This window comes from Camelina sativa, chromosome 17 (genome assembly GCF_030686135.1).
Source record: "Camelina sativa cultivar CO46 ecotype springtype chromosome 17, ASM3068613v1".
In the NCBI taxonomy this organism is placed as follows: domain Eukaryota; kingdom Viridiplantae; phylum Streptophyta; class Magnoliopsida; order Brassicales; family Brassicaceae; genus Camelina; species Camelina sativa.
In genome coordinates, this window is record NC_141896.1 from 27,314,981 (window position 1) to 27,459,159 (window position 144,179).

The following is a 144,179-nucleotide window of genomic DNA, read 5'->3' on the forward strand; positions in this document are numbered from 1 at the left end:
GAGATTGAGTCCGACGATGAGGCGACCGAAGAGAACACGCGAGGAGAGGCCGAGCTGGAGGAAGCTGTCGTTGAACCAGAAGTTGGAGAGCTGTTGATGATACGCCGCATCCTGAACGCGAGTGTAGCCACCGACGACACCAACCAACGCGACAACATCTTCCACACGAGGTGCACTGGAAGTGGTCGCGTTTGTGGCTTGATAATAGACGGAGGTTCTTGCACTAACGTGGCAAGTTCCAGTCTTGTCAAGAAAACTTCTCTTGAAACCACAAACCACCCTCGCCCTTACCGTTTGAAATGGTTGAATGATAAGACCATGATCCATGTAAAGGAACAGGTCATGGTCCCATTCAGTGTTGGTCCGTATAAGGATCAAGTCCTATGCAAGCTAGCCACTTCTTATTGGGGCGTCCATGGCAGTTTGATAAGTGCACCATGTATTGCAGCCATACAAACCAATACTTTTTCGTTCATGACAACAAACATATTTGCTTGAAACCCTTGAGCCCCATGCAAGTTCATAAAATGCAAGACAAGTTGTCTGAAGATTCAAATGATAAAAAGAATTTCCTGTGTCAGTATGGTGATGTTAGAAAGTTCCTTAAGAACTCAGCCCAAGTGTTATTGATGGTGTTTCGAGATGTGTTGCTTACAGGTCTCGAAGGTTCACTAGACGCTTTACCGGAGGTGATCCGCGACGTCCTTAGACGCTACGCCGACGTGTTCCCGGAGGAGCTCCCTGAAGGTTTACCACCGATCATAGGCATTGAGCACCAGATTGATCTCATTCCAGGCGCGCAGCTTCCCAACCGGCCAGCCTACCGTGTCAACCCTGAAGAGGCGAAGGAGCTTGAGCGACAAGTCAATGAGCTTATGGCGCAAGGCTACGTTCGAGAGAGCTTGAGTCCGTGTGCCGTTCCAGTGCTCCTAGTCCCGAAGAAAGACGGATCATGGAGAATGTGTGTTGACTGTCGAGCAGTTAACAACATCACCATCAAATACCATCACCCCATCCCACTCCTCGACGACATGTTAGACGAGCTTAGTGGCGCCAGTATCTTCTCCAAGATCGACTTGAAAAGCGGCTACCATCAAGTTTGTATGAAGGAGGGTGACGAGTGGAAGACCGTCTTCAAGACGAAACAGGGTTTGTACGAATGGTTGGTAATGCCATTTGGTCTTTCTAACGCCCCATCTACCTTTATGCGTCTCATGAACCATGTTTTAAGATCGTTTATTAATAAGTTCGTAGTTGTTTACTTTGATGACATACTTGTCTATAGTTCAAGTTTGTCTGATCATGTTGATCATTTGAATTCCGTGTTGTTTACCCTCCGCGAAGACTGACTCTACGCAAACTTGAAAAAGTGCGTGTTCGCTGCTGATCAGTTGCTCTTCCTAGGCTTTGTTGTGTCTTCGCAGGGTCTTAAGGTGGATGAGGAAAAGGTTCGTGCGATCGAGGAATGGCCTACACCAACAAGCATCACTCAAGTCAGATCGTTCCACGGCCTAGCAAGTTTTTACCGATGGTTCGTGAAAGACTTCAGTACCGTGGCCGCACCTCTTACCTCGGTGATCAAGAAGAACAGCGAGTTTCAATGGGGAGAAGAACAAGACAAGGCGTTCGCTGAACTCAAGAGATGTCTCACGAACGCACCATTGCTCACCTTTCCTAACTTCAACAAGACCTTTGAAGTTGAGTGTGATGCTTCGGGAGTCGGAATTGGAGCCGTGTTGACTTGGAGGTGCGACCTCGGCCAAGAAGACCAAGACATGCCGGACGCGACCGAGACGCCTGACCGAGATGCATCGGATGCGGCCAAGGCAACAACTTCGGACGCGGCCAAAGCTCCAACAATCCTTCCCGGAGCCACCACACGCTCCAAGAGCTCAGCGAAGGCGGCCAAACAACGGCTCAACCTATTCGTCCGGACATTCGCTCAACATCAGCCGCCCTATGAAGACTCCGAATTCTCAGTTCGCTTAGTCTTCACTCTTACCGAAGAGTGAAGACGATCAAGTCACTTAAAGCAAGGAAGTATACTCTTTTTCCTTACTCTGGGTTTTTCCCAATGGGTTTACCGGAGAAGGTTTTAATGAGGCATGGAGCTTGGCACACAATGCCTAAGACCAAATTGCTTCCTGCGCAAGGCCAAGGCGGTCATCTCTTTTATCCCTTATCTTTGGTTTAAATTTGAACTTTGGGAATATTCTTCCTTTGATTCTTTTGCTTATGAACGTTGAGAGCTTAGCGTTGAAAGTCAATAGAGGCGACGTGTTCCATTTACAAGGGAAACACGTCTAAGGACGATAGTGCGGACCATCAAGAGTCCGCGTGTCCCTAAGCCCTCACTTGACCTAATGTATTTAAACTCTCTCTTACTTTTTGTTCCTCCTTAGACTTGTATGAAAATAAAACTTTTCTTCAAGAGAGATTCTTGAAACTTGTCTCACTCTTCTCTTTCTTCAATCCGGGATTGAACCTTGAGAAAATCCTAACAAGCCTCGAACCGGGTTCGACCTTGTTAGAGACCGTATCAAGAGGAGAGCCAAACCTCTTGTGTCGTCTCTCGATCCATTCGCATTTCCCCCTCGCTTCACTTTCATGTTTCCAACATTGTAACCCCGAGTTCTATATCATAAGCCCTTGAGTTTCCATCGTTCCATCTCATTTTCCTTCCACCATCGCTTCCACCACTTCATCCGCTAGCCGCATCCGACCGCATCCTAACGATACGAAGAGACCTCACGACCGTACTCGCGAATCTCTCATTGGAATCTCCTCTTCTCTCGTTTTTGTCGTTTGAATCCTCCATAGATTCAAACCTCCGCAGCTTGGCCGAGGAAACTTTCGCCGTTCTCAACTTGTCCGAAGACGCAAACCGCTCTCGGTCCGCATTCGCGTCTCTGGGTCACATCACCATGCCTCAGAGTATAAATTGTGTGTTTATGTTGTACAAGACCCAACAAATCCCTGCACAATCATTTGGAGAACTCCATGACCCATCAACAAAGCAGCAGTAATATGTGGCTTTATGTATAATGAAACTGGTGGATGCAGTTGCTGCTAAAGACTAATGCTCCTTGTGTCCCAGAGATTGTTGCTTCTGTGGAACTTCTTTGCTAGCTTCAAAGTTTTATTTCAATTGCTGAAAATCAAACACAACATTGTTTATAGTATTGGGAATGGACCACATTTTATTGTTGAAAATCAGGTCATTTTGCATCTTCCAGATACGCCAACCAATAAAAAGGAATAAGCTTACATCCTTCCTTTGGTTTTTGTTTAGATTCAGCAATAGATCTATGTTCTGATCAACAGAGTTGGAGGAGAAAGATGAACCTGTACCATGGAATTTTGTTGTAAGGTCCCAAATCTCTTTGCTTAGCCTACAGTGGAAAAGAATATGGCTGATATTTTCTGGTGCTTCACCACATCTCTGACACGTATCATCTGTCAACATTTTCCTCTTCTTCAAGTTTTATGTAGTTGACAACGCATTATCAAGACCATAAATGTTTAATTTTCTGGGGCATATTATATGTCCATATCTTCGCAAAAGGTTTGGCAGAAGAGGTATTATGCGAAATATTAATATTAGAAGAATTTATCATGAGAGAGCTTACACTGAAGATGATACCCTTATTTTGACTGAGTAAAGCCCATTCTTAATATGGATCCATGTGATTGCATCATCTGCTCTTGTAGATGGTCGAATCTTTTAATATATGAAATGTCTTCATGATGAATGATGCTATGGAGCAGAGTTTCATTTCAACTACCCTAAGATAACATATCACTAACTTTCAAATGGAGGTAAATATGGGCTCCAAGTCCTCTAGCTGGTCTTGGTGGGTTGAGAGGAAGCCACTGATCATGCCATACATTAATTTGTTCACCATTACCCACTATATGTTTAAGACCTTGAAAGATAAGCTTAATACCTTCGGAAATGTATTTCCAAGCATAGCTCGAGTTCGGTTTGCATGTTGAGGCTAGAAGGCTATGGTTTGGATAATATTTTGCTTTGAAAACTCTTGCCATGAGAGAGGCTGGTTGTTGTAGGATATTGAGGATAGTTGTACATATTGTTGTAGGATATTGAGGATAGTTGTACATTCATCCACCGAGGCTCTACATAACATAAGGGAATCATCTGCAAACAGTAAATGAGATATTGCAGGACCATTTTTGCTTTCCTTGAAACCATGTAGCCTTTTCATTTGAATATTATATTGAATTAGAGCTGACAAAGCTTCTGTGCATAATAAATATATGTATGGTGAAATAGATCACCTTGACGTATACCGCGGTGAGGCTTGATTTGACTAACTGGTTGTCCATTGATAATCACCGAGTATGAAACAGTTGTGATGCACTTCATGATCCAATTACAGCATACTTCAGAGAAACCCATCTGCTTCATAACTGCTTCAACAAAAGACCATTCAACCTTATAAAAAGCTTTGCTAATGTCCAGTTTGACAGCAATAAAAGGTTGAACAAGCTTTTTGGTATGGAGAGAATGAATACGCTCATGCACAATTAGAATGTTGTCTGTAATCATCCTCCCTGGAATAAAAGCTGATTGGTTTGCAGAAATGATGACATTTAGCCAGGATTTGAGTCTATCTACTAAAGCTTTTGATATAATTTTATAGGCTACATTGGCAAAGCTTATAGGTCTGTAGTCTTTTACTTCACTAGGCTGTTCTACCTTTGGTATCAAGCATATGTGTGTATTATTCATTTTCGGATCCAGATTGTAGTCTTCAAATAATAATTTTGCAAAATTATACACACATGTATGAATCGTGGACCAATGGCCTTGATAGAATCCTGGATTAAAACCATCTGGTCCTGGAGCTTTTTCCCTTGACATAGTATGAACAGCTTGGTATAGCTCTTCTTCTGTAATAAGTTTAGTAAGAGCTTTATTCATTTCAGCGGAGACCCGAGGTTTAATATGGTTCACCACAGAATCAATATAGTCTTTATTTGCATATGAAAGAAATAAAGACTGAAAGTAATCTACAATTACTATGTTGATACCTTCTTTGGTGGACCATACTTTCCCATTTGTATCTGTGATTGCGTTGATTCTATTATAGCTCTGTCTCTGTTTGGTTTTTGCATGAAAGAAACTCGTATTGCGGTCTCCTGCTTGGAGCCATTGAATCCGGCTTTCTGTTCTCCAATATTCTTCTTCCATGCTGTATTCATTAGTTAAATCTGATTTTAATAGTTTTATTTGATTGAAATCAACAAGATTAGAGTTATACGCTTGATGAACCTGAAACTTCAACTCTTGGATTCTCCTTGCCGAGTTGGTGTGATTTTCGATTTTCACTTTGAAAGACATAACCGACATCTTCTAAGGGATTCATGGAAATTGATGGCTGAGAGATATTGACATTCAAAGTCCCAGGATTTAGCAAGTTTTTCTTTAACCTACTTGTTAAAACGTCATATGTTGTCATATATGAATAATGGACAATCTCTCTTCTTTTTTTCTCCTGCATGGATTAAGATGGTCGATGATCAGATCCAATCCAATCTAAAATCTGGACATAGGCTTTTGAAAATATATCTTGGCAATCTGCAGATGCCACAGCTCTGTCAATTCTTGACCATATTGAATATGAGAATATTTGGCTATACCAAGTAAACTTTCCACCCATTACTTTTAAATCATGTAGACCAGAGGTGTTTAACATTCTCCTGAAAAATCTTGAAAGAACTTTCAGATCTTTGAGGTGCTCCTAGCTTTTCTTCACTACTCATTATAACATTCAAGTCCCCTAACACTAATCGCGGCTTTCTTCTGTACAAACCTGTTTCAGCCCAAAAAGTCATTGTATCCCATATTCTATTGCGATGCTTTTGATCCGGATCTCCATATACATAGGTAAGCCAAAAGGTTGGTGAACCCGGTTTTGATATATACATGTTAGTGTAGTTCAGCGATGGTGTATCAACAAATTCAACCTTCACCACATCATTCCAAAAAATAGCCATGCCTCCATTAATACCTTCTGAAGGAAGAATAAACCTATTTGGATAACCAAGATCATTACCTAAGGTATTCACATACTTAAAGCCATTTTTTGTTTCTATGAGGAACAAGATATCAGGTTTAGAAGACTTCCTGATATCTTTTAGATATGGAATTTTCAGAGAGTTTCTCTTTATCCCCTGACAATTCTAGTGCATTATCTTCATCCTAGGTGGGGTGGTTTCGGGGTTTCCACCCTCCCCTAAAATTCACATTTGGTTCTAGGCTTAGAAGTTAAGGCTTGATCCTCCATTAGGGTATCTTGTCCTTTTCTCTTTTGACCCACGTCTGTAATCTTAGTAGGTTCATCGACTTCTTTTGCTGTAGCTTGAACATATTGATTCGTAATAATCCCTGGGAGCTGTGTATGAATTTGTTGTTGGAGATCTTCAGGAAGCATCAGCTGAGTTATTAGAGAAGCTTCCTTAATGACAGTTGCAGGGGTCTCATCTTCAGGACCGACTGCAATAACTTTCCCTTTATCTTCTGCAGCCAATTTAGATGTGGCACCATACTCCTTAATTGTAAGAGGGATGAATTCTGGAGTTATGGACATATCATCTTCCTCCCTCAGTCTAGCAGGAAACTGAGCTCTTAATGTTCCAATGACTGGGGTAGATGATTCACTGTTTTCACTCATATTCTCATCCCCTCCTTAAGCCTCTCTGTGAAGTGTTCCTAAGGCATGGCGAATTGTTTCGTCATCAATTTGTTGGATTCGGGTTTCATAATCACAAGCCACTTGATCATGCCTTAGAGATCCACACCGGAAGCAGAATTTCCGAAGCTTGGGAAAAACAAATCTGATCATAACTGGTGGTTTGCTAGGACCAAATTCGATGTATCTGACAAAGATGAGACGATCATTGATATTCATTTTGACATGAGCCAAAACCTCACCATTCGATTCTTCAATGGCTTCCTATAATCTAACTTCATTAATATGACCAAGAACATCTTCCACTTCATGAACAACAACATCAGATCTACACTCTTCAGGAATATTGAGGATTTTTAACCAAAACGAAATTTCAGTTAAGAAATTGAGAAGAAGATGCCTTGTACAACTATCCATTGCTACCATCCAAAAATTATAGTGCCAAGGCCCGTTTTCAAGTATTGTCACACTCTTCAGGAATATTGAGGATTTTTAACCAAAACGAAATTTCAGTTAAGAAATTGAGAAGAAGATGCCTTGTACAACTATCCATTGCTACCATCACAAAATTATAGTGCCAAGGCCCGTTTTCAAGTACTATCATTAAGTGATGCTCAGCCTGCAAGAAGAATTGGACTGTACCATCATCGTTTAATCTGCTCGTGACCTTTCCTTGCAAATTCCAAGCTTTAGGGAGGGCACCTTTCATTCCTATTGGTTTATGATGCTGAGGATTTTAAATACTTCACACCCAAGCTTAATCGATTGGGAGCTTCACGATCTTTCAATGCTTCCCTGGACATCCGCATAGGGGTTCTTTCCGAACCCAGATTAAGATTTTGAAGAGCATCCCATAAATCCTTCAACATTTTTTGTAACTCTCTAGCAAACAGAGAAAAATAGATAGTAAAAAGATGACCGACAAATCTACCGGAGAGTGAATCCGCACTATAACGGAAGAAAAACCACCAGAAAATTCAGTCGGTGGAGAGTCGGTGAAAGTTGGTGGAAATCGCCTTTAGAATCGCCTAGAAAGAAGAGAGAGAAAGAACTTCTAGATTAGTATAGCTTTGTTTTCTTTTAAGCAAGTCTAAGATTAAATTAAAATTTCATAGTTTAAATATTATGTATACTCTTATAAAATTTAATAATCTTTTTTAATCTATACATTTTTGCTATCCTATATAACTATTGTGAGCGTCAAGTCGCACATTCAAATGGTTTAGTGGACGAAGAAAAATTGGAACCCTAAAAAATGATAAAGAACAAGAATGCTAAATATCAAGTATAGTTTAAGAGAATAAGAATTGTAAATAGAAATTTGCTTGTATTAAATTTTAAGAATCATGTCTCATATGTAAAAGGTTTTGTATTTATACATAAACGAAGAATTAATGTGTTCATTTAGCTTTATCATTATCATTACGTTTTGATTCAACATTTACTTCATAACGCTCCGATTTTTAATTGACTTAATCGACTTGGTCTCCTTCAGGACCTTCACTTCGACTTTTCCATCACTACAGGGGCCTACGACTTTCCCCAACTCCTTTGAAGCTCTGCAGACTGGACGACCCGCAAATTGAATCACCTCAGTGTCAAACTGTTCGTCTTCTGGCATATCGGACGACACATGTTTTTTTTTTTTGCATTGAGCATTTGGCAAAAAACCCATGCCCATTGGTGAAGGTTCTGGGCTCAACATTTCCCCCCAAGTCTTGCGAGTTGTTTAGCTCGGAGGAATTAAGCATTAAATGCAGACGTGTATCTTTAAATCTGTAATGCCCGTTAACCAAAATTCCAGTTTGGGATGTGCATCGGTCGATGCAAGATTTGCTTTGTAGGACGACTTAAGTGAAACGCACGGGGTGACGCATTTTGGGTTTTGGAAACCTTAGGGCTTGGGTATTTAAGTGGAAACTCGACGTCCTTGTAGGGTTTCAGCCACTTTTCGTCCCGATAGCTTTAGAAGTCCTAGAAAGTGTTTCCTGTGAGTTCTGATGAAGTTCTTAGCCGTTTTTGGAGAGATCTGTCCGCGGGAATGGAGATCTGAGGCTGGAAGCGTGAGAGGAGCTTGCTCGGAGGCTGTTTTTGTGGGTTTTAGGATCAAATTCGTCATTCTCAAAGGTGAGTGTGTGACCATGACTGATCTAAGCGATTAGATATGTGTTTGTGTGTATTTGGGTGTTGTTTACTTCTGTCCTCATAGGTGAATGATTGTTGTGAGTTTTGTGGCCTTTGGTTTTGGTTTCTGGCATCTTGGAGCCAAGGATAGTCGAAGGAAATCGTTCTTGGTGTTGTGTTGCGCGACTGCATCGATCGATGCAAGGAGCGCATCGGTCAAAATAGTTAGGATTTGACGGCAATGCAGGAGGCTTTGCATCGGTCGATGCAAGAAGTACATCGTTCGATGCATAAAAGGATTTGAAGAAATTGCATCAGTCAAGGTGATAACTCTCTAATTTACATGTTTTAGACACCCGTTTTTGTCCATATTTTGCATTATATATACCCTAACCTTAGCATTTTTAGGTCCTTAACTGTAGGAATTTTCATTTAGGCCATTTAGGGTGCTGCATTGTTGCATTTGTGCATTTTGGATGAAAACAGGTGATTTGGAGCCCCAAATGGGGAAGAATAAGGTCAAACCCGAGAATGTACCCGAAGGAGCGATTTTGCAAGAAGAACAGTCTAAACCCCAACCCGATCAAAGAGGATCTAAGAGCAGGAAGAACAACCCGAAGCCCTATCCAAGGAACTACCCGACTTGAACCTTGTGCACCCCCTGGAGCAGACCCTCGGGCAGAACTGAGCAGCTAGGTTAAAATGGTTTCCATATATAAACCCCCGCCCCCTCATCTTTCTCTCGCCCCAGCACGCCGCAGACACTCAAACCAGAGAGCGAGAGCTTCTGAGAGAGAGAGAGAGAGAGAGAGAGAGAGAGAGAGAGAGAGAGAGAGAGAGAGAGAGAGCTTCTGAGAGAGAGAGAGAGAGAGAGAGAGAGAGAGAGAGAGAGGAGAGAGAGAGAGAGAGAGAGAGAGAGAGAGAGAGAGAGAGAGAGAAAGAGAGAGAGAGAGAGAGAGAGAGAGAGAGAGAGAGAGAGAGAGAGAGAGAGAGAGAGAGAGAGAGAGAGAGAGAGAGAGAGATCTAGTAGTGAATTAAGGTTTCTAAGGATTCAATTTGTTAGGATTTAATTTTATTTCTTTTTGCTATTCTTTTCAGTTCAATTATGTACTCTATTATTTTTATCTTATTTTCAATACAATGCAATTTTTATTCATTTGTGTTTTTATGCTTTTTTACCATGAGATCTAGTAGTGAATTAAGGTTTCTAAGGATGGGATAGACAAATATGTGTTTTTGATCGGTTAGGATGTCCTAGCTTGAATGTTTATTTTTATATAAATTCCAATCTAGATTGGTGTTCTTAATGTTATTTTCAGACCGAGAGGTTGAGATTAGATCTAGGGTCTTTTTCCATCAAGAGATGTTGTTAAAATTGTTGAATCAATCAATGCTAGAGATTTACTCACTTAGCCTAAGAGATTAGATGTGTAAGGAGTTTATTGACAATAATGAATCAGACTGTAATGCATTCTTGGTCATGTTTCTCCAATGATAGTTGGGTAGGGGAGTGACTAAGGTTGATTGTTTCTATCACGAGAGTGTTTTAGCAAGACTTAAGAGATTCATTGTCTAGGGAATATTTGCTTGAGGCATGTAGGACATCCCAAATTGGTCAGGAGCAATTATGAGTCGATTACCCCATCCTTAGGAGCTTTCTTATCTTGATTGTTTAGTTTTATTCTATAACTCGACTCCTTACCCGAACTGGTACTCGATCACCAGCTTCGTGTATACCTTCGAGCTGTTCATCCTTGTCTTCTTGATCCAATTACCCCATCCGATCCTGTACCCGAACGCTTGCATCGAGTACTTAGGTCATGTGGTTCTTGTTCTTTTATTTACTTTTGCCCACTTTAGGTTGTTAGGAAAATCCCACTATTGCTTGGCTTGACTTGCATTGTTCTGGTCATATCTTATCTGCTAGCATAAAACTATTTGGATTGATAACCCTTTGTACTACAACTGCATAGGGAATTGATACCCTGGATGAAAATCCTGTTATCAATTTGGTGTCGTTGCCATTTGGTTGAATTTTGTTTGCTACGTTTAAGATTTCAGCACTTGCTAGATCAAGTTCTTTTCTATCCATAGTTTCAGAACTGACTTGTATACTTTCGTGTTTGTTTGTTTTGCATTTCAGGTACAACTCAAGAACCCACCCGACCCGTCACTCGATCACCTGGATCGGGTAGACCTTCATGTACTCACTCGGTTAACTGATTGTGCATGCAAACACGATCCAAGGTTACTCCGCCAAGTCCAGCAACCGCAACCAACCACAATTAAGGAAATCATGAATAATCAGAATGGTCCACCAGCTCCTCAAGAGAGGAACAACATAGGAGCAGGAGATGCTCCATCTACTCACACTCAAAGACATGGCATTGTGCCACCTGCTGTTCAAAACAACAATTTTGAGATCAAGAGTAGTCTCATCCAGATGATTCAGAGCAATAAGTTTCACGGACTGCCAATGGAGGACCCATTGGATCATTTATATGAGTTTGATAGGCTCTGTAGCCTAATCAAGATCAATGGAGTTAGTGAAGATGGGTTCAAACTCCGGCTTTTCCCATTCTCATTGGGTGACAAAGCACACATTTGGGAGAAATCACTTCCCAAGGATTTTATCACCACATGGGAAGCATGCAAAAAGGCGTTCCTCGCCAAATTCTTCTCCAACTCTAGAACTGCAAGGCTGCAAAATGACATCTCCAGCTTTGTTCAGAAAAGCAATGAGACGTTCAGTGAAGCTTGGGAATGTTTCAAGAGATACACCAGCAGATGCCTGCATCATGGATTCAGCAATGCTTCATTGCTAAATACACTTTACCGAGGTGTCATCCCTAAAATAAGGATGTTTCCGGATACCGCTAGTAATGGTAATTTTCTCAACAAGGACGTTGATGAAAGTTGGGAACTAGTGGAGAACTTAGCTCAATCTGATGGGCACTACAATGAGGAGTATGATCGCACAATATGATCTTCTGGAGAGGATGATGCCAAGTACAAGCGAGATATGAAAGCCCTCAACAAAAAATTGGACAAACTCCTCAACCAACAACAACATGTCCATTCCATCTTAGACAAAGATCAGTTTCAGCAACAAGATGGGGAGAATGCTCAGCTAGAGGATGTGAACTACATCAACAATCAAGGAGATTACGATAAAGGGTACAACAACTTTAAACCAAACCCGAATCTCTCATACCGTAACCCCAATGTTGCTAATTCTCAAGACCAAATCTACACGTCCACAGTCCAAGGTAACCAGGGCCAGCAAAAACCTTTTGTCCAATACAATCAAGGCTATGCTCCTAAGCAGCAGTACCATGGCAATTACCACCAACTAATTGCACCACTTGGATTCCCACCACAGCAAGGATCACAGAACCAATCTCAAGAGGCTGACCTACGCGGACTAATTCAGCAGATGATACAAAGTCATGCATCGACAGCGATGGACAACGCCAAACGATTCACAGAGATGAGCAACAAGATCGACTCTAGATACAATGACCTCAATGCTAAGTACGATTCTCTTAATACTAAGTTGAGATACCTAGAGGGCCACCACAACGCACAACCAACTCCAAAACTAGGCCAGCTTCCAGGTAAAGCTGTTTAGAACCCAAAGGACTATACTGCTGCCCAGGCAATCTTTCTTGAAGATGTTGATGGTTACCTCACTGAGGACAGCTATTTTCAAGATGGGGAGGATATGGATCACAGTGGGATGTATGAGCACCAATATTACTTATCCGAGTATGAACCCGATGAGACTGATCGAGTTGATGATCGAGCACTGGTTCGAGAATCACTAACCGATGCACCACTCGAGGCTGAACCCGATGACATACCCGACGATGGTGATCGAACGATCCATTGGGTAGACGTTCAGATGACAGATCAACCTCAAATTCCTGCAGCTGAGGAAGGGGAATTAGAGGAAAGATTCAGAGCAGCTCTTGATATCAAATTAGAGGCGCTTGCAGAGCGTATGTCCAAACAAAAAGCCTCACCTCCTAAACTCTTGCCACCACACGCTCTTCGAGAGGAAATTGTCAAAGAAACAGCTCAGCTGGAGATTGAAGTAAAGGAAGCTGTTAAAGAAATTGGGAATGCGATCCTGAGGAGTGGAGTGTGTTTAGACCATGAACTAAGGATCAATGAGAAATTGGAGGATCCTGGCTCTTTCACTTTGCCATGTTCAATAGGCCTTCGGATCTTCAACAACTGCTTGTGCGATTTGGGAGCTTCGGTCAGTATCATGCCACTTTCAGTTGCAAACAAGATGGGTTTCAGCAGTTTTAAACCAAGTAGCATGTATTTGGTCCTAGCTGATAGGACAATCAGGCACCCAATTGGTATCCTGGAAAAATTGCCTCTCAGGATCGGAAGAGTGGAGGTTCCTACCGATTTTATGATCCTTGACATGGATAAGGAACCAGAAGATCCACTAATCCTAGGAAGACCATTCTTGGCAACAGTAGGTGCAGTGATAGATGTGAAAAGAGGACAGATCAGCATTGAGCATGGAGAGTACTTTAAAATGGAATTTGACATCAAGAAAGGAATTAAAAGGCCAACCATTGATGGTTAAGTTTTATCCACCCAAACAAAGCCAAGAGAAATCAAGCATCGCCAAGAAGTTCATATTACATTTGCTGTGGAACCAGGACAAGAACCGGATAATCCGTTGAATCAGTCTGCTACAGTGGGGAGGATTCCAAGACCTCTCCCTCCCAAAAACATTGCTTGAAGAGCATAAAAGTCAAGCTTAGTGACTTAAAACAAGCTCACTTGGGAGGAAGTCCCAATGGTATCTTTTAATCTCTTTTCATTTAATTTTATTTATTTTATTTTGTTTAATTTGGATTCTATAATATTTTTATGTCTCTATAAGTTTTTATAATATATATATATATATAAAATAATAATAATAATAATAATAATAAAAAGGAGGAAAAAAGGGAAAATGGAAATTTTGGAGAACCCGAGGCTATATCCGAATATGTACCCGATGCGCCTGATCGTGTTTCTACTCGGGTGGCGAGTGGAGTCCAGATTCCACAAAATCCTAGCCCACTCTCGGTGGAGCCCTAGTAGCCGACCCTCTCTATTTAAGGAGCCTCAACTCCCCAACTTCATAAATCCATAAGTTTCCTCTAAACCCTAAAACTCTTTGTCATCCAAACTTCTTCTCTCTTCCTAGAAATCGAGTTTTTCAATCTCGGTGGACTAACCCTATTAATCTCGGCTTAGTCTCTGTTTCTCCTTTCAAGGATTCACCTAAGGCACCAAAAGTCAAAACATACCAAAAGAAAGGAACTAGGTCGACCTCTGCCACTACCAGAACCGGAGAAGGCGGCGTCGATGCTCGCAATTCCTGAGGAGGAGGAGACGTTTCACATTCCCAACTGCTGAGTGGATGTTTCCAATCCCCTACCGATGTTCCACCCGATCCGTCACCCGAGGAGGCACTCGAGCACCTGATCGTGTAGACACCCGAGTTCGCTCTCCAAGTCCAATAGCGAGTGCAATCCAAAGATCTCCTCGATGTAGGGACCTATCTACGTCTGAGAGAACCGTCACTGCTCCGATGGAGGTCGATTCAGACATCGATGGAGGAGAACCGGAGGAGAACCAAACCTCCCAGTTGAGAAGCAGAACCGCGGTTGCAACGGGGAAGAGACCAGCTACTGAAAAGGCTGAGAAGGTAGCTGAGAAGGCGGCGGAAGAAGAAGATCAAGATACCAAGGGTGAGAGCCCTGAAAATGAAGAGGAGCAGAGAGAACGCACCCGGTTGGCGTCAAGGAGGCTGAAGCAAAGAGAGGTGGAGACTCCGGCCAAGCTCTCCAAGGTCCTCCGAAAGATGAGCTTTGTTGGGACCCGCTACTCCCACCGCGAGAGGATGAAACAGTTGGGGATCGCTAGAGACGTCGAGTTCCTTTTCGACAAGTGGCACCTGAGCCAGATGTTGCGAGCCAACCTAGAGGCCTACGAGGAGGAGACGGTCCACTTCCATGCCATGATGCAGTTACACTATTTCGAAGACCACCTGACCCTGCTACCCGATGGGGGGATCGGGTTCATTACCTTCTCCGTGCGCAAAAAGGAATACCGACTCACTTTCAAGGAGAATGAGGAGCTGTATGGCTTCAAGGCTGGTCATGGAGAAACATGGAGGTAAGAAAAGAAGAGATAAAATCCCTATGGCTGACAATAGGAGATAAGCTTCCCTACAAATCCACAAGCTCCAAATCTGCTCAAATTAAGAGCCTTGTCTTGAGGTATTTTCACAAGTCCCTAGCCTGCACTTTATTTGCTAGGAAGGAAACTGGGAATGTGAATGATCATGAGCTCCAACTGTTAGACATAGCCTTGTGTAGAATCCTGGATAATGCTAGGGATGGTAGACCACTAGTAGGGGATATTGCGGACACCAGCTTGGTCTTTGTTTTGCTTGATCAGTTCTTATATTTGAAATCCTGGGCCATGAAAACTGAGAGGCAAGAAGGATCTGGCAAAATCTCCATAGGAGGTTTGGTCACACCAATTTTGGTAGCTTGTGACGTGCCCCTGAAGGGAGTGGTTTATGAGCCGAGATGGCTAGATATCGACTACCTCACATTGGCGAGATTCTTGGCTTATTAGAAGCCAAATGATAGGTTGCTCTTCAAGTTCGTTCATCCAGCAGTCGGAGCTATCACACATGAGCGTCATCTGCCAAGTAATAGACTCCAATTTCCACCTGATACTTTTCAGGACACCTGAGAGACTGGAAGTTGCGTTCTAGCCACATCCTCCACGCATCAGCCACATTAGGCTTGGTACCACCAGAGAACTGAACCATACCAATCCTACGCATCTCCTCCAGCATACAAATGTACTGAGAATGATCTCTTGCATCTGCAGCCACCGGCTGCTGCACCTCCGCCACCACAGGTGGCACAATCGGAGCTTGCATCGGAACTTCTCCAGGCAAAAGCTCCAACAGCTACATCAACAATTCTGGAAGACGGGGCTCCACCTGCTGCGACCCTCACTTTTGAAAGCTCATCACCACCAGCCATCCTGGCACCAACATCGCCCACACCGGTTCCAGCGGCTCCAACGACCCCAGCGGTACCACTACCAGCCCCACCCCCTAACCCCTCTTGAAACGCCTGCGACTCTCCGACGCCTTCATCCGTTATACTCTGATCCATGGTCTCACTGGAAATTTGGTCTCTACCCCTACCACGACCATGACCGCATCCACGACCAGCAATATCACCATCTCTAACTATCTGCACTACCAAAGACAGAAGTCTAAGCAAACAAAACAACGCAACTCCATAAAGAACACATCTTACCATGAAATCTCATTGAAGGCTTGACGAGGATGATACTAGAACTCCATACCACATGAAAATTGACTAACTACTCATAATCAATTCCATCATACAACCAACAGTTCCACAACATCATGCACCAGAAAAAATAATTCAACCAATTAAATTTCCTAAAACGCTCTAAACCTTCATGCACCACAAGGGTTTTGACGCTTAAATTAGAAACTCTTTGATTCGTCAAGTGGACAACATTATATTCGAAATAGAACTTGTAGTATGTAGATAGAGGGAACTGTCATCTCCGGTACGCTGACAAAGGCTTCTCCGGTACCCGAGGTTGCAGAATCTGTGAAAGTTACAATTGGGGTTAAAGGTATATACACAAAAACTCAAATTTATGAATGGGGATTCAATTTTAAGTATGAAGGTTCAGTTTTTAAACCAAATTAATCTCAATTTCTTGAATTTAGGTTAGGGCTTAGGTTTTGAAATTAGAAAGTTTGATTGTTGCATATATATAAATCAAAGGAAGAAGACAAACAAATATTTTTTTTTCTTTAATTTTTATTAAAAATCAAATCTCAATGTCTTGCCATTTTTAAGCTATCTAAACATCAAGATTTTTAAGTTGACACGTCATTGATATAGAGAAAAGTTATACTGCGGATGACTTTGAGATAGCAGTATTGACCTGCATTTATTTGATTTGGAGGGTTTTCTTGAAAAAAAATTACTTGGAGGATTTTTTGCACAAAACCTACTAGGCTATACACACAAGAGAAAAGATAAGCACAAGCAATTCACGGAGAACAAGCAAACCAGGCAAGCAAAAAGATGCATCCGCAGTCTGCTGAACACTGGTGTCGACCGACACCCTCCTGGTGTCGACCGCCACCAACCACTAGTTTTAACCGACACCCTCCTGGTATCGACCGACATGGACCTCCAGTGTTGACCGACACTCTCATCAGTCCATCGCGAAACCACACAGCTTGGCGTTGATAGACACTGATGCCCTAGCATCAATTCCCGTCGACTCCGGCGACAGATCACGGCCTCCACAAGCCACAAACTTGTCCATGGCAATCACAATAGCCAAACCAAGCCACAAACAACCACAAAATCACACAAACATAGAAGGAATCAATCACCAGTCATAGAACACATTAAATAGAGATCTAATCGCTTAGATGAGCCATGGTCATGCACTCACCTTGATTTAGACAGAATAGAACAAAAAACAACAAGATTCAAGCCTCACAACAGCTCCCCAACGTCACCCCACCCAGATCTCCTTCTCCACAAACAACCCACACCACCAACAAGCCTAGAAACCTTCAGGAAAAACCTCTAGGAACTCTCAGGAACTTTCTCATTTTCTCTCAACTCTTTGGAACGACAAAAAGGCTAAAAAAAACTTTATAATTGACATTCCCCTTAAATACCACGATCTACGGCTTTCCAAAATTCAAACCGCTTCAAAACAACGTTTAATACTAAACCGATCGAACCAAAAATTGTTGGTGTCGACCGACACCCCATAGTGTCGATCGATACCCTCCCTAAAACCGTCCTTTTAGTTCGTCGGTGTTACAAGTATTAATTTTTTGGCTGAGGCATGGACTTTTGGATATTCGAATAGGGTTCAGATTAGATTTTAGGGTTACATATATTATGGGACTAGTAGTCAAAGCCCATTTGGGTATTTTAGAACTTTGGACCGTGTTTAACTTGGTATCACTCGGGTTCGGGTCAGTTATAGCCTTATGGGTATCTAAACTATTGGAAAACATTAAAAAAAATGTTAAATTTGAAAGAAAAAATATTACATTTGAATAAATATAACTAAAATAGATCTTATATTTTCTTTCTTTTGGGGTATTTTAGTTATTTATTTAAAACAATTACTTATATCTTTGGATTTATAACTATAGTTTTGGTAATTAAGTTATATTAAGTCTAAAATAATGAAAAGTTTACAATTTTTGGGCATCCATTCAGTTTTCGATTTTGTTTTTTTCGAATATAGAAGTTTAGGATCCGTTCGAGTCAGGTACTTTTGGCCGGGTTCAGTTCAAGTTTCAGGGTCAAGTTTATTTCGAATAGTATTAAACTATTTTTTACTCATCTCCATATTCATCTATAAAATAGAGTTTGGTGTTAGATTTGCTCCAACAAACCTTCATTTTCTTCTCTACGATAGATCTTTATTTTTTATTCTCTATATTTAAAAATCTTTATTTTTATTTTATATTAAAATTTGGAAATCTATATTTTTAGTTTCAAAATAGAGTAAGATTGAAGAAAAATCTAATGCCAAAATTGATTGGAAAAAGTAAAGTTTATATTAATAAATAAATTTTAAATTACTCTATTTAAAACAAAGACATTGAAAATGATCTTACGGTAAATGGATGATGTTGCCAAGCTATATTATCCATACATCAATTGGCTAAGTTTGTAGTTTATATATATGAAATTTCACAACTCTAGGTACGTATTAGAACCGAATGCCAAAGTTCATTCGTATATTTATAGATTAACATCATAACATTTTCTTCAATTGTCCATTAAATAATAAAGTAACCCATCGTATTTCTAAAACCAGTGTAAATCATATGCCGACATAATTACATAAAGCATCACACATGATGATTATAACCGTTAAAGTGTAATAATTAGTAGTATCAAATTTTAAAACTGCTACATTCTATAGATTTTACTACTCTTTTATAAATTGTAAAATAACAAAAGAGAAACAAATTTGTTTTTATTTTGAAGGAGAAGTTGTGGCGACTAAGTTGATGGTGAAGTTAACTTTGTCGTCCCTAGAAGAAAAAAAAAAAAATCTGAAAGCAATACAATGAGCCAAATAAAGAGCGATGTGAAGTGGCGCATGGAGTTTCCAACAGTCAGTAACTTAAATTGACCTCATTACCTCTCTTACCTCTATTTGAATTTACCTCGTGTTTATATACCAAAATATCGATTCATATCAAAATAATTGAATAAACATGTAATCTCAAAAACCTCAAAATTCGATTTCCAAAATGTGTAGCTAAGTTTTATATTGATTGTGATTAGTTACTTAAGTTATCGTGATTATGCGACTGTGTTTTTTTTTTGTGGCGGGTTGGGGAGCTTCTGATCAAGCTGTGGTGGCTCGCGGTGGAGTTTCCTTGGGTTCATCCGCCCAATTAAAGCTGCGGCCTGCGGCAGAAGTTAGTTGGGAGTCAGGAGGGTTGTGTTGCGCTGTCACGGTGGTTAACTGAGGAGTTTGGCAGCTTTTGGGCTCTCGTGGGTGTCCGGGATGTGGAGGGTAGATTGAGCCACCACCGTCTGTAAACCGCCACGATTCTTGTCTCCACCGGACCGGATTGAAGAGTTCTTACCTAAAGGAAGCAATGGTCGCCGAAGCTAGAAAGGGGGTATTAGATCTGAGTGAGCAGGTTGCTAGGAACGGGACTTCACTTCGCGGAGCCGGAGATCGGATGTTTGTACTGGTCAAAAGATTTGTAGCAGGTCAGGTGGCTTCGCCGGAGAGAAAAACCTAACGGATCTTGGTTGCTTTCGTCAAGGGTTTCGAACTGCTGAATCCGCCGCAACACCGTCAATCTTGCAACCACCGGCGCTACTGTACGGGCATCTGTCTTCAGGTCAGTTCAGCAGGATCCGATCCCTCTTTCCGGCAAAGGCATTCGACGTCGTTTTTTTTTTGTATATGTTGGACTCATGTTGTAATTCAAAACCAAGCCCATTTTGTGGGATGGCCCAATTGATAATTATTATTAATATAATAAATTTTTTTTTTAAAAAGTTATCGTGTTTTTAAATTGCTTTATTGACCTAATTTATCCTTAACCCTAAATATGAAAAATGTCATGTGTTAAGTTGAGTTAATGTTGTATATATATATATATATATATATTAAGGGATAGTTTCTTTTAAATATACTATTTTCCATTTTAATAATTGTACCATAATTTGTTTTGTATTTAATATTTATTTATTTATTAGTTATTGAAATTTTTTGTTTGGTCTATATTTGAATTACAAGTACAAAGTTATAGGCATGTACGTATATTAAAAATATGAACTCCTCATATTTGACAAAAGACTAACAATATTGGATACCATAATATGTACTTGTTATGAATTTTACAGTAAGTATTTTTATTTCTCCATTAAAGAAATATTAAGTTTAATAAGTTTAATAAGACTAACAATATTGGATACCATAATATGTACTTGTTATGAATTTTAGAGTAAGTATTTTTGTTTATTTTATTAAGTTTTGTTTAATAAAATATTAAACCAGAATTATATATTTAATTTTTTTTTTGCAACTATATATTTAAATTTAATTTATTCAAAATAATACTAAGACTTATACGTATAAAAGTGTTACCAATCAGTTTGGCACAAAAATAAATCATACTAATCAGTTACATCAAACACACCTAACTTTATTTTTTTTACCTTAAATTGTGGTGTAAGTTTAATTGATGAAAAATAATAGATAGAACTAATTTGTAACTTTAAAACTATAATTACTTCGTGAAGTGACTTAGTGCAGAGGCCAATGGTAAGTAGTTAATGCATAAAGTATTATCACACCAGAGATCGAGTCCCGCTATCTACGAATGTAGGGATTTGATTAATGGACTGGACTGTTATGGCCTAATGGTTTACCAAAAAAAAAAACTATAGTTACGTCCGTACATTTCTTATGCCAAATTAGATATGTTTTTAAAAGATTTTTTGGATAAAATATTATGCAATAAAATCATATACTAAATTTGTTGGTTTGAAAATATACCTATTTTATAAGTTTTATATTGTTAATTTCGTAATTTGATGTATGAGAAATGGTTATGTTTGTTGTTTGTTTTTATTTTAATTTTCAAACATGATTAGTGAAAGTTTTTTAATATGACCCGTGCTTAGATAATATTTTATTTTTAACTGCACAATAAGATCTCGGAAATCACGATTAAGTGTGATAAATTTCCAAGATTTTATTCTTTTTTACGCCTAATAGTATATTCTTATGTCTAACAGTATATAATTTGTAACAATACATGTAATACTAAAGATTTTGTTTTGGAAATTGTATAAATCATTAAAATATTCTTTCTAAGAAGATTATTTGGGATATTCTTAAGTGTATTCATATAGCCTATGGATTGACCAATTAATCTATAACCTTTTTTAACCAACTATAACATATTTTGTAACCAACTTATAAAAGTTATATAGTCTACAAAAAAAGTGGTGTACTTCCGTTTTATTATATAGGGGATCGGTAATAATTCTGTAGAATTGCTGTAATAAATATCATTCAAGTTTATGTGGCTATTCCTTCATCGGCTTCAAAAAGTTGTTGGTTATCGTATGAATATTTTATTATACAATACAGTTAATTATGAAAAGCCATTTTTAGTGGCATTTATGGATTTTGCCATTTTTGCTAAAATCTTATGAATTTGCCATTTTTTAAGATTTTTAAACACAATTTTACACATTATGTTTGGGTTTTTTTGTTCCATTTTTTTGTAGGGTTTTGGTATTTGTTATGAAGTATGTTTTTTTAGCAAAAAAAATTCACAAATGTGTAGATTTTAAAGTGATTAAAAGTGGCAAATCTAAAATATATGAAGAAAATGGCAGATACAAAATAATTGGAGTGAAAAGTGGCAAAATCCATAATAATCTCTTATACAATATGAAAATCGAGATTGGTATTGATTATTTTCTTTTCTTTTTTATATCTGCATTATGGGTATTTATGGTAGCAGTATGGTAGTGATATATGAATATTTAGAAAAGCAATCTTTTCTTAAAATGTTTTAGAATGAAGGAAGAAAGAAACTTTGGTGAAAATTTGAACGAAGAATTTCAAAGAGTCAAAAAGAGAAGGTGAAGCTACATCTAGGGACGGCTAATAAAAGAAAGTAAAGGGTAAACAAAACTTAAATAGTTTTGAAGACAATGTGGCTTTTTGCTGAACCTTTGAGCCATCTTTGTGTAGCTCTCTCTCTTCTTGCCTTTGCTAGAAAATTCCAAAATATTCCAACACAAAAATCTTTACAATTATTTATAAAAATAAAAATAAAAGAAATATGCCATTTGGCGTGTATTTCATTAGGGCATCTTTAAAAGGGCAACTATTTTTTGTGTTCTTAGAGTAAATATATTAGGAAAATAATGTAAGATCAGTAATTAAGATCTTTTGTTAAAAAGTTAGTTATTGGGAGAACATGTTTAAGATCATAAGATTTAATAATATAATATTCTTAAATATATTACAATTATAAAATCTTATAAATTTGGTATATAATATTACAATTAAACTTATTACAATTATATGATATTCTTAAACATATTCTTAAACTTATAAACTTATAAACTTATAAATTATAAAAATTATAAAAGAACATTTAAATTTCAAACTTATAAAACTTTTACTAAAATTCAAATATACAATACCAAATTTTTATGAAACAACAAAACATTGTAAATAAAATTAAAAAAAAAAAACAAACAAACATATTACTTAATTAATTAAAACACACAAACATTATATTTAATTAAACATAGTTTAAGGTCCAAATTTATTCCATATATTTTCAATCAAATCCTCCAATCACAATAGGCCACATCACACAAGAACAAACCCAACAACAGTTCTACAATAAGATCTGTTGAACTGATCTAAGACCACTTTTTCATTTTTTCCAATTTAAATAAGCCCAAGAACATCCTAAGTGTTATACCAATAAAGATGGCCTTAGATAAGGTAGGGGTTTCTAATTAACATAACATTTTGACATGATTGTGGAGAAGTATGATTTATTAAAAGCTTAATAAACAATTAATTCATATAACTTAGCGACCTTCTAGTGTGTTTCAAATTTTTGTTAACAACATACTTTTTCATGTCACATTGGAAAGTAGGAAATGAACTCCTTTCATACCTTAGTAGAAAGGTTAGGTGTGCCCACCTCATTGGATTGTTTCTCTTAAAATCTGACTTTGAAGGATAGTTTAGCTCTTGAAGGATTGTTTCTCATTTGGTTTTGGGTTGATATCGCACTTTCAAATAGAATTTTATTTTTGTTGCAATAATTTAATTAATTTGATTCACAAACAGATCAGTTTCTGACATAAGAAAATGAATAAATGTTTTATTAAATTTCATAGCTGAAAAATGTCAATAGATATTAGAACAATTTTCATATTACTACGATGTAGAAAGACTATTAATATTGTTTAAGAGAATTAAATTAGATGTGACGAAATTCTAAAAATAACATATTCATATTCAGTATTTTCAAAAAAAAAAACTACTACCCCTGCTAATATTAAAAGCACCATTTATAAATATTGATAGAATAATGCGTTATGGAATTCTAACTGTTGATATCTTAAAAATACGTATAAAAGTCGTGTTGCATGCACAATAAGTTCGACTTCATAGATTTGACCTGTATTTTTTTACAAGTTGAGACAAGTAAATTAACTTGCAAAACAAATACCATTTGGAAGGTTTTTTTTCATAGAAATCCCATAGCTATAGCCTATATTATATGTATAATATATCATAATAGACAGAAGAAGTGTAATAGAAGAAAGTTTTTCTCCAAGGGGTTAAAGGTCTCTAGGAGGTGGATATGGTTAGATGGAGTAGGTCTCAAGCAAAGATATTGATGAGACATGAACATGAATGAGACGATACCTCTTATGTAAGTTCGAACCACCTAAAAAAAAAAGTAAGTTCGAACCACCAATTACGTGTTACAACAAAAATAGCTTTTGCATGTGTTTTCTTGCATCGTTGTAGGCCAATCACATTAATAGCAAAAATCTCGATCTTAGTGGAGAAACAATTTTTTTTTAAAAGAAAACTGTAACATCCGCGAACCAATTTTTAAGGTTTTGGTGTGGGTGTCGATCGACACCCTTGGTATATCGATCGACACCATGTTTTCTGGTTTGGTCCGGTTCGTTTTAATTGCTGTTTGGTTCGGTTTGGTTCAAGGAAAATCCCTAAATCGTGTTATAAGTGGAGAAACGACAAATTAAGGTTTTTAGGGTGTCTTGTCGCCGTTTTCAAAGATAGAGAGAGAGGAGAGAGCCTATTGTGGTGTGAAGGAGATTAAAGGAGAAAGATCAGAATCGTTAGGGTTTGGAAGGAAACAGTTTCGGCATATCAATTCGTTCTCAAAGGTAATGAAATTTGGTAGGTTTATTCCAAAGTGTTTGATCGTCATTCTCCTTTTTACAGAAGTAGATTTGGATTTAAACTCGATGAGTTATTGGCAGTTTCGTGAGACACGTTTTCTCAGACGCGAGTTGGGACCATCGGAGATTGTAACTGAGATCGTGGTCTCGTGTGGTGCCTGATCGTGCTGAAATTTTGTGGGAAGCTTTGTGACGTCTAGGGGTAGCTTTTCACCGGAGCGATTTGATAGTTAACGGGCGTTTCTGGGCTGTTTCAGACGTTAGGAGGGTCTCAACTGGTTGTATTGGTTGTTATAATCAGTTGATAAGGTGAGTGCATGACCATGGCTTATCTAAGCCTGAGAATCCTTTGTTGTTCTTGCTTGATTGGTGGTGCTTTGTGGTGTTGTTCTTGCTTGATTGGTTGTGTTAGTGGTGTTGTTCTTGCTTGTGGTGGTTGTGTTATGGTTCTTATAGGTTCCTGAAGGTTTTGGGTGAGGTTGGAACGGATTGGAGATGATTGGAAACGGAGGTTCGTCGTTCGGATTCGTGCAGTTCGCGTCTGCGAAGGGAGTGTCGATCGACACCAGTTAGGTGTTGGTCGACACCATGTTTGGTCAGTGTCGATCGACACCTCTCTGGTGTCGGTCGACACCAAGTTGCTTGTTTCGTGATTTTTCCTGGTTTGTTGTGTTTGTTTGTCATTTGTTAAGCATTGGAATCTCAGTTGCTTGTGTGTATAGCCCAGTAGATGGGAGGATTGCCTCAATAAGTATTTGTGATAATACTTACGCATCTCAATTGTTGTTTGTGGTGTGCAGGTTTGTGACGTGGAATCATGGCAATGAGGAGGAGGATGATCTAGGGTCTCGTTTGTGTGTTATTGGATTTGTTTGTTATGTTGTTGGAACCTTGGTTAGTATTTTGTTAGGTTGCCGGATAGAATGGTTAGGAATGTTATTGTATTGATGATGTTGTTGGTTTTGTATTATTGGTATGTTTCCGCTGTGCTTAATGTTATTGCTGGTTTAATGTTAAGTTGTGGTTTGGGTTGATTAATTAAGTAGTATGGGATGCTTAATTATACATTGTATTTAATTGTTAAAAAAAAAAGGGGGTCAGGTTGTTTCATTTTGGTATCAGAGCCTTTACGGTTCTAGGATGGTTAAATGGATGGTTAGAGCGGTTAGGAATTTAATTGGGTGAATTATTTTCCTTTTGCTTGATGCATGATGTTGTGTGAGGGAATTGATTATGAGTAGTTAGTAAATTTGTCTGCGGTATGGAGTCCTAGTATCATCCTCTTCGAGCCTTCAATGAGATTCCACGGTGAGTTATTGTTATGTTTCTTTGTGTGGTATTGATTTGTTTTCTGCTTGTTAGCCTCTGTTCTTGGAAGATCAGTGGTTAAGGTGTTTGAGTAGTTGGTCGTGGACGGGGACGTGGTCGTGGTCATTGTCGGGCGGGTCCCGAGGCCAGCGAGTGTGTGGTCCAGAGTTCTATGAGGAGGTACGTCAGAGGGTCGCAAGCGTATCAGGAGGGACCAGAGGGGATTAGCCGGTGAGCGTGCCGGGGGTGCTGGGAACCCAGGTGTGGGGTTGCAGCAGGTGGAGCCCAGGGTCGAGATGATCGCTTGGCGGATCTGTTGGCGTGCTGTTGGAGCGGTTACCGAGAGGGGTACCAGTGTAGGCTCCAGTTGTGCCGCATGTGGCGGGATGGAGTCGAGGGCCGCGGATGTTGAGGACTTTCCACCTTATGTTAAGAGGATGGAGCGGTTGTAGATGACCGGTATGAGATTATTCTCAAGAGGTATCGGGCCTAGAGAGGCGGATAGGTGGACATATGCAGTTGGAGCAGATATTTCTCTGCTTGGTGGTTAATCCAGTTGGATATAAGTTGAGTGGGCAGGTGTAACATTGCAATGTTATACTCGGACCACAGGAGGTAGTTGTGTCGAGAGATGTTTATAGTCGTTAAGGATTGTTGCTCCTGAGGGGATGGTGATTCCCCTGAATACCGATAGCTCGAGGGGCTGAGGGCTCCGAGAGTGGCAGAGGGGATGTTGTTCTCCTGAGGGGATGAGTAGTTCCCCTGATACCAAGATCTTGAGGATTGTGGTCCAAGAGTGAGACGGTATAACTCGAAGACGCTGGTCTGAGAGTGAGATCGGTATGACTCGAAGGTTGCGACCTAAGAGTGGAAGAGTTGGGAGCAAGAAATTCCTAGGACGTGAGTATAAACATAACGATTGAATGTAGACCTTGAGAGATTGACGGTGGTTTAATCTCGGGTTTTGAATGTGTTGACTTTTGGGACAAGGTTTTATGACCATAGCGTTTATGAATGTTTGGCTGTGTGCCAGGATTGTGAGGCCGGTGGTGCCGGAGTCCCGGGAAGGGGAGTTACAGCAGGATTGAGCCGGGAGAGGCATGTTTGCCAGATACATAAGTTCACGAAAAGCCTTCATGGCAGGATAAACTAATCGTTGTAACGATGCTGGACGAAGTTCATTGGAGTTGGACAGGGTTGCTAGATCCAAGGTTTTGGTAAACTTGTTGGAGGGAATAAGTCAAGTGGTTTGAGTTAGCTGCCTGCAAAGCATTTGACGCGGTGAATCAGAATATGCGAACGTATGGTACTTGTTTGTTTTATTACGCTCGTATTGATGATTTACTGTGGAGAATTGCCAAGTGGAAAAGCTATTTCTGGAATAATTTATCTTGGGGAAGTTTCCCTAAGTGGCAAGTTACTAGAGGTTCTTGGACGAACAAGAGGGTTGATATTTAGGTGGCGGCGAATTGATGTCGACATACTTGAGTATTTGTTTAGTTGAGCTGAGGAAGCAACTAGAGGATTTATGGAGCAAGGGATTTATACGTTCTAGTGTATCACAGTGGAGAGCACTGGTGTTATTTATTAAGAAGAAGGATGGGAGTTTCCGCTTGTGCATTGACTAATGGGGTTTGAACCGGGTCACTGTCAAGAACAAGTACCCTCTTCCCAGGATTGATGAATTGTTGAATCAGCTGGGAGGTGCTACTCGGTTCTCTAAGGTAGATCTGGCGTCGGGTTATCATCAGATACCAATAGATGAGGCAGATGTGAGGAAGACTGCTTTCAGGACGAGGTATGGGCACTATGAGTTTGTGGTGATGCTTTTCGGATTGACTAACGCGCCAGCAGCGTTTATGAGATTGATGAACAGTGTGTTTCAGGAGTTTCTGGATGTATTTGTCATCATTTTCATCGACGATATCCTGGTTTATTCTAAGAGTCCTGAGGTGCATGCAGTGCATTTGAGGGCAGTTATGGAGAAGCTGCGGGAGCAGAAGTTGTTTGCTAAGTGGAGCAAGTACAGTTTTTAGCAGCGTGAGATGGGCTTTCTGGGTCACATTGTTTCTGCATAGTGAGTTTCTGTAGATCCGGAGAAGATTCAGGCTATTAGGGATTGGCCTAGACAACAGAATGTCACTAAGATCAGGAGTTTCCTTGATTTGATAGGTTACTACAGGACCATGAGATGAAGTCTCTGGTAGGAGAGGTCAGTGCGTTGAGCTTGTGTGTGGTTCCTCGAGAACCATTGGGTTAGGAGGCGGCTTATGGAGCGGATCTTCTGAGCAGGGTGTGGTTGGCTCAGGAGAAGGATTTGGGGCTGGTGAATGTCTCTAAGGATGTTGATTCAGAGTATCAGGTCTCAACTAATGGTACTATCTTGGTGCACGGTCGGATTTGTGTGCCCAAGGATGAGGATTTGAGATAGGAGATCTTGAGGGAGGCTCATGCGAGCATGTTTTTCTATTCATCCACGAGCGACTAGGATGTATCGTGATCTCAAGAGGTACTATCATTAGGTCGGGATGAAGAAAGTTGTAGCTAGTTGGGTCGCGAGGTGCGACGTGTGTCAGCTGGTGAAGGCTGAGCATCAGGTTCCAAGCGGATTACTAAAGAGTCTACCCATTTCAGAGTGGAAGTGGGATATGATCACGATGGATTTTGTGGTAGGATTGCCAGTGTCACGAACTTTTGATGTTATTTGGGTCATTGTGGACCGGTTGACTAAGTCAGCATATTTTCTATCCATTAAGAAGATTGATGGAGCAGCGGTCTTGGCTAAGAAGTATGTGAGAGAGATAGTCAGATTGCATGGGGTGCCAGCGAGCATTGTGTTTGACAGGGATTCTAAGTTCACTTCCGTGTTCTGGAAGGTATTTCAGGCAGAGATGGGCACTAAGGTGCATATGACTACAACTTATCATCCCCAGACAGATGGACAGTCTGAGAGGACGATCCAGACGCTGGAGGATTTGTGTGTTGGATTGGGGTGGCCATTGGGCAGATCACCTGAACCTGGTAGAGTTGCTTACAACAACAGTTATCAGGCAAGTATTAAGATGGCTCCTTATAAGGCTTTGTATGGGAGACCATGTCGTACACCGTTATATTGGACTCAGGTGGGGGAGAGGAGCATATATGGTGCGGATTTTGTTCAGGAGACCTCAGAGAAGATTCGGGTTCTGAGGCTGAACATGAGGGAGGCTAAGGATCAGCAGAAGAGCTATGCTGATAAAAGGAGAAAGGATCTTGAGTTTCAGGTTGACGATAAAGTGTACCTCAAGATGGCTATGTTGCGGGGTCCGAACAGGTCAGTGACAAGACTAAGTTGAGTCCGAGGTACATGGGTCCGTTCAGAGTGGTCGAGCGGGTGGGACCAGTGGCATATCGGCTGGAGTTGCCTGAGGTTATGCGTGCGTTCCACAAGGTATTTCATGTGTCGATGCTGAGGAAGTGTCTTCACGAGGGTGACCGGTTGTTGCCTAAGATTCCTGAGGATCTTCAGCCCAACATGACGTTGGAGGCGAGACCGTTGAGGGTACTCCGGAGGAGAGTCAAGGAACTTTGGAAGAAGAAGATTCCTTTGATGAGAGTCCTGTGGGACTGTGATGGAGTAGAGGAGCAGACTTGGGAGCCTGAGGCGAGGATGAAGGCAAGGTTTAATAAGTGGTTTGAGAAGCAGGCCGCGACTTGAGCTTGTCTAGCCGGGTCTGAGTTCTAGTCCGTGGCTGGAGCGGGTACGAAGTATTCCAGCCCATCTCTCTTGATACTTGGTCGCTTAGGGGTGGTTGGTTGTGCGACTCAGTACTAAGATGAGGTGGTGCTCGGAATGCGGGTTGATGGATTGGATCGTTGTATCTTATTGTTTCTGTTGTATTTTCGTTGAGGTTGTAACGATTATGACATTTTGAGATTAATAAGATGAGTATTTTTCTTTATGTTTGACTGTTGTCGTCATGGGAAAAAGAGAAATAGCTCGGGTTTCTATTTTTGGAAGTTTCCATAAATAGAAAGTTTCCACAAAAGGAAAGTTTCCAGGATTAGAAGTTTCTAAAAGGGGAATTTTTGTGGGAAGTGTTGAGGTAGATCTAGCCGGGAGATACTCGATGGCATCAGGTTTGTTTTGCTCAAGGCCGTGTGGGCCCAACTCATGTGATACCGATAGCTCGATGGACTTTGTGGCCAGAGAGTGGGAGTGGTATGAGGCTTCGAATGACGATCCGAGAGCGTGCTTGAGGGTGACGACCCAAGAGCGGGATATTTGAGACTCCCTGGATACCGTAGCTGTGAGCCGCGGCTTGGCAGTGAGCCGATATGTCTCGAGGGTTGCGACCCGAGAGCGGGGGGAGTGTGTGTGAGTGACTTCCTGGATGCCGTAGCTTAAGGCGGTTGGCCTGATAGCGAGCCGGCATGATTCGTTGGTTGCGACCACGGACGGGGGAAGCACTGAGTTGTGAGCAAATAGTGTCTTTGATGCGAGTATATTGGCTAGAGGGAGACCTCATGGTTCAGTCGAAGGTGTGCGGGCTGTTGCGATAGTGCACGGGAAACCTTGGCTGACGGTATTTAGTCCGGTCGGTGACGTGCGGGCTGTGTTGACGGTGGCACGGAGGTCCTTGACAGTTGGACGGTTTTGCTGGGATTCGAGGACGAATCCTTGTTGGTGGAGAAGAATTGTAACATCCGCGAACCAATTTTTAAGGTTTTGGTGTGGGTGTCGATCGACACCCTTGGTGTATCGATCGACACCCTTGGTGTATCGATCGACACCATGTTTTCTGGTTTGGTCCGGTTCGTTTTAATTGCTGTTTGGTTCGGTTTGGTTCAAGGAAAATCCCTAAATCGTGTTATAAGTGGAGAAGCGACAAATTAAGGTTTTTAGGGTGTCTTGTCGCCGTTTTCAGAGATAGAGAGAGAGGAGAGAGCCTATTGTGGTGTGAAGGAGATTAAAGGAGAAAGATCAGAATCGTTAAGGTTTGGGAGGAAACAGTTTCGGCATATCAATTCGTTCTCAAAGGTAATGAAATTTGGTAGGTTTATTCCAAAGTGTTTGATCGTCATTCTCCTTTTTACAGAAGTAGATTTTGATTAAACTCGATGAGTTATTGGCAGTTTCGTGAGACACGTTTTCTCATACGCGAGTTGGGACCATCGGAGATTGTAACTGAGATCGTGGTCTCGTGTGGTGCCTGATCGTGCTGAAATTTTGTGGGAAGCTTCGTGACGTCTAGGGGTAGCTTTTCACCGGAGCGATTTGATAGTTAACGGGCGTTTCTGGGCTGTTTCAGACGTTAGGAGGGTCTCAACTGGTTGTATTGGTTGTTATAATCAGTTGATAAGGTGAGTGTATGACCATGGCTTATCTAAGCCTGAGAATCCTTTGTTGTTCTTGCTTGATTGGTGGTGCTTTGTGGTGTTGTTCTTGCTTGATTGGTTGTGTTAGTGGTGTTGTTCTTGCTTGTGGTGGTTGTGTTATGGTTCTTATAGGTTCCTGAAGGTTTTGGGTAAGGTTGGAACGGATTGGAGATGATTGGAAACGGAGGTTCGTCGTTCGGATTCGTGCAGTTCGCGTCTGCGAAGGGAGTGTCGATCGACACCAGTTAGGTGTTGGTCGACACCATGTTTGGTCAGTGTCGATCGACACCTCTCTGGTGTCGGTCGACACCAAGTTGCTTGTTTCGTGATTTTTCCTGGTTTGTTGTGTTTGGTTGTCATTTGTTAAGCATTGGAATCTCAGTTGCTTGTGTGTATAGCCCAGTAGATGGGAGAATTGCCTCACTAAGTATTTGTGATAATACTTACGCATCTCAATTGTTGTTTATGGTGTGCAGGTTTGTGACGTGGAATCATGGCAATGAGGAGGAAGATGATCTAGGGTCTCGTTTGTGTGTTATTGGATTTGTTGGTTATGTTGTTGGAACCTTGGTTAGTATTTTGTTAGGTTGCCGGATAGAATGGTTAGGAATGTTATTGTATTGATGATGTTGTTGGTTTTGTATTATTGGTATGTTTCCGCTGTGCTTAATGTTATTGCTGGTTTAATGTTGAGTTGTGGTTTGGGTTGGTTAATTAAGTAGTATGGGATGCTTAATTATACATTGTATTTAATTGTTAAAAAAAAAAGGGGGTCAGGTTGTTTCAAAAACACATAGACTTGCTGGTAAACTTTTTTTCGCGGGTTATCGCACATAGACTTAGTGATAAACTTTTTCTTGCGGGTTATCGTACGTAGACTTGCTGCAGACTGTTCGGCTAGGAGGTTAAATAATGTGTTGGCCTTCTTTGGGACATTTTTAATAGATGTGTTTATCACATATTGACAATATAAACATCATTGTTATAGTACAAAATATACACATATTTATAGATAATTTAATTTTATAATGTCAAAGTCAAATTTAATGTTTTCTTTAAAATTTTTGTTTTTCTAAATCTGCAACACTTTAAAAAGTTCAAAAAAATTATGAATCTAAAATTTGAGTTCATCTAAATTTGGTTTACAAACTCATATTTTTTTTTTGTCAACCAAACATTAATTAAAAGAGCTCATATCTTGTAAAGTGAATTTAGTCAGTGATCAATGGTAAATCTTTAATGCACAAGACACTATCATACCAGGGATCGAGTCACGCTCCCTATGAACGTAAAAATTTGACTAATGGGCCAGCTTTCTGTGGCCCAATGGTTGACAACAAAAAAGAGCTCATATCTTTTTTCTGCACTTTAATTAATTTGAAGTATTTATAGTTAGATTTTATAACATTTTGCTTAATATAGTTTTTAAAATCATTTTTAATTTTAAAATTCATCAGAATGGATCTTTACGTTTAAGTCTGCGCAAATCTTGTGGTGCTTCTTGTAGTATTCCACAGACTAAGGGTTGGTAAATCCGCTATGGTTAGACCAACTCCATTGGTTGCCTCTATATTTTACTCCAAATATAGAGATCTCTAAAAATAGAGTAGATGTTTACCCTAATTGTTACTCTATTTCTTCCTCTAAAACAAATAATTTAAATTAAAGGGTTTTGCTCACTTATATAGATTAAGAAACTGGTTAACAGGCCTTGATCAACGTTTATTAAAGGCCTTGATAATAAAAACCTTTTGGTGTCCATGGATTTACTTCGTGTTGGTTGTATTTCGGCTTGGTATGTTTATTGTTTTTTCATCTCCTCGAGGGTGTGACGAGGAGATTTTGGGGGGTTTTAGCTTCCACAACTTCATTTTTGCTACATGAATATTGTAAGTTAGAATTGTCAAGGCCTGGGTAACAAGGCCACAATTGGTAATCTTAGAGATTTATGGATTAAACATAGGCCTGATTTTTTATTCCTCATGGAAACCAAACAACCTACCTGTATATTGGAAAAGTTTGTTGGTCATTTTGGATATAAGAATTTAAGGACAATTGATCCTATTGGTTGTAGTGGTGGTATGGCTCTTTTTTATAATCAAGATGCCTTCCAGGTTACAATTTTATTTGAGTCTAATCGATTAATTGACATTGAAGCAGTTTTCAAAGGCAGGATAATTCATTTAACTTTCGTTTATGGTGACCCAGTCCCTAAGAATAGAGATTTGGTGTGGGAACGTCTTTTAAGAATTAGTACTACTCGGTCCACGCCTTGGTTTGTGGTGGGGGATTTTAATGAGCTCACAGGGAACCATGAAAAGCGGGGTGGGAAGCTACGGCATCCTTCATCCTTTCTTTCTTTCAACGGAATGATTCAGGATTGTGGGTTTCTGGAATTCCCTTATCTTGGTGATTGCTTGTCTTGGAGGGGTTGGTGTGATAAAAAGCCTATTCGTTGTCGGCTGGATCGGGCCTTAGGGAATGAAGATTGGCATGATTTGTTTCCAGACACTGTGACTGAGTATTTGCCAATGATAGCATCTGATCATAAGCCTCTAGTGGTTAATATTGGGGCCAAAAAACCACGCAGAAAACGGAGCTTTATGTTCGATCGCCGTTGGATTGGCAAGGAGGGACTGATGGATGCAATCTCTTCAGGCTGGGGCAGGGGTGTGGACCAGGATTCAAGTAATGTTGTGAATAAAATTGCGAATTGTCGAAAGGCAATCTCTGAGTGGCGTAAATCCCAAGTCCCATTTGGTAGGGAAACAAGAGGATCTAAAAAGGCAATTAGAGGTGGCGTTGGCGGATGATTTAATACCCCCATCTCAAATCTCGAAGTTACAAAATCGTTTACGCCAGGCTTATGGGGATGAGGAGAGCTCGTATCAGAAGAGTCGGAATAAATGGATGAACCTAGGGGACAAAAATTCAGCATATTTTCATGCCTTAACAAAACAGCGCAAAGCTCGTAATCGGATTACTGGTTTGTTCTCTAAAGATGACATCTGGTCGACTGAGGATGAGGATATTTGTAATACTGCGGTATCGTATTTTGAAGAATTGTTTACGTCCACCAATCCGGATAATTTTGAGGAGGCCCTAATGGAGGTCAATACGGTGATTACGGCTGAGGACAATGAGCAGCTTACCGGCCCCGCAACGGAGGCTGAAGTCAAGTCAGCTTTGTTTATGATGCATCCAGACAAAGCCCCTAGCCCAGACGGGATGACAGCTTTGTTTTACCAAAAAGCATGGAGTATCGTTAAGACGGACCTTGTTGGTTTGGTTAATCGGTTTTTTGTGGAGGGTGTCTTTGATAAGGATCTCAATCGCACTCATATTTGTCTTATTCCAAAGGTGGCCAAGCCAACTCGTATGGCAGAACTCCGTCCGATTAGTTTGTTTAATGTGGGTTATAAGATTATTTCAAAGTTATTGTGTCAGCGGCTTAAGAAGGTTTTACCTGGTCTTGTCTCGGAAACTCAATCAGCATTTGTTCCAGGTAGGTTGATCTCAGACAATATCCTTATTGCGCAAGAAATGTTCCATGGTTTACGTACAAATCCATCGTGTAAAGGGAAATTTATGGCTATAAAAACGGATATGAGTAAGGCATATGATCGGGTTGAGTGGGACTTTGTGGCAGCTTTGTTACAGAAAATGGGTTTTGCAGAGTCTTGGGTCTCATGGATAATGTTCTGTGTCTCCTCGGTAGAGTATAAAGTTTTAATCAATGGCCAGCCGAATGGTTTGATAGTCCCGCACAGGGGATTACGACAGGGGGATCCTTTATCCCCTTATTTTTTCATTTTATGTACAGAGGTTCTAATTGCAAATATACGGAAAGCAGAGAGGCATAAGCTGATTACCGGGATAAAGGTGGCCAACAAATTCCCACCCATATCGCATTTGTTGTTTGCTGATGATAGTTTATTTTTCTGTAAGGCGGACAGAGATCAATGCCGGGCTATTCTAGATATCTTGCACCAGTATGAATCTGTTTCGGGACAACAAATAAATTTTTCAAAGTCGTCGGTCCAGTTTGGTCATAAGATCGAGGACCAGACAAAGGCAGAGCTGCAGGCTGTCCTCGGGATCACAACTTTGGGTGGTATGGGGTCATACTTAGGATTACCTGAAAGTTTGGGTGGGGCTAAGACCAAGGTTTTCTCTTTCGTCCGAGAACGGATTCAGAGTCGGACGAATGGTTGGACAGCAAATTTGCTTTCCAAAGGAGGAAGGGAGGTGATGATCAAATTTGTTGCTACTGATGTTCCCACGTTTGTGATGTCATGTTTTCGGTTACCGAAAACAATTACGTCCAAACTTACCAGTGCAGTTGCAAATTTTTGGTGGAGTACAAATGGGCAGTCGGGGGGTATGCATTGGCTAGCATGGGAGAAATTGTATGTTAGTAAACAATTGGGTGGCCTTGGATTTAGAAATGTGGACGACTTTAACTCGGCATTATTGGCTAAGCAACTGTGGCGTCTGATTGATGTTCCGGACTCACTGTTTGCCAGGGTTTTTAAGAGTAGATATTATAGGAATACGCATCCTATGGACCCAATTAGGTCATACTCTCCCTCCTACGGCTGGAGGAGTATATGTTCAGCTCGCTCTCTGGTTGATAAAGGACTTATTAAACGGGTTGGCTCTGGGGACACCATTTCTGTATGGTCTGACCCTTGGGTACCAGCTCAATTCCCGAGACCAGCTTTAAGCAAGGGCCTGGTAAAGGACCCTTCTCTTCAAATGAATCAGTTAATTGATCGACAGACAAATACTTGGCGTATGGATATGCTTAACGAGCATTTTGATCCACTTGATGTTGTATTGATAGGGGCTATACCTTTGGGTAGGGACCAGAAGGATGATCCCTTCGGTTGGCATTTCACGAAAACAGGGTTGTATACAGTTAAATCAGGCTATCATGCTGCACGGCATGAGGTACTGGGGACCTTTGCGGCAACTGGTTCTGGCCCGGAAATAACCATTCTCCTTTCTAGTGTATGGCAGGTCCGATGCCCTCCTAAAATTCAACACTTTATGTGGCAAGTTTTATCTGGATGCATTTCGGTTTCGGCAAATTTGGGGCGACGGGGTATTGCTTGTGATCCTGTTTGTGTACGGTGTGGGGCGGATGCGGAAACAATAAACCATGCACTTTTTGTGTGTCCTCCGGCCCGTCAGGTTTGGGCTCTTGCACATGTACCGGTGGGGTCTCTTGGCTTCCCAACGGCTTCAGTGTATGCGAATGTTGACCACTTCTTAGGGAAACAGAATCCAGGGGCTCAAGTCGTAGCTTTCCCTTGGATTATGTGGTATATTTGGAAAGCAAGGAATGCACGCGTTTATGAGAATATTATGGAGCGGCCGGAGGATATTGTTAGGATAGCAGAGGGCGAAGCTTTTGCGTGGCAGCAGGCTCAGGTAGAGGTTGATCCAGAGACCCTTCCTTCAAACCCTGTTATTCCAAGGATCCCGGTGAGGGGGGCCTTTGCTCCTCTCCCAACGGTTTTTTCAGGATATCGCTGTTTCATAGATGGATCGTGGAAGGCTGGTGATCCGTTTGCCGGGGCTGGATGGTGCTGTACTTCTTTCCAGGATATATTGCCGTTGTTGGGAGCCAAGAATTTTAGGCGAAGTTTGTCTCCTTTACATGCTGAAGTTGAAGCTTTCCTTTGGGCGATGCGCTGTATGATAGGTCACGATCTAAGAGAGGTGGGGTTCTACACAGACTGTTCAGACTTGGTGAAGATGGTGTCTTCTCCTTCCGACTGGCCAGCGTTCTCGGCATACCTCAACGACATCAGGATTGATAGGGAGGAATTTTCTTCTTTTTCTTTATCCTTAGTTTCTAGAAATGCTAATGTAAGTGCGGATTCTTTGGCACGCCAAGCGCGTACATCTCCGCATCATGTTCTGTTTGTAAACAATTTCCCACCCAATTGGCTCGTTTGAGCTGATCTACTTTTGACAAAAAAAAAAAAAAAAAAAAAAAAAAAAAAAAAAAATTTAAATTTATTATATATGTTTATCTTGTTCTTAATCTACAAATTATGTCCACTTATTTAAATTTTAACAAAAAATAAATAAAATCTAAATATTATTAAAATTAAACTTGAAAATAATTTTTTATTACATCTCATAAATAGAAAACAAATGACTAATAAAGTAAAATACTTAGGTTCACCCTTAGGGGTGAACTTTTCCATTCACCCCCTCTTTTCTCAGCCAATCAGAATCTTCCATCTAATATTTTATTTAAAAAATAAATCAAAACTAAATTAAAAAGCAAACTAAATTAAGGAAACAAATTCTGCATACTTTTAATTAAGGAAAGATAAATATTGGTTTGGTTTAGATTTTTAAAATTAGAATAAAATTATTTATCGGCTTGGGTTTACAAATGAAGTGGTTAGAGTTTAGATTTTACAATTCAAACGTAATTATATGTCGGTTTGGATTTACAAATGAGCTGGTTAGGGTTTAGATTTTACAATTATAACGAAATTATATGTCGGTTTGGGTTCACAAATGAGATGATTAGGGTTTAGATTTTACAAGTAGAACAAAATTATATGTCGGTTTGGGTTCACAAATGAGATGTTAAGGTTTAGATTTCACAATTCAAACGAACTTATATGTCGGTTTGGGTTCACAAATGAGATGGTTAGGGTTTAGATTTTACAAGTAGAACAAAATTATATGTCGGTTTGGGTTCACAAATGAGATGTTAGGGTTTCGATTTCACAATTCAAACGAAATTATATGTCGGTTTGGGTTCACAAATGAGATGGTTAGAGTTTAGATTTTACAAGTAGAACGAAATTATATATCGGTTTGGGTTCACAAATGAGATGGTTAGGGTTTAGATTTTATATATGTCGGTTTGGGTTTATTAAAGAGCGGTTTAAGATTTTTAATTTTATAATAATATATACAGATTTTATTTCCTTATTTTATAAGGGGGTGAATGGAGAGGTTCACCCCTAGGGGTGAACCCAAGTATTGTTCACTAATAAAGATGAGTGAACAAAGACAACAACATTTGGAGCTTCAAAGTGAGAATTTGCACTGAAAAAATTTAGGGCAGAAAACAAAGTTTTATATCAAGACTTAAGCTCAATAGAAGATCCAAGTATTTGTGCCTATATTCAATCTGAGCAAGCAAAACTCTTAAAGAAACGGGTTGATCAACAAGCTCCTTCGGCATCTACTTCATTCGGGTAATATTTTGATAACCTTAATGGATCCGGAAGCGATTTACCGGATTATTAATCACTAGTTTATGATGTATTAAGTTTATTTTGGTAACAACTTGTTTTTATTTCAGTTTTCTATTTCTATTTTAATTTATGGCACTAGTTATGTATTTTATATTTAATGTTTGTTATATCATTCTATTTTCTAAGTTAAATATATGTTATTGTTGTGTTTTAATTTAATGTAATATATTTGTTTTTTCTATAAAATTATATAAGTGTAAATTCCTATAAAATAATATTTAGGTATAAAATGGTAAGATATGATAATTGAGGGATTACTTTGTAAATAAAAAAGTTATACTTTAAAAATAGAGAAATGAACATTGTTACTCCAAATTTGGAGTAACACTGTTCATTTCTCTATTTTTAGAGTAGAATATAGAGTACCATTGGAGATGATTTTACTCCAAATATAGAGTTTAGACTAAGATATAGAGTACCATTGGAGATGCCCTTAGACAATGTTATTATGTTTTTTCAATAAAAATTATACTAAAACGTGAAAATAACATAATAATAAAAAATAAGAAAAAGACGATCCTGAAAAGACAAAGATTATGATATGTGACTAGGATTTAACCCGCGGTATACCGTGGTACAATATTTTTAATTTTAAAAATTTTAAATTTATATTGTGTTTATTTGTTATTTTATTATTGTTTTATTAATTTTAAAAATATAAAATTTTACAGGTATTTGATATAAGTATTCAAAATATAGGATTTTTGTAGTGTTTTCAAGGTTTTAACCCGTGTGGTATATGTATAGTCTAGTAACACATTTATCTCCTGGTACACATCTAAAAATGTTAAAAAAAAAACAATTCCACTTAACTCCCTATATGGGATTAATGCCAATCTGTCTCACCAAAATCGAAATAAGTTTTTGCATAAAAAAAACAATCAAAATAAGTTTTTTTTATCAAGTTTAATTATGTTAATTGTTTTACCAAATTAGCATATTTTTATAGTTTATAATTTTTCCATGTCAATATATATAGTTTATGATAATTAATAGAATTTTAATTTTTTGGTAATTCATCAAAAAATAAAAAATAAATCAAATTATATGGGGTGTTTTCATCATATTTAATGTGACATTTTATAATTGGATTTTCGGTTTAGGAAATTTATTAATGTTAATATAATTATGGAGATTGTAAATTTTTGTTATGGAAAATCTGTTGTATATCATTTAAATTTGAGAGATTTTAGCATCCATAAAAATAGTTTTGGAGATTTAATGGGTTAAAACTTTAATGGGTAGAGTTGTTTTTGGAAAAATCAGAATGTATAAATGTTGTTAAGATTTTATGGCAATAAATATAACAAATGTTGGTCAATTTAAGAAAGTTTAGTATTTGAGTTTCTCTGCAATGTTATTTATGGAATTGTTTTAGGGGTTAATATTGTAAAAAAAAATTAAATAAGTAAAACTTAAAGAGCATAAACCAAAATGTAATTCAAAAATGTTAATATAGATTTTGGACGTATATATCTCTTTTCTTTTTATTTTATTTTTTATGTTCTAAAAAAGGTTAACTCAAAATAAGAAATTCGGAAAAAGCCCAAAGGAAGTTTCACTTCATGAGATTTGTGGTATCCAGAAAATTTTGGATGAACCCTTTGCCAACCAAACAAAATACTATTTTGATGGCTACATGTATTGTTCAAATTTGATAGGCAAAAATAATATAACCACAAAAATATACCAACTTCACCACATCCACAAGAAATTAAGGCTTTATTTTCAAAATTATCAGAAAACTCTTGTTTATTATTAGTTCATATTTACACAGTTTAAATTTGTGTATTCAAAATATGAACACATTAGAACCACAAATAAAGATTGTGGACGCAAATAGACAAAGAAGCTGATCGTGACCATGGAACGTGAAAGTAACACAAAAGAAAACATAAATATCTAGATAGATAGAGAATTTGTATTTGAAAAACCAATCCAGCATCTCCATATATTGTTACCTTTAGATTCACACAATTTTGATTTGTTGGTCTAATAAAAGTCTGTAAGATTACAGTTAACGAATGATGCTACTTCTAAAATTATAGGAATTATTGCTGCTTGCACAAAAAAATAATAAAAAAAGGAATTATTGCTGAAAGTGCCATTTTTGACCCAAAATCTTTTATTTTTATTTTTTAATGATTGTAAAATTTATTCATTAAAAAACCAATATTACATCAAGTGCAACATTTTTGAGATGGTTTTTTCCACTATGTTTACATTTTTGGCCATTTTTGTAGATTTGTTATTTTTCTCCATAACAAACAATAACAGTAAAAGAGTTGGAAAAAAAAACAAATATAATATTGTTATGAATATTCTATATTATATTGACGCCTATTATCAGCTCATTAGTAGATCTGGTGTATAACCTAAAACTCTAATATTGTATCACTATATATATATGTTATATCCTATAAGATAGATAATAATACAATAGAGCAATTCCCTAAACCGTCTTGTCATAACACGTTATCAGCACACTCTAAACCCTAGCTATATAAAAAAAAGGGAATTTTGCACCCACACCTACTTTCTACAAAAGTATTCATTTCACTATTACACCTACTTTTTACTATTCATATACTTTTCTCAAGTTTAATTACATTTTACCCCTCACTCCTTCTAACCCTTATTCCCAACTAGATGGTTTTCAATTTTTTTAGAAACTAACTCCATATTCAATTCATCTTTACTTTTTCTATTTCTTTCTCATTTCTCTCTCTCTCTCTCTCTCTTCTTTTTATTGGTAATCATTTCTTCAACATTTGTTTTTCATTTTAATTAATATATATTTTAAGTATAACTTGGAAATAAACATTGTTTGCATATTTCAATTTTTGTCCCCATTTTTGTTTTCACAAAAATTAAAATAATTAATGAGTTAAATCCAAATCAAATATAATTAAATGGTATTTATAGCCATATCAACAATTTTTAAAGTCCAAACTAAATTAAATAAATAGTTTTAGAATTAAAAATTTTATTTAACTAAATTTTCTATCTAAAAATTGTATTCTAACATACTTTTCTATCTAAAAAATTGTACTATAACCCTGATTAATAAATATGTTTCCATATAGACACTCTTTGAAACTCTTGTTTGATACTATAAGATGTGTCTATGCTTGATGTGTATATAATTACAATTCGTGGATACAAGTTACACATAGTCATGTAAATACTATTACAATTCGTGGATACAAGTTACAACGACATCATCAAATCCATAAAACCATGGTCATGTGGATACTATTACAATTCGTGGAAACAAGTTACACATGTGGATAAGAAATTGAAATCCATGTAGAGTTAGTGCATTAATGTTCACTTTTTAAAATACATGGTTAGGCTTTTACATTTGTGTCTAATATTTAGTGTGTTAGGCTTAAAGATTTAGGTTTTTGTGGATTCAATGTCTGTGAATCCACAAAACTACATCCAACCAACCACATTACATACTCAAGTTATGAATTTAATAGACTAATTAACTATCCAAAAATAAGTATCCACAAATGCTTTTGAAGCAAAACTTGTGACAGCCAACTCCAATAGTTGAGAGAAGCTCTGCAACCTACAATGTCTTCTTACAAACTTTGTATTTATGTTGAGTTCATGTAAAAGATATTATTAAAGTTTTATAATATAATATAGTAATTTATACAAAAAATTAGTTAGAGCACAGCCATTTAATGTCTTCTATTTTTTAGTAACTAGGAGAGTTACCCGCACGCTTGTGCGGGCAAGAGTTAAATAAAATCAAAATGTCAAAAAAAAAAACCTATTTTCAAATTAGTTTTGTGTTCATTTTAAATATGTTCTAAATTGTAATTAATTTTGTATTTTAAACTTTTAATCTGACATTTCTAAATGGACTTTCAATATATATTATTTTGTTTTAAAAAATGTTAAGCCCATTTGCAAAATGGGAAAAATCCATTGAGCCTGATCCATATTATTTGGTTAATTTAACTTAGGTAGAAGTTGGGTCAGAATAATTTAATATTTCGTTTAAACCATCAAGAAAATTTGGAAAGCAACCCTTAAAAGGGTTTATAGTACTTGATCATACAAACCTTCAAAATAATTATAAAGTTAGCATATACAAAAGATTGTTAACAAATATGCCTTCAGCTTAAACTTCTCCAGTTTACCCTTCATGCTGCATTATGTGCTTAATGTAATAACGTCCAGCAAATTCCGAGCTAAAAAAATAGAAAACACATCCATAAGTTAGACCCTAACATGATACACCACTTGATATTTTTGAACATTAAAAACTTACATAGCCTTGTGATTCTCAAGTCCTACAAACTCCGGTTTTAAATAGATCTTGGAGGAGGCCAATGTGTTTACAATACACGGCTCACCTAGGAATGTTTTAAGTGTTAAAAAGATTATTTAGATGAGTATACAACCAACTCTTAAGAATTTTTACAATCTAGCAAGTTCTATTAATAGTACATACCTTCATACTCTCCAACCCTCCAGAAACACCGGTTCAGTTTGATATGTGAGATGGCATCCAGTTGACACCCATGAAGACATGAAAAGGTTAGCATAGTAATCCATTGCACGACACTTTACAGTTTCATTCCTACAAATGAATATACTTGTTACACTCTACAAAATAAAGTCAGACTTATAAATCTTAATATGAGTAAAGATGCAATAAATGTGACTTACCTGCCATTTAATAATGTTAAAACAACTTCAGAAACACCATTTCCATGATTTCTTCTGTCATCAACAGCTACTATACATCCGCAAACATCTATTTTTGGAAAAAAGTCAAGAATATTTTTAGAATGTTTGTATCCAAAGCTTTTGGTAAAAGTTCAATTTGTACTTTTCTATTGAGGTACCAATACACAAAGTTCCAAAATTCTTTTAGAGTTTCTAGATAACTCAACACAAAACTAAAAAACAATCCATTCCAATTTGGTTATACTATGTTAAAATAAATAAATTACAATTAAATTTCGAAAAACGTACCGAAAGATATGTGATGATTGATCCTTCCACGATATATATAATCCAAATCTTCGAATCGGAAGTAATTTTTGGAGTTGATTGATTCGAGCGGGAACATGGTTGAATCATCCGTAAACTTGATCTGTAAAGGATGATGAGTATTCCTCTCCCTGAGGGTTGGATTGATGATTTGGAAATTTTGAATCTGATACCATTCGCCCTCATAAATATACTTCCGGAGCTTTTTAAGTATAGTTGGGACAAAGGCGACCTCAATCGTGTCACCCTTCAAGGTTTGTTTAAAATCGTGTGAGTAATCTAGCATATAAACACTATTAAAATAAAGATTTATGTAAAATCGATTTTCGATTAATTGCTCTAACCTTCGTATCCACAAGAAGAAGAACTCGTTTTGTGAAGAACTCGGTGACATGCCAAGAATTCAAGACTTTAGCGTGAATACACCAGTTCGTTCGTCCTCGATGAAGATCAGAAATGTAATCGATTCTCATGATTTTACCAAATTAGGGTTTCTTACTCTTGCTTCACTGTTTTCGAAGACGAAAATGGGATTTCGGATTTGTAAGAATATAAACAGTCACGATTAAACGTAGCGTTGCGTCTTAATCGTTTTGGTGTCTTTTTTTTTGTTTTTTAGTATTTATAATTTTAATAGGTATAATTATGATTATAATTACAGATTAGTAGTATTTTTTATAGTCGGTATATTTGATGTTAATCATTGCTAAGACTTTGAGAATAACACTTTTTTTTTTGTCCTTGCATCCATACATGCATTGGTTAATTTTGATAATATAATAAATTTTTTAATCGAAACTATAATACATAATTGATTAATTCATATTTATAATGCACTATATTCAATTATACAATTTGCTTGAATTAAAGTTGTTACTGCAATAAAAATATGAGGAATATTCATATTACAAAATAGATGACAATTAATTAGAAGTCTTACTTGAGTTTTAGCTAGAGACATTATATTCTTAAATAGTATCATTTGAAACTCATCTATTTACAATACTGTACATGACTATATATTCTTAGTTAAGAATATTCTATGGTGATGGATACTGTCGTCTGATTATTTTTGTCTTCCATATAATAGGTTTATAAGACTTTTTAAGAAATAATGTTTTTACCAATATAGAACAATTGTTTCAAACCTTTAAATTTTTGTTTCTTGAAGATAGGTAAGTCGGAATTTTATCAATAATTAAACTAATAGATTAATTGGTTGCTATTTTTAGAATTATACTAAATTAGCAGTTAAGTTGTACCTTAAGAATTTTATTTCACTTTTTTAAAAATGGACTCATTTATTAAATAAATATTATTCTAATAAATATGTAAACTTTTATATATATTTTTTGAAGCCCATTTTCAATTTTCATGAATTTGATGAGCCCAATACAATCGGTATGGTTAATTAAATCACGATGGATAAAGATTTGCGTCACATTAATTTACTACGTTTAGACAATAGAAATTATTTTTGAAAGTAATATAAATTATAGGTCATACAAACATTACATATAGTTATAAAGTTTACATATTCATAATAATTTTTATTTAAATAACCTGCCTTCACCTTAAGCCCCTTATACGATTATTCTATATGCTCCATCATACGATTTATGTAGTAGCGTCCAGCAAATTCGGAGCTAAGTATAGAAAGCAAATTCATAAGTTAAACCCTAGCATGATATACTACATGGTATTAATAAACATTTAAACTTACATAGTCTTGTGATGCTCAAGACCTTCAAAATCCGGTTTTAAAAAGATCTTGGAGGAGGCCAATGTGTTTTCAATACACGGTTCACCTAGAGATGTTTAAAGTGTTATAAAAGTTTTGTAAATGAGTATAGAAAATAGATAGTCTTTAACATTTATTAAAACTTGTAAGTCCTATTAACAGTCATACCTTCATACTCTCCAACCCTCCAGAAACGCAGAACACAAAACACTGGTTCGTTACGATATGTGAGATGGCATCCTGACGACTCCCATGAATACATGAAAAGGGTAGCATAGTTGTTTACTGCACGGCACTTGATAGATTCATACCTACAGATGAAGTTAATACAAACATTTTTTAAAGAGTGAGACTTAAAAATCTTAGCAACATCAAATGTGGAATAAATGTGTCTTACCTGCCATTTAATAGCGTGAAAACAACTTCGCCAGCATGTTCTCTGTTGTCAGTTACAGCTACTACACATCCGCAAACATCTATTTTTTGCCATAAAAAGACATTTTTTTATTTCAAAAAGATGAAAAATTGTTTCCAAATCTATCATATACATAAAACTATTTAGTTTCTAAGTTCTGTTTGTACTTTTATATGGGAAGAACCAATTCTCAAAGTTCTAAAATTATGTAAAGTATAAAGATTCACCAACACAAAGATAGCAATATCTAAGAATAATTGTTTCTGAATCTATCATCCACATAAAACTACTTATGAATAAGTTCTATATTTGTACTTTATATGGGAGGGACCAATCCACAAAGTTCCAAAATTATTAAAAGTCTAAAGATTAAACAATTCAAAGATAGTAAAAATCTTTATCCACAGGGTATAATTGAATTTTTTTTAAACCGTATATTTAAAACGTACCAAAAGAAATGGGATGATGGATTCTTGAACGATATATATCACCCAAATCTTCGAATCGGAAATAGTTTTTTGAATTAACTGATTCCAATTGATTCATGGTTGATTCTTCCGTAAACTTGATTTCGAAAGGATGATGAGTATTCCTCTCCCTTAGGGTTGGATCGATGATTTTGAAAGTCCTAATCTCATACCATTTACCCTCATAAATATACGTCTGGAGCTTTTTCAGTGTTGTTGGAACAAAGGCCACCTCAATTGTGTCACCCTTCAAAAATTGATAAATTGTGTTAGTAATCTAATATATAAGACTTTAAAAATATCAAATATCAGTAGAAATTATCATTTGGGAAATTCTCTAACCCTTTCATCCACAAGTAGAAGAACTCGTTTGCTGAAGAATTCGTAGACATACCAAGAATTCAAGACCTTGGCTTGGATACACCAGTTGGTTTTTCCCCGATGAAGATCAGAAATATAATCGATATTCATGATTCTATCGAATTAGGGTTTTTCTGTTTTCTCTCTTTGTCGGAGACGAAAAGGGGATTTCGGAACTGTAAGAAATCAAAGAGTCACGATTAAACGTTGCGTATTAACGTTTAGCGTTATAACTTTTTTTTTTCACTATTATATATTATTATTTAAATTATGATAACAAAATGAAAGACAGGATGCGTTTTAATAGATATATTTTGCAAGGTTCTAATTTAAATGTGTTTGAGATTTAATTGTTTAAATTAAGACTTTATCATATCTTAAACAATAATTTTTACCATTACGTAATTATATTTTCTATTCTAATTACATAGCAAAATACCACAATTTTAATTATATTACAGATAATTGTAATGAATATTATGAGTAACATTGTATTTCAAAGTTCATAAAAATTTGTTTAACTAATTATGGAAAATAAAATTTAATCTAAAATTCCAAAACAATGTTCAATTAAAAACATAATAATTAAACAGTCTCAAAAACCTATTTGAAAACAACATTAAGTGTTTTGTTCTGGCATTTTCCATCTTTATCAGTAATTAACACCTTCAATCCTTTTCTGGTTGTCACTCGAGAGAATGCAACATAAAGCTGTCCATGTGTGAAAACCGGCTTCGGAAGAAACAATCCAACATGTTCTAGCGTCTGACCCTGACTCTTGTTTATAGTAATTGCAAACGCCATGGTAATAGGAAACTGTCGTCGTCTCATACGAGGGAAACTTTGCATCAGGTGGACTAACATACATCCTAGGGATAAGTACCTTATCTCCAACCTTTTTTCCTGTCACGATTCTTGCTTAATGTTTAGCGATACAACTTTGTTTTTTCACTATTATATATTATTATTTAAATTATGATAACAAAATGAAAGACAGGATTCGTTTTTAATAGATATATTTTGCAAGGTTCTAATTTAAATGTGTTTGAGATTTAATTGTTAAAATTAAGACTTTATCATACCTTAAACAATAATTTTTACCATTACGTAATTATAATTTCTATTCTAATTCCATAGCAAAATACCACAATATAAATTATATTACAGATAATTGTAATGAATATTATGAGTAACATTGTATTTCAAAGTTCATAAAAATTTGTTTAACTAATTATGGAAAATAAAATTTAATCTAAAAATCCAAAACAATGTTCAATTAAAAACATAATAATTAAACAGTCTCAAAAACCTCTTTGAAAACAACATTAAGTGTTTTATTCTGGCATTTTCCATCTTTATCAGTAATTAACACCTTCAATCCTTTTCTGGTTGTCACTCGAGAGAATGCAACATAAAGCTGTCCATGTGTGAAAACCGGCTTCGGAAGAAACAATCCAACATGTTCTAGCGTCTGACCCTGACTCTTGTTTATAGTAATTGCAAACGCCACGGTAATAGGAAACTGTCGTCGTCTCATACGAAAGGGAAACTTTGCATCAGGTGGACTAACATACATCCTAGGGATAAGTACCTTATCTCCAACCTTTTTTCCTGTCACGATTCTTGCTTCGATTACATGATTGGCCATCTGAGTAATAATCAGCCTCGTACCGTTACATAAACCTCCCTTAGGATCTATATTCCTTAACAACATGACAGGTGCTCCTATTCTCAAAGTCAAAACATGGCTTGGCAGTCCAGAAACTTGAATACTGTTTAGGAATTCCTGAGTGTAGATCATATCATCAAGTCCGCTCGTATCAGACGTTTCAATACTATCAGAGCTAAGATATCGTCTTTCCTCACCTGCAAAATTTAAAAATTAAATTTCGTATATGTTTGGAATATTAGAAAATTTTCAAAAAATTAAATTTCTATATCCTTTTTAATTTGCATACCTGGAAGCTTAGTAAGCATAAACTGATTTATCTTATCAACATCGTCATTTCTTGGACTTAGAATAGCTCTTTCACTAAAGAATTTTGGGTCAGTCCTCCTTGTAAATTGTTCTCCGTAGATCTCTTTAACTATTGCTTCAATAGGATTTCCACTTGTATTAATTAATAAATCATCCGGAATTTCTATCTCCACATCCCCACTATCTGACTCGTTAATTTTGCCATCCCCGATATCAAGAAGCCACTTAGAAAAAGTAGCAAGAGCACCTGCATCCATACTATTACGTGCTTTGCGAAGTCTCAAATTTTCGGTAAGTTTAAGAACTTTACAACTATTCCAAAGAACAGATGAGTTGATAGATGCTAAAACTGTGGCTACCCTTCCACCTTCGGTAATAACTGGTAAAATCTGTCTAAAGTCACCTCCTAACACAACAACTTTACCTCCAAAAATCTGGTCACACTTCATGATATCTCGCAAACTCCTATCTAAAGTCTCATAACAAAGCTTGTTCATCATTGGAGCCTCGTCCCATATTATGAGCTTTGCTTCTCTAATTAAATCAGCAAGATCAGATTCGGCATCTATCAAACAAACAGAATATTCATTAAGATTGATTGGAATACCAAATTTTGAATGAGCCGTTCTACCACCTTCCAAAAGCAAAGCAGCTATACCACTCGAAGCAACATTAAGAACAATATTACCTTTAGACCTTATATCAGCACCAAGAATAGTCCACATAAAAGTTTTTCCAGTACCTCCGAAACCATGGACAAAAAACATACCACCTTTACTGTGATTCACAGAGTGAATAATTTCTTCATAAACACGTCTCTGCTCATCAGTTAGCATAGGTAACAACTTATTGTACAATTCCTGTTGTTTTTGAGGCTTATATATTCTCTCATCTGCGATAAGCCTATTTTCTCCTGTGTTCATTATACTATCATCTGGTCTAGGCATTGTCTCGAAGGCCGTAAGAGATGTCCCATTCGATCGTAACATGAGTTCTATTTCAGTTAAACATATATTTTCTATCTGAGTCCGTGACAACATTAGACCTACCACAGAAAATTTTAAACATTTCATTATATATAAATATATATATTTTTTTCTTCGAAAACGGAATATTTTGATAAAAGAAAATATTTTTTTGAAATACCTGGATTGTTCCTGTTTCTCCTTTCTTTAAACAAAATATCCTCACACAAGATGTCTTTCATTTTATTCCAAACTTCAAGAGGAACAGTTAAACTCTTTGTATGCAGTAGGATCGCAAATAACTTTCTTAAAAATTCCCCAAAACACCATTCACCTGCTTCATTTATAGCTGCAATGTACTCCTTATCATCATCCAATAATCCCAAAGCATAGCAAGCTTCTTGGAAATCACTATAAAGTACACCATTGACTGTTTTTAAATAGTCAAAACTTGTTGGTCCTGGAATTTTATTAAGCAGTACTCGCAAGTAATAGGCTTGTCCTACAGAAGGCGGTACATACGTAATTCTGCCTATTGCAAAACTTTTCCGTTTCTCTGATCTTGGCTTCCAAAGTTTTTCTCTCTTATTCCACACAAATTTAGATGGAAATTCAGCATACGTAAGTGCTCTGGCCTGGGGATAAATCTTGTTGCATTCCATCCAGCCCAAAAATTTAGAAGTTCTATTTGTTGTACGTTGCAATACATCTTCTATTGGATCATCCTGATTGTAAATAGCCAATTCTTGTCCTGGAAGATGAAACGGGAGTTTTTCTACGGCTGTAGTACGATAACAAATCGGGAAAGCAAAAATTCGCCAAGAAGCCTCACATGCAAATACATACCTAAAAAATATTGGATTAGTTTGTCACGTATAATTTAATATGAGAATATTTAACAATCCTATTAAGTTGTTACCTGCAATTGAAAAACTTTTTAATTTCATTTTCCTGATCTTCTTCTCCTACTTTGGCTCTAACATAGTCCGGACCTTTAGTGATGTACTTGAACAAATATTTAACTGAACGTGTCTGGTTGCACCACTCAACATTTATATGAGCACGAAAACGGAGTGATAAATCACGATTATAGGGAATAACGTAACTATTATCGTATTGAAATCCTCTTTTCTCCATGATTCTCCCATCGTTACGTCGTCTATATATTAGATAGCCAGCATCGTCGACAACAGTATTATCCATGAATGGTTTTGGGAAGAATTTATTGCATTGCCCATTATTCATGCAGACATTATCTCTGTTCATATGACCACACGGACCATGGATCATCACATCAGAAACAACTTCGTACAAATACTTATCCACCTCTTTATCAGGAATTTCAGCGCTTATGTATTTATCAATATCTCCTGATGTACGCATCTTATTGTCTGGGTGTAAAAACAGAATCATGTGGGCATGAGGCAGACCCCTCTTCTGGAATTCTATTGTATACATCGCTGAAATTTTTTAAAACAAATAATTATTTTTAAAAAACATTAATAAGATATTTTTTTCCAAAGACTAATATAAATAATAATAATTAAATCTTATTAAATACATACCAGAATTTACGATACCAAAAGTTTTTTCCTTTCTCACTTGGTCCATTAATCTATCAAGTTTCATCTTAAAAACTCGGCTACATATATCAGGTCTATCTTCTTTACTAAGACGATGCCTTGCTAGATAACGATCAATTTCAGGCCACCTTGGGTTGCACGTAAAAGTTATGAAAAGATCAGGAAATCCAAAATACTTGCAAGTAGCCATGGCGTCAAGATAATGTTGCATCATATATCTTTTTCCACCAGTAAACGATGACGGAATAAATATTCTTTTTCCATGTTGTGCAAGGTCTTCATGTCCTTTTTTCAGCAGCTTCAAGTATCTTATCGACTCTTTCAGTTCGGAGTTTGCTTTGGTTCATCCATATGTAGTTCAACCTGCTCGACTCGATGGTAGTGAATGCATCGACTAAAAACTGCTGGAATAATTTGCCTGCCATAACAATAGTCGAAGACTCTTCATATCTTTCAAATATTCTATACGCATAAAATTCCCTCATGGTTACGGTTTTCCTTTTACGTCCACGGGTATCCATGAAACCTATATCGATACCTAATCTGAAACCATCTTCACCATAAGGGAACAACAATGGGTACTGTAAAGGCAAGTATGCGGGATGAAGCTCACTTATTCTCTGTAAATTACCCGAACGACTTTCTATAACAATGTCACGTTTATTCACACCAGCCGTAAAATCTCCGGGAATTAAAGCAGCGACCTCTTTACTGGTAGGAAGATTATGAGTTCTTGCATCAGTAGTTCTGTCTGAAGGTAAGATTAATCGCAGACCTTCGCTACCTTCTTCCATATTAAATATTTCACGTGCCGATCTAAACGCCTTAACATGCGGATTATGACTATCAAGCATTTTTTTTAATAGTCCAACAATCTCATGTTTTAAATCTCCAGAAGATCCTGATGATCTATATCAACAACAAAACACAAAAATTAATAATAATAATGATTAGTAGATACATCGAATTATGCTAAAGATATTTAACAAATAATTAAGATATGGAAAATATTTAAATACATATTTATCAATATATATAATTACCTAAATGCAGAAATTCTATTCGTTATCTCGTTACATACATCATGTATATACAATTGCAAAAACATTGGTTCCTTTCCAGGTTCTGGCAAGATATCACCGATAAGGTGATAGTTTTCTCCGCACATCTGAAATAAATACGGCCCTCTACCATTATTTATTGAATGGTTAATTTTTCCACCTAATGATGTGAACGAAAACATCATGTTGTACGCTAGTATGTTATCGCGGAAGTTTTTACCCCTATCGTCATTATTATAAAACAACGATAATAATGTTTTAGGCGCAGTCTTCAAAGTAGGAAGTATTACTTTGCCGCGATGGCAACACAGTGAAAAATCCGGCTTTGCCTTTTTAGTCCGTTTGTTCACCCGTTCTCCATACCACATATATGCTCCAAAATTATCACATAAAAAATAAGGATCTCCATCATCATAATAACCTACATATACATTTTTTTAAAAATTATTATTTCAAATATATGTTAGATATACATACTTATTTACAAAACAGTCGTATAACGAATCAGATATGCATCGAGATATACCATTATTTAATGACTTAGCTTTTATGGGAGGAAAGCCAAGAAACATCTCAGATGTCGCATTGCTTTCATTAGTATCGAATGAAATCCCATCAGTAGAGCTGTCTGAATCACTTTCATCGTTCGTATCCGAATCAGTTGCGACGAAACATGCGAAATCTTCCTGTAATCCGGGAAGAAGGAAATTTTCTGCATAGGCAACAATTGGATTAGTTTTAGCATTTATATATATATATATATTTTATATATATTCTCATTTTGAAATCCTTTCCCGAACATATTACCTTTTTTCTTCCTTTGTGCCCGTTTAGACTTCAGTATTTGCATTCTTTTCAACCTTGCCATCTTATATGGATCAGGATACTGAAAATTCAGTGCATTCGAAAAAGCAGGAAGATTTATCGTAGAACTAACACCTGTAGTTTAATAATGTTGTTAAGTGCAATCTATTAGTTTCGAATGTAACATATATCTTAATGTAAAGAATATAAAATGTCTGTATGTTTTCTAGAGACGGCATGTGTCGTTACATTCTTCCTCCGATATGGAATCTTCGAAGGTCTCATTATAATACGTCAAGTGTAGTAATCTGCAAAATGAAATTCAAAGTACGATCAAGAATTCATATAATCGAGTAATTCTAACAATTTTATTCTAAAATTCGCTGTTAGGTTTGTATATATTGGAAGATGGTGCCGTATATATGATGCCATCTAAAATGTACTAATTATTGATATATACGAATATTGACATATGTATCTATATATCATCTTAACTTTTTTGAATATTTTTTAAAAATATGTTATTTATCTTTCTATTATGTATGGAGATCTTTAATACGTATTTTTTGAAATTTACTTTCTTGATCTTTGACAATATTTTATTTATTTAATTTTTTTTATCTTTTGTTATATTTCCATAATCTTGCAGATCATTATCGGGTCATTACTGAATATCTAGTTTTTTTTTTTTTTTTTTATATTTTCAATTCTTATATTATATTTTTTGTAACAAAATTTTAAAACATGTTAAACTAAATATTTTTCTTCCATTATTAATATTATACTATTAACGAATTTTCCGCTGAATTGTCATATCATAATTATTATTAATTAGGAAGATAATTTCATTATGTTATAAAACTAACATTTGATAAACATTAAAAAGTGATAAAATACCTTTAAAAAACATAACGAATTATAATAACATCGTGATGATATTCAGAAATAAAAATAGTTATTATTATTGAATATCAAAATATGAAACTAAAATTCAAAAACGACATTCTAAGGTCTATCCTTTTTCATGATATATCTTTGCGTACATATTTCTTGTTTTTCACACACCAGAAATATCCGGAAACATCCTTATCATATGTGTAGATTGGCTCATTGTTAGGCATGACATTGTATTCAATCCAGGATTGAAATTGAGATTTCTTGTTCGCTGATTTCAAAATACTATTTTCACCGTCAACGACGGTATTTTGAACGTCAAGATGCGCCAATGAGTTATCTTCAGAAGAAATTGATTTTTTCTGGTTTTCCTGACTTTTTTTTGAACTGGTTCCGCAATGCGATCCTCAAAAAACAAAACAAATTGTTCTTGTTGAATTTGCGAATGGAGCGCACCTTCATCAGGTCCTGATCTTTTCTTGGTGGTTCGACGAACTCCAGATAAACGTTTCATTATGATTCTGCACTTATACATTTGAAACATGTGAATGTAATTTCAATAATACAAAATAATGAAAAGCTTGATTTTTGTTTTACCTTATACGTCAAACAGCAAGAACTTAAGAATTGGTTCAGTTTTTTTTTTTTTTTTTAGTTGACATGGTAAATTAATAAGACTTATATATATACATATAAAATGTATAAAATAAGTTTACACATTTGATAATATTATATTTCCTAAAATTTCGTATTGAAAAAGCAAAATATTTAGGATTACCATTAAGTTTTTAATGTAAAATATTTTGTTAACATAATCGTTAATGGTCATTTTCTTAAATTATCGTATTAAATATTCAGACCATTAAATTTGGCCTTTTATTTTTAACATATTATCATTATTTATGGAATTTTGAAATATGTTTAAAAAGATTTAGGTTGGGGTTTAGAGATATTCTAACTATTAAAATTTCCCAAATGATTTTATAGTATGATATTTATTAAATTATATTGTATATATTTTTAATTTTCGTTTATTGTAACATAATTATAGTAATTGATAGAATTAAAGTTTGACCAATACAAATACACTCAGAAGCTTAAAAGCGTTCTTAATTGTTCAAAATAATTAAAAATTTCAATTCAAAAAAATAAAACAAAAATATGAAATTAAAAATTAACCAATATCATGTTTTGAAATGACGCAACTTTTTCAATCTCGGGGTTCAGATTTGATTTTTTTCCTTGTCATCATGCTATGACCCCCGGTCGATCCAATATTGCTGTCTGTATAATCTCTCTTAGATGAAGTCAAATTCATTTCAGCTGGTGCAATTTGCAACTTATGGTCGTCGAGATCCAAAGAATTATTCGAAAGTTCATTCCTTCCATATAGTTCCTACATTGAAATTACATACATTGAGATTTTAAAGGTATAGAATTCATAATGATATTATGGATATATGTTTTTTTTTTGTTTACTTTAGTACCTTTCCAAATTGCACAACCATGTCTTCTTTTTCCCAAAACTTTTTGACAACATAAGCAGACTTGTCGCTTTTTAAATTCTCGATTGTAATCGAAATTTTAAACAGCATAGTCCTCCCAACCAAGGCAGAGAGACTTCCAGGAATAGGTGCAGTATCGTCCTGAACAAATGTCAAATCTTGATTTAATACTTGTTTTTATAACTTTAAACCAAAAAGAATTCAAATGATACTATACTTACTTTAGGTTTTTCCAAAGCTAGTTCTTCTGCTTTTTTCCAATAAATAGTTGGGCAAGACCGTCAAAGAAGAGCAGCTTAATCTTTTGTGAACTTCCGTACCCAACATGAAGTATGAGTTTATACCTTATAAACAGTTTGGTACGACTTAAATGTGCGTATAGTTATAATCCACAATTCTTTTAAAAATTTAAGAGACAATTTGGTACTTACTTGTAATCAACTTCCATAACATCAGAATCACAAACTCCACAACTATATAGTAAATCCTTTCCAGCTTGAGATTCTGGTGGATATGGCTGCACCTTCTTATTGCAAACTTTACAGGCAATATAACTACCATTTGGGCAACACTTCAACAGAATGAATTGTCGCGATTGTCACACATGTTCGCGCCTGTAAAGAATTAATCAAATATTTATTATCCCAATTATAATTCAGAAAAAAATAAGATCACGATATCAATTTTACGTTTGAATCATTACCTCAAGTGCATAAACGATTTGGTCCATAGTACTCTTTTCGTTCACAATGAAAAACTCCTCATATAATGTCACCTTGGGTTTCTGAGGGCTTGGGTCATCATCAAGTTGTACTAAATCAACAGCATCAGTAGGCAACCTATATAGTTATGATAATAATAAGAATATGTGTATGATTTAAGCATGTCGTGCAGAATAATATAGAAAGGATATATATATTCATATATATACATATATGTATACTTACTTATTTCGAAACGCGTCTACTTCAGACATAACTGGATTTATGAGAATATCGGTAGAGTTGAACGCATTGGAAATACTATAATTTCCTGTAACATGGATTTAATTGGCAACGTTAGATTTGACAATTATAAGCTTTAAGTTTTGTTTTTTCTGAAAGTAAGATATTACCTTTCCATTCCTTCAGGCATGCAAATCGTATTACACAAACGACAACAGTATCTTGATGTTCTTTTATTTGTGTATCAAAGTCCTTTGCAAGATCCCCCCACACCGTGAAATTTAACCGGGTTCCACTATATTACGAATGCATGAAAAATAATAAAATTTAGTTATTTATTTTAGATTAAATTAATTTTCAAAATATTTACGAAAGTTACTTACGTTAAATCTTGCAAATCGAAGCTCAATTTGACATTATCCTTCCCTTTCGTTTTGACGCTATCAAGATTTCCAACACTGACGATTTGGCCGATTACATCTACGAAAAAAACATGAATTAATATTTTGTTTTTTCATGTAAATATAACTTTTAAAAACAAAGTTAATTAACAACTCACCAAACAATATATTCTTATCTAATTCTCCAGATAAGATAGTAGTAAACGCCTGCAAATATTTTTCTGGAACATGAACTGGGAATTCATCACATGGTTTCACAACAGTGGTTCTATAAAAGACGATTTTAAATCCCAAAGAACTTGTCTTAAAATTACTATCATAATCTACTAAGCTGAACGTATCGACTATTTTAGACTCGCCGACAGCGAGTTGATTTTGAAACCTGCTGACCAAACCATCTTCAATAGATGCATGTATCCTTGTACCCTATATATAACGATTTAAAGTTATAAAACTAATATCCAGTTTCACTAAATTTTCATAGATAATTCAAATAAACATGATGCTTCAATTTAAAATTAGAACTTACATCACTATCAACGAAGACCATCTGAAGGGACTTGAATGATTTCCAAAGTCTTATGATACGGACTCTTATCTTTTGATGGTCTAAAGCAGGGTTGAGATTGTCTAACTGAACAAAAGGTCGAACGTTCATCTTTTTAGAAGTCATATTGAATTGAGCATACAACTCATAAACACATAAGCGGAACAATATTTATAGAGATGTTATACAACCGACTTGATTTTTTATTTTTTTAGAATATTTTCTTACATTATTTTGTTAAAACGATAATGATGAGGAATGTAAACATATCATTTATGAATATTCTCGATATGTTTATTATCATTATTAAAAAAGTATATTTAACATTTTTTTACTCTTTCAGATTTAATGAAATTCATCAAGCAGTTGTAAATTACCATATATCGTTATTAAAATAAATGTTACTTTGTAAATTATAATAATGGTTTTTAATATTTTTATTTAAACAAATCTCTATATGTTAAAATTTGCAACTAACTAAATTTAATAATAATACAGAAAAATAGTATTTTAATTATTTTATTAAATCCCAAAAAAATCATCAAATATAAACTTACAAAAGTGTTTTTCAATAATTTTCAAAAAATACAGAACTTCGAAGAACGGTTTTGAGCATAGTTATCAATAAGGTCTTCGATGCTTCTCAAAGGAGTCCTCAACAGCAAGATGAATATAGGAGTCAAGTGAATCTCTGTATTTTGCAGAAGGATAAATTCTAATCAGTATTTTTTCATATCATCTAATCATTAATCAAATAAAGTAAATTTTTACTGTTACCTTAGGTCTAAATCGAATCTATAGTCGGTATCATCCAAATCTTTGATTCTTGACTCACCATGATCAACGTAATTGTACCTAAATATTTAAAGTTAGTCAGATACATCCACATATTTCTAAAATATATAATCGAAAGACCATCCAAAGTAAATCTCTGACTTACATGAACATGTAGTCTGCAAATTCTGCACTCTTCGGGTCCTCGACAATCTCCGAGCATCCATCGCCATTGGTTAGGAGAACATTATCATCTAGCATTACCGATGTTAAATAAACAAATTATTCATTATCATAATAAACTGTACTGAATTACTAAACTAATTATCTATAAACAAACGTAATCACCTCCGAATCTTACTGCTTTCCACATTTTGAACAGACAGACCCTCTTCCTGTTACGCAGTTTGAAAGTTTTGAACATATGATTGGCATAGACTCCTGTTGCGAAGCAGTCAAGTACATATCCCCTTTGGAAAAAGGTTTGTTGATATAATAATGTCAATCTACGTATTTTATCAAGCACTTAAAACAGTTTTTTAAAATATTATTATTCATATATAAACTTACTCAATCGACTCGATAGTGAATTTTATGTAGCGATCCATCAAGCTCCAACGATAGACACCATCTTCTTTTTTGAAACTCTTGATTTCACCCATATTGGTGATGCATCTATAAACTCTTGATTAACTGCCATAAAAACGAATAATATGTGTTAAAAATAACAAATTAATCTTTTATAAAACAATCCATTATAAAGTCCGATTTACCGTAAGGCCATCTTCTATGAAACGCATTATCATAAACACGTTTAAAATCTAGATTATTAAAAGATTTGGAAATGATAGGATCTCTTGCAAAACTATTTATAGTTTGAGAATTTGTTAAAAATGCCCCTTTTGATATACCCCTTTTCAAAAATACCCTCTTTTCTGGCCATTTTTATTTATGCCCTCTTTTAATTTTTAATGACCATTTTACTCTTATATGAAAATTATTTTATTCAATAAAAAGAAAAACAAAATTTTCCCGCCAAAAATTTTCCGACATATTTTCCCGCCAAAAAATTTTCGAAAAAATTTTCCCGCCAAAATTTTTTTTGTCAAAAAAATTTTGATAAAAAATTTCAAAAAAAAAATTTTCCGCCAAAAATTTTCCCGCAAAAAAAAATTTACAAGGTTTTTAAAAGGTTTTATAAGGTTTCTACCTTATAAAAGCCTTATAAACACCTTGTAAAGGCTTTTACAATATTTTTTAAAGAGTTTTAAAAAGTTTTTTAAACAACTTGTAAACGTTTTTACAAGATTTTTAAAAGGTTTTTAAAAGGTTTTAAAAGGTTTTTAAAAGGTTTTTAAAAGGTTTTTAAATGGTTTTTAAAAGGATTTTTAAAAGGTTTTTAAACACCTTCTAAACGCTTTTACAATGTTTTTAAAAACTTTGTAAAAGTTTTTATAAGATTTTTAAAAGGGTTTTAAAAGGTTTTTAAACACCTTATAAATGCTTTTAAAAAGTTTTTAAAAGCGTTTACAAGGTGTTTAAAACCTTTTAAAGCATTTACAAGCTTTTTAAAAGCATTTACAAGGATTTTAAAAGCGTTTACAATGTGTTTAAAAACCTTTTAAAAACCTCGCAAACGCTTTTAAAAGTTTTTTAAAAGCATTTACAAGGTTTTTAAAAGGTATAAATTTCAATATTTTTGGCGGGAAAATTTTTCGATTTTGGCGGGAAATTTTTTTTTTTTGCGGGAAAAATTTTCGATTTTGGCGGGAAAAAAATTTTTGCAGGAAATTTTTTTGGCGGGAAAATATTTTCGATTTTGATGACTGTACATTCTTGCTGTCACTCAAAAAAGGGTAATTTGGTCATTTTGTATGTAAAGAGGGGTAGTTTTAAAAATGGTCAACATGAAGGGGTATTTTTAAAAAGAGATATGGAAAAAGGGGCATTTTTGAGAATGCCCCTTATAGTTTTGTCTGTGAAGAAGATCCGATAACCGTTTTTAGTTTTCTGGATCTGTTCTCTGTCATTCTTGACTTCGAACTTCTCTATAACATAAGTTCGATCCTCCGACAATTTAAATTCCGGAACACCATTGAGTGATGCCGGGATAGTAGCATGTCCAAATGTACCCTAATTCAGAGAATGATTTACCAAAGTATTTAGACACACAAATACATATGAAGTAACAATGAAATAATTCTATATAACATACCTCTTCGTCTACCAAGATTAGTTCTGTCGATACATTATTCGAACGATCTCTCACTCTCCATGAACGGAAAACCTTGACACGAATCTTCCATCCCATTCTCCAAGGACACAATTTGTCGAGCATCACAAATCTCGCCATTTTTTTTTTTTTTATCTTTAAAAAAAAGTATTTTAGTTAGAGAGAAGTTTAGTAAGAGAGTGAAATGAAGAAGTTGAAAAGACAGTAGTTTGGTTTTAAGTTTTTAAACTCGACTATAAGAATTTATAAGGTGTTAATGGTTGCATAAAAAGTATCGACTCGAAGGGGTGTTACCATCCACACCTTTTAACTACATAATTGAAAGGTTCATGAATATGTAAAAATCAGTGGGGATGTCTATTTTGAATACAAAAGGAAATTAATATAATATAGTTTTCGTTTTATGAATTAATTAATAATTGAATAATATTATAAATCAAATTAAAATCCAATCACATTATCATAGAGGATTAAAGTATTATTTTTATCTTATAAATATGAAGTATAAAAGTCATGCACTTTAAAAAATCAATTTCAAATTTCCATATCAGCAAAGGCATCCAACATCTGTGTGACTTGAGGACATGGAGGATTGATCATGACACTGGTACAATTGTGCACTGTGGTAGCCATCCATGTATCTACATTAATAAAATTTGATAATTAGTTAACTTTTTATTAAAAAAGCAATTATAGATTTATCAGCAAGAAATGGTCCGAACCTTTATTACTTTCGAGCTTGGCAAAACGTAATACACATATGATAATATCATTGTCACGATGTATCCAATGGTCATAGAAGCTGTTCGCGTAGTCTTTTGGTAAACGACATGAGAAATGTTCACCCCTACAATTTATCATCACTGAGAACTTCTCAAATCATTGAAATTTAAATTAGAAAGCTCAATAATTTAGAGCAACTTACTCAATATTTTCAAGAACAACGAATAACTCATTCCATTCTTTGTATGGTGGACCTTGTTCCATGGTATTTCCAACACTAAAGACTCTTCTGATAAGATCTATGAAAATTTATACAATAATTTAACTAATCAAGCACTTTAAACTTAACATATAATATAAAAATAAATTGGTACCCTTACCTACACAATTTTCAGAATCAAAATATCCACTTTTAATATCACTGAATGATACGAAAGAGTAAAATTGATCTGAAGACAAAGGAAGTATTTTCTTAAACCATGTCCCATCTCTCCAATGTATTCTGAAACGATGGTCAGTTGGCCTAAAACCGCCATCAACATTGCTTAATGAGAAACTTGATAACATAATCCATTCACCTTCTTCCAAATCGTTAAGAAAGATGTCACGATAAGGAGAACCCATCAATACATGGATTTTTGTACCCTACGTAAACGTTATACATAAGTAAATAAAACTAAATTTAAATTTATAAAACATTATATAATATAAATATACCTTCTCATCTACTACGATTAAGTCTATTGACTTGAAAAGAGGATGACGACACTCAAATTTCCTCAAAATTTTTACGTTAATTTTCCACTCATGAACGAAGGGGTTTAGGTCATCCACATCGAAAAAATAGTCTCTCTTCCCGAACTTTTTTTTAATAGCGTTGGATAGGAGGTTAGCCATAATAATCTTTTTTTTCAAAGAATTCTGTTAATATTATTTATACAAAACTCGCTGAGAATTTCTTCAAAATAAGTTTTTTATATGATAATCACCAAATCGGTTATTTCATAAATTTAAAAATCAATTAAAAGGCCAAGATCATATACAATAGATATTTTATGATATATCAAATTACACTTTAATTATTATCAATATCAGTTCTCCATTAAGGCAAAATCCTCAAACATCTGCGTGACTTGAGAACATACAGGATTGATCATGACCATTGTACAATTGTGTACCGTTGTTGCCATCCATGTATCTACATTAACAATAAATAATTCCAGCGTGTATAAATAATTCAAACCTTTGATAGTCTCAAGTTTGGCAAAACGTAACACACATATTATATCAAAATCACAATGTATCCAGTCATTGAAAAAGACATTCGCGTAGTCTTTTGGTAAACGACATGATAATCGTTCAAACCTACAATTATACGTTATGTAGAATTAGAGTCATTAACGAACACGAACATATTGTTAAATCATATTTCGTTAATAGAATGACTTACTCAATATTTTCCAGAACGACGTACAACTCATCCCATTCTTTATATGGAGGACCTTCATCAAAACGATTTCCAACAGTGTACACTCTTCCAATAATGTCTGTTCATAAGAATTGCATTAGAAATTATTTTTCAGGTATTTCTTTTAAAAATTTATATAATTATTTTAATCTCACCTACACAATGATCAGGGTCTAATTTCCCTCTTTTGATATCATTATATGATACAAAAGAATAAAACTGCTTGGAAGACAAAGGATGGATTTTTTTAAACCATGTTTTGTCTCCCCAATGTATCATAAAACGATGATCAGTTAACTTAAAAACACCATCAACAATGGTTAGTGAGAATCTTGATAACGTTATCCAGTCACCTTCTTCCATATCGTTTAAAAAGATGTCACGATAAGGAGGACGCATCATCACTTGAATTTTTTTACCCTATATTATTAAAAAAAATATATAAGCAACATAATATGATTTTTTTGTTTGAAAATTATCATACGGGATACACAATTTGAAATTACCTTATCATCGACTACAATCAAGTCAGATGATTTAAAATTAGGATGGCACACCTCAAACTTCCTCAGTATTTTGACGTTAATCGTCCACTCATGAACAAAAGGGTTTAGGTCTTCCACATCGTAAAAATAGTCTCTCTTTCCGTTCTTTTTTTTAATGGGATCGAACAGCAGGCATGCCACGTTTATAAAAGAGAATAAAAATTTATGGTAAAACTAAACCTACGATCTTGATTTTTTCAACTTGTAATCGGAAAAATATATATATATATATACATTATTATTTTTTTTTGGAAAATGTATATTTATGATATTATCAAATCTCAATATTACTTACCATTAGATAAATTCGATGGTATATATTCATTCTCAGTAATCACCAATATATTTGTTTATTTACATAAACTTAAATTATTTACATAATCTTTTAAGAAACTTACGATTTTAAAAAGTTTTAAATATTTGTAAAAATATATCACTCAACGAATATAGGAACTATATATATATATCAAACATTGCATACCATTTTTTTTTACGATTTATGAGAATAACTTTAAAGTCCAAGACTAAGATATGTTTTCTTTACGATTTATCAGAATAACTTTAAACTAATTTTAGATTTCGTAATTAGGTCAATATCTCTAGTTTATATTATCGATTTAACGAACTTTCGGGTTTTAGAATAATAAAATAAAGCATCGTTTATATTTTATGTCAGATAATAATAATTTAAAATTCAAGAATAGCAAACGATTAAGATAAAATTCTTAACATTGTTAATGCTTTATAAAGGGAACACGAAGTTTATCCCAATCAATTTTAGGAACAACACATTCTTTTTCATCTTTCTCAATAATAACCCTAACATCTTCTAGTCTGTTTCGCTCTTCAATCAAGTCGATTCGCCCCTCCAAGATATCGTCTATTAGCGAGATCTGAGCATCGATTGTTTCAAGCTGACAGTTTAAGCCGACAGATTCTTCTTTTTTGTTAATGTACTCTTTCAACATATCAATAATCGCAGTGAAATGTTTCGTCGTTTCCTTTAGAACCACGTCTCTCGATTTGCGGAACGCTTGTTTAACTATGTCGATTGCTCCATCTTCCCACCCGAAATCTGACATAGGCTCTTTCCGTTTCCTAGAACTTTCACCTTCCATCTATGATTTTGAAAAAAAAAATATAAAGATCTTTAAACTTTCAAACAAAGAACTGATGGTACGAAAAAATTTAATGAATATCGTTTGGGATCTTACCACAAGGTTATGGATGATAATAAGCTTTTATTTTACTCTTTCTTTTTTGACAGGGGAAAACAAAAAGTCACGATAATAATAATAATATAAAGACTTAGAATGCTTAAATATTAGTTCTAAGAGTCGCGATGGTTTTCTAATTGGCATCTATTAAGGCCAGGCCCATATAATTTAACCAAGAAAAACATTTGATCCTCTCTGTCAAATTTTATTAGATTTTAAATTAATTAAATTCACGTGAGTCTACTTGTGAAGATAATTGTTATTTTAGAAAATACTTAATAAAAGTTAAACAAAAATTCCGAAACATATTTAAATAAATTAAATAATTATTCATGCCCAAAGTTTCATCAAACTATAGATTGATGCTCGTATGACGAAATTATTCATCATCTTCATCTTCATCATCTTCATCACTGGAATCAACGTTTAGCCAGCGTCTGAAAAAATAAAACAATTCAGGATTAAACTTCCCACATAATTTTGTTTATACCTTTTTTTCAATTTATTAAATTAATGAACTTACAGCATATCGCCAGTATTAATTCCATCCACTTCATCTTCAAGAATGACCTTTGAGCATCGCAACTGAGACATCAAACATTGCATACCTAGCAAAGTAGAATTTAAGTAAAATGATATTTTGGATGGTATATGAGTCTAATATTGAACAGTACCTTCGTAAACAGAGATCCTCCAAAACAGAAGAGTACACATTATTGGTTGATTAGTAGTATAGGTAGGCGAAGACATAATTTGTTTCCGTTTCTCAAGAAATGCAGTACAAACCGAACCAACAGCAACACATTCAATCTCTTGGCCACTTTCAGAAAAACAAAATGATTGTATATAATTTAATAAAGAACTGTTTAAAATAAAATTTCTATGTATTTACAATGTTATAGAAAGTTTTTAAAAATATCTTACTTGTGTTCAAGGATAGTGAAGGTCACAACTTCATTCTCTGAAATGTAGCCATTTTGATGATCGAGGAAATCAATCATCTGCGAATTGTTTACATGTACCACCATTCCTAAGACATCTAATATAAAAAATAATTTTAATGTTTATTAAATATAGTAAAATTAAGATGGATGTATGAACATGAATTGAGTATAAAAACTTACCTACACAACAATTCTTCTCGTCATGCGTCCCATTTTGCATTCTTGGTGCATCATACATAAGAATAAAATTGTCAGTACTTCGTGGATTTATTGGAACCATTTTTGTTTTTTCCTGGATCAGGATCTCAAACGGATGGTTTGAATTTCGGGATGATTGTTGACCTTCAATCACCTTAAATCCAGAAATCTCGTACCAGTTTCCTTCACTGAGCTTTCCATAGTAACAGTCTACATAAAGTTCCGCATCTATCTTGGCATCAATCCTAGTTCCCTAAAATATAAACATAATTTAGCATTCCATTGTTTTTTTTTTGTTGTATAACTCGATTGATATTTGCTAAAACTGCTAAATGGGATGAGGAAGAAAATTTACCCTTTCGTCGACCAAAATCAAACTTTGATAAAAAGGCTGTCCTTGTATAAAATGCGGTGGCCATTCTCGAAGTATTTTCACAGCAACTTTCGGGTTACGTAAAGTAGGATTCAGATCTTTCAAGTACAGCACCATCCCGATTGGACTTTTTTTTTTGCGTGTATTTAGAAGCTAGAATAAGTATCAGAGAGAACTTTCAATTCGTTGTACTTCAAATATTCATAGACAAAGGAAGATAAGGATTTTTATAATTACAGTTAAATATTTGTGTAGATTGTATTAAAACCCGTGCTCAAAACAGGGAAAGCTGCATGAGTATCTGTTCGATATGAATTAATCAATGTTTTCGTATTTTCAGAATACTTTATTTTTTAAAAAAAATAAACTGGACGGTTGAATCTCTAAATTCCAGACTGCATGCCTTGGACTATCGTTTTTTTTATTACTAAGACTTTTGTTGAAACTTCATTGGAAAACTAAAAGTCTTCCACTTCATATTTCTTTTTAAATAATTTATATGTAGCTAATTTTTAAAGTTATGTTTAAAGAAAACTACTGGTTTTTAAAAACATAATTCGTTATATGTAACTAATTTGTTTAGCTCATTATATGTAAATAAATAATTAATATATTTCATTTTAAATCAAAGCAAGAATTTTTTAAAATCCAACTACTAACTAAATATAAAATAATTAAAATCCCATAAAATCCCTAGAACGCCATAAAAATTCATGGAAGCCAGTCTTCTATCCGCGAGTCCTCTTCCTCGATCTCCTATAATTCAATTAAGTAGAACGTGAAAAAGTTTATAAACGAATTTCGTTTTCATCTATTTTATAGCATGAACTAAGATGTTATTCTTACAATTCCATCATTTTCGCAACCTCAGAATTGCAAGGATTGAGTGTTATTCGCGTACAAACTGTAGAAGATATACTTCTTTTTCCTGCAAAGTTATAACAGAATTTATTCCTTTAAATACACGATCATCATAAATATGCAATAACACAAATTATACCTTGGAAATATACCTTGGAAATCTTCAATAACACCCCAACAAATAACACAAATTAAACGTTCACCCTGGAATGATTTTAAAGCATCATAGAATTCCGCAGCCGTTTTTTCGAATAATTCACACCTTAGTAGGGTTCCACTAAAATTAAAGAATTAAAATTTGTGTGATTTAAAATAATGGATTAAGAGTATGATTATGTATAATATAAAAATATATATGAGTTTTAAAATTTACCTGAAATCACGAAGATCAAATGAGATTTTGTGATTAATTGAGATATCCTCTCCTTTTTTTTTAATTTTAAGATTATCTTCAGTACTTTCCAGCTCATCATCTTTTTCATCTTCTTCAAAATCTTGGACATAATCTTGGTCATCTTGATCATTGTTACCACTGTTATCTGTTTGGTATTCGCTATCATCATCAGTTTCTTCCTCAGTATCATCCTCTTCTTCATCTTCTTTATAATCATCATCGTCCTGATCTCCAACATCAATGTCATCATCAGAGTCTTCAAAGATCGTGCAATCTGTTTCATATTGATCATGAAAAGTAATGTTTTTCTTTTGATCTGAACCATATCGAGTACAGTACTTAAATAACATACGGATATTATCACTTCGTTTGACATCCTCATGTTTTCCATTATTTTCCACCCCTTTGATTTCCTCTTTTTGTTGTAATTCTCTGAAATTACATCTAAATTCGCCAACATTTACAACCTCACCAATACTGTCTGTATAAAATTTACATTAGTTCAAATATAATGAATCTCAAATAGTATTTGAAATTTCTTTTTTTAAAAACTGAATTATTCCCTTACCGATTAAGTAATCTTCACATTGGGTACCATCATGGATGAATTTGAAATCGACGAAATCATAGAATTCTTCCCCTCCAACAATTGAATTCTTTCTTATCTTGGTATTGTACAAAATAACAATTTTGTAACGATGTGTAGTAGCTAAACATGAACCATTCTGTTTAACAACCTTAAAGTCTTCGAAATCAAGCCAATCACCAACCTTGAACTTTAAGACAAAACGATCATAAACATCTCCACGAAAGGAGCATTGGACCTTTACACCCTAATAAAACATAGTATTATTAATTATCGGATAATACGATTTTGTTACATGTCTTTAAAATATTTTTAAAACATTCTGATTTGTAACTTTCAGGTATAATTGCATATAAACTTATTGTTTGAAATATATAATGAGCTTATAATTAAATTAAAGTAAATACCTTAATATCAGTTAAAACCATCTCCAAACTTGGACCTTTATCTTCCCACAGACATAAGACCTTCACACGAATTTTCCATTCATATTTTGAAGAGTTCAAACGCGAAACATCATCGAAAAGGCTATACCTAACCATAATTTCTTGCTTTTTTCGTGTGTTCTGTGGTTTTCTTCTCTGATTTAGGTTTAAAAAATCAAAAGTGTCGAATAGACGTATATATATACAATTTTATATATTCACAATTTACATTTTTTTCGGAAGTGATATTTTTAAATTCCTGTTTACCAAATCATTTTACTATTCTGTAAAGATCTCCAGACATTGATATATCTTTATATTTCCTTATATTTTTGAGTTAAATAGTAATCTTCTTAATGATTATCATTACGGCTTTAAATGCGTAATTTTTTTTGTTAAAAAAAAATAAATCATGATCTTACACTATATTCTAAACTGTTTTAAATATGGAATATCTCTTAAGATTTTCAACCCTACTTTACATAAGGTATAAAATAACAATTTTAGATTTTTCTAACAATGATCTACAAAGTTTTGAATATAATAATTATCACATTTTTAAGAATATTAGCATCATTATGTCTTTTCTCTATTTTTTTCAAAATTGAGATAATAATCAAGAACCTTTGTAACCGATCGTTTAGATATCATAATATTCATAATACTATTCTCTAAATATCATGCTTATATTATCCTTACGTCTGAATATGAGCTACGACACCAAGGATTATTCTTCCATATGCAGATTGTTTTCATTAATTAATAAAATTATTCAAAATATTAGACATAATTTTAAACATTTTTTAATGTTAATAATAGTTATGAATATAACATTTTATTATTTTATTTTGTTCTTATATAATAATCAAGCACCCTGGTATTCGGTCATTTGATTGTCATTATTAAAGTATAATCTTATATTATTAAAATAAATTATTATTGGACTATTTCTATCTGTAACACCCGCAAACCAATTTTTGGTATTTTGGTAAGGGTGTCGATCGACACCTTCTAGTGAGGCATCGATCGACACCAGTCGTGGCCGGTTTGGTCGGTTCAATTTTAATTGTCCGGTTTGCGGGGTTGGTTTAGGGAAAACCCTAGCTCGGGTTTTTAAGGAGGGAGCTCGAGTTTTTTCTCCTCTCTTGGCCGCTTTTGTCAAAAACAGAGAGAAAGAGGAGGAAAGCTTTGTTCTTGAGTTCCTGGGAGTTTTTGTGAGATTTTCTTGCTGTTCTTGGGAGATCTAAGGCTGGGAAGGTGTTAAAAGCTTGCTAGGAGTGAGAGAATTCGTCCTTATTGGTCAGAAACTTCCTGCAAAGAGGTGAGTGCATGACCAAGGCTTATCTAAGCTAAGATCTCTAGATTCTATGTGATTTGGTGCTTATGTGGTTGTTTCTTTGAGTTCTCTATGATATTTCGTTGCTGTCTGGGCTGGGTTTGGCTTCTGGGAGTGCAAGGAGCGGATTGGAGAAGCTTGGAGGCGAGATTCGGAGTTTCTGATCGAGGGGAAATCGCTGCTCGGCATCGGTGTCGGTCGACACCAGTTGGGGTGTCGGTCGACACCAACGCGAGGACGGCTCGAGACTTTAGCGAGTGTCGAACGATGCCATGTGGAGGTGTCGGTCGATGCAAACTAGGGTTTTTAGGAGTGTCGGGCAGGGTGTCGGTCGACACCAGTTTGGTGTCGGTCGACACCAGATGTTCAGTATCGATCGACACCATCTGGTGTCGGTCGACACCCCTTGCTCAGTTACGATGGACGTCGCATGCTTTGTATATTGCCTGGTTTGTTTTATTGGTAGTTGTTTGTGGCATGTAGAGATCTTATTGCTTGTGTGTATAGCCCAGTAGATGGGAGGATTGCCTCACTGAGTGTTTATCAAATACTCATGCATCTCAATTTGTGTTTGTGGTGCAGGTAAAGGCAAAGTGTGATCGTGGAATCAAGGGCAATGAAGAGGAGGATGTTCTAGGGACTCGATTGGATATTGATTATGCTATTCCGCTGTTGAATGTGTTGTGGTTAGGTGGCTAGTGGGTATGGGACCACTAGCTGTAGTTTATTTTAATATATTATATTTATTATTTATTATTAAAAAAAAAAAAAAAGGGGTCGGTTGTTTCATTTTGGTATCAGAGCCCTTACGGTTCTAGGTTTGGGTTCACTAGGTTTCTGTTGTAGATGTTGGGATTGCATGTCTTGGATTGATTATGTGAGTTAGTCAATTGTGTGTGGCATGAAGTCCTAGAACATCCTCTTCGAGCCGAGTGTGTGATTCCACGGTGAGTTTATGTTTCTGTGTTATAATAGAAATTGTTTGCTTAGCCTTCTGTTCATGGTAGTGCAGATGGTTAGAGAGGATGCTGTGACTGGTCGAGGTCGTGGACGCGGACGTGGTCGCGGACGTGGTTGTGGTAGGGGTAGAGCCCCAGTGGTTAGTGAGACCGAGGACCAGAGTGTGACAGCTGAGGGTGTTGGCGAGTCGCAGGATGTTCCGGGGGATTCCGTGAGTGTGGCAGGAGGGGGCGGTATTGATGCTCCAGTGGCCGGTGATGCTAGGGTTCCGGGTGTGGGGGTCCCAGCGGGTGGAGTCCCTGGTGTTGACATTGCGGCTTTGCTAGCACAGTTGGTAGAGCGGTTACCACCTGTGGTACCGGCTCGGGCTCAGGTAGTGCCACCAGTGGTGGCGGAGGAGCGGCAGCCAGTGGTTGCGGATGTGGGAGAGCATGGACGTTATTTGGCTATGCTCAAGGAGATGAAGGGTCTGTTCACTGAGAGGTTTTTGGGTGGTACAGATCCTACAGCTGCGGATGCTTGGAGGACGAGTGTGGAACGTAACTTCCATACTCTGAGATGTCCTGTGGAGTTTTGGGTGGACATAGGGGTCTACTTTTTGGGCGGTGATGCTGAGTTGTGGTGGAGATCCGTGGTTGCTAGGAGGGTGCAGAGGGAGATGACTTGGGCTGACTTCGTTTTGGAGTTCAACCGCAAGTATTTTCCTAGGGAGGCATTGGACCGGTTGGAGGTGCAGTTCCTTCAGATATCTCAGGGGACGCGGTCAGTGCGGGAGCTGGACTTGGAGTTCAGTCGACTTCTATGTTATGGGGGTCGGGCCATGGAGTCTGAGGAGGCTCAGGTCAGGAGGTTCATGAGAGCTCTACGGGATGATTTGAGGGTTCATTGTAGAGGGAGGTACTATGCTACGCGTGCAGAGCTGGTTGAGACTGCAGCAGAGATTGAGGAGGATATCCGGGCACAGTCAGTGTCGGTTACTCCAGCAGTTCAGCCTAGTAAGGCTCAGCAGCAGGGTGGTTCTAGCAGGGGCGGTAGGCATGCTCAGGGAACCAAGAGGAAGTGGGAGGCTACGCAGAAGCCGAGTGGTGCAGGTTGCTTCGGTTGTGGGAGCAGAGATCACAGGGTTGCTAGTTGTCCCAAGAGGAGTGTTCCGTCGACAGGACCTCGGGTTTGTTATCACTGTAGGGAGACAGGGCACATCAGGCTGTTTTGTCCCAAGTTGCAGCCGGCAGCCGTGGCAGCGTTGCAGCAGGTGCAGCCTGGTGGTCAGCAGGTGGCACGGATTGAGCAGGGGCCTCGGGTTTACACGACAGCTGAGACTGGTGGAACCAGTGCCGGGGCGATCACAGGTATATTTTCTGGTACTTAAACTTTGTGAATTTTAGTAGGTTCAGATTGTATATGTTTCCTGTGATAAAGTGTTAGGTTCTCAACACATGGGGTTTGTGTAGGGACCTTGTTGGTGGGCGGGTTTAAGTCCCATGTTATGTTTGATTCTGGAGCTTCGCATAGCTTCATTACTCCAGAGTGTGCAGAGTGTGCGGGGATCAGCGGGGATCCTGGAGAGCGTGCAGGAGTTGTCAGGGTTGCGGGAGGCGAGTTCCTGAGAGTGATTGGACAAGCTAGAGGAATTGATATTCAGATCGCAGGAGAGTCGTGGCCAGCAGATTTACTTATCAGTCCAGTGGAGCTGTATGATGTTATTCTCGGGATGGATTGGTTGCATCGGCATAGGGTGCATTTGGATTGCCATCGGGGTAGAGTGGAGTTTGAGCGTTCAGGAGGGAAGTTGGTCTTTCAGGGTATTAGACCGACTTCGGGGAGTCTCGTGATCTCAGCCATTCAGGCTGGGAAGATGATCGAGAAGGGCCGTGAGGCCTATCTGGTTACTATATCTATGCCAGAGTCAGTGGGGAAGTCTACGGTTAGCGGTATTCCAGTAGTGGAAGAGTTTGAGGATGTGTTTCAGTCTTTGCAGGGATTACCACCATCTCGGTCGGATCCCTTTACCATTGAACTGGAACCGGGGACGACACCGTTATCCAAGGCTCCTTACAGAATGGCTCCAGCAGAGTTGGCAGAGCTGAAGAAGCATTTAGAAGATTTGTTGAGTAAGGGATTCATCCGTCCTAGTGTATCACCGTGGGGAGCGCCGGTGTTGTTTGTGAAGAAGAAGGATGGGAGTTTCAGGTTGTGTATTGATTATCGGGGTTTGAACCGGGTCACTGTGAAGAACAAGTATCCTCTTCCTAGGATCGATGAGTTGTTGGATCAGTTGAGGGGTGCTACTTGGTTCTCCAAGGTAGATCTGGCGTCGGGTTATCATCAGATACCGATAGGTGAGGCAGATGTGAGGAAGACTGCTTTCAGGACAAGATATGGGCACTATGAGTTTGTGGTGATGCCCTTCGGATTGACTAACGCGCCAGCAGCGTTTATGAGATTGATGAACAGTGTGTTTCAGGAGTTTCTGGATGTATCTGTCATCATTTTCATCGACGATATCCTGGTCTATTCTAAGAGTCCTGAGGAGCATGCAGTGCATTTGAGGGCAGTTATGGAGAAGCTGCGGGAGCAGAAGTTGTTTGCCAAGTTGAGCAAGTGTAGCTTTTGGCAGCGTGAGATGGGCTTTCTGGGTCACATTGTTTCTGCAGAGGGGGTTTCTGTAGATCCAGAGAAGATTCAGGCTATCAGAGATTGGCCTAGACCGCAGAATGCCACAGAGATCAGGAGTTTCCTTGGATTGGCAGGGTACTACAGGAGATTTGTGCAGGGGTTTGCAAGCAGAGCACGTCCTATGACTAAGTTGACAGGGAAGGATGTTCCTTTTGTCTGGTCAGAAGAGTGTTAGGAAGGCTTTGCAAGCCTGAAGGAGATGTTGACTACTGCGCCGGTGTTGGCTTTGCCTGAGCAGGGAGAACCCTATGTGGTTTATACAGATGCATCTAGAGTTGGTTTGGGGTGTGTTCTGATGCAGCATGGGAAGGTGATTGCCTATGCATCGCGGCAGTTGCGGGTGCATGAAGGTAACTATCCTACCCATGACTTGGAGATGGGTGCTGTAGTTTTTGCCCTGAAGATTTGGAGGTCTTATCTTTATGGTGCAAAGGTACAGGTGTTTACAGATCATAAGAGCCTGAAGTATATATTCACTCAGCCTGAGCTGAATTTGAGACAGAGGCGGTGGATGGAGCTTGTGGCAGATTATGATTTGGAGATAGCCTATCATCCTGGAAAGGCTAACACGGTTGCAGATGCTCTGAGTCGGAAGAGGGTAGCTTCGGCTCAGGAGCAGGAGATGGAGTCACTGGTAGGGGAGATCAGTGCTTTGAGCTTGTGTGCTGTTTCACAGGAACCGTTGGGTTTGGAAGCAGTAGATAGAGCAGATCTTTTGAGTAGGGTGCGGTTGGCACAGGAGAAGGATTTGGGGCTAGTGAATGCCTCTAAGGATGTGGGTTCAGAGTATCAGGTCTCAGATAATGGTACTATCTTGGTGCACGGTCGGGTGTGTGTGCCCAAGGGTGAGGAGTTGAGACAGGAGATTCTGAGAGAGGCTCATGCGAGCAAGTTGTCTATTCATCCAGGAGCGACTAAGATGTACCGTGATCTTAAGAGGTACTATCATTGGGTCGGGATGAAGAAGGATGTTGCTAGTTGGGTTTCGAGGTGTGATGTGTGTCAGCTAGTGAAGGCTGAGCATCAGGTTCCTGGCGGGTTACTGAAGAGTTTACCCATCCCTGAGTGGAAGTGGGATATGATCACTATGGATTTTGTGGTGGGATTGCCAGTGTCACGGACCTTTGATGCTATTTGGGTCATTGTGGACCGGTTGACCAAGTCAGCACATTTTCTGGCCATTAAGAAGACTGATGGAGCAGCGGTCTTGGCTAAGAAGTATGTGAGGGAGATAGTCAGGTTGCATGGGGTGCCAGCGAGCATTGTCTCTGATAGGGATTCCAAGTTCACTTCGGTGTTCTGGAAGGCGTTTCAGGCAGAGATGGGCACTAAGGTGCATATGAGTACAGCTTATCATCCCCAGACTGATGGACAGTCAGAGAGGACGATCCAGACGCTGGAGGATTTGCTGAGGATGTGTGTGTTGGATTGGGGTGGCCATTGGGCAGATCACCTGAACCTGGTAGAGTTTGCTTACAACAACAGCTATCAGGCGAGTATTAAGATGGCTCCTTATGAGGCTTTGTATGGGAGGCCATGTCGTACACCATTATGCTGGACTCAGGTGGGGGAGAGGAGCATGTTTGGTGCTAGTTTTGTTCAGGAGACCTCAGAGAAGATTCGGGTTCTCAAGCTGAACATGAAGGAGGCTCAGAATAGGCAGAGGAGTTATGCAGATAGGAGGAGGAGAGATCTTGAGTTTCAGGTGGGAGACAGAGTGTACCTCAAGATGGCCATGTTGCGGGGTCCGAACAGGTCATTGTCAGAGACTAAGTTGAGTCCGAGGTATATGGGTCCATTCAGGGTGATTGAGCGGGTTGGACCAGTGGCATATAGATTGGAGTTACCTGAGGTGATGCGTGCATTCCATAAGGTTTTCCATGTGTCTATGTTGCGGAAGTGTCTCCGTGAGGGAGAGGAGGTGTTGGCTAAGATTCCTGAGGATCTTCAGCCTAACATGACTTTGGAGGCGAGACCAGTGAGGGTTCTCGAGAGGAGGATCAAGGAACTTCGGAAGAAGAAGATTCCTTTGATGAGAGTCCTGTGGGACTGTGATGGTGTTGAGGAGCAGACTTGGGAGCCTGAGGCAAAGATGAAGGCAAGGTTCAAGAAGTGGTATGAGAAGCAAGCCGCGACTTGAGCTTGTTTAGCCTGGTCCCATCTGTAATCCGTGGCTGGAGCGGGAATGGAGTATTCCAGCCCATCTCTCTTGTTACTCGGTCGCTTGGGGTGGTTGGTTTGTGCGACTCAGTAACAAGATGAGGTGGTGTTTGGGGTACAAAGTTTCCGTGAGGCGGGGTTGTGAAGAGAAGTTTCCAAAAGTGGAAAGTTTCCAAAAATGGAAAGTGCTAAATATGGAAAGTTTTGCGGGAGTCAGAATTTGTCCATTTTAGCGGTGGGAAGCCTTGGAGGGGATTTTGTGCCTTTGTGGCGGACTTTCGAGTCAGAGTGCCTGTGTATGGTGTTCTAGTTAGACATTGTGTGGCCTTTGTGGCGGACTTTCGAGTCAGAGTGCCTGTGTGTGGCGGTCTTGTTAGACATTGTGTGGCCTTTGGGGCGGGCTTTTAGCCAAATTGTGTGGCCTTTGTGGCGGGCTTTTAGCCAATTGTGTGGCCTTTGTGGCGGGCTTTTAGCCATTTGTTGGCCTTTGTGGCGGGCTGTTTAGCCAGAGTGTCTTTGTGACGGTCCTTCGGGACAGATGGTCTTTGTGACGGTCCTTCAGGACAGATGGTCTTTGTGACGGTCCTTCGGGACAGATGGTCTTTGTGACGGTCCTTCGGGACAGATGGTCTTTGTGACGGTCCTTCGGGACAGACGGTCTTTGTGACGGTCCTTTGGGGACGAGTGGCCTTGGTGGCGGTCCTTTTTAGGACATTTTGTTTGGCCTTGGTGGCGGTCCTCGTGAGGACATTTTTGTTGGCCTTTGTGGCGGCCCTTGTGGCGTATATATGATCCTTGTGCGGTCATGGGGTATCCCGGTGTGAGAATATGTGGTTGGTAAGACATTGAGATGTTTTACGCGAGCCACGGGAAGGAAACCTGGATAGGGATAGGACTCAGACGTGTTTAGAATTGTTTGCTCGCGACTCTTGGGGGACTTAGGTTCTCCTAGTACCGCCATTTTTTTCAGAGACTTTGTGGCTCGGGAGTATGGTTGGTATATCGACTCCAGATGATCGAGGGGAAATCGCTGCTCGGCATCGGTGTCGGTCGACACCAGTTGGGGTGTCGGTCGACACCAACGCGAGGAGGGCTCGGGACTTTAGCGAGTGTCGAACGATGCCATGTGGAGGTGTCGGTCGATGCAAACTAGGGTTTTTGGAAGTGTCGGGCAGGGTGTCGGTCGACACCAGTTTGGTGTCGGTCGACACCAGATGTTCAGTATCGATCGACACCATCTGGTGTCGGTCGACACCCCTTGTTCAGTTACGATGGACGTCGCATGCTTTGTATATTGCCTGGTTTGTTTTATTGGTAGTTGTTTGTGGCATGTAGAGATCTTATTGCTTGTGTGTATAGCCCAGTAGATGGGAGGATTGCCTCACTGAGTGTTTATCAAATACTCATGCATCTCAATTTGTGTTTGTGGTGCAAGTAAAGGCAAAGTGTGATCGTGGAATCAAGGGCAATGAAGAGGAGGATGTTCTAGGGACTCGATTGGATATTGATTATGCTATTCCGCTGTTGAATGTGTTGTGGTTAGGTGGCTAGTGGGTATGGGACCACTAGCTGTAGTTTATTTTAATATATTATATTTATTATGTATTATTACAAAAAAAAAAGGGGTCGGTTGTTTCACTATCTCATAAAATATTCAACCATCTAAAACAAAATCAATAAAAATACGATTATAAGATCGCATAACATTCATCCTACTATTCTCGAAAAATCGTCTTCCTCCTTTCTTCACGCCTGATTTTTTGCAACGACACCAATCATATCTTCTTCCATACGCTGCCTATTTTTAAAAATAATAACAATGTTATAAATTATATATAATGGAATTTGATTGAGATTATTTGAAGATAATTACCGTGTAGTTTAGAAGGAACGGAAACAACTCTGTTTTTTTGCGATCAATAGCTTCTCTGCAAATATTCATTAAAATAGGATTAAGATCAGAATTTACAGACAAATGGTAATAATTTGTTTCATTAAATTTTTGTATCAAGATGACTTCAAAACACTTTTGATTTGTATAATAATACCAAACGTTTGAGGATGATCCAAACAAATAATTAGTGTTAAAAACGCTTTTTAACATAGAATTCTACCGAACAATAGCCGAAAGACGTTGTGCTGCTGACTCTGAAACTCTAATATGTTGATTAATCACACTAAATGTTGTTATATCCGTGAAAATAAGAGTTATTAATTTAAAACAATAACTATTAATTTATTTAAAAAAATATACCATAACTTTTGGGATATTATCGACACCATTCACCGTCTTTCTGCAATAATAATCAGTAAATGCAAATGTTAATATGATTTTCTGAATCAAATATATTTATATATAAAATTAATTTTCCTTTTAAAATAAAAATACCTGTTTTTCACCATACGATCATTGGTAGATTCATCTAAACAATGTTTAAATTTAATTTGATCATTAGAAATATATTAATATAAGGAATTTTAAGTTTAGCAACATACCTTTTAGCAATATATTTGAAGATGCAGAATTCAAATTAAAAAATTCGATAGCCCTCGCCACCTCCACCTATTCATTTTTTATATTTATTTGTTAGAACCACATACTTATAAATTAATTTTTATAACGTTGATAGAGTAATTTACTATTAAAATTTAAATTACCAAACATCTCTCATCACTATGATCATCTTCAGAAGCTTTCCTGCAACTATAGAAATAAGTCTTTCTATTTAGCATCATCAAACTATAAAGATTAAAGTTTAAAGTATTAATAAATAAAAGACCTAGATTTATTGTCCGAGAACATAGAACTAAGATCACGACCATGTACCAACTCACCTGAAACATAAGAATTAGTATAATCGTTTTTACAAAACAGTTAATAAATCAAGAAACCTATACAATATAATATAAGAAGTAATAATGAAACCATACTCAAAGTTTTGGTAATGCTCGAACCTGCGTTCCAAACAAATACTACAGAAAGAGGACATGAATCATTAAAACACGAACACGAATACGAAGAACTATATAAGGTATCATCAAAACTATAATACATATATAATTTGAAGAACATGAGAGAAAATTAGGGTTTTCTTTATTTTAAAGATTTCGGATTATAGAGAATGATTAGGGTTATACCTATATATATATATGTTTACAACCTATAATTTTAGGGTTTCGAATAGGTCAGTATATTTTGGTTGGGTTTTTTTTAAAGCCCATTATTTTAGGTTTTAGCGTTTTAAAATTTATTAAATCACGTTTTGACGATTATATAGATTAGATATTTAATTATTTAATTTTTTTATAATTTTCTAAATTAATTTGAAGGGTACAAACGTCCAGATTGGATTCTCATTAATGGCAAATTAGTAATCTTAAGTCTGAGGATGAATGTGGTGCGTTTCAGCAACCTAAATAGAGATCAAAAGCTTGTCCAAAAATTTTTCAGGGGTAATTTTCATTAAGGGCAAGAGAGGTCAAATTTTGTGAGATTGGCTGTGAGCCCTCTCGACTTCTCCTTTAATATATTAGATAAAACCAAAATAAAAATAATGTTTTAATCAGATTATTTCTCAGACCTAGCTCTCTGCGCAGATCAAGTTAGATACTCAGAGACATCATACGTGTCAGTATTATATTGGTTACGTTTTTTTCTTCTTTTTTTTCCTCTTTTCTTCCTTTGCTTCTCATTCTCTTTCGATTCAATGAAAACGATTGAAAACGAAGAAATCAAAACGATCGGAGTTCTAATCGGTTTCCAGAAACAATTGTGATAAGAGAGACCATTTGGGCCTCGTTTAGTTCTTAATGGGCTGCTTAAATATTGTTGTCTAAGCCCTTTAGTCCTTCTCCTATTTAACTCTGTTTGTTCTCTGTAGAACCCTTTTTATCGAATGAATTAACAAAATGTTTATCTTCTTCCTCAATGTTTCTACTCTTCTCTCCTAATCTTCTCTGATTCTTCACCTCAATCCCTAATTCTTCTGTTTCTTATCTCCATTTCTATTATTATCCTTGATAAGGTGATTTCCATCTTATCTAATTGGTGCTTTCATTGAGAGTTGAACAAACTCAAGGATTTATCAAAAAAAAAAAAAAAAAAAGTAAAAATGAATGTCGGTGATGAAGCTTGCGATCGTATCCTACGATCTTGTGAGGAGATTAAGTGTTATGTGCAGGAGTTGGTTCGAACGAATCGCGAGAGACAACAACTCTTATTAGACCTACAAACCGGTGTACATAACATCACGGTGAGCTCAGATCTTCCGTCAGCTAGTCATCAAACCACCAAGGTGAGTCCAGATCCTCCACCATCCGTCCTACAAACCGTCACGGCGAGTCTAGATCGTCCACAATCAGAGCCTACCCCAAGGAAATCCCCAGAAACTTCTCTTGGGACTTCTGTCGAACACTTGGTGGGCACTGCTTTACCAGAGGCGTCTTTCAGTCCATGGATCTCTGAGCTGCCAACCGCTGTCCAAGCTCCAAGGGAAGGAAGAAAACATGTCACACGCAGCTACCATAAGGTCAGGAAGAAGAAAATCCGTAAGAGGCAACACGTCAACTTCGGTGGAACAAAAATCAGCAAACATTTTGTGAAGGAACAAGGTAAACCGGTGAGATCTCTTGGGTTTGATTCTGGAATCCAACCGCAAATGTTGTTATACCAGTGGAATCGCGATGATGTTAGAATGGGTAGTTACATGGATTCTATTTCTGGTTATGATGGGTCTCAATCATATGGTGTTGATGAGGATGTGAATGTTAGAAGTAGATCAAGGAGACCATCTGGGGTTGTTTCTCATGCTAATACCGTCCATCAGCGTGTGAGTAATGTCAGAATTCATGATTCAAGGGAGGTGAACAGCAACGGTAACTCAAGGAATGAGTCAATGTTCTGGACAAAATCGGCAGAGGCATGGGAAGATAATGGGATGAAACCTCAGCGAGTGAGTGATGTCATTGATGCTGCAGGAATCATTTACATTGGATTTCAAGGATCAACTCTACAACCGAACCATGATGACTTGTTTTTGAAGGATCCAGAATGGAGAAATGGCCACAGTGAGTTTCAAGAAGCTGGGCTGTCAAAGTGCTCTAAGGAAGACTTATTCAAGTGGATCAGCAGCTTGGAGACTTACTTTGTGCAAGCCAGATTCCTCAAAACGATTGGTTGAAGATAGTGTATTCACTCTTAGAAGGAGAATCAGGTCAGTGGATCAAGGGCTTATGGGAAAAGAATTCACCGACAAGTTGGAAAGAATTTAAGTGGATGCTCAAGGAACAAAACAAGGAGCCACCGAGACCGAGCTTTATAAGCCGTTCATTATACTCAGGAATGCTACAAGAGGGTTTTGTGGCTAGTTACTGCAGAGAGTTTGATGGTAAGCGTAGAGAGGCCATGAGTATACCAGAGAAGCATGTGTTGGATGTGTTCATACGAGGCTTGCAGCAACCCTTACAAGAGGAGGTTAGAAAATTGCAACCTAAGCGACTTCAAGAGGCAATGGATCTTGCTATATGGCTTGAGGAGATGAGCGGATACACGGGAAAAGAAGCTAGATTACAAGTTCCGGCTGATTTTGGTGAAAATGCAGAGTTAATGAGTCTCACCAGGTTACAGGAGGGTGCACAGCTAAGAAAGGTTGAGGAGAACAGTGATGTCAAGCTACAAGGTACCAAGAGCAAGGTTTTAAGGTTCTGGGGCTCTATCTCAGGTCAGAAAGTGTTGGTAGAAATTGACTCTGGAGCGACACATAATTATATTTCAGAGGAGTTCGCTTCCCGACTTAGGCTTCCCAAGAGAGTGTCAAAACCCAGGTCAGTTCGTTTGGGACATGGTCAGATCATCATGAGTGAAAGCACTTGCCAAGGGATCAATTTGTTCATTCAAGGAACTGAAATCATTGAGGATTTTCTCACACTTGACTTGACAAAGACTGAAGTGGATCTGATTTTGGGGTACACTTGGCTATCAAAACTGGGAGAGACTTGTGTTAATTGGCAGGAACACACCTTCTCCTTCCTTAACAACCAGGAATGGATCACTTTATGTGAAAGGGACGAAAAGCTGAAGCTCAGTACTAGAAAGGTCAAGATGAAAAGAGAAGGTGAGCAAGGAAACAATTTGGGGAGGACTGCCTGCTATCTTGAGGACAAGATAGTTGTAAAAGGGGAGAGTAGGGCCACTAGTGGTGAGAGCGTTAGTGACGCAAAACATGAACAGCTGGTGGGTGGAGAATGCCAAGAGAAGAAGCTAAGTTTCAAGTATTTCAAGAAGACTCCAAGGTTCAATGAAAGTAAAGACCTAGGCATTGGAGAAGGAGTTTTAGCACAGTGTCACCAAGCTCAAAGGTTTCAAGGAAGCATCGTTGTAAGAGATCAGATTCTTGCACATGTGTGGGAGGAGAAGCATAAAGGAGAGATTGCAAAGCCAATGTACGTATGGTTTGAGAAGGGTGAAAGAAAAGATTGGCTTGTTACTTCCAAGATGCTGGAAAAGATTCATGATTGCCGCATGTATTTAGAGATGGGTGCTATTAGGTCGGTGACATCTATTGGGATCTATTTGATAGGTGCAGAATTGACTGAAGGTAAAACGGTAAGTAAAAAAGTTGGAGCAATCACATCGAAGATCACGTTTGGAGAGTTTTATTTCTATCCACCTTGAGGACAAGGTGGTTCTTCGAGGGAACGGTATTGATAAGAGAAACCATTTGGGCCTCGTTTAGTTCTTAACGGGCTGCTTAAATATTGTTGTCTAAGAGCATGATTAGTGGTGAGTACTCTTATGGGTACTCTCTATATTGGGCCCCAAATCCACAATATTAAACCATTATCCAGTCCATTTTGCTGAGTATCGTTCCTTCTGGAAGCATTTCGAGCAACACCCTGAGTAACGCAACGTGGCGTTTTGCCATTGGTTCGAAGTTAAATATAAAAGTTAATTTTTTTTTTCTTCATTTTCTCTTTCTGAGAAACGCAACAGACTCTCTCTCTCTCTTCTCTGTCGGGTGAAAGACAAAGGCGATCGAAGTCGCGATCTTTCCAAATTCCGGGAAAATCCATCGATTCACACCGAATCCGTTGAATTTCCGGCTAAATATGGAGGTTAGGCCTGCCTCTGTAATTTTCACCGCACCACACAGTTTTTGTAAAATTTAAAACATTGACTCTTTTATCTCGGTACGTCTTTGGCTAATTTGGTTTCGCTTAGCCCCATCAGAAATTGATATATCAAAGTTCAAAAATCTTTTGGGGTTTGACAATATTGAACTCTGTTTCTCGATTTCTATGGATGAAGATTCTGTAATCACGCACCTCTGAGCTTTGAAAGTGTTATTATAAATTGCTTAGCTCGTAGGGATTGTAGATGGGCATAAAGTTTCATGCTTTTTAGCTTCTTTCTAATATTTTAGGTGTTTTGAACTTGTTAGGATTGTTTTAGATTTTTGGGATGATTGACAACAGAAACGATCAAGAAATCGATGTTGGATCGGTGGTTGAAGCTGTGTCCGCTGATCATTCCTTCGGTGCTCCCCTCTACGTAGTTGAGAGCATGTGCATGCGCTGCAATGAAAATGTATGTCTCTTGCTCTCTCTCTCTCTGTCACACACACAACTGTCTCTGTTTGTAGCTGAGTTCTGTGATTATATATTCCAAGATTAGAGGCGAATATATTGGTTTTACAATTGGATTGCTCTATATTGTGGATGGATAAATTGGTAGAATGCGTTGGTTGCAATGACTGGATTTGCTATACGTTGTAACCTGTGGTAACTGATAATAGGCTATATACGTTGTAACCTGTGGTAACTGATATAGGTCAAGGAAACTCAAATGGGTCTAGGAAACAGGCTAGTTTCCCTTTAGTCCTTGCTTTCTAGTTTGTATTTGTTATCAATACTTTACATGCAAATTGCTGTAATAACATTAGTGTTTTTCCTGCTATCCAATGGTTCTTGATATTATTATGAAGTGAACTATAGTCTATAGAGGGGATGAAACAAAACTTATTAGCTACATCTTGGTGATGGTATGAAAAGTTTGAGGTGACTATACTGATATTTTTTGTTCTGTGGAAATCAGTGGAGAAAGTTTATATGGTCTTTCTCTTGATCCTTCTTCGGCAGCAGCACCACTGACCTCATCATCATTATCAACACCAAACTCTGTCCTCCTAAACCTTCTACGTCTCCGAGCCTAACAACGAGTATATCCAGAGTTGTGACATCGTCGCATTCAACAAGACCTAGAGACTTTAAACCCTCTCTCCTTACCAAAACATATTTGATTTCCAGGTTTTGTTTTCGTTTGTATGGTTTGCTGAAGATGTTTCTTTTCTAGTTGCAAGACCTCTTTCATATTACAATAACACTAAATTATAAAAGCCTTTTTATTCCTATGTCTTGTTATTAAGAAATTCTCTGGTACTTTGAAAAATTCTTGCTCCCATCTTCTTCTATATTCTTTTCTCTAATCTCTCTTTGATGCTCTGTTTTTTGCTTGCAACATTTGGATTAAAGCTTCTTCTCCTTGAGGATTCAAGCTTGTAAAATATGTTTGTAAAATATGTTTGTAAAATATATTTAAATTCCAAAGTTTTATGTAATATAAAAAAAATTAATAATTGTTTTGTCATATTAGATTAATAAAGTTTGATAATTAATAAACACAAATTAAAAAATATTATTTAAATACTTGAGTAATCTTTTTTTGGGTTCTCTAGTAATAGGGTGATTTTACTTAAGTTCTTTTAGGGTTGCTTTACTTAATTTATGATTATTTATATAATTAATTAATGTGAGAGTAACTATAGTGGGTTGCTCCACTAATGATGGTCTAAGTCCTTTAGTCCTTCTCCTATTTAACTCTGTTTGTTCTCTGTAGAACCCTTTTTATCGAATGAATTAACAAAATGTTTATCTTCTTCCTCAACGTTTCTACTCTTCTCTCCTAATCTTCTCTGATTCTTCACCTCAATCCCTAATTCTTCTGTTTCTTATCTCCATTTCTATTATTATCCTTGATAAGGTGATTTCCATCTTATCAAATTGATCTCTCGCCTCGTCGTATTTTTCTTCCTGAGACGTTATCGAGATCGGATGATGAATACGCAGGATAAAGAGATGTCGCCTCGTCGTCTTCTTCTTTGATCAAGTCTTCGACCTATGGAGAAAAGGTATTCTCAATTGCTTTGTGTTTTGTATTTAAGGTTCAATGAGTCTCGTGTATGGCTAATAACCCCAATTACCTCTGTGAATTTTTCAGTACTATTCAATTTTTTTGTTGTTTTGCTGATTTCGTCGAACAAACTTTGTTTTGATGATGTGTGTGGCAGGTGGAATTGGAGCAATACCCAACTGGTCCTCATATTGCTTCTCATATGGTTTTCACTATAAATTCTTCTTTCCTCTACTCGAAAGTTTATGCTTTTGTTGCTTACATACACCTTTTGGGCTATGAGGTTAATTTCATACTTTCTGTGGTCTGTGGAATGGGTTTTTCTTAATTATCTCACTGGGCGTTTTGCTTTACTCTTATGTTTAACTGAGTTTAGTGGAGAAAGATTCATAAAAGGCTAGTATTGATGTTCATAAAATGCATTCATAAAAGGCTAGTTTTTGTTAATTCTTGTTTGATGTTCTTTTGTTAAGTTCTGAGTCAGCTGCTGGTGAAGAAACTGAGTTTTGTTGATAGGTTTGTTAAGTTCTGAGTCAGCTGCTGGTGGCGTTTTCATTTGTGATTTGGTGATGATGATAGGTTTGCTTACGGCTGTTCATAAGGATTATTTTAGAGTTGTGAACTCAAGGGATTTGCTTTTTAACGATTGTGGTGACAGAGTTGCGCAGTTGCTACATGTAGAATTAGTTCCTCCTTACTCTCAGTATGATGCTCATCAACAAGTTTTGATTGTCAATACTCATTTGCTGTTTCCTCATGATTCAACTTTGTCTATAGTAAGACTGCAACAGGTAGAAAAAATTGTTATTATTAACTCTGTTATCATTGTGTGATGATTTTTGTATCTTTATAACTAAACAAGATTTTGGTTTTGGGCAGGTTTATAAGATTCTTCAGTATGTAGTGTCACAGTCTTTAAAACACTGTGAATACATAATTGGGCATTAGGTTGAGAGATTAGGCCGAGACTATGATTGATTTATGACATTGACATTCTTCTCCTCAAGCTGGTTCTTGGCGTTGTGGAACTTGGTCTTCGTGTCCTGTCTCTTGCTTCATCGTCTTCGCCTTTTGTGTCATGTCTCTTGCTTCTTCTTCCTTTTGCCTCCAACTGCTTTTCTTGCATCATCATCCTCATCTTTACTTGTTCCGTGAAAAGCACTTAAGTATTGATCTTGTTTTATTATATGATGTTTAGCTTTATGTCAGTCAATTATATATTTATAACCAACATGTTACAAAAGTATAGAAGGAATTAAAAGTAGGTATAAGTGTAAGAAGTTAGAGAGAAAATAGGTTTTAGTGCTAATGTCCCAAAAAAAAAAACTAGCAGCCGTCGCCGTACATTCCAAAATTTCTTTCTCCCACGTCCCCTAACCATGTCGGGGGCAAACACAAAATCTCTACCGCCGTAGACCGTAGTGCCGTCTAACCTTTATCGTTCATTATAGAGATAAGTAACCTCATACTTTATTGTTCCATGAGATCTGTATATTGTTACGGATACTTGTTCGGTGAGATCTGTATACTGTCACAAAATCTCTACCGCCGTAGACCGTAGTGCCGTCTAACCTTTATCGTTCATTATAGAGATAAGTAACCTCATACTTTATTGTTCCATGAGATCTGTATATTGTTACGGATACTTGTTCGGTGAGATCTGTATACTGTCAAGTTTTAATTATTGTTTAGTTCGACGACCTCCGTTGGTTTAAGTCGGTTAGTAAATTATAGGGTCGTATTCTGACACCAACACTAACCGATTGTTCCTTGAAGAGAATTTCATTGCTTTGTTATATTAAATATTATACTATAATACATGTATAACTTATCTTTGATCTGTGTATATGATATATTAGTTCATGTTTTATAGTTGTCAATCAAGTACGTAACATAATGAAAAGTAATTATAATCATGAGATCGTTGTCATGTATGTTGCTTCTTTTTATTGCTGGAATCTTATTGTTTTATTACTTTTGTTATTTGGTTCAGTAAATTGTTGTTTAGTAAACAAACATTCACGTTCTATTGTTTAATTACTCTAACTTATTAGAGTGTTTACTTATAAGTGTCTTCTCCTGCTTTATAATTTTACTAGGTTTGAACCCGCAGTACACCGCGGGACAAAAATTTCTATATTATATTATTTGTTTTTTATGTTCTTTAGTGAAGAGTTTGTTTATTAATTTTGATACTATTTATGTGATTTTAATAAGATGTTACTTTTTAATACTATTATTAGTGGATATTGTTTAAAGATTATATATGTTAGTTACTTATATTTACTCATTATTTTAGTTACATATTAATAAATTGATTATAACTCGTGGTACACCGCATGATAAATTTTAATTTATTGCGATAATAATTTTTAGTCTATTCAGTTTTTAAATTTACAATAGAATTTTGTAATTAGTTTAGCTCACATAATTATTTATATAGTTTAATATTATAGACATGTTTTTTAGTGGTTGTATTTGCTTAGTAAATGTGTTAATTTATATTAGTATAGTAAAATGATGTTAGTGTAGTAAGTTAGGGCAAAGCAATACCTGTTATCCGCATTTAACCATTTTGAAGAATAATAGTACCAATAAATAAATAGATATTATATTCAATTACTCATGGTAAAAACCTACCATCGGGTATTGATTTTTTACTATATGTCCCGTTACTCGATCCGCTACATCCAAATTATTACCTGACTCGTAACTCGTAAGTACAATTTTATTAATATAATAGAATTAATCAGTATTTTATTTTTATGTAGTGTATTCAATTTACAAACATATATCTAATATATATTATTAATTTACACATAATGTAATAAAAGAAATAATAGATAGAATTTTTATCATTATTTATAGTTTCACTTTGTGAAAACATAATATATTGTACGCATGTCAATTAGGGCCAAAGCCCGCGGGATGGCCCGGCCCAGCCCTGAAAAACACCGGGCTCGGGCTTAAATATATATGTCCAGAAAAAATCGGGCCTTTCGGGCTCAACCCGTTTGGGCTATAGGGTATTTCGGGCTTAGTCCGACCGGGCTCAGGCCAGCCCGAAAAGCCCTTTAACAAATATATTTGTATACTTTTGTTAACATGTTTGTTTGATTACAATATCTGATTAATAATTTATTGTAAATAAAGTTTTAAACACTAATCCTAGTTTTCATATTTACTCAATAACCATATTTTATACTTTAAAATTTTTATGAATGATATTTTATATGAGTTATATATTGGTTTATTTGGTTAAAGTATCGAAATTTTATTTAGTTTTAAACTTTTCTATTAAATTAAGTTGGTTGTAGTGAATAAAGATGAATTATTAAATTTTTGATTGATTTGTTCTATAGATGAATATAGATTGAATTATTAAACTTTTCTATTAAATTTTTGATTAAATTATTAAAACGACATCTTCTTAGTTACTATCGAAGAAACAATTTCTTGTCGGCAACACACACATTAGGGTCTTCTTCCTTGGACTCGCGCTTGATTCTGCGGGAAATAGTCGATCAAACAGAGAAAGCCATTGAATTGAACACTACAAACTTCAATTCAATTCTTAAAGACACCAGCAAAGGTAATTTAGTTTATAAAATTTATGTTTCTACGATAGAATTTTGGATAGTTTGATCGAATTTTTGTGATCTTTCTTTGATATTTTAAGATAAGAAAATTGGCAATGTACTAACTCTGCAAAAAAATGCAGTCACAATTAGTAAAAACAACCCTTCTCGAAATAAAAGAAAAACCAAATTATTCATTAGATGATCATGATCAAACATGAGTACACCAATATAACCAACATGAAACAAAAAAAACAAATTTTATATTATAAAGTTCAGAAAGCAACAACTAAAACCAAATAAAAAAAGACTTGAATTTCTTCTCACTCATCCATCTTCTAATTCTTCATCTTGCAATTATCAAGCTTTCCCTCCACCAACTTATCACAATTCACGCTTTCAGTCTTCAGTTTAATCGCTTCATTCATCATTTGAGCATTGCTTATATCTATCAAAACTGAAAACGCAAGTAGATGTTTAATTTAAAGCGAGTAAATCTGACTAAACAAAAAAACAACAATCTTACCAGCACCATTCTCCATTGTCCTAGAAAATAACGTTTTTCAAAATATTTTAGATGCTCTTTTTCACGAAAGCATGGAGCTTTATATCCTGTAAAAGAAAGTTAACGTGAGTATTTCTACATGATATAAAAGTTTTAAAATGTGAGATAATATTATAAGAAGATGTATATTACCTTCACATCACTAAGCACCATGTCGAATGTTCCACCAAATCTTGTTGTGTATGTATTTCAGGTATGGAGGACCTTCATTTTCACACGCCACAACGTCTTGTACGGGTTCACGTTATTGAGGAATGCCACAGACTGAGTCGCCATTGTTAATTACTATGAAAAGAAGAATTGAAAAAGTTTTTACTCTGAGGTAAGTTGATGGCTTGATGAGTTAGGATATCTAATGATATTCTATTTTTATAGAGAACTTAGATAATTAGGTTATTACTTTGAGCGTTGATTGAAAACTTGGAGAGGAAGCTCAATATCTTAGATACGATCAACCGTTTAAGGATTTTTTAAATTAAAAGTGGAATGAAGATATCATAGTTTAAGGAAGATTAGAGGATATTTGAAGACTGAAAGATCGTTATGATCTCTGGTAAGGCTTATCATCTCGGAGAAATGCAAAGGATGCAGCCATTGCCAATACTTTTTGTGTGCTTAGCGACTTTTAAAGGAGGACTGGTAAGTGTTTCATGATTTTCAGAGTGAGTTTGATGACCATATTTATAGATGAATAGTAGTTTATGGTTTAGGTTAAAAAGTATTAATGTTTTCACAAAAAAATCTTGGATACGCTAAACAGAAAAAGATAGTTCGCTAATTTAGAATGAATGATGATTGATTTACGGGAAAGATTCAATATATGATCGTAACAATTTAGGATATTTTTGAGATTACGAAGAGATTATTTAGGGCGTGATTGATTGAGTATATGATTGATTAGGAATGTTTTAAACTACTCGAATAAACAATAAGAATATTCCTTTCATGTTTTGCAGGAGGAAGAGGTTTAAAATTTAATCACAAATTTTAATTGAACCAAATTGAATTTATTTTGGGTTAGATAATCTGATTTTGCTAACCCGATCCACCAACATGTCGGGCTTGGTAAAACGCGCGGACCTTTGATTAAATGGGTTTTTTTGTAGAGGACGTGGATCCTTTATTAAACGGGTGATTTTAGATTTTTGACCAAATTACCCCTTCCAATTTTAATAAACATTCTCCTTTATGCATAATTGAATGGCAATCTGGGAAATTTTGAGCAATTTTTGAATTTGTACTTCTCTTTTATATATATAGAGATAAATTGCCGATCATAAAGACTAAAACTAAATTATATAAGTATTTGGTTGTTTGGTTTATTTGTTCACAGTTTACTACTGCAACAAGATTTAATATGGAGAACTGAAGAAATAATTACTCACCAAAATCTATAGCCGACGTATGGTCTGATGCATCTCAATTGCAACGACGTTTCTGATTTCCGATCACCCATTACTATAGAGATAAGTTTTATTTATTTTTATATTATCATCACCATCGTCTAATGCTCTATCATGGTAGTTAGAACCGTTTCCCTAATATATATATAATTTATTATTATAACATAAATATAATTATATAATTATATTTCTTCGTAAAACCTTTTAGATTTTGAAATAAAATCTTTAGGGACCAAAGAAATGGTGCTTAATACTTATTTAACATTCATTTATATGATTGTTGATAATGTTTGTGAATTACTTTCTTTGTTTAATCACAAATTTAAATCTAACTTTTAGATATAATATCATGATGAAATATTTTAAATCATGTCTCCAACCTTCTTTGGTGAATAAATTAAAAGTCTAGTAAGAAATTACTAAATAATGATTACTGATTATATTATATTGGCATCACTTCTAGGAAGTGTTTTAAGACCAAGTATTTGATCATAAAAAAATTTACTAGTTCTTTGGAACAATCTAAATAAAGTAAATGACTAAAAGCCTATATAAGAGAATATGTACAAATCAATTTATTTCCAGTTATTACCAAGATTATATAACAGAAAATAATATCATTTATGGAAAGATATTAGATAATATATACTTTATTATAGTTATAGAAATATTGTTGTCATGTAGACACAATATAGTAATATATATATTAAAAATATTATAATTTTTTTTTGTGACTGTGTAAATTAATGATGTTGATTATGGGGGGTTATTGGATGTATGATTTTGATGGATTTAGAAATCCAAACAAAAATCATGTGTTATTCAATCATTGATTTTAAAATACTTATCAAAATCATGTGTTATTGGTTCTATGATTTACAAATACTTTTTAAAATCCCCTGTTATTCATTTAATGATTTGTTTTTGGATTTCAAAATCCACATTATGTTTTATATGGATTTGAATGGATTTGATAGTGTAAAATAGAATGATTGAAATCCAAGGATAAAACATGTTATTTCAAAATCCATCTGTTTTGATTTCTAAAATTTACAATTCCATATGGATTTAGAAATCATCTCTCCAATAACAGCCCCTAAGAATCACATCCTATGGTTTGCTCTATTTTTGTGAATTATGTTATAAAAGAAAAAGAAAGCAACGCTAATGACACTAGTTGACAAAGTTGCTATAAAAGTGGTCATGAATATGGATATGATATAAAGTCGCGGTCAAAATCGACTAGTTTCTCCACTAGAAGTTAATTATAAGTACAAGAGGTACACATATATATATATATGAGGAAAGAAGCTAGTGTGAGATAATTTCCACTATTCTACTACAATAATAAGAAGTAGTAGAAAAAGTATTGAAAGATCAGGAAGAGTATATATATTATTGTCTATGGGAACACAATTTGATATTAATGTGTTATAGTCTCCCATATCTCAAAGTTAAAAAGGTCTAAGATATAAATGATCCTATGTATTCAACTTGACATTTTAGGTGATTTATATAAAAGTTACAAATCCTATGTTATTCAATCATGGATTTTAAAAAATCTTCTGAAATCCACTGTTATTGAACTGATGATTTAAAAATCTACTTTAATATCCATTGTTATTCAAAACTGTTTGTGAATTTGGATTTTAATAAGTTTTATGGATTATGGAGGATTTGAGATGATTTGTTTAGTTAAAAATACAGAAATCCAAATCTCTTGGTTTTAGGTGGGATTTGAAAGAATTTTACCATAAATCATATCAACTTCCCTAAAATCTATCAAAATTTCAAATTTCCTAAATTCCATAGAATCCTCCAAAATCATTGTTTCAATACACCCCCCTTAATCGCTCATATGAAAGAGCAAATCTTGAGGAATTGAAAAGTAATTATGATGAGACAATAGGCAAAGAAAATACTTTGAAATCATAAGTATTATTACCCAAGACAATGAAAGTATTTTAGAGATTACATGGATTATCTAGAAGATAAAATGCTTAGGATAAACCATAAGGTTTTGTAACAACCCGTTCGGTGGACCCCACTAGCTCCCGCTAGCTGCCCCAACGGATCATCCGTGGACCCTGCTAGCCCCCCGCTAGCCGTTCCAACAGACTCCAAGCTGGCCCTGCAGGGCATCGATCCTAACCCATCACTGTGGATATCCAAATTCACTAGTAGGTTATTGGTTCACCAGACGTTCCTCGAACCCTGGTCCCCACCCTTTAACAACCTTCCCACAGACAAGTTGCCACCAATTGACCTGCAGATCAATTGGTGGCAACTTGTCTGTGGGAAGGTTGTTAAAGGGTGCGGACCAGGGTTCAAGGAACGCTTGGCGCACCAATAACCTACTGGTGGATTTGGATGAATAGTTCCTGTCCACGGTGAAGGGTTAGGATCGATGCCCTGCAGGACCAGCTTGGGGTCCGTTGGGACAGCTAGCAGGGGGCTAGCAGGGTCCACGGATGGTCCGTTGGGGCAGCTAGCAATGGGCTAGTGGGGTCTGCGGGACGGGTTGTCATAGGTTTAATGAAAATCTCATTGTTTGGCATGACCGGTTAAACCATTCCGGTTCAGTAGTGATGCGAAAGAATAATCAGAAATTTCTGAAAAGATTCATTAGAGAACCTAAAGAGGTTTCCTAGTGTTATGTGTGATGCTTTATAAAGCAAGCCGAGATTATATGGCTTTCACCGACCCCATGAATTTAGATAATGTCAATTTTCTGGTATGTATTCAAAAGAGATATTGTGGACTGATCATCCACCATATATTCTTGTTATCAACTTGCAACATTGAGTTTGCGAGAGTATTTGGTTAATTGATAATCGTGGTGATACCATGCTAAGTAAATGACATAGATGACTCTATATGTCAATAAATTCGCATCAGGCCAACAAATTATTATGAGTACACCCCACTATAATTGGTTTGTGTCAGAAACCAGATATATTTCATCTAAATGTTTTATACATGTTGGTTGCTCCACCACAGTCATTAAGATGTGATTTTAAAGAATGTTAGAAATATGTTGGATATGAATATCTTTTGAAGATTGAATATCTCGAGAAATTGAGGCTCGAGATGCAGAGACTGTTGTTTCAGTGAGTCATTATTTCCAACATGAGGGGGAGAAAATAAACAGTATATTGGAAGAAATTATCTCGATCCTTGTATTTTGAAATGTGCGCTAGAAATTGAAAAGATAATTTATTTGCAAAGTTTAACAAATATGTTAGAAGGCATTTTTTGACCTTGAGTGATAAAGTCACATATACTAGCTGTGCTCCAATTGATATTAATGTCCTAAAAGGATAAGATCAACTGCTAGTAAGGCTAAAGATCGCATGAAGTGTGATGGACTTATGGTTCATAATATAAGCATCCTCGGAAAAGAAAAGGAGCATAAATTAATATGGCACCGAGGATGCAAAGAGTTATAAAAAAATCTCTAGAAGAGATGTACACATGAATAAGAAAGAGATTCAGGTACCTGAGAATCATAATGAAAGAAAATCTTAACAAGTTGAGTCATCTCCAGAAGCCAAAACCCAGCCATAGCAGCCTCGAATAACCACAAAGAACTCAAAGAAACAACCACATAAGCACCAAATTACAGAAAAACTAGAGATCTTAGCTTAGATAAGCCATGGGCCATGCACTCACCTCTTTGCAGGAAGATTCTGATCAACAGCAACGAATCCAATCCTCATAGCAAGCTTCTAGCTCCTTCCTAGCTTCAAATCCCCCAAAAAAAGCCAACAAATCTCCTAGACTCACCCAAAATCTCAAGAACTCCGTTTTCTCTCTTTTCTCTCAAAAACAAGAGAAACAGCGACCAAACAAACTTGCCAAAACCCTTCTGCTCGACAATTCCTTTAATAACTCGGTTTAATGGTTTTCCCTAAACTAAACCAATCCAAATCGATAATTAAATCGAACTGGTCGAACCAGAAACTAATGGTGTCGATCGACACCCATCCCCAAAATGCACATTTTGGTTCGCGGATGTTATAATTCTCCCCCACCAACATGGATGCGTCTTTGAATCTCGAACAACCATCAGCCAAGGACTCCTGTGCAACCGTCTCCATGGTCCGCACTCCTCCGACCGATCTACGAAGGTCACCTCTAGGCGATAGACTTACGTTCGAGGCATTATTTACTCTCGACTTTTGGACTTTTCTTTACTCATATGTCTTAACATTGAGTTTTTATTGGCTCCTCATCAGGCCTAAGCCTGCATGCCATAATGCTGGCTCCTCATCGGCCCTAAGCCCGCATGCCATAATATAAAAGGAAGTCCAGTATTCATCTCTAGGGTTGCCACCCTACAGCATGCCCCCAGATTGTCATCTGAAGTCGATATACCAACCATACTCTCAAGCCACAAAGTCTCAGAATATGGCAGTACTAGGAGAACTAAAGTCTCCCAAGAGTCGCGAGCAAACAATTTTGAACACGTCTGAGTCCAATCCCTAACTAGGTTTCCTTCCCGTGGCTCGCGTAAGACAACACAATGTCCTACCAACCACATATCTCCTCACTTGAATACCTCATGGCCACACAAGGATCATGTACATGCCACAAGGGCCGCCACAAAGGCCAAACAAATGTCCTAAACAGGACTGCCACCAAGGCCAAACAAACGTCCTAAACAGGACCGCCACAAAGGACAAACAAATTTCCTCAACATGACCGTCATGAAGACCACTCCCGAAGGACCGTCACGAAGACCACTTGTCCCGAAGGACCGTCACGAAGACCACTTGTCCCAAAGGACCGTCACGAAGACCACTCATCCCGACGGATTGCGTAAACAGGCCACACGTCCCGAAAGACTCTCACAAAGACCACACATCCCAAAGGACTGCCTAAACAGGCCCATTGGCTAAACAGCCCGCCATAAAAGCCACACAATTGGCTAAACAGCCTGCCACAAAGGCCACATAATTGGCTAAACAGCCCGTCACAAAGGCCACACAATTGGCTAAACAGCCCGCCACAAAAGCCACACAATGTCTCAAAAGACCGCCTTACATGGGCATAATGACTCAAAAGTCCGCCACTAAGGCCACACAAGCCCCTCCAAGGCTCACAACCACTAAAAATGGAAAAATTCTAACTCACATAAAACTTTCCATTTTTAGAACTTTCCACTTTTGGAAACTTTCCACTTTTAGAAACTTCCATTTTAGGAAACTTTCTCTCAAACCACTGCCTCACGGAAATTTTGTACACTGCACACCACCTCATCTTGTTACTTAGTCGCACAACCAACCATCCCTAAGCGACCAAGTAAACAAGAGAGATGGGCTGGAATACTCCATTCCCGCTCCAGCCACGAATTACAGATGGGACCAGGCTAGACAAGCTCAAGTCCCGGCTTGCTTCTCATACCACTTCTTAAACCTTGCCTTCATCCTCGCCTCTGGTTCCCAAGTCTGCTCCTCAACACCATCACAGTCCCAAATCAAAAGAATCTTTTTCTTCCAAAGTTCCTTTATCCTCCTCCCGAGAACCTTCACTAGTCTCGCCTCCAAGGTCATGTTAGGTTGAAGATCTTCAGGAATCTTAGCCAAATACCGATCATCCTCACGGAGACACTTCCGCAACATAGACACATGGAAAACCTTGTGGAACGCACGCATAACCTCAGGCAACTCCAGCCTATATGCTACCGGTCCTACCTGCTCATTCACTCTGAACGGACCTATATACCTCGGACTCAACTTAGTCTCTGTCAATGACCTGTTCGGACCCTTCAACATGGCCATCTTGAGGTACACTCTGTCTGCTACCTGAAACTCAAGATCTCTCCTCCTCTTATCGGCATAGCTCCTCTGCCTATCCTCAGCTTCCTTCATGTTCAGCTTGAGAACCCGAATCTTCTCTGAGGTCTCATAAACAAACCTAGCACCATACATACTCCTCTCCCCCACCTGAGTCCAGCATAACGGTATACGACACGACCTCCCATACAAAGCCTCATAAGGAGCCATCTTAATGCTTGCCTGATAACTTTTGTTGTAAGCAAACTCTACTAGATTAAATTGATCTGCCCAATGGCCACCCCAATCTAACACACACATCCTCAGCAAATCCTCCAGCGTTTGGATCGTCCTCTCTGACTGTCCATCTGTCTGGGGATGATAAGTTATACTTATATGCACCTTAGTGCCCATCTCTGCCTGAAATGCCTTCCAGAACACTGAAGTGAACTTAGAATCCCTATCAGACACAATACTCGCTGGCACCCCATGCAACCTGACTATCTCCTTCACATATTTCTCAGCCAAGACTGCTGCTCCATCAGTCTTCTTCATGGGTAGAAAACGGCTGACTTATCAACCGACCCACAATGACCCAAATAGCATCAAATGTCCGAGACACTAGCAAACCTACCACTAAGTCCATCGTGATCATATCCTACTTCCACTCTGGAATGGGCAAACTCTTCAGTAACCCGCCTGGAACCTGATGCTTAGCCTTCACTAGCTGACACACATCGCACCTCGCGACCCAACTAGCTGCATCCTTCTTCATCCCGACCCAGTGAAAGTACCTCTTGAGATCACGGTACATCTTAGTCGCTCCTGGATGAATAGAAAACATGCTCGCATGAGCCTTTCTCAAGATCTCCTGCCTCAACTCCTCATCCTTGGGCACACAACTCCGTCCGTGCACCAAAATTGTACCATTAGCTGAGACCTGATACTCTGAATCCACATCCTTAGAGGTATTCACCAGCCCCGGATCCTTCTCATGAGCCAACCGCACCCTGCTCAGAAGGTCTGCTCTATCAGCCGCCTCCAAACCCAATGGCTCCTGAGAAACCGCACACAACCTCAATGCACTGATCTCTCCTAGCAGAGACTCCATCTCCTGCTCCTGAGCCGAAGCTACCCTCTTTCGACTCAGAACATCTGCAACCAAGTTAGCCTTACCAAGGTGATAAGCTATCTACAAATCATAATCTGCCACAAGCTCCATCCACCGCCTCTACCTCAAGTTCAGCTCGGGTTGAGTGAATATATACTTCAGGCTTTTATGATCTGTAAACACCTGTACTTTTGCTCCATAAAGATAAGATCTCCAAATCTTCAGGGCAAAAACTACAGTAGCCATTTCCAAATCATGAGTAGGATAGTTGTCCTCATGCTTCCGCAACTGCCACGAAGCATAGGCAATCACCTTCCCATGCTGCATCAACACACACCCCAAACCAACTCTTGATGCATCTGTATAAACCACATAGGATTCTCCCTGCTCAGGCAAAGCCAACACTGGCGTAGTAGTCAACATCTCCTTTAGGCTTGCAAATCCCTCCTCGCACTCATGTGACCAAACAAAAGGAACATCCTTCCCTGTCAACTTAGTCATCGGGCATGCCTTGCTCGCAAAGCCCTGCACATATCTCCTGTAGTAACCTGCCAAACCAAGGAAACTCCTAATCTCTGTGGCATTTTGCGGTATAAGCATATCTCTGATAGCCTTAATCTTCTTTGGATCTACGAAAACACCCTCAGAAACAATATGACCCAGAAAACCCATCTCACGCTGCCAAAAACTGCCTTGCTCAACTTAGCAAACAACTTCTGCTCCCGCAGCTTCTCCAGAACTGCCCTCAAATGCACTGCATGCTCCTAAGGACTCTTAGAAAATACCAGGATATTGTCGATGAAAATGATGATAGACACGTCCAGAAACTCCAGAAACACACTGTTCATCAATCTCATAAACGCTGCTGGCACGTTAGTCAACCCAAAAGGCATCACCACGAACTCATAATGCCCATACCTCGTCCTGGAAGCAGTCTTCCTCACATCTGCCTCATCTATCGGAATCTGATAATAACCCGACGCCAGATCTATCTTGGAGAACCAAGTAACTCATCGATCCTGGGAAAAGGGTACTTGTTCTTCACAGTGACCCGGTTCAAACCCCGTTAATCAATGCACAAGCGGAAACTTCCATCCTTCTTCTTCACAAATAACACCGGCACTCTCCACGGTGATACATTAGGACGGATGAATCCCTTGCTCAACACATTCTCTAACTGCTTCTTCAGCTCTTCCATCTCTGCTGGAGCCATCTTATAAGGAGCCTTGGATAACGGCGTCGTCCCTAGTTCCAGTTCAATCGTGAAAGGATCACACCGAGATGGTGGTAATCCCTGCAATGACTGAAACACATCTTCAAACTCCTCCACAACCTGAATACCGCTAACCGTAGCCTGCCCCACTGACTATGGCATTGATATAGTAACCAAATAAGCCTCACGGCCCTTCTCGATCATCTTCCCCGCCTGCATGGCCGAGATCACGAGACTCCCCGAAGTCGGTCAAATATCCAGAAAAACCAACTTCCCTCCTAGACCCTCAAACTCCACTCTACCCCGATGGCAATCAAGATGTACCATATGTCGATGCAACCAGTCCATCCCAAGGATAACATCATACAACTCCACTAGACTGATAAGCAAATCTGCTGGCCAGGACTCTCCTGCGATCTGAATATCAACTCCCCTAGCTCGTCCAATGACTCTCAGAAACTTGCCTCCCGCAACTCTAACAACTCCTGAACGCTCCCCGGGATCTCCTTTGATATCATCACTCTCTGCACACTCCGGAGTAATGAAGCTATGAGAAGCTCCATAATCAAACATAACATGAGACTTAAACCCGCCCACCAACAAAGTCCCTGTGATCGCCCCGGCACTGGTTCCACTAGTCTCGACCGTCATGTACACCCGTGGCGCCTGCTCAATCTGTGCTACCTGCTGCACTCCAGGCTGCACTACATGCTGCACCGCTGCCACTGCCATCTGCTGCAACTTGTGACACTTGGGCTTGATGTGCCCAGACTCGGTCTCTGCGTAGCCTCCCACTTCCTCTTGGTTCCCTGCGCAGGCTTGCCGCCCTTGCTAGAACCTCCCTGATGATTAGCCTTCCTAGGCTGCACCGCTGGACTAACCGTCACTGTTTGTGCCCGAATATCCTCCTCAATCTTTGCTGCAGTCTCAACCAGCTCTGCACGCGTAGCATAACTCCGTCCCCTACAATGGATCCTCAAGTCATCACGAAGAGCCCTTATAAACCTCCTGATCTGGGCCTCCTCAGACTCCATAGCACGATCCTCATAAGACAGAAGTCGACTGAATTCTAAGTCCAGCTCCCACACTGACCATGTCCCCTGAGATAACTGAAGGAACTGGACCTCTAACCGGTCTAATGCCTCTCTCGGAAAGTACTTGCGGTTGAACTCCTCCACGAAGTCAGTACAAGTCAACTCCCTCTGCACTCTCATAGCAGCCACTGATCTCCACCACACCTGAGCATCACCAATCAAGTGGTGGACCCCTATGTCCACCCAAAACTTCTCAGGACATCTTAGAGTCTGAAAGTTACGTTCCACACTCGTCCTCCACGCATCTGCAGCAGTAGGATCTGTACCACCCGAGAACCGCACAACATCAATACCACGCATCTCCCTCAACATAGACACATAACGACCATGTGCTCCCGCATCCACAGCCACTGGTTGCCACTCCTCCGCCACCCTAGCATCATCGGCCACTCGAGCACCAAAACCGCCCCCTCCGGCCACACTCATGGAATCCTCCTGGACACCCTGCGACTCGCCAACACTCTCAGCTATCACACTCTTGTCCACAGTATCACTAACTGATGGACCTCTGCCCCTACCATGATCACGACTACGACCGTGTCCACGACCACGACTACGACCGTGTCCACGACCAGCAACAGCATCACCTCTAGCCATCTGCACTACCATGAATAGAAGACTAAGCAAGCAATTATATAGAACACAAAAATATAACTCACCGTGGAATCATACTGTAGGCTCGAAGAGGATGTTCTAGGACTCCATGCCACACACAATTGACTAACTCACATAATCAATCAAGACATGAAAATCCCAAACATCTACAACACAAAGCCTAGTGAACCCAAACCTAGAACCATAAGGGCTCTGATACCAAACTAAAACAACCCGATCCATTTTTTTTTTTTAAATATAGAATAATAATAATAATAATATTAATAATAATAATAATAATAATAATAATAATAATAATAATAATAATAATAATAATAATAATAATAATAATAATAATAATAATAATAATAATAATAATAATAATAATAATAATAATAATAATAAATACTCTACAACTATTGGTCCCATACCCCCTATCCACCTAAGCACAAACACACAACAGCGGATAACAAAAACAATATCATTAACCAACAAATATCCAATAATGAATAACCAATATCAAAGTATAACAATAATCCAATAACCAATCATCAGAAAACATAAAATCAGCAACCTAGCAATGTTCTAATGACCCGACTCTAGCAACCTAGCAATGTCAGACAACATCCAATCGAGTCCCTAGAACATCCTCCTCTTCATTGCCTTGATTCCACGATCACACTTTGCTTTTACCTGCACCACAAACACAAATTGAGATGCATGAGTGTTTTATAAATACTCAGTAAGGCAATTTTCCCATCTAATGGGCTATACACATAAAAAATAAGATCTTTACATGCCACAAACAACAAACAAATAAATGAACCAGGCAATATACAAAGCATCGCATCATCCGTCGAAACTGAAGAAGGGTGTCGACCGATACTGACAATCTGGTGTCGACTGCCACCATGCTCGACATTCCCGAAACCCTAGTTTGTGTCGACCGACACCTCCACATGGTGTCGATCGACAATCGCCAAAGTTATCGAGCCGTCCTCGCGTTGGTGTCGACCGACACCCCAACTGGTGTCGATCGACACCGATGCCGAGCATCGATTTTCTTCGATCAGAAACTCCGAATCTCACCTCTAATCTTTTTCAATCCGCTCCATGCATCCCTAGAAGCCAAAACCCAGCCATTGCAGCCACGAATAACCACAAAGAACTCAAAGAAACAACCACATAAGCACCAAATCACAGAAAAACTAGAGATCTTAGCTTAGATAAGCCATGGTCATGCACTCACCTCTTTGCAGGAAGATTCTGACCAACAGAAACGAATCCAACCCTCCTAGCAAGCTTCTAGCTCATTCCTAGCTTTAAATCTCCCAAGAAAAACCAACAAATCTCCCAAACTCACCCACAATCTCAAGAATTCAGTTTTCTCTCTTTTATCTCAAAAACAAGAGAAACAGCGACCCCATCGCCTTCCATCTCTCCACTCTCAGACCCATCTCCTCCCCCTTCGTCATCATGACCCTCAGTATCCTTGCTAACAGGCAAAGCGACCCATGTCGGAACCGGGGGAAGCGGCTCGGCAAAGACCATGGAAACGCTGAAGTTAGCATCGGTAATGTCCGGCAGATCAAAACCTTCAACTTCGTCCTTCAGCTGATTCATCACGGCGACGACCCTCTCGTTGACCCCCTCCTGGAGTAGAGAAATCTGACCCTCGGACGAGCGTCTCGAGCATTTGGACATTCCCAACAGCTTGGTTGTACTTAAGGAATTTCTCCCTCGACGCCTCAACCGCGTCAGCATACCCCTTGTGTTTGGTCAATAGCCTCTGCACACGAACGGCCATCTTGTGAAAAGCGTGCATTCTCTCGAAAAATTTGAAATCTTCACGCCGATCTCTAAGCCTCTTCGTCTCCGAGTTAAGAGTAAGCTTCAACCTGCTACACGCAGCGTCCGACGCCTCAAGCTTTGTCATAAGGCCATTCCTCTCTGAGATTAGTCAGCACTGATGATTTTCCAGCTTCGACACCTCGTTGCTAAGCCTCTGGTTGGATCGAACCACTTCCCCTAGCTGGGCTTTGAGGCGTTCAATCCTATCAGAAAAGTTTGACGCTCCTGAATGATTGTCCTCCAAATCTCGGACGCGGCGCTCATAGCGTGAGGCCAAACGATTTGTTCGTGCAATAAGCTATTTCAAAAAAAAAAAAAGTGGTGGGGGGAGTGAGAACAACAAAAAAAAAAAAAAGAAGATGCTGAGTTAAAAAGGCGAACCTCAAAGGAGGCCTGAGCAACGTCAGCAATCGCATCAACTTCCTTCATCGTCTCAACGGGAAGTATGCAACCAGGGCCGAAGTGAATCTTCCGAAAAAGCTCGGCGCAAGACTGAGAGTCGTCCGGGAAAGGACGAGCTTCGGAAGTGTGGGAAACACTCCAGCCAAAATTAGACGTCTTGGACTTCTTCGGCGGGTCAGATCGTTCTTGATCAGCGCCCTCCTTCCTCTTCTGAGAACTCTTCGTAACCTCGGTGTTACGACCAGAAGTCTCGTCCACCTTCCTCCTCGGAAGTGTCTAGGCAGAACCGATGTGGCGGTTTAAAGGAAGGGGTCTTGAAGGTTGTTTCGACAAAGCATCGGACGACCGATGAGATTGAGAAGGGACCTTCTTAGTCAAGCCATCGCCTGAAGGATTAACAGCAAGACGAGCATCTGATTGAGGAGTCGAACGAGGAAGAGAGGATGGCTCCGACACTCGGCGGTAACGAGCAGATGCGTTAGGAACGTTCATATTCAATTTGCCCATCGTTCCGGCTAAAACAAGGGGCAACAGAAAAACGTTGGATCAAAAGTGCGAAACCTAAAGATAGCAAAAATATACAAAGACTACCTTTCTTCTTCGGATGAGCTAGTGCTTTTCTCGGACGATCTCTCTTCGCTTCAGTACATGGCCAAACGTAAGGACTAAAGAGCTTGATCGCGTCAATCTCAGCTTGGAAAGAAGGAGGGTATGGAAGCAGCCACCTTGGAATAACGACTACAAAAATAATAAACGAAACAAAAGGGTTAAGAAAAACCAAAGGCCGGCAAAGGACAGAAATATTTAAGCAAAAAACGGTCGGCTACCGGGTGAAGGGTTCCACCCAGAAAACCAAAGAATTGATGGATCCTCAATAACCCCCGGGACAACTTCCAGAAAGAAATACGAGCCTTTCCAATTATACGTTTTTCCTTTGGCACCTTCAACGAGGATCGTCTTCTTTGTTGAAGCCAAGTAGTAGATCCCAGGAGTTTTATTCCGATTCGACGAGTTCAGACATGTCAACTCCTCCAAATGATCACAAGTGAGCTTGACCCGCGCAGCCTCGGCCATGATTGAGAGACCCATGGCGTTTCGAAAGGTTGCCGGGGCAAATTGAGAAACGGCTGCCTTACGACGAGCAAAATACGTCATCAAGAAGGAAGGAAGCGGGAAAATAAGTCCACATTCGGTAAAATATATCTCCGAGAGACATATGAAACCATGAGGGGCATCCCAGGGACGCTGAACTGGAGTTGGGATCAAAATATTAGGTTCGACGTTTAATTTCCCAATGCGAACCGTTTCAATTGCCTCGCCAATGTCAAGTTTCGATCGGCGTATATGGGAGAAAATATTCTCGGTGGGCAGAGGAACATCATCCATCTCAGGGAAAGACGGATCGTTAGTTAAAGGCTCGTTAATCAAAGAAGAGATCTTACAGGGGAGTCCCGATGAGCTGGAAACGGCCGTCTCATAAAAAAGACGACGTTGGATCTCTTCAAACTGATCCATGTCAGAACCCGTCGACGACAAATCGGAAGAAACCCGAGACCGGGCCTTGCGACGAGCAGCCCTAACCAAACCATCAAACTCAAAAGACGTAGCTCGTCGATGGTGACTGTCGGCGGAAAGGTCGGGAGATACGGATCGAGGGGAATTGATAACGAAAAGTGCGAAACACTAACAAGCAGAATAACGACGAGATAATAAGAAGGGAGAATACCTGAACGATGAGAGCACCAAAACTCGATAAAATGATAATGAGAGAAGAGAAGGAATGGTATTTATAGAAAAAGAAGGAGGGTTCTAGAGACGCAATCATTGCAGCACGCGCTCGGCGGCGATACAACTTCCGGACATCACGCGCATTTATGGGCCCATCTAGGATCATTGGTTGGGCCTAAATTGTACTTCTTACGTACCGAAATTTTAACTAAATATTCAAATTAGATTAAACAAAGAAAACAGATTCTAATATGTAAAATGAAATGAAAATTAAAATGTTTTTTTGTTTGAGTATTGTGTTCTAAGGAGAGGAAAAAAAGGCTCTTTGTTTCTTCATACGTTTCGTTCCCAAAAATTTTACACACACAGAAGAGAAGAACCAATTTTACAATTTTTTTTCTCGCCTCCCTTCTTCTTCTTCTTCTTCTTCTTCTTCTTCTTCTTCGACCACTCGCAAAAACCCTAATTTCATCATTTCCCTTTCTGATTCGGAATATTTTCTCTGCAAGTTTCCATCTTAATCCATCCTTCTTCTTCTATCGCGCTTTAGGAAGCTTGTCGTCTTCTCTCGTTGTGGGTTATCAAAAAAAAAAAAGGCCATTTCTTTCGATTGAGCGATTGAATCTACGAGGCGAACAATCTCTTTCTAGGTTAGGGTTTTGGTGTGTTCTGTATCTCTATCTATCTCTTCCTTACATACCCTTGTGGGGGGGGGGTTTTGGTGTGTTCTGATGTTGGTTTGAGAGCGGAGTTTGATGGTCTTGTTGAACCCTAGGTAGAGATTTGGGCTGATTAATACTGGCACTGGTGATTAGATTTTGAGATTGTAAGCCTAGGTGTTAGGGTTTCATATCACTTGAATTGTGGCTGTGGCATTTGGACGGAGCTCTGTAGGGTTTGTCCCTTGGTTTTTTTGCAAGGATGAGTGTTCCCTAGTTTGTAGCTAAATTGTCTTCTAATGGAAGTGTAGAAGGTGTTGTCATCTTGGAGAAACAAGCTATTTGGATTTGTGCATTAGAGTTTTAAGGAGGAGCCTAGGGATTGCATTTGGATTCCTCTCCTGCCCTTTGCCGTGCTAGGATTTTTTAGATGCTAGAGAAAGCTAGGATACGTTAGAACTTTGCTGAATTTTGTAAGAGGAGCTTTCTCTATTGTAGTTGAGGGGTGAAGGTCAGAGGAAGTGTATGTTCTCTCTTTTATCTGATGAGGTACAGCTTTTCTAATGGACAAAGGTGAACAGTCTTTAGCTCCGGAATGGTTGAGAAGTTCAGGGCATGCTTCTGGTGGTGGGAGTTCAAACCACCTCCTTGTATCATCTTCTTCTCATTCAGGTAGGTTCGAGTCATGGAGCATCTCATTGATAGTTTGTTATATTTTGGTTTTCCCGTGTTGATCCTAACCTCCTTAGTCGCTATCACGTGATTTTAACTGTTTTTTCGTATCTTGTTTTTTTCTTGTGTAGATTCTGCATCTTTACAACATAATATCAGGAATAGGAATTCTAGGAGCAAAAGTGACATTGATTCAATTCATTCTCCTTTTCTGGATCGATCTTCTTCTACTAATTCAAGGAGAGGCTCTAGTAATGGGTCTGCAAAGCATGCATATAGTAGTTTCAACTTTAATAGGAGTCAAAGGGATAAGGACCGCAGCAGGGAGAAGGATAGGGTAAGCTATGTAGATCCTTGGGACCTTGACACTGCTATTCCTATTAGAACTATCCTGACTGGTAGGGATCCGGATCCATTGAGACGATCACATTCAATGGTGACAAGGAAACAGGGCGATCACTTATCTCGAGGATTAACTGTGGGTTTGAAAAATGGTGGCAGTAGTAATAGTTATAACGGTAATGGAATACTTTCTGGATCTAGTATTGGGAATAGCTTTCAGAGAACTGGGTTTGATAAGGATTTTCCTTCGCTTGGTGCTGAGGAGAAGCAAGGTGGGCAAGATGTTGTACGAGTCTCATCTCCTGGTTTAAGTTCAGCTGTTCAAAACTTGCCAGTTGGTAACTCAGCTTTGATTGGTGGGGAAGGTTGGACGTCGGCTCTGGCAGAGGTTCCCAATGTCATTGAAAAGGTTTGTGCTGGGTCATTAACGTCTCCAAAAGCTAATGCTGTTAGCACGAGAGCTTTATCTGGACCGACTGGTCTGAACATGGCTGAAGCATTGGTGCAGGCTCCAGCAAGAACTCACACCCCTCCCCAGGTATGATTTTGCAGCATCTTTGTGTAACTTTATTGTACACTTGCCTCTCTGGTTGTCTAAGATTATAAACCATTGTTTTCAGGGATCTGTGAAGACACAAAGACTTGAGGACTTGGCAATCAAGCAGTCAAGGCAATTGATACCGGTTGTGCCTTCAGCACCAAAGTGCTCGGTAAGTACATACCTTAGTCAATCTTATTATTCCTCATTCATCTAGTGCTATAATCGGATATCTGCTTTATTTGATTTGTCAGAGTCTGAATTCTTCTGATAAATCCAAGACAAAGCAAGTGATTCGGGCTGGTGAAACTTGTCTTGCTCCCTCGAGAAATGCCCAACAACAGCCCTCTGTACTGCTTGGGAATTTACAGTCTAACCCCAGTGGTCAAATCAAATCTGAGAAGAAGCTGTTGGTTCTCAAACCGGCTAGGGAAAACGGTGTCAGTGCTGTTAAAGAATCTGGAACTCCTAGTGCTAATACAAACAGTCGAGCCGCCTCTAGCCAGCTGATGTCCAATGCCCAATCAACACAATCTCCTCCTGTCAGAAGTACAAACAGCCCGAAGGAGCTCAAGGGAGCTAGTGCCTTCTCCATGATATCTAGCCAAACTATTGAAAAGAAATCTTCTGCTGCTCAAACTCAGAGCAGAAGTGCATTTTACAGTGCTCTGAAGCAGAAAACTGTTTCAACAAGCATCTCCACTGATCCTGTTAACTCTTCAACCAGCATTTCTTCTTCTGTTGAGGGAAAAGTCAACAGCTCAAAGGAACTTGTAGCTAGTGACCCTTCAAGTCCACAGGCAACAAGTGGCCTCGAAGTGACTGAAAGAGTCCAGGTAGCCTCTCATACGAGTGGATTTGAAGCAGCAGACACTCCAGATGAGAAAGAAGCAGAGTTCCTTAGATCGCTCGGCTGGGATGAAAACAGTGGCGAAGATGAAGCACTCACAGTGGAGGAGATAGAAGCCTTTGTTGAACAGGTAAAAACATTTAACAAGACTAAACAGTCCCGCTGTCTCTCTCAGAATATTGCAACCTAAAAGAGGAATAATTGTTTATGTTCTTTCTTTTGGTCAAACAGTACAAGAAGCTAAGGCCGTCGCTTCCGCAGAGACTGTCCATGATACAAGAGGCAAGAGAGGATGTAGCTTAAAACTCATGAACCCAACTTTACTAAACTGAAGAAAGTACTGGTGTTTGGAAGATAGTTTCTAATTTCTTTTTTTTTATTATTATTCTTCTTCTGTTGGTGGTCTTTTTGTTCTTGAGAAAAGCTTAGCTACTACTTTGGCAATGGAAGATGAGAAAGGCAGGGAGGGTTTTTGTTTGGTTGTTTTGATGGTTTGCAAATAGTGCAAATAAGCTGATGAGGCTTTGAGTTGCCATATGAGTGTCCTGCCCTCTTCAGACTTTGTAGATCTTTCTTTGGTCTGAAAAGAATGGCTCAGCTCTCACACATGTTTCTCTTCTTCCCATCTTCTTTTGTCTCTAATGTTAAATGAGCAAGAGAATTGGCTCTTACACTATGGTTCTGTTACTGCTCTATCCCAAAGGGTTTTTTATTAACACAAAGCTTAAGACGCAACAAATTTGAGTCAACCAAAAAATACACCCATCACCCATTCGATGTTCTGCATCAAGACTCCCCGTTGGAAGAAGATTCGACATTGAATCTTAAAGAATACTCTTAAACTCCCTCAACTAAAATATGATCGAAGCTATATCAGTGATCGTTCAGTTTTCAGATGACCAATCTTCTTCGACGTGCCTATATATATGGTTAGAAATGCTTTAAGTAAAGCGCAAAAGGCTATAGGCAAAAAAATTTAATATTGGGCTATGCAGACGAAACTATAGGCGGCTTCGTCTAGTTTAAAGAGGATCTATGTAAATTTGACCAAGCTTAGGTGTGAACATTTGCAACCAAATTCAAGCTTCGCAGAGCAATATTACTTAGAAAACCGCCTCGAGGGCCAAATATATTGTGATTAAAAAAAAAACTCTTTTCTACTCCCATTTATCTTAGGATCTTTAACGAACGAAAATGTACTCATATTGACATTGTTACTATCGGCAAGAACTCGTGTATATTCTGTTCTTGTTTTACCTCTAAGAAGCCCCATCAAACTGATGTCTCTTTCTTCTCTCGTCTTCTTTTCTATCATCTCTATATCCTTTATAGCATATTCTCTCGTATCTCTCAAATTTTATCCATTTGATTCTTACCAATCACAGGTTTTCGTGTTTCTTTTCTAGATGAACCAAATAAAGAACATGCTCAGAAATGTTTAACACTCAACTGATTGATTCGGAGTCCAACTTATATTCTTGTACTAAAGGTGGATATTCAATAACAGTGACAAAGTTTAACACAAACACACACTGATGCAACAGAGGAATCTAGCACACAGGTCAAGCTGACCAGACAAGACACAGGAATTTACAGAGTAGAGAAAAAAAGATAGGAACTTATGTTGTCACAGAATGTATTTGAGTCGCAGATGAAGTATGTGCCTGTGCGTCTACTTACTCTGAATGTGACGTCCAATACATTAGCCCACTGTCAAAAGAATTGTGGTCAGTGACCAAGGATATACAGATAAGATTTACAGTACAAGAAAACAAAAAGGTTAGTATGCATTACTGTCTCATTGCAAATACAAATCCCATTTTCCAGGATTGACTGTGCCATACAATCTTGTGCTATCTCTAGCTACTATAAACTAATCTCAATGAAAATGAACCAATAATTTTATTTTAAATTTATTGTTCTCAGTCAAAATCTACTCTGACTATGAAAGATGATTCCCATAAGCTAGTTTGCCTCAGATGCAATAAAAAAAAGGCAGCCTATTACTTATATTATGGATTGTCCCAATAAGATTGTATGAATCACTAAATCTCATGCTCCTTTAATACAAGTTTGTATGGATTTTCAATAATTCATCTAGTATAATCTTCTCCGTCACATTTTCCCAATCAAAAATCAGCGTTTGGTAGTGATTTAAGATATGCACAACTAGTCGAAAGCATTAGAGAAACATAAAAGTATAGAATGCCTTTACCTTATCAATACAAACACGCATTGAAAAACACCAGCCACACCAGTCCAAGTCGAAGGCCCAGTAATGACGACCGAATCTTGAATCAGCAAGCCAACAGATGCAGCTAAGGAAACAAACGCTACGACATACGCTATGAAAAGCCATAGCTTCAATCTGTAGCCAAGAATCCATATACATAAAAAAAAAAATCACAAATGGTTGAAACTAACCGCAAGTCTCAGCTAAAACTTGACTTTTCAGATACGAGGGTTATATACACACAAGATATCTCAACTATCTTCTAGTTTCCACAGGAGTACAGATTAGAAACACGAGTCAACCAAGCTCTCAAGTCTTATCTTGATTTAAGAACTGAATCACAAAGCCAACAGAAGCAGCTAGAGAAACAAATGCTACGACATATGCTATGAAAAGCCATAGCTTCAATCTGTAGCCAAGAATCCAAATACATAAAAACAGAGATAAAAAATGGTTGAAACAAGCCGCAAGTCTCCGTGAAAACTTGACTGAGTGTTATAAGCACATTAGATATTTCAACTATCTTCTAGTTTGCACAGGGATACAGATAAGAAACTCTTAGTAAACAAGCTCTTAAGTCTTATCTTGATTTAAAGACTGGACCAGTGAGTGAAGCCAACGCAAGCAGCTAGAGAAAAACAAATGCTACGACATACACGCTATGAAAAGCCATAGCTTCAATCTAAAGCCAAGAATCGAAAAACATAAAACACAAATCAAGAATACTAAGAGACTATATGCATCAGCCACAAATCTCAGCGAGAACTTGATTTCGGATAATAACACACAGATATATCAACTATCTTCCAGCTTCCACAGAGATTAGAATTACAGACTAACCAAGCTCTTATGTCTTATCTTTTCTAAAAAAAACTTAATCAGAAAGAAACAACTGCGATGATACCATCACATAAACTGCTTCTCAAGCTACATCAGCCGCAAATCTTAGCTAAAAGCTTAACCTATCTTCTAGTTTCCACAGTTGTCAAGTCTTTGTATTGGTTGTTAAAGAACTGAATTTTTCAAAATCAAGGAAGAATAGAAAACGAACCTCCACTCGCCTTCGTCATAAGGAGAGTAATCAATGTCTTCTTTTCTGACGCAATTGAACATCAAAGCTCCGAGAGATGCGAATATGCCTGCGACGAGAGCGAAACCCCCAAATCAGATTTTCTGAAAACCCTAAAATCACGGGAGAATAGTTCGATGGATGTAAATTTTTACCGGGAAGGTAATGGACGAAGGGAACTTGAATGGAACTGCACACGACGGCGTCAACCCAAAACCACCATCCGGTTCCGAAGACTGCGCCGGAGAACCCGGGTCCGAAAATAGCCCATAGTTCAGCCAAATCCATCGCTCGATGATCGTCGTTAGTGCTCTCTACCAACAGGATTTACCTCCGTCCAAGTCAAAATTTTTAGAAAAATAAAAATTGTGTCAAATTATTATTATTATACAAAAAAAAATGTTGTTGTTGTGGGACTCCGTTTTCGTTTAGGTTTTGCTAAAATGAAAACATTTGTAGAGTTTTTTTTTTTTTTTTTTCAACCAAACATTAAATTAAAAGATAACTCCGAGGTTGGTTGTCCAAACCCGAAGATAAGAGTTTACAAAAGAAAATTCAGAAACTAAAGATCTCGAAGAACGAACTAGACAATCTGTCCTCACATTTGATTCACGCGGGATTCTGGTAAGATTAAAGGAGTAAAAGGATGATATGAGTTAAGTGAAATCGTCCAACAGATTCGAGAAGGCGGGCCAATCTTCCGGTGACTGCACCATCGACTAACTCTGAGCAATCTATCTCAAAACTTTGACAGTCAGCGCCAACCGCCAGGAGGGATTCTATTGCCCAAATCAAGGCTTGTAACTCTGAGTGTAGGGGTGAAGGGCTGCGAGTATGACTCCGAGCTCCCTAAAGTAGCGTCTTATCTTCACTATTACAAAACCACCAACTAAGACCCATAAGCGGGTCTGAATTTTTCCAGGAACCATCAACCTGGCAACGGGGAAAGGGTCCCTGACTTTCAAAGTTGGCGAAGAATCCAGATATCACGCAGAGAAGGACTTAGCCTCCTCCCACAGTAATTTGTCATTAACCGCCTGAATCATAATATCCATTGGCTATGCCTATGTTCCCTGAAAAACTTTTTTTATTCATGTCCTTCCAAATTGACCATAAAATCCATGGTAGACGATAACATATATCTGAAACCCCCGATTGGGTTGATGCCCGCAAAAAAATAAAGTCTAGGTTCGAATACACGGAGCCAAATGGGAAACCATCAGGGATTACCGAAACCGGTGAAAAATCCCATATCCTGCGCGAACGAGGACACTCAGAGAGAGCATGATTAATAGATTCCACCGATTACACGTAATATCGCATCTGACACCCCTCTGAGCAATCCGTTCCGTCACAGGGAGAGTACCGGACGCAATCTGCCAAAAAAATGTGGAACCTTCAGGGGAACTTCGAGTTTCCAAACGTGAGCCCGAAGAGCCGTACATGTCGGCCCATATTCAACCTCCCTAATCAATTCCCGTATGATTTTTTAAATAACAAATACAATACAAATGTTTAGACAAAATGAATTTTGTTATCAAATGCTCGGTTATGTATAGTTTCTTTAGTTCTCTTGTTAGTACCTAGTTTCTGGCCTCCGGTCTTTGACTCTGGGAACATTCTTTTAGTACACTGACTTAAGTCTCCCCTCTTTTGGGCATAGTATTCTACTTTGTATTTTACCTTGGTTGGAACTAAGTTTATTAATAATATCAGTTCACAAAAAAAAAAAGACAAAATGAATTTATTTTTAAATTTACAATAAATAGATACATTAAATCTAGCCCTACGCATTCAGTTTATCCGGTTTAATTGGATTGGTTTATTCGGTTTTTCAAAATTTTGGTTATCTAAAAATTATGCCGAATTAAATCGAATAAAAATTTGGTTCGGTTTATTCGGTAATCGGTTTATTCGGTTCAGTTATTTGCTTTAAAATCTATTCTGAATTAAACCGAACTGAATTTTTTTCCGGTTAGTTTGGTTAACCGAATGTAAACTACAACTAAGTATCCTCCATGAAACTTGTAAAATCCAATCAAAAACCCTTCTTTTGGGTTACGAAGAGTTACAACCATGTAAAAACGATGAAACCCATGAAAAGGATTAAAGGTCAGATCAGATATGTCAATAGTGAGCAAATTCGAGCTTCAAACATAAAATAGTAGGATTTTATTGCTTTAATACGATTGGGGGATTAGGTGGAAGAATTGAACGAAATGAAATAGAAGAATTGAGAAAGTTGAACTTTTCATACTGTAAAGAATTGAGAATCGAATAAGAAAAGAGATCTAATTTTCAGATTTTTGAGAGGTTGAAGAAGAAACGGCTGGGAGAGGCAAGAGTGAAAGTGTAGAAAAAGAAGTAGGATTTTCTTATTTTATTACATATATCACATGGGCTGTAAAAATATTTGGGCCTGGCCTAAACATATCTTTTATTCTATAAGTCCAAAAAAACCCTAGCGTTTTGTTTATTTATTTTGCTCTAGTCCATCGTCTTTCTTCAGCTCATCGATGGCAGATCTTAAACTCATCCTTACTTTTTCAGCTTAACCATGGCAAATCTTCGACGATAGATGATGATTGGAAGAGAACCAAAGAACCGTTCGGTTATGGCTTGCCAAACCGAACCGAGATGATAACCGGAATCCTTAAATATTTTTGCCGATCGGTTTACACAGTTTCTCAAATTCGGCGCCGAAAACCAAAAAACTCAGTTCTTTCGGTTCAGGTTTCTCGGTTTTTGCCGAAAGTCCAGAGCTATTATTTAAATCAATTAGCTAATATATTGAAATCTTAATTTCTGGTGAAAAAGCATTTGTACTCTCGTAACCCAAGTTAAATCGCTCGACTAACCCTTTTTCTCTTGACTAATCTCTAACCTTTTGTTTTTATTATCTTTTTTTTTTAATAATTAGTTGGTAGAACTAAGTTGCATCGAATTGTAAGTGGGGGTACAAAGAAACAACTTGTTTGGAATCAAAACTTCTTTTTGAGAAATTTCCGAATCATATACATTTTTGAAGTTTATATATACATATTAATAGTGTAAATGAATTATACCAAAATTAATTTAAAATATTTAAGATCATAATTATGACTAAAACATTGTAAGAGAAACAAAAATCTCATAATTTTAATAATTTGATTATTTTCTAATTTTGTAATTTTTAAAAATCGTTAAACTGCTAATTAGGCGTCCGACATGGGCTTAGTGCCTAGCTCAGAAATCGGAGATTTACGAAGATTAATCGTAGATTTTTTTTTTTTAGCACTTGACTTCGTTTATTGATTGGAAGATATTCGTACAAGATTGATAGTTGAACGGATACATGTTGGAATAGTTAAATGAAACCGATAATCTGATATTTGAAATCATTGTGCTTTAGCCAGTTTGTCAGCAATGAGATTTGCTTCCCGTGGAGTCCATTTGAATTCAACCGATTCAAATCGAGTTGTCCATCCTTTGATCTCTTGAACCCAGTTGTAGATGTCGAATCATGTAATATACTATCTATATGAATCACTAACTCTCAATGTTATCAATTTTCTCATGATTCATGCAAATATTTCAACTAGAAGTAATATTCATCATCATCATTAGTATTCTGAAACATTTGATTTTGGTAAGCCTCGAAAATATAGTAAGAAAACCAAAGTTGTCAAAAGTAAAACAAGAAGTGACCCACCTGAGGATATGCCACTGGAAAAAGATATGAATCAACAAAAGACCATAATAAAGAAGACAACACATAGAGTTACTATAATGTAATCCACATACCTGATACCTCTTATATTTTCAAGATCTTCTATTTGCCTCACTAATCTAATATTAGAAATATTATCAGATATAATCATTGAACTTTGAACAGGAGGCTGAGATTCTTCAAGGAAAAACGATCTGTAGCCCCCTCGTAAGTTTCATATAGCACCACAACTATACAAAATTTAAACCTCGATCTCGGTCCACACAAATCAGAAATTTGAAACCTCATAACACATAAAATCAAAATTCATAACCTAAAGACAAATAAACACGGTTTATGTTCGGTTTACTACTACCCAGACAATTGTTAACCACGTTAGAACTAAAAAACCGGATTTAACCTCAGTACAACCCAAATTTAAGATCGAAATCTCTAAATCTCATAATTGAAGAACCCAAGATTTTGAGAACCAATAAATCTAATCGATTGGTCTGTTGATGGCGATATTCATGATGATGAAGTCGAATCATCCCAACCACGTTGTAAATCATCTCAGTCACCACTCACCACCACACGATGAATCTGATAGTAAGGAAAGCCTTTTCAAGGCATTGTCTCTCAAGTAAAATTGTCTCAAGGCACTTTTAGTCAAGGATGAATGAGATTAGAAGAGACAACAAGTCTGTTTATTGTTCTCTTTGTATGACTCGGTTTGCTCAATCTCTGTAACTATTTTTCTATGTTTTATACTGCTTTTTTTGTTCTCTGCAATTATTTAAATGATAATGCACCATCTTCTCAACCTGCAAATTCTTTGTTATAAGCTAAACAATGATAATGATTCACCAAAATGAGACAACAATGAGACTCTACATCACTAATTTTGTCTCTTCTGCGAACGATGTCATGCTTTCCCCCAGGATCAATGCAGGAAATCCTCTGCTGCAGTCGTTTTCACTTACAACAACACTAATCCGGGTCTGCAGATTCTCATTGAGTTTTACAGAAAAAAAGTGGACCAAAATTGAGATTGACTTAAATCCAACTTCATATATCCGCAATTCTTTTTCAAATAACGTGTTCTCAGAGGGTTTTTTCTCCACAAAACAATGGGAAAAATTCTTCAATTTCTTCTCTCGATAACGAAACGGAGAATTTCAATTTCATAATCGATACTTCTCTTCACGCCAATTTCAATTCTGACGGTCTTTGCCGGTGATTCAACATCATGTTCACTAACAGCTCTTCTCATCCTCAGATTCTACGGCAGAGCCGCCGCAAATACATCACCGTTCCTCGCTCCTCCTCCTATAAGCTTCTCGTTCAAAACGCCAGCAGCGGAGACGTATCTCTTTGTTTTGTGATCCAGAGATGAAGAAAGAGGAAATGGAGATGGTTCAGGCTTTAATTTTGGTTTAGTATTGGTTTTAAGTGGTCAGGTTTTAAATTTTGGTTTAGTGTTGGTTTTAAGTGGTTTAGTATTGGTTTAAGTCATAAACCAATAAATTCATCGTTCGTGTGTTCTGAGGTTTTTAACTTCCAAATTATGTGGAAACTGGACTAGAACTTCTGATTTGCGTGGCCAGAGATCGAGGTTTGAATTCTGTGTAGTTATGGTGCTATATGAAACTTCCGAGAGGGATACAGATCGTTTTTCCATTCTTCAATGATAACTTCAGGAGAAATTTCATCTGAAATAGTAGGATCATCTATATCATACAAGTCTCTTGGTTGGACGTGTACAACAACACTCCATTCTTTTTTCTTGTGGATCTTCCACATAGTAAACCAATCTTGCCTGAGAAGCCTGGACATAAGGCTCATCTTCTTCACCATTTCTAGTGTGAATTAAACGAGAGAAATTTACCATAGTGTGACCAACATCATCCTTCTTATACCCTCTAGCATCACGAGTATCAACCCATTTACATTTGAATAATATAACTCTAAATGAGTCATAGTAGTTCAATTCTAGAATTTCAGTTAATTTCCCATAGTACGAAACATCTCCGGCTCTAGGATTAAGATCAAGTGAACTAGCATAACTAATGGTTTCAGCTGAGACAAAAATTCCACTATTCTGAGTTCTTAGGTATTGCTCCCTTTCTATAGTTCTAAACTTGAAGCCATTGATGTTATATGCTGAGAACTTTAAAATCTTACTAGATGGACCAAGTGCAAGGCAACGAATATCAGCAGAAATACCAACAAGGTCATACTTTTCTACTTTTTGCTAAAGCCATTGACCAAAATGGAGATGCACATGTCGATCTATATCTATCACATTTCCTCTTCTTCGACGTTGTAATTGTGATCTTCTTAATTCACTCTTAAATATCCTATAATTTTCAAAACAAAACGAAAAATCACTATGATAATTAACCATAATCACGAAAATATTTTCAGATGAGAGTAGAAAACTTACTTGCAATAGTAATCTAAGAAATAACTATTGACTAAGATATATCGGTGAGCTTGTTGTCGTTCTATAGGACTAAGTGTATCCATTCTAGAAGCACCAACATGTCTCCCAAGTAAAGGAAAAACATGTTGAATTTGTGATTCAGGACCTAAGTCATGCTCAGCCATAGGGTGATCATCCACTCTACCAATACGATTAAATCGTGTTTCTACTCCATCAAGATACATAGAGCAAAACGTAAGACACTCATCAGGAATATACTGCTTACAAATGGACACTTCAGGTTGAGCTCGATTTCTGACATAATACTTAAAACGCCTAAAGGCCCTACAGAGAAAATATAACAAAATTATTTCAGTCTTGAAGCAAGAGAAGCTTGTTTAATGATATATTTCTTTTTAAATAGAATCTAAGTTACCTCTCAACTAGATACATCCATCAAAATTGAACCGGACCTCCTAGTTTCACTTCTTCTGTCAGATGGATGGTCAAATGTACCATTATGGTGAATAATGATGGAGGAAAAATCATCTCTAAATGGCACAACGTAAGTGCAATATGCTCCTGCAACTTATCCAGTTCAATAATATTTAATACCTTTGAACTTATTTCTTGAAAGAAGCGACATAACTCTGTTACAACAAATTGTGGTAAAACATTACGTATAGCGATAGACAACAACTGACCCATTAAGATGTGGTAATCATGACTCTTTAAACCCACCATTTTTCGTTGATTCAGCTCACTACAAGCAGAAATATTTGAAGAATATCCATCTGGAAGCTTTACACTCCTTAAGATAGTAAGAAATCTATCTTTTTCTTGTGTGGTCATTGTAAAACATTGTAACAGCCCATTCTGTGGACCACACTAGCCTCACTGCTAGCCGCCCCAACGGACCCCAAGCTAAGGGGGGGACTATTGTTGGACATGGGCTACGCCCAATATGTCACTCGGCCCAACAAAACAAGCTAATTAAGATTTCGGCCCGACGAAATTGGATGCAAGTCATTAATAATTCGTAAAGGGGCACTCTCGGGAATTCACGATGGAAACCCTAGAAAACCCTCGGTCAACAGTCGCCTATAAAAGGAAGCATCACTTATTAGGATCACTATCCTCACCCGAGGACAAGAGACAGAGAGCAATACTTTGCGTAAAAACCGTTATTGTCTTCTGTATAATTCCTTCTAGCTTCTGAGCTCGTCATTATTGGCTTGTTAGTTCTCCTGTGAACTGACGAGCTCAATCTTGATTCTTGTTAGTGACGACCTCACGATTTTATCGTTAATAAAAGAACCAGCTTCACTCTTTCCCCAAAAATCTTTATTTACTTAGTGTTGTGCAATCCCCGGTACGAACAATTGGCGCCCACCGTGGGGCGAGAGTAGAGCGCTTCTTTTGACGAATCAAGACCGACGGTCCTCACTTCCTCAAAGTTTCAAGACTCATGACGAACCCCAGCGAAGACCTCAACGAAGCAACGGAGCAGCGATGGGGGCGAACGAGAACACGAATTTTCCCCCTGCCGAGCTCCCTGCCGAGCACAACCGAAGGCTCCCTGCCGAGCACAACCTCTACACCAGCGCCCGATACGCCATCAGAACCTCTTGTTGCCACACATGCCCAACATCTCCAAACCGTGGCTCTAGTTTTCACTGATGGTGCCGCCCTCCCAGCTCCCTTGCTTGCTGGACACAGAAACAACCTCGACGATCCATAACGAGACTATCATGGACATACTCGTTAGCCAGGACAGGCGAACAACCGAGCGACTTGACACACTCACTACAACATAAAAAGCTTACCACCACTTTTCACCAACCTCAAGAATGTCGTCAAAATCACGATCGTCGGTCAAACCCTCGATGGTGAAACCAAAATCTCCACTCTTCCCAAATATCTATTGATACCGTCGAAAGCATCACCGTGAGAAGTTCCGACCTCATGAGAGGTGTCGCCAAGTTCGCGACAACCAAACTCGACATCAACGCTCAGCTCCACATCCCCTCGATCGGTCTCAAATCTAGCCGAATCCAGATCGGCAGATTCTCGGTCACTCCACCTGGTAGAAAACGAGCCGACCCCCGGAGCACTACATGGCCGACCACCAACCTCATCTCCATCTTGTCGACCTCTCTCGTTTGCGGTCTCTCTCAATTCCATAATAAACACGCCTTCGGTCATCTCTTCGCCGACCTTGATGTTATCCTCCTCAATGGCGCCGCCCTCAGAAACAAAGAGATCACGCCGCCATCCAACGCCGATCTCGGCTGCTCTCCCATGTCGTGCCTCGCTGCGTCCTTCCATCATGAGGTCGGCATCGCTATCATCAGAATCGGCAAACTCTCGGCCGAGCTGCCCGCCGACCTCGATTCCGTCTTCGCCGATCTCAGTCCCATCACGCAAATTCCTGTTCGCATCAATTCCAGCTCGCCGACCCGCATCCTCATTCGCTGAACCACACTCGAATCTGAATCCGGTCACATCGTTCAACCTCGCTACAATGCTGATCCCAGAGTTGAGAGCACACTCCACCCATATCCGAAAAATCGATCTCAAATTGGCGATCAGCAAGCTCTTCTATTCCGCTTGAACCAACCTCGCGACCTCCTACCTCGAGTCCGGCATTGCGCATATGACGAGGTCCTTTCTCAAGATCGTCACGCCGCACTTTGAGGTTATTCCCATCAGATCCGGGCGCTCTCAGCAGGGAGCCGCCGAGCTCCGTCCCGCTCATAACAGGAGACATCCGACAATTCTCCTCAAACGTACCGATCTCATAAGAATCAGTAATGCGGCCTAGAGACTCGCGATCGTGCCGACCTCCCATCATGAGATTAACATCTCCACCAGAATCAGCGTCGATCTCGTGGGAAGTGCTGACCTCGAGGCAGTCAGCGCCGACCTCAAGGCAGCCAGCGCCGACCTCGTGGGCATCCCTCCGCTGATCTCTCTCAATCTCGCCGACCTCCAGCCAGCTGAGAACTTTGATAACTGCTGAGCTTGCCAACGCAGCGCGAACCCGCTCAAAACCAGTGCTTCCTTATCGAAATCGTCGTCATTCTCCTAACCTCCAATGCTAACATCACGAGGGACGACCTCGGGACCAAGGTGCCGACCTCCAAATTGCCACGCGTCGCCACTACCGATCTCACGGTTAAACTCTAAAACCGCCGTTCTCACCCGGATCTCTCCTCTCGGTCACAATGCCAATCTCAGCAGATCTGGCCGCTCTACAACCTCCGAGACTAGGTCCAATACGAAAAGCATCAGATCTACTGACCTGATCTGAATCGCTTTCGATCGAATCCACTCCAACTCAAACCATCACGCCGCTCATCAAGATGAGAAATTCCGATCTCATACGAAGAGGCGACCTCCGAGAAATCAAAGCATCACCACGGGCGGCCTCGTAAGAGATACCAATCTCACAAGAGGTGCCGATCTCGCGATGACCAAAACCAGCGTTCATGCTTTCACTCTCGACCTCACCATCCCTTTGCCTATCTCACCTCCTGGTCCCAAAGCCGACCTTTATCTCGCTCTCAACAAAGCGAGAATCACACTCATTATACCGATCTCTACTCTCGCTCCTATGAGCCATCTCCACCCATCGAACCTCGAGACCAACCTCGAGAGCGGTCACCGCCTGAGCCAAAATTGGCGCCGACCTCATGATGGCGACGAGCGTGAAGTGGAAATTGAGTGCGACGAGCGTGAGGGTGGAAAATGAGATGGAAGGAAACCTCAATCTCTTCCATCTCATTGGCCATCCTCGCCAACCTCAATCTCTCGATCTCGTTCCAGGAAGATCTGCGTGCAGGCCGCGCTGACCCCCGCTGTAGAGTTCTCTCCGCCCTCGTCGCCCTATGCCGACCTCAAATTTGTTTCTTATGATGCCGACCTCAAAGTCTATGCGCGCGCGGCCTGAACCAGGACGACCGCTGACCACCATCAGGTCATCTCGATTGACGGTCAACGGAATCTCCTACCGACCGTCTATCAGCAAAGAAGCAAGGAGCGACGGCTAGATTTTGTTCTTTTGAGACTAAACAAAAAAAAGAGAGAAGCAGAAACATAAAAGTAAAAGGAATAAAGAGAGGGGTCGAACCTCTAACCTCTCTCGTTCATATCGCCCAATATACCTCCAATATATAGCCAACCTCGCCACCTCCAATTATGAGCTGACCTCGGAGTTCACCCAAATGGTTAAACAAGTGCCGACATAGATTGGAGATATGCCGCCCACACAAGGATGACATCTAGGGCACCGTACAACGTCCCGCCAACCTCCATTGGCCGACCCCCTCACCCATAGTTCCGATTTTGCCAACTCTGACACACAAACGCTAACCTTCACCAGTCAATCCCCCCTCCTTGCTGAAAGGACCGATCTCAATCCTGATCGTGCGAGACTCCAACTCGCACCGCCCTCCAACCCTAGAGGTGTCGACCTCAATCGCCAGCCGATCTGCATTTTTGTCATCGCCACACAACCATGTACCGGACATGTATCGATCGAGAATAGGCGATTCGCCGACCTCAACAAATGATTTACCGACCATATGTGCATCGCCTCCGATCCGACTACATGTGATGGCGACACCCTTGTTAGCGCCTCCCTCCCCCTCGCCGCCTTCACGTAGATTAACAGGACCCAAATCTGCGAAGTCTCGGTCACGCCGCCCTCCAGCTCGTCTAACACCAGCATGGACGACTTCGCGGGAAGTCTAGCCAAGCTCGCGGCAACTAAACCCAGCTTGCCGACCTCTCAACAAGTCTCTTTCAATAGCGGCGACACTACCAGTTGCGTGCAAACCCATCATTTCTTGATCCTTCTCAACGGCGACCTCGCCCAAACCACTATGCTACCCTGTGATATCTCCAATATCGCGAGAAACGACTTCAGTAGCTCTGATCTTCCTAACATTCATACTTGGCGACCTGGCAAACAATTGACCTTTCAAACTTATCTATGTTATCGACCTACCAAGCTCATCTCTACTATCGAACTCGTCACTGGCGCTAAATTTCGAAACTTGTCTCTGCTACCTGCAAGCCGATCATCAATCTAACGACAAACAACCCACGTAGGAGTCGGGTTCACCTCGAAATCGACGACCAACTCGCAGCTCAGCATCAAAGATCAACGGTGAGTTAAACATCATAATATCATTAGCTAAAAAAAAAAAAAAAAAAAAAAAAAAAGAACGCTCGACATACCGAGCTCATCTATTCTTCAAAATAAGATATTTGCAACAACAAAAAAGTTACACTCGCAAGAGTACACTTAGTCAAATAAGCTCTCTCGAACGAGTCCGTCTTAACGAGTGTCCAGCTTCTACATCGTCACCCTGGCCAGGTGTACGATTTAAAACGCGTTCCACATGGATGCAGCGGTGAAATAATCCGCACAAAAAAAAGCCGAGCCCAGTCTCGCATTCAGCTAGCAGGCGGTCAAGTTTGAATAAGCCAAGTTCTTACTTGCACACTCTTACCGACCTCGTGGCACCCACAGGGTAAGCCGGACACCAGGGCCGCACCTAAAAGGTACGACGAGCTCATCTCAACTACCAACCTAAAATTTGGTATTCGAAACACTTAAAAGGGTAAGCCGAGAGACGTCTCGCCCCGTAGAATACATCTCGAAACCAAGCAAAAAGCCGAGCAAGTCTCGCACTAGCTTAAGAGCGTCTGAACTAATAAGCCAAGCTCCGGCTTGCAAGTTCTTGCCAACCCCAAACACCCACAGGATAAGCCGGACAGAAAAGCCGCACCTAAAGGTACAGCGAGTCTGTCTCGCCTACCACTTTACTTTGGTAGATCATAAAACCGAGTTGCATATGAAACATAAGCTCGCTCCCTCACGGCAACGTCATCGCGCTCAACGCTCTCGCTCAACGCACTCGCGTTTGACGCCCTCATGCTCGACGACGCTATCATGCTCGACGACGCTCTAACACTCGACGACGCGCTCTCGTTCAACGCCCTCACGTTTGATGCCTTCATGCTTGCTGACGCTCTCACGCTCGAAGACTCTCTCTCGCTCAACGCCCTCGCGTTCGATGCTCTCGCACTCAACTCCCTTGCGTTCAACACCTTCGCTCAACGCTCACGCTCGACGACGCTCTCACGCTCGAAGACTCTCTCTCGCTCAACGCCCTCGCATTCGATGCTCTCGCACTCAACTCCCTTGCGTTCAACACCTTCGCTCAACGCTCACGCTCGACGACGCTCTCATGCTCGATGACGCTCTCTCGCTCAACGCCCTCGCGTTTGACGCCCTTGCAATCAACACCCTTGCGTTCAATGCCTTCTCTCAACGCTCACGCTCGACGACTCTCTCGTGCTCAATACTCTCGCGCTCAACGAATGCTCTCACCCTAAACGCCCTAAAGTTTGAAGACCTTGCGCTCAACGCCCTCGCGCTCGCCTACCTCACGCTTGCCGCACTCAAGCTTGCTGCCTTCATGCTCGCCGCTCTCACGTTAGACGCCCTCACGCTCGACGCTCTCACGCTCGACGCTCCCACGCTCTGCGCTCTGCGCTCTTAACACTCGATGCTCAGCGCCCTCACGCTCGACGCTCGCTGCTCACTCATGCTCTTGCGATTGCCACCCTCACGCTCGTCGCACTCACGTTCGTCGCTCTTGCGCTTTCCTTCCATCTCATTTTACACTTCCATTCATGGTGGCGACTCTACTCTTGTCTTCAGTGGAGACCTACTCTCTTATTCTCGGTGGAGACCTCCACTCATTCTCGGTGGAGACCTCAAATTTCGATGGCGACATTCACTCTTCTACCTGATGCCGACCTGCATTCTCAAGTTTGATGTCGATCTCCACTCTCCAGCTTGGCGCTGATCTCACAACCTTTTCCCGCACTCTCTTAAGTGCCATCCTCAAATTGACGATCAAATCTCTCCTTGTCGCTCCCATGAGAAGACGTGGGACGCAAGCGCACAACATGAACACCAATCTCATCTCGTTGATCTGACAATTTCTATCTAGCGCACAATTGCCGATCTTCGTTCGCTGATCTCTCCTCACTCGCAAGATCAACATTTTCTTGCCGATCTCCTTCCTTGCACGTAGAACCAACCTCGGAATCATTCTCGATCGCGTGAGATCCAAACTCAATTCGCCGATCTCATCCGACAATCTCATATGCCGATCTCATCCACCGATCTCATTCGCCAACCTCAAACTCACTCTTGGTGGCAACCTCAAACTTACTTGCCGACCTCAATCTCAATCTCGCCGACCTCAATCTTACTCTCGGTGGCGATCTCAAACTCACTCTCGGTGGCAATCTCAAAACTCACTCGCTGACCTCAATCTCAATCTCGCCGATCTCAATCTCAATCTCGCCGACCTCAATCTCACTCTCGGTGGCGACCTCAATCTCACTATCTCGCTCGCCGACCTCAATCTTGGTGGCGACCTCATTCTCAATCTCGCTGACCTAAATCTCACTCTCGCCGAGCTCACCGCCGAGCTCATTACCTTCACTCATCTCGCCGAGCTCATCGCCGAGACCTAAATCTCACTCTCGCCGAGCTCACCGCCGAGCTCATTACCTCCGCTCATCTTGCCGAGCTCACCGCCGAGCTCACCGCCGAGCTCATTACCTTCGCTCATCTCTCCAAGCTCACCGCCGAGCCCATTACCTCCGCTCATCTCGCCGAGCTCACCGCCGAGCTCATTACTACTGCTCAACTCATTACCGCCGCTCAACTCATCTCGGTTTCTCTCAAAACCTATCTCAATCGGCCGATCTTCGATCCCCCTGGAATCATTAAATCTGTCGATCTCACCTAGATCACTCTCTCGTGCGGTGATCCTCGATGACGCCCAGCAAGATCGATCGAACCCGCTCAAAGTCAAGTTATCACGGCGACCCCTGTCCGATTCCACATCATCAGCGCCGTGCCGATCTCCAACTGTGGAGTCTCGCCGATCACCGATCATCAGCAATCTCACAAGCAGCCCGAGACGATCTGTGCCGAGCAGGCATATTAACAGAATTCAAGCACGTCCGCTGATCACAGAAAAAATGACGCTCTCCGGACTAAGGGGGGGACTATTGTTGGACATGGGCTACGCCCAATATGCCACTCGGCCCAACAAAACAAGCTAATTAAGATTTCGGCCCGACGAAATTGGATGCAAGTCATTAATAATTCGTAAAGGGGCACTCTCGGGAATTCACGATGGAAACCCTAGAAAACCCTCGGTCAACAGTCGCCTATAAAAGGAAGCATCACTTATTAGGATCACTATCCTCACCCGAGGACAAGAGACAGAGAGCAATACTTTGCGTAAAAACCGTTATTGTCTTCTGTATAATTCCTTCTAGCTTCTGAGCTCGTCATTATTGGCTTGTTAGTTCTCCTGTGAACTGACGAGCTCAATCTTGATTCTTGTTAGTGACGACCTCACGATTTTATCGTTAATAAAAGAACCAGCTTCACTCTTTCCCCAAAAATCTTTATTTACTTAGTGTTGTGCAATCCCCGGTACGAACAATAGAGCAAAACGTAAGACACTCATCAGGAATATACTGCTTACAAATGGACACTTCAGGTTGAGCTCGATTTCTGACATAATACTTAAAACGCCTAAAGGCCCTACAGAGAAAATATAACAAAATTATTTCAGTCTTGAAGCAAGAGAAGCTTGTTTAATGATATATTTCTTTTTAAATAGAATCTAAGTTACCTCTCAACTAGATACATCCATCAAAATTGAACCGGACCTCCTAGTTTCACTTCTTCTGTCAGATGGATGGTCAAATGTACCATTATGGTGAATAATGATGGAGGAAAAATCATCTCTAAATGGCACAACGTAAGTGCAATATGCTCCTGCAACTTATCCAGTTCAATAATATTTAATACCTTTGAACTTATTTCTTGAAAGAAGCGACATAACTCTGTTACAACAAATTGTGGTAAAACATTACGTATAGCGATAGACAACAACTGACCCATTAAGATGTGGTAATCATGACTCTTTAAACCCACCATTTTTCGTTGATTCAGCTCACTACAAGCAGAAATATTTGAAGAATATCCATCTGGAAGCTTTACACTCCTTAAGATAGTAAGAAATCTATCTTTTTCTTGTGTGGTCATTGTAAAACATTGTAACAGTCCATTCTGTGGACCCCACTAGCCTCACTGCTAGCCGCCCCAACGGACCCCAAACTGGCCCTGCAGGGCATCGAGCCTAACCCAACACTATGGATATCCCAATCCACCAGTAGGTTATTGGTGCGCCAGGCGTTTTTTAAACCCTGGTCCCCACCCTTTAACAACCTTCCCACAGGACAAGCTGTCACCAATTGATCTGCAGATAATTAGTGGATTTGGATGAATATCCACAGTGAGGGGTTAGGATCGATGCCCTGCAGGGCCAGCTTCGGGCCTATGGAGGCAAGCTAGCGGTGGGCTAGTGGGATCAACAGGACGGTCAGATTACGGTCTTGGCTAAGAAATATGTCAAGAAGATAGTCAGATTGTATGGGGTGCCAGCGAGCATTGTATTTGATAAGGATTCTAAGTTCACTTCGGTGTTCTGAGGGCATTTCAGGTAGAGATGCAGACTAAGGTGCATATGAGTACAGCTTATCATCTCCAGACATATGGGCAGTCAAAAAGGACGATCCTGACGCTGGAGGATTTGCTGAGGATGTAGGTGATGGATTGTGGTGGCCTTTGGGCAGATCACCTGAACCTGGGAGAGTTTGCTTACAACAACAGTTATCAGGCGAGTATTAAGATGGCTCCTTATCAGGCTTTGTATGGGAGGCCATGTCGTAAACTGTTATGCTGGACTCAAGTGGAGGAGAGGAGTATGTATGGTGCTAGTTTTGTTCAGGAGACCTCAGAGAAGATTCGGGTTCTAAAGCTGAACATGAAAGAAGCTCTGGATCGGCAGAGAAGTTATGCCGACAAGAGGAAACGATATCTTGAGTTTCAGGTAGGAGACAGAGTGTACATCAAGATGGCCATGTTGTCGGGTCTGAACAGGTCATTGATAGAGACTAAGTGGAGTCCGAGGTATATGGGTCTGTTCAGAGTGTTTGAGCGGGTGGGACCGGTAGCATATAGGCTGGAGTTGCCTGAGGTTATGCGTGCGTTCCACAAGGTTTCCATGTGTCGATGTTGCAGAAGTGTCTCCGCGAGGATGATCGGTTGTTGGCTAAGATTCCTAAGGATCTTCAGCCTAACATGACTTTGGAGGCGAGACCAGTGGGGGTTCTCGGGAGGAAGATCAAGGAACTTCAGAAGAAGAAGATTCCTTTGATGAGAGTCCTTTGATGAGAGTCCTTTGGGACTGTGGTGGTTTGAAGGAAAGTTCCCAGAAATAGAAGTTTCTAAAAATGGAAAGTTTCCAAAAGTGGAAAGTCTAAAAAGGGAAAGTTTTGTGGGAGTTAGAATTTGTCCATTTTTAGCGGTGTTGAGCCCTGGGGGGGGGGGGGGCTCGTGTGGCCTTCATGGCGGACTTTTGAGTCATTGTGCCTGTGTGTGGCGGTCTTTTGAGACATTGTGTGACCTTTGTGGAGGGCTGTTTAGCCAATTGTGTGGCCTTTGTGACGGACTGTTTAGCCAATTGTGTGGCCTTTGTAGCGGGTTGTTTAGCCAATTGTTTGGTCTTTGTGGCGGGCTGTCTAGCCAATTGCGTCGCCTTTGTGGCGGGCTGTTTAGCCAGTGTTGCATGTTGAGGCGATCCTTCGGGATGTATGGTTTTTGTGACGGTCCTTCAGGACGAGTGGCCTTAGTGGCGGTCCTTCGGGATAAGTGGTTTTTGTGATGGTCCTTCGGGACGAGTGGCCTTAGTGGTGGTCCTTCAGGACAAGTGGTCTTTGTGACGGTCCTTCGAGACGAGTGGCCTTGGTGGCGGTCGTATTGAGGACAATTGTTTAGTCTTTATGACGGTCCTCTTTAGGTCATTTGTTTGGCCTTGGTGGCAGTCCTGTTTAGGACATTTGTTTGGCCTTGGTGGCGGTCATGTTTAGGACATTTATTGGCCTTTGAGGCGGCCCTTGTGGCTAGGCCTGGGCAAAATACCCGGATCCGAATATCCGATCCGAACCTGATCCAAAAAATCCGATCCGAATCCGTATCCGAAATTGTAAAATACCCGAATGGGTTCTAAATCTCTAAATCCGAAAACCCGAATCCGAACCCGATCCAAACCAAAATCCGAACGGGTATCCGAATATACCAACAATATTAATATATAGTAGTAGTATATTAGTAATATTTATAATTTTAATAATATTAGTGTTCAAAATATTCAGATTTTTAGATATTTTTGACAATTTGAAGTATTTAAACTGTTATTGCGTATTAGATATATTGCGTATTATTGAATAATTTAGACTAAATTAGATACTAAAATTTTGAGTTTTGTGAACTTCGGGTAATCCAAATCTGAACCCGAAATACCCAAACCGAACCCGATCCGAATCCGAAGTCTAGAAATACCCGAACGGGTCCTATACCTCTAAACCCGAAAACCCGAAAACCCGAAATACCCGAACCGAACCCGAACGGGTACCCGAATGCCCAGGCCTACTTGTGGCATGTTTACGATCCTTGTGTAGTCATGGTGTATTCCAGTGAGGGAATATGTGGTTGGTAGGACATTGTGATCTTTTCCGCGAGCTACAGGAAGGAAACCTGGATAGGGATAGGACTCAGACGTGTTCAAAATTGTTTGCTTGCGACTCTTGGGGGATTTAGGTTCTCCTAGTACTGTCATATTCTGAGACTATGTGGCTTGGGAGTATGGTTGGTATATCGACTTTGGATGACGATCCAGGGGTACGCTGTAGGGTGGCAACTCGAGAGACGAATATTGGACTTCCTTTTATATTATGGCATGCGGGCTTAGGCCCGATGAGGAGCCAATATTATGGCATGCAGGCTTCAGCCTGATGAGGAGCCAATAAAAACTCAAGTTTTAGGCCTGTGAGTAAAGGAAAGTCCAAAAGTCGAGAGCAAATAATGCCTGTAGCGTGAGTCTATCGCCTAGAGGTAACCTTCCGTAGATCAGTCGGAGGAATGCGGGCCGTGGAGATGGTTGCACATGAGTTCTTGGCTGACGGTTGTTTGAGATTCGAGGACAAATCTATGTTGGTGGGGGAGAATTGTAACATCCGTGTTCCGGGAATAGAGTTTGGGATGTGTTGAGTAAACCAAAGGAGTGAGTTTTAATTGATTTTTGGTTTAATTAAATCCTGGTTTAATAAAATTAAACCAAAAACCCTTAATTTTATTCATAAAAGTTACGCCTCCTCTCTTTTTCTTGCTTTTGTCGACATTATCAGAGAGAGGGAGAGAAAGTGTGAGAACCCTTGATTTTTTTGGTGTAAAGGAGGAAGTGAAGGAGATCAAGCTTTTTCAGAGAGAAACAGAACTGTTAGGGTTTGGGAGAAGGAAGATTCGACGGGTCAAATCGTTTCGAAAGTTATTGATTTTTGGGAGGGTTGTTGCTAAGGGATTTTCGTACACTCGACTTTTTACAGAAGTGAATTTGGGTTAATATTCTAGGATATATTGGTAGTTTCGTGGGGCGTTTCTTCTCATTCGCGGATTGAGACCAGCGGGTGTTTCGGGATCGATTACGGTTTCATCCGAGGTCTGATCGTGCTGAAATTTTGTGGGAAGCTTCTGGACGTATAGTCATTGCTTTTCACCGGAGGGATTAGAAAGTTAACTGTTCGTTTTGATTTCGTGGTTTTACTTGTGAGGTTGTTCGTTTCTGTTTTGTTCTGGCATTTTGTTTTCAATGTTTGTTTGTTGTTGTGATTGGTTGTAAGAGCGTTTTTGGTTGTTCTTGGATATTGGAGAGTCTCTCATTTGGTTGTAGTTATTTTCGTGAATCACTTGTTAAGGTGACTGCATGACCATGAGCTTATCTAAGCGATTGTGTTGTATGACTTGTTTTGTGTGATAATGTGTAGGTATGGTGAAAGTGTTATTGGTTGTTCTGTTTAAATGGTTGGTTTGTTATATTTTATTTGTAGTTGTACTCTTGATTTGCTTGTATGTATAGCTCGTAGATGGGAGGATCGCCTCACTGAGTATTTCTGGTAATACTCACGCATCTCATTGTGTTTGTGGTGCAGGTAGAGGCAAAGTGTGACCGTGGGATCATGGCAATGAAGAGGAGAATGTTCTAGTGGCTCGTTTGCTTGTTGACTGGCTTTTGTTAGGTTGCTAGAGTTGAGTCATAGTATGTTGTTTAGGATTGCTGATTCTCTGATTTATATTGATTGGATCTTTAGTTTATGATTTTGGAATTATTACGGTTTATTTAATATTGGTTTATTGGTTATTTATTAGTTTTATTATTTCCGTTGTTTGGTGTGATTGTGGTTAGGTGGCTAGTGGGTATGGGACCACTAGCTTAGTTGTTTATTATTATATTGTATTAATATATTTATTATTTTTTATTTAAGAAAAAAAATGGGTCGGGTCGTTTCAGTTATCAATTGGTGACAACTTGTCCTGTGGGAAGGTTGTTAAAGCGTGGGGACCAGGGTTTGAGGAACGCCTGACGCACCAATAAGCTACTGGGTAGATTTGTATATCCACAATGATGGGTTAGGATCGATGCCCTGCAGGACAAGTGTAACAACCCGTCCCGTGGACCCCACTAGCCCCCCACTAGCTTGCCCCCACAGGCCCAAAGCTGGCCCTGCAGGGCATCGATCCTAACCCCTCACTGGGCAAATGGATTTATTCATCCAAATCCACAGTAGGTTATTGGTGCACCAGGCGTTTCTCGAACCCTGGTCCCCACCCTTTAACAACCTTCCCTTAGGACAAGTTGCCACCAATTGATCAGCTGATCAGCAGGTCAATTGGTGACAGCTTGTCCTCGATTTTTATGTAACAACCCATCCCGTGGACCTCACTAGCCCCCAGCTAGCTTGCCCCCATAGGCCCAAAGCTGGCCCTGCAGGGCATCGACCCTAACCCCTCACTGGGCAAATGGAACTCTTCATCCAAATCCACAGTAGGTTATTGGTGCACCAGGCATTCCTCGAACCCTGGTCCCCACCCTTTAACAACCTTCCCACAGGACAAGTTGCCACCAATTGACCTCCCCGCTAGTGGAGTCCACGGGATGGGTTGTTACAAAAAAATCGATTTTTACGTAACAACCCGTCCCGCGGACCCTACTAGCCCCCCGCTAGGATCGATGCCCTGCAGGGCAAGCCTATGGGGACAACTAGCTGTGAGGCTAGTGGGGTTCATGGATGGGTTGTCACATAAAAATCGATTCAAGTGATTGCCTACGCTTCGTGGCAGTTGCGGAAGCATGAGGACAACTATCCTACTCTTGATTTGGAGATGGCTACTGTAGTTTTTGCCCTGAAGATTTGGAGATCTTATCTTTATGGTGTAAAATTATAGGTGTTTACAGATCATTAGAGCCTGAAGTATATATTCACTCAGCCTGAGCTGAACTTGAGGAAGAGGCGGTGGATGCAACTTGTGGCAGATTATGATTTGGAGATAGCCTATCACCCTGGTAACGCTAACTTGGTTGCAGATGCTGTGAGTCGGAAGAGGGTAGCTTTGGCTCAGGAGTAGGAGATGGAGTCTCTGGTAGGAGAGATCGGTGCTTTGTAGTTGTGTGCTGTTTCTCAGGAGCCGTTGGGTTTGGAGGCGGTTGATAGAGTAGATTTTTTGAGCAGGGTGTGGTTGGCTCAGGAGAAGGATTTGGGGCTGGTGAATGCCTATAAGGATGTTGATTCAGAGTATCAGGTCTCAGCTAATGGTACTATTTTGGTACACGGGCGGATTTGTGTGCCCAAGGATGAGGAGTTGAGGCAGGAGATCCTGAGAGAGGCTCATGCGAGCATGTTTTCTATTCATCCAGGAGCGACTAAGTTGTATCGTGATCTCAAGAGGTACTATCACTATTTCGGGATGAAAAAGGATGTAGCTAGTTGGGTCGCGAGGTGTGATGTGTGTCGGCTAGTGAAGGCTGAGCATCAGGTTCCAGGCGGGTTGCTCAAGAGTCGCTCGACACCTCCTTTCCAGCGAGACTATGTTTGCTTCCTGGTTTGTTTGCTTTGTTTGTTGATTGTTTTAGACATTGATATCTCAGTTGCTTGTGTTTATAGCCCAGTAGATGGGAGGATTGCCTCACTGAGTGTTTTATAAAATACTCATGCATCTCAATTTGTGTTTGTGGTGCAGGTAAAAGCAAAGTGTGATCATGGAATCAAGACAATGAAGAGGAGGATGTTCTAGGGACTCGATTAGTTGTTGTCTGATATTGCTAGGTTGCTAAAGTTGGGTCATTAGAACATTGTTAAGTTGCTGGTTATATGTTTCCTATTGTTTGGTTATTGGATATTTGCTATGTTTTAATATTGGTTATTTGTTATTGGATATTTATTTGATATTGTTATTGTTTCGGTTATTCGCTGTTGTGTGGTTGTGGTTAGGGCATCTCCATTGGAGGGATTTAAGAGGATTTAGGGAGGACTCTTATGATAAATAAGATCAGAAATAAATCAAAATTAAATAAAAAAACAAGAGGCAACTCTTATTTAGTATACTTAAGAAGCAACTCTTATTCTTATTTTGTAAACAGTACAATATATATTGTTAAAAAATCATAAACAGTACATAAGAGTCTCAAATTTAAAGTCCACCATTGGACTTGCCCTTAGGTGGCTAGCTAGTAGGTATGAGACCATTGGTTGTAGAGTATTTATTGTTGTTATTTTTATTATTATTATTTATTATTTTTATAAAAAAACAGGTCGGGTCGGGTCGTTTCAAGATTGTCCCACATTACCTTTGAGTTCACTTCATGTCATATCACATAATCAAAGATATTAGAGAAATATTAACAAACTCTCAAAGATCAAAATAATTAAAATTAAAATGTTAGTTATCTACATCTCAAAATATTAATATATCAAAATTGTTAATGTGAATATATAAATTATATAAATTATTTAAAATTCGTTTATAATTAAAATTATTTTTGAAAACTCGTTTATTATTAAAATTAATAAAAAATATTTTTGGAAACTCGTTTATTATTAAAATTAATAAAAATAAAATTCATGTTTAATAATTATTCAAAGATAACAAAAAATAAATACATCCTATTGATATCACTTCTTTAAAATGTTTGATTACAACTTAATATAATAAAATAATTAATATTTATGATCACAAAGTTAACAAAGGAAACTAATAAAGATATTTTAGGAGAAAATATCTCAAGTTAAGAAAAAAACTAAAATAGAATATCTAAATATGATAGTATGCGACAGTTATGATTAATAATTAAGAATCAATATGTATTTTTTCTTATATCTATGAAAAATAGATAAATTATACTCCCTCTGTTTCACAAAGAGTGTCATTCTGACACATTTCATACAAATTAAGAAAAGTTTGAATTATATATGTTTGCCCTTATTTAAGAAGTGATTAAAGGTTTAAATTTAATAAAAAGAGCTGTGGGTTTAGGGGTAAAAAGGAAAATATAGCATTAAAATGCACATTGAAAATGTAGAATGACACTTTTTGTGTAACAAATTTTTTTCTCTTAAATGATTCTCTTTGTGGAACAGAGGGAGTAATAATAAATTTAGGTGAAAACTCAATTACTGCTTTTGGTTTCAGTATTCAATTATGCTTTGTTTTATTCTACACAAATATATTGTGTGTGTTAGCTATGTTAAACTGAAAAAAAAAACATAAATAAGAAAATAGAACAATAAATTTGGACGAAATTGAATATGACCTTATTGGTATGAATGGTCTCTTACATTTGATACATATTAGTGATACATATTAAAACACTGAAACGTTCCACAACAACAACAATAATTTAATTACAAATTTAGAAATTCAAAAAAATCTATGTAGTAAATAAAATATATATATATATATATATATATATATATATATCAGAAGAATATAATTAAGATGAAAAATCACCTCGTGCTTGATTTCAGTTTTTGATTTATGCTTATGATTTCAGAATTCGATTTATGCTTTACTTGATCCTACACAAAAACACAGTGCATGTTAGTTATGGTAAGCTAAAGAAAAAAAAAAGAACATAAATGAGGAAAGGAAAAGATTGGACGAAACTAAAGTATGACTTGAAAGATGTTGAAAATGGTCTTAATATAGTCGCAGAAACATAAATTTTCGATCAAATTGTACTAGAGGATATTCCTATAATAAGAATTACATTTATTGGTTGACTTATTATTTTCCTAATATATCTGTTTAAATTAGGTAGAGAAAATTTAGGAAATTTAAAATTTAAGATAATTTCTATTGCCTTAAAATCGTACTATTATATAAGGAAATCATTATAAAATAAAAAATTGTGATAAAAATTTTGAACTTTTTCTCCATAAATTACTCCATCAAATCTTCTTTGGTTAAATGAATCGTAATTATCTCTTTCATAAATGTAAATTTATTATTAAGTTGATAAAATAAAAAAAATTAGGAAGAACAAATTTAGTAAATTTGAAATTATACATTAAAATTGCAATATCAAATAAAGAAATCGCTAAAATCTCAAAATTTGGTTAAAAATCATTTAAATATGAATATTTTAAATATGAATATAAGGTAATGAAATAATTGTGGTTTGTTGCAAAGATTGTCGGGAATTAACTAAGGTCTGAATACATTTAATTCAAATATACTTGTTTGGTAACATGAATTATAAAAATAAAATTTAAAATCACAGCATATGCAGAAAAAAATACTAAAATTTTATAATCTATATACATTATATAATAATTCAAATAAAAAAATCATTTTGTTTGGTTGTAAGGATTGTAGAGAATTAATTGAGACTTGTTTGGATACATGGATAAATAAAATAATGTTAATCCGAGTTCACCCTTAATGAGCTGATTTTTTGTTTTTCAATCAATGACACATTTCATAAATACACGGTAAGATTTTAGACAATTTCAAAATATACTTCACTTTTTTTTTTTGTAAGAAACCGGGAGAAAGTCTCCCGATCAATTTATTCAAAAAATTACAAACGAACCAAAGCAGAGCTCGATAAATCTTCCCTCAATAAGGGTTCAAGACACACAGGAAGACAATTAAAAACATGGAAACCTAACGGTAAAGTAACCCAAACCGTCTGCTAAACGATTTGCCTCCCTATAAACATAGACGTACTAGGAATGACAGAGGATGCGTCTCACTAATCCCTGTCTTTAGAAAACCCACTACCTGTTCTGAGTCTACCTTCACCTCTAACCTCGCTATCTTCTTCTCCCAAGCAACATAGAGTCCGTAATACACACCCCATAACTCTGCCAAAGTAGCAGAACAACGACCAATGTTCAAAACAAAGCCACTACACCACTCACCCGCCTCATTACGGATCACTCCTCCCGCTGTAGCCGGTCCTGGGTTCCCACGTGACGCCCCATCCGTGTTAACCTTATACCATCCACTCGAAGGACATAACCATCTGATCACTCTCTCACCTCTATCCACCCGCAACTTTGAACTGACCCCATATGCATCAACAACGACTTTTGCAGCAGCCTTAAGGAACTGTACACGATCCCGCCAGACCCTATTCTCACCAAAGATATTTCCACACCACCATTTCCACGCCCACCAGACAGTCATAGCAAAAAGTGTCGTCCAATTCGTATCTCCACCCAAGTTCCCAGCGAGCCATTCCAGGAGAGACTGCTTAAAGAAAACTCTCTGTCTCCGTGCAGGAACTAACCGTAACCATACACCTGACATGGCCGGACAGTCCTGGAGGACATGAAGAATAGTCTCCAAGCCCCCTTTGCAGACTGAACATAACGCGGTGTCACTTATATGACGATGAAGCCTTTCTGTGTTAGTCATTATAATCTGTCTAACAACCATCCAGACGAAAACACGCACTCGTTCTGGTACCCGTATCCTCCAAACCAGCGAGTAAAAATACCTCATATTCTGAGTCGGCATCTCCACCCTTGTTAACAAACTATAGGCAGACTGAACAGAGAATTTACCATATGGAGATTCTCCCCAGGATAACCGATCCTTCGCTCCTGTAACCTTGTCCACCACCACTGAAACAACCCTTCCCGTTTTTTTTTTTTTTTTTTATACTTTAATTTACTAGTGGTCCCATACCCACTAACATCCTAACAACAATCAATAACCGCGGAATAACCAAATAAAACCAATTCCAATAAACCAAAGAATTCCAACAACAATAAACCAATTCTCAATAGCAACATAATCCAAAAAGGAAAAATAACCAAAAGCTAACAACCTACAATGTTCCATTGACTTAATCTAGCAACCTAACAATAGCTAGACCACAATCAATTCAAGCCTCTAGAACATCCTCCTCCTCATCGCCTTTTGATTCCACGATCACACTTTTCCTTTACCTCAAGAACAGGAAGAAAGGACTGAGAAACGTGGAAAACAACACCTCCAAAGGCTCCTCCTTCGTTTCCAGCAACAGCTAACCCTCCTATAGCTTCAGATCTCTCCAAAATCTCCAAGAACAAGCCCAGAAAGTCACAAAAACGTTTTCTCTCTTTTCTCTCTTTCTTTCTCTCCAAAAACACAAAACGGCGACAACAATGAGACTCCCAAAACCCTTAATTCGTCCCTTAACACCCTAAATGCGATTTAGGGATTTAAATCAAACCAAACCGAACCAATTCGGCAATTAAATCAAACCGGTCGAACCCAGAAATTAGTGGTGTGGATCGATGCCACTAGGGTGTCGATCGACACTCCTTCCAAAATCCCAAATTCTGGTTCGCGGATGTTACAATTCTCCCCCACCAATACGGATTCGTCCCCGAATCCCGCAATACCGTCCATCTGCCAAGGACCTCCGTGCCACCGTCTGCACGGCCCGCACGTCCCCAGACCGGACTAAACACCGTCAGCCAAGGTTTCCCGTGCCACTGTCGCAACAGCCCGCACACCTCCGACTGACCCTCGAGGTCTCCCTCTAGCCAATATACTCGCATCATAACACTATCTGCTCACAACTCAGTGCTTCCCCCGTCCGTGGTCGCAACCAACGAATCATGCCGGCTCGCTATCAGGCCCAACCGCCTTAAGCTACGGCATCCAGGAAGTCACCCACACACACTCCCCCCGCTCTCGGGTCGCAACCCTCGAGACATACCGGCTCACTGCCGAGCCTCGGCTCACAGCTACGGTATCCAGGGAGCCTCACATATCCCGCTCTTGGGTCGTCACCCTCAAGCGCGCTCTCGGATCGTCATCCGAAGCAACATACCACTCCCACTCTCTGGCCACAAAGTCCATCGAGCTATCGGTATCACGTGAGTTGGGCCCACACGGCCTAGAGCAAAAACAAACACTGATGCCAACGAGTATCTCCCGGCTAGATCTACCTCACTTTTCCACAAAACATTCCCATTTTAGAAACTTCCTATTTATGGAAACCTTCCTTTTGTGGAAACTTTCTATTTATGGAAACTTTCCAAAAATAGAAACCCGAGCTATTTCTCTTTTCCCATGACAACAACAGTCAAACATAAAGAAAAATACTCATCTTATTAATCTCAAAATGTCATAATCGTTACAAACTCAACGAAATTACATCAGAAAAACCAAAAATACAACAACCGGAGCCAACAACCCGCATCCCGAGCACCACCTCATCTTGATACTTAGTCGCACAACCAACCACCCCTAAGCGACCAAATATCAAGAGAGATGGGCTGGAATACTCCGTACCCGCTCCAGCCACGGACTACAACTCGGACCCGGCTAGACAAGCTCAAGCGGTCTGCTTCTCAAACCACTTCTTAAACCTTGCCTTCATCCTCGCCTCGGGCTCCAAAGTCTGCTCCTCTACTCCGTCACAGTCCCACAGGACTCTCATCAAAGGAATCTTCTTCTTCCGAAGTTCCTTGACTCTCCTCTCGAGCACCCTCACTGGTCTCGCCTCCAAAGTCATGTTAGGCTGAAGATCCTCAGGAATCTTAGCCAACAACTGATCACCCTCGTGAAGACACTTCCTCAGCATCGACACATGAAATACCTTGTGGAACGCGCGCATAACCTCAGGCAACTCCAGCCTATATGCCACTGGTCCCACCCGCTCAACCACTCTGAACGGACCCATGTACCTCAGACTCAACTTAGTCTCTGTCAAAGACCTGTTCGGACCCCGCAACATGGCCATCTTGAGGTACACTCTATCACCAACCTGAAACTCAAGATCCTTTCTCCTCTTATCAGCATAGCTCTTCTGCCGATCCTGAGCCTCCTTCATGTTCAGCCTCAGAACCCGAATCTTCTCCGAGGTCTCCTGAACAAAATCTGCACCAAATATGCTCCTCTCCCCCACCTGAGTCCAACATAAAGGTGTACGACACGGCCTCCCATACAGGGCCTCATAAGGAGCCATCCCAATACTAGCCTGGTAGCTGTTGTTATAAGCAAACTCCACCAAACTCAAGTGATCTGCCCAATGACCACCCCAATCCAGCACACACATCCTCAATAAATCCTCCAAAATCTGGATCGTCCTCTCTGACTGACCGTCCGTCTGAGGATGGTAGGCTGTACTCATATGCACTTTCGTGCCCATCTCTGCCTGAAACGCCCTCCAGAACACCGAAGTGAACTTGGAATCTCTATCAGACACAATACTAGCAGGTACACCATGCAATCTGACTATCTCCCTCACATACTTCTTGGCCAAAACCGCTGCTCCATCAGTTTTCTTGATGGCCAGAAAATGTGCAGACTTAGTCAAACGGTCCACAATGACCCAAATAGCATCAAACGTCCTCGACACAGGTAAACCTACCACGAAGTCCATCGTGATCAAATCCCACTTCCACTCTGGAATGGGTAAACTCTGTAACAAACCACCAGGAACCTGATGCTCCGCCTTCACCAGCTGGCAAGTATCACACTTCGCCACCCAGTCTGCTACGTCCTTCTTCATCCCGACCCAGTGATAATACCGCTTGAGATCACGGTACATCTTGGTCGCCCCTGGATGAATAGAGAACTTGCTCGAATGAGCCTCTCTCAGTATCTCCTGCCTCAAATCCTCACCCTTGGGCACACAGATCCGACCATGCACAAGGATAGTACCATTAGCAGAAACCTGATACTCTGCACCCGCAGCCTTAGAGGCATTCACCAGCCCCTCATCACTCTCCTGAGCTAACCTCACTCTGCTCAACAAATCTGCTCTATCAACTGCCTCCAAACCCAAAGGTTCTTGTGAGATAGCACACAAACTCAACGCACTAATCTCACCTACCAACACCTCCATATCCTGCTCCTGAGCCGAAGCCACCCGCTTCCGACTCAAGGCATCTGCAACCAGATTGGCTTTACCAGGATGGTAAGCTATGTCCAAATCATAATCTGCTACTAACTCCATCCAACGCCTCTGCCTCAAATTCAGCTCAGGCTGAGTAAAAATATACTTCAGACTCTTGTGATCTGTAAATACCTGTACCTTCCCACCATACAGATAGGATCTCCAAATCTTAAGAGCAAAGATCACCGCTGCCATCTCCAAATCATGAGTAGGGTAATTAGCTTCATGCTTCCGCAACTGCCGCGAAGCATAAGCTATAACCTTCCCCTGCTGCATAAGTACACAACCCAACCCCACTCTAGAAGCATCTGTATACACAACATAAGGCTCGTCCTGCTCAGGCAATGCTAACACCGGCGTGGTAGTCAACATCTGCTTGAGACTTGCAAAACTTGCCTCACACTCTGGTGACCACACAAACGGGACATCCTTCCCTGTAAGCTTAGTCATCGGCTGAGCCATACTCGCAAAACCCCGAACAAACCTCCTGTAGTAACCTGCTAACCCCAGGAAACTCCGAATCTCAGTGGCACTCTGCGGCCTCGGCCACTCCCTGATGGACTGAATCTTCTCTGGATCCACTGAAACTCCCTCAGCTGAAACAATATGACCCAAGAACCCCATCTCACGCTGCCAGAAACTGCACTTACTCAGCTTAGCAAACAACTTCTGCTCCCGCAGCTTCTCCAACACTGCTCTCAGATGTACTGCATGCTCCTCAGGACTCTTAGAATATACCAGGATGTCGTCGATGAAAATGATGACTGACACGTCCAGAAACTCCTGGAACACGCTGTTCATCAATCTCATAAACGCAGCTGGCGCGTTTGTCAACCCAAACGGCATCACCACAAACTCATAGTGCCCATATCTCGTCCTGAAGGCTGTCTTCCTCACATCTGCCTCATGAATAGGGATCTGATGATAACCTGAAGCCAAGTCGATCTTGGAGAACCAAGTAGCACCCCTCAACTGATCCAACAACTCATCAATCCTCGGGAGAGGGTACTTGTTCTTCACAGTAACTCGGTTCAAACCTCGGTAGTCAATACACAACCGAAAACTCCCATCCTTCTTCTTAACAAACAACACCGGAGCTCCCCACGGTGAACAACTAGGACGGATAAAACCCTTGCCCAGCAAATCCTCCAGCTGCTTCTTCAGCTCTGCCATCTCTGCTGGAGCCATCCTGTAAGGAGCCTTGGATAACGGCATCGTCCCCGGTTCCAGCTCAATAGTAAAAGGATCCGACCGAGATGGTGGTAATCCCTGCAATGACTGGAACACATCCTCAAAGTCCTCCACAACCGGAATACCGCTAACCGTAGACTTCCCCACTGACTCTGGCATAGATATAGTAACCAAATAGGCCTCGCGGCCCTTCTCGATCATCTTCCCTGCCTGAACGGCTGAGATCACGAGACTCCCCGAAGTCGGTCTAATACCCTGAAAAACCAACTTCCCTCCTGGACGCTCAAACTCCACTCTACCCCGATAGCAATCCAAATGCACCTTATACCGATGCAACCAATCCATACCAAGAATGACGTCATACAACTCCACTGGACTGATAAGCAAATCCGCTGGCCACGACTCTCCTGCGATCTGAATATCAACTCCTCCAGCTCGTCCAACAACCCTCAGAAACTTGCCTCCAGCAACTCTGACAACTCCTGAACGCTCTCCAGAATCCCCTCTGATCCCCGCACTCACGGCACACTCCGGAGTAATGAAGCTATGAGAAGCTCCAGAATCAAACATAACATGGGACTTAAACCCGCCCACCAACAAGGTCCCTACACAAATCTCATGTGTTGAGAACCTAACACTTGACCACAAGCAAAAACAAATATAATCTGAACTATTGAATTGACTAAGTTCGAATCTCAGAAGTTATACCTGTGATCGCTCCTGCACTAGTGCCACCGGGCTCCTGGGTCGAGTACACCTGAGTCGTCGGCTCAATCCAACCCACCGGCTGCACACCGTGCTGCACACCCTGCTGCACCCCTGGCTGAGCTCCAGCCTGCAACACTGCTACTGCCCTCTGCTGCAACTTGGGACAACGAGGCTTGATATGCCCCGTCTCTCTGCAGTAGTAACACACTCGAGTATCGGTCCGCGGCTCCGTCACCGCCCGCTGCTCTGTCACTGCCCGCTGCTCACCTCTCTGTGGACAGCTAGTCACCTTGTGGTCCCTACCACCACACCCAAAGCATCTCGCACCCCCGTGCCTCGACCTCTGCATAGCATCAAACTTCCGCTTCTGCCCTTGCGCAGGCTTGCCGCCCTTGCTAGGAACAGAAGACGGCTGAGACTGCTGAGACTGCTGTGGCTGCACTGAAGAACCGACCACAACCACCTGTGACCTCAAATCATCCTCTATCCCAGCTGCAACCTCAACCAACTCCGCTCTCGTAGCATAACTCCTCACTCTACACCGAGTCCTCAAATCATCCCGCAGAGCCAACAAAAACCTCCGCACCTGAGCCGCCTCTGGCTCCCATGCCCTGCCTGCATACCCTACAAGCCGACTGAACTCTGCATCCAGCTCCCGCACTATACGGTTCCCCTGAGTCAGACCCAAGAACCGTGCCTCCATACGATCAAGTGCCTCTTGAGGAAAATACTTGGAGTTAAACTCCCCCACAAAATCTCCCCAAGACATACCCCTCTGCACCCTCCGTGCTGTCACCGACCTCCACCACACACGAGCATCTCCTGACAAGTAAAACACTGCCAGATCCACCCTGTACCGGTCGGGACACCTAAGCGAAAGGAAAATATCCTCCATCCGCTCTCTCCACTCATCCGCTACACTCGGATCGGTACTTCCTGAGAAATACCCTGCTCCCACATGCCGCAGCTGCTCCATCATCCGAACATACTGAGCATCCACTACCTCGGCCCCCGGCTGCACACCTGCCTGCAAACCCGCTGCAGGCTGCACCACTGGAACCTGTCCACCACCCACGGGCGGCACTACCGGATCCTGCCCACCAACCACTGGCGGCACAACTGCTGGAAGTCGCTGCAAAGCCTGAGCTACCTGAGCTAGCAAGTCCATCAAGACATCCTCCCTGCCTGGAGCACCTCCCGCTGCAACCCCCACACCCGGGGCAACACCGTGACCGACACCGGGCCTATCCGCCCTGCCGTCACCCAAACCAGCCTGGTCTCCAGACACACTAGGATGAACCTGTGACTCCGCCACCTCCTCACTGGCCATGCTCTGGGTCACACTCACACTGGCCTCAGAAACCTGACCTCGTCCCCGACCCCGACCACGACCACGCCCACGACCACGACCGCGACCAACAGCATCCTCACCCCTAACCATCTGTATCATCCAAGAACAGAAGGCTAAGCAAACAATAATTCTAATACACAAGAAACACAACTCACCGTGGAATCACAATCAGGCTCGAAGAGGATGTTCTAGGACTTCATGCCACACACAATTGCCAACCACACAATCAATTATAGCATGTAATCCTAAACATCAACAGCAAAAGCACAATGAACCCTAGACCTAGAACCGTAAGGGCTCTGATACCAAATTGAAACAACCCTTCCCGTTTTTTTTTTTTTTTTTATACTTTAATTTACTAGTGGTCCCATACCCACTAACATCCTAACAACAATCAATAACCGCGGAATAACCAAATAAAACCAATTCCAATAAACCAAAGAATTCCAACAACAATAAACCAATTCTCAATAGCAACATAATCCAAAAAGTAAAAATAACCAAAAGCTAACAACCTACAATGTTCCATTGACTTAATCTAGCAACCTAACAATAGCTAGACCACAATCAATTCAAGCCTCTAGAACATCCTCCTCCTCATCGCCTTTTGATTCCACGATCACACTTTTCCTTTACCTCAAGAACAGGAAGAAAGGACTGAGAAACGTGGAAAACAACACCTCCAAAGGCTCCTCCTTCGTATCCAGCAACAGCTAACCCTCCTATAGCTTCAGATCTCTCCAAAATCTCCAAGTACAAGCCCAGAAAGTCACAAAAACGTTTTCTCTCTTTTCTCTCTTTCTTTCTCTCCAAAAACACAAAACGGCGACAACAATGAGACTCCCAAAAACCTTAATTCGTCCCTTAACACCCTAAATGCGATTTAGGGATTTAAATCAAACCAAACCGAACCAATTCGGCAATTAAATCAAACCGGTCGAACCCAGAAATTAGTGGTGTCGATCGATGCCACTAGGGTGTCGATCGACACTCCTTCCAAAATCCCAAATTCTGGTTCGCGGATGTTACAACCACCGCAGCACGTTCTAAATTCAGATTTTCAGGAACATAGGGCACAAGATTTGCCTGTATCCACCCTACTCCATCACGCCACATATCGCATACTCTCACCATATCATACCCAACTGGGAGCTCTCCTGAAACCATTTCCACAAGAGGTCTATCCTTAAACAACATATCTGTCCAGAACTTAACCTGCGTCCCATCTCCAACCACCCAACGAAGCCCCTTAACCACATCCCCCAATCCAACACATATACTTCTCCAAGTAGACGACCAGTGGCCCCTCTTCTGCAGCCAAGACAGATCATGTACATTACCAACCTTATATTTCGCCCTCACCACGCGTGCCCATAAACTTTTGTCATCTTGTAAGACACTCCATCCCACCTTTGCAACTAGTGCCGTGTTCATAGTATTTGGTTTCTTAATCCCCAAACCACCCTCACATTTGGGGAGACACACTTGATCCCATCCAATCAAATGCATTTTCTTCTTCTCCGCATTCGAGCCTCACAGGAAATCTCTAGATATCCGATCCAACCTCTCCAAAGTACTAACAAGCAGTTTGATAGTGCTCATTGTATGGATGGGGATGGATGGCAGGACTGCCTTCGTGAGAGTGAGTCTTCCTGCAAAGCTCAACATCCTACCCCTCCAGCCAGCCAAACAAGATGAAACCCGCTTTACTACATCTCCAAACGTATTTTTATTAATTCGCTTCTGTAGGATAGGCATTCCCAAGTACTTACCGAGATCTCGCGTTGAAGAAATTCCACTTTCAATGCTAATCAAGGACCTCAATTCCCTTGAGACGTTATCAGAGAAGAAAATCTTGGACTTCTCCTGTAACGCCCCCGAACCGTTCTATGACCACGAAGGCCATCAGACAGCCACGGGACGCTACTTGCAGAATTGCACCGAGGTGATCCGGTCGAGGGACGGAAACTGCAGACTTCCCGACCGGTCCTCCCTGGCACAACTCCACCCGCGACCGAGGTTACTTAGGCTTTGCAACCCTCGTAGCCTGGTGCGTTGTGTTAGCCTGGATAAGGCCGAGTATCATTTGCAACTTGCCATGTTTTCCTGAAAACCGTATATATATCACTTTAATAAATTAATTCATCAAAAATAAATCATTAAAGCAATATATATAAAGATAGTCGGAAAATTAATACATAACCATTTATAAAATTTATAGGGTTTTACAAAGAACACAAGAAAACCCTATCCGGCACCCTAAAGTATACTCCAGCTCTAAACTCACTTAGGCTTCCCTGCAAGACCAAAATAATATCATGAGTAATTCAAGATTACTCAGTGAGTCTAGGTACCCCTTTATCCTAAACAGGATTCTACTTCCCCAACCCGACTACCCCAGCAAGCGAAGAAAACAAGCAAGTAAAGCAAACTAGCAAGTTATCAAAGCAACGCAACCAAAGCGATAGCGGAAGCAACCAAATAACAAACGCGCAAGAGAGGTTAGATCACTACGACTTAATTCGAACGATCTAAACTTATTAATCCATGAGAAAGACGACCTAAGGGAACAAGGAACTACTTGAACGTCTTAGACTCTTAT

The 144,179-nt window shown here is 39.0% G+C and overlaps 9 protein-coding genes, 3 long non-coding RNA genes, 1 other non-coding gene and 2 pseudogenes across 17 annotated transcripts; 5 read left to right on the forward strand and 10 right to left on the reverse strand.

Moving 5' to 3' along the window:
* Positions 1-11,538: 11,538 nt before the first annotated feature.
* LOC147924350 (small nucleolar RNA R71) lies at positions 11,539-11,645 on the reverse strand. The gene has a single exon (XR_015587926.1). It is a non-coding gene; the product is annotated as a small nucleolar RNA R71 (small nucleolar RNA).
* Positions 11,646-47,675: 36,030 nt separating this feature from the next.
* Positions 47,676-48,185, reverse strand: LOC147924351 (uncharacterized). Its single transcript, XM_087494529.1, has one exon. The coding sequence runs from the start codon at positions 48,183-48,185 to the stop codon at positions 47,676-47,678; it is 510 nt and encodes a 169-aa protein (XP_087350655.1).
* Positions 48,186-48,310: 125 nt separating this feature from the next.
* On the reverse strand, positions 48,311-49,989 carry LOC147924352 (uncharacterized). Its single transcript, XM_087496731.1, has 3 exons — positions 49,850-49,989; positions 49,662-49,738; positions 48,311-49,407 (listed from the first exon to the last, which is right to left on the reverse strand). The coding sequence occupies exons 1-3, from the start codon at positions 49,987-49,989 to the stop codon at positions 48,311-48,313; spliced, it is 1,314 nt and encodes a 437-aa protein (XP_087352857.1).
* Positions 49,990-50,047: 58 nt separating this feature from the next.
* On the reverse strand, positions 50,048-51,764 carry LOC147924353 (uncharacterized; annotated as a pseudogene).
* Positions 51,765-55,412: 3,648 nt separating this feature from the next.
* On the reverse strand, positions 55,413-57,177 carry LOC147924354 (uncharacterized). The gene is made up of 8 exons (XM_087496732.1): positions 57,049-57,177; positions 56,834-56,945; positions 56,502-56,598; positions 56,289-56,413; positions 56,122-56,206; positions 55,878-56,013; positions 55,606-55,697; positions 55,413-55,518 (listed from the first exon to the last, which is right to left on the reverse strand). Exons 1-8 carry the CDS (start codon positions 57,175-57,177, stop codon positions 55,413-55,415), a joined length of 882 nt encoding a protein of 293 aa, XP_087352858.1.
* Positions 57,178-64,405: 7,228 nt separating this feature from the next.
* Positions 64,406-65,658, reverse strand: LOC147924355 (uncharacterized). The gene is made up of 6 exons (XM_087496733.1): positions 65,524-65,658; positions 65,151-65,421; positions 64,951-65,065; positions 64,701-64,846; positions 64,550-64,634; positions 64,406-64,463 (listed from the first exon to the last, which is right to left on the reverse strand). The coding sequence occupies exons 1-6, from the start codon at positions 65,656-65,658 to the stop codon at positions 64,406-64,408; spliced, it is 810 nt and encodes a 269-aa protein (XP_087352859.1).
* A 594-nt stretch (positions 65,659-66,252) lies between these two features.
* On the reverse strand, positions 66,253-67,924 carry LOC147924356 (uncharacterized). Its single transcript, XM_087496734.1, has 7 exons — positions 67,790-67,924; positions 67,365-67,629; positions 67,149-67,277; positions 66,776-66,941; positions 66,555-66,679; positions 66,408-66,469; positions 66,253-66,297 (listed from the first exon to the last, which is right to left on the reverse strand). Exons 1-7 carry the CDS (start codon positions 67,922-67,924, stop codon positions 66,253-66,255), a joined length of 927 nt encoding a protein of 308 aa, XP_087352860.1.
* A 12,356-nt stretch (positions 67,925-80,280) lies between these two features.
* Positions 80,281-81,612, forward strand: LOC147924357 (uncharacterized). Its single transcript, XM_087496735.1, has one exon. It carries the CDS (start codon positions 80,281-80,283, stop codon positions 81,610-81,612), a length of 1,332 nt encoding a protein of 443 aa, XP_087352861.1.
* A 304-nt stretch (positions 81,613-81,916) lies between these two features.
* Positions 81,917-83,348, forward strand: LOC147924358 (uncharacterized). Its single transcript, XR_015586174.1, has 3 exons — positions 81,917-82,127; positions 82,379-82,524; positions 83,032-83,348. It is a non-coding gene; the product is annotated as an uncharacterized LOC147924358 (long non-coding RNA).
* A 414-nt stretch (positions 83,349-83,762) lies between these two features.
* On the forward strand, positions 83,763-86,195 carry LOC104757883 (uncharacterized). Of its 4 annotated transcripts, XR_015586170.1 has the most exons (5): positions 83,772-84,124; positions 84,284-84,409; positions 84,706-84,917; positions 85,006-85,547; positions 85,688-86,195. It is a non-coding gene; the product is annotated as an uncharacterized LOC104757883 (long non-coding RNA). The 4 variants fall into 4 exon arrangements; XR_015586172.1 differs by lacking the exon at positions 85,688-86,195 and having other exon boundaries at positions 83,763-84,124; positions 84,284-84,331; positions 85,006-85,369; XR_015586171.1 differs by lacking the exon at positions 85,688-86,195 and having other exon boundaries at positions 83,789-84,124; positions 84,785-84,917; positions 85,006-85,369.
* Positions 86,196-87,571: 1,376 nt separating this feature from the next.
* On the forward strand, positions 87,572-88,563 carry LOC147924359 (uncharacterized). The gene is made up of 2 exons (XR_015586175.1): positions 87,572-87,718; positions 88,463-88,563. It is a non-coding gene; the product is annotated as an uncharacterized LOC147924359 (long non-coding RNA).
* Positions 88,564-101,421: 12,858 nt separating this feature from the next.
* LOC147924360 (uncharacterized) lies at positions 101,422-103,608 on the reverse strand. The gene is made up of 6 exons (XM_087496736.1): positions 103,441-103,608; positions 102,542-103,397; positions 102,306-102,452; positions 102,081-102,229; positions 101,694-101,990; positions 101,422-101,610 (listed from the first exon to the last, which is right to left on the reverse strand). Exons 1-6 carry the CDS (start codon positions 103,606-103,608, stop codon positions 101,422-101,424), a joined length of 1,806 nt encoding a protein of 601 aa, XP_087352862.1.
* On the forward strand, positions 102,873-107,111 carry LOC104757882 (uncharacterized). The gene is made up of 5 exons (XM_010480663.3): positions 102,873-104,773; positions 104,905-105,653; positions 105,736-105,825; positions 105,908-106,633; positions 106,735-107,111. Exons 1-5 carry the CDS (start codon positions 104,665-104,667, stop codon positions 106,804-106,806), a joined length of 1,746 nt encoding a protein of 581 aa, XP_010478965.1. The 5' UTR covers positions 102,873-104,664; the 3' UTR covers positions 106,807-107,111.
* An 827-nt stretch (positions 107,112-107,938) lies between these two features.
* On the reverse strand, positions 107,939-110,263 carry LOC104757881 (uncharacterized). 2 transcript variants are annotated; one of them, XM_010480662.3, is made up of 4 exons: positions 109,961-110,263; positions 109,788-109,875; positions 108,719-108,871; positions 107,939-108,213 (listed from the first exon to the last, which is right to left on the reverse strand). In XM_010480662.3, exons 1-4 carry the CDS (start codon positions 110,091-110,093, stop codon positions 108,180-108,182), a joined length of 408 nt encoding a protein of 135 aa, XP_010478964.1. In that variant the 5' UTR covers positions 110,094-110,263; the 3' UTR covers positions 107,939-108,179. The 2 variants fall into 2 exon arrangements, with proteins under 2 accessions (XP_010478964.1, XP_087350371.1); XM_087494245.1 differs by lacking the exons at positions 107,939-108,213; positions 108,719-108,871 and adding an exon at positions 109,358-109,418 and having other exon boundaries at positions 109,961-110,189.
* A 333-nt stretch (positions 110,264-110,596) lies between these two features.
* LOC147924361 (uncharacterized) lies at positions 110,597-116,467 on the reverse strand (annotated as a pseudogene).
* Between the last annotated feature and the right edge of the window lie 27,712 nt (positions 116,468-144,179).

Excerpts from the sequence above, each read along its gene's own strand:
- LOC147924355 (XM_087496733.1), bottom strand. The coding sequence starts at position 65,658 with ATGGTGCTGTACTTGAAAGATCTGAATCCTACTTTACGTAACCCGAAA. Across the intron at positions 64,847-64,950 it reads TTCACTATCCTTGAACACAA|TGGCCAAGAGATTGAATGTG; the intron begins GTAAGATATTTT and ends TTTTTCTGAAAG. Across the intron at positions 64,464-64,549 it reads ATTAATACTGGCGATATGCT|ACGCTGGCTAAACGTTGATT; the intron begins GTAAGTTCATTA and ends TTATTTTTTCAG.
- LOC147924352 (XM_087496731.1), bottom strand. The coding sequence starts at position 49,989 with ATGGAATGCAACAAGATTTATCCCCAGGCCAGAGCACTTACGTATGCT. Across the intron at positions 49,739-49,849 it reads TTTGCAATAGGCAGAATTAC|TGATTTCCAAGAAGCTTGCT; the intron begins GTATGTACCGCC and ends TGTACTTTATAG. Across the intron at positions 49,408-49,661 it reads TGCAGCTATAAATGAAGCAG|GTCTAATGTTGTCACGGACT; the intron begins GTGAATGGTGTT and ends TTTCTGTGGTAG.
- LOC104757881 (XM_010480662.3), bottom strand. The coding sequence starts at position 110,093 with ATGGATTTGGCTGAACTATGGGCTATTTTCGGACCCGGGTTCTCCGGC. Across the intron at positions 109,876-109,960 it reads CTTCGTCCATTACCTTCCCG|GCATATTCGCATCTCTCGGA; the intron begins GTAAAAATTTAC and ends CTCTCGTCGCAG. Across the intron at positions 108,214-108,718 it reads TGCGTGTTTGTATTGATAAG|TGGGCTAATGTATTGGACGT; the intron begins GTAAAGGCATTC and ends TTCTTTTGACAG.
- LOC147924356 (XM_087496734.1), bottom strand. The coding sequence starts at position 67,924 with ATGGTTAGGTATAGCCTTTTCGATGATGTTTCGCGTTTGAACTCTTCA. Across the intron at positions 67,630-67,789 it reads TGGTTTTAACTGATATTAAG|GGTGTAAAGGTCCAATGCTC; the intron begins GTATTTACTTTA and ends ATGTTTTATTAG. Across the intron at positions 66,298-66,407 it reads TCAATCCTTGCAATTCTGAG|GAGATCGAGGAAGAGGACTC; the intron begins GTTGCGAAAATG and ends ATTGAATTATAG.
- LOC147924357 (XM_087496735.1), top strand. The coding sequence starts at position 80,281 with ATGCTACAAGAGGGTTTTGTGGCTAGTTACTGCAGAGAGTTTGATGGT.
- LOC147924360 (XM_087496736.1), bottom strand. The coding sequence starts at position 103,608 with ATGATCCTAGATGGGCCCATAAATGCGCGTGATGTCCGGAAGTTGTAT. Across the intron at positions 103,398-103,440 it reads TTGGTGCTCTCATCGTTCAG|TGTTTCGCACTTTTCGTTAT; the intron begins GTATTCTCCCTT and ends TCTGCTTGTTAG. Across the intron at positions 102,453-102,541 it reads TGGGTGGAACCCTTCACCCG|TCGTTATTCCAAGGTGGCTG; the intron begins GTAGCCGACCGT and ends TTATTTTTGTAG.
- LOC147924354 (XM_087496732.1), bottom strand. The coding sequence starts at position 57,177 with ATGAACGTTCGACCTTTTGTTCAGTTAGACAATCTCAACCCTGCTTTA. Across the intron at positions 56,599-56,833 it reads CAGCTTAGTAGATTATGATA|ATGTAATCGGCCAAATCGTC; the intron begins GTAATTTTAAGA and ends TTTTTTTCGTAG. Across the intron at positions 56,014-56,121 it reads GTAGACGCGTTTCGAAATAA|GTTGCCTACTGATGCTGTTG; the intron begins GTAAGTATACAT and ends ATAACTATATAG.
- LOC104757882 (XM_010480663.3), top strand. The coding sequence starts at position 104,665 with ATGGACAAAGGTGAACAGTCTTTAGCTCCGGAATGGTTGAGAAGTTCA. Across the intron at positions 104,774-104,904 it reads ATCATCTTCTTCTCATTCAG|ATTCTGCATCTTTACAACAT; the intron begins GTAGGTTCGAGT and ends TTTCTTGTGTAG. Across the intron at positions 106,634-106,734 it reads TAGAAGCCTTTGTTGAACAG|TACAAGAAGCTAAGGCCGTC; the intron begins GTAAAAACATTT and ends TTGGTCAAACAG.
- LOC147924351 (XM_087494529.1), bottom strand. The coding sequence starts at position 48,185 with ATGATCTACACTCAGGAATTCCTAAACAGTATTCAAGTTTCTGGACTG.